The sequence below is a fragment of the Liolophura sinensis genome, chromosome 7 (assembly GCF_032854445.1).
Source record: "Liolophura sinensis isolate JHLJ2023 chromosome 7, CUHK_Ljap_v2, whole genome shotgun sequence".
NCBI lineage: Eukaryota > Metazoa > Mollusca > Polyplacophora > Chitonida > Chitonidae > Liolophura > Liolophura sinensis.
This window is the reverse complement of record NC_088301.1, coordinates 52,439,724-52,583,902: the sequence shown is the minus strand read 5'-3', so window position 1 is coordinate 52,583,902 and position 144,179 is coordinate 52,439,724. Positions and strand designations below refer to the sequence as shown.

The window sequence follows — 144,179 nt, the reverse complement described above, 5'->3', positions numbered from 1 at the left end:
TGTGACATGAGAAAGTTCTACTTTAAAACAAAACAATATAAAACAACCACAGCAACAACAACAAAAAACAAAACAAAGCGATCTCGGTGTGTCCTTCCACAGATTTTTTCTACTCCTGCGCCAATAGAGCATTCAGACAACTTTGTGGTAAGTACAAATAGATGTGTGTAAGCTCACCTTATATGTTACGGACTATTGGTCAATAGTTTCTCTGTTCAGTACCCTATAGAAGCCAACCGCAGCATCTCTGACCTCCCGATAAAGAGTTGGTTTGATTTGATCAAGCCAATAACTCAACCTTGCCAGGCTCGTCAGCTATAAATGTGTAATTATTATTACTTGGTATAGCAGAGTTGGTAATGTATTTATGTAATAGTGATAGGAGGTTATGAAATATGTCGAGTGCACTTGTTTACTGTGCGAAATGGGATTTTATAGTATAATTAAAGCCATAAATTTGAACAATGACAAGAATATTCAGTAAAAATAGGTTCAGCTTTTCCGCTAAGTAAGAGTCCATATTCCGGTATTGATATTTCAAACATTACCAAGTCTTGTTTAAAGGCGCACCTGGCTGTTTTCACCTGTACACTAAAAATTAATCTGTTAATTTTATCAGAAAATCTGTTGTCTGAGTGATATTAGAATGTGTTATTAATATTCAACATAAAGTCCTGTTAGTCTGATAGAATCGCTCTGTTGAATTAATAGATTATATGTGTTATATTTAACAGAATAATCTGCTGCAGTAGCGGAAACCATTAAAGCATCACTCAGACAACAGAATTCTGTAAAATTTCAAGGAATGTTTTTTTGAGAGTAAAACACGAGTTCTGGAGAGATCGTGAACATGTAATGTACTACATTGAAAAACAACATGCTTTTACAACTATGCATAATGCATATATGTACTTAGCCTATTTATATGCATAGATACCCCCCCCCCCCCCCACCCCCGCCCCCAAAAGTTCTCCAGTTTGACGTAGCGAGAAACAAACTAACGAGAAGAAACAATGATGCACGCGTGAGCACTTTCAGTAGGCCTATATATACGTCCTGGAACTTAAGTAACATTGATATGCTTCATAAAGCGTATACCAGGTGTAAATGCTTGTCATGCATAGGGCATTGCATCTAAGGTGAACATTTGGCACATACATACATACATACATACATACATAGTATATACTTTTATATAGGTGCATTATAAAGTGCGATGAAAACTCTTATGCGGGCATCTATAGTGTTGACAATATCTAAGCTATAAAAAGCGAACAATTGTAGCATACGTCTTAATACAATCGAGAGGACTAAAGGGAATTTTTGATTACAATATTCACAATGCTATATACTTATATACTTATATATACTATATACTCTTATCATTTACGAGATGCTAATACACATTATTTTGTAATTATAAATATACATTTGATGAGGTCTTCCACTACTGAAAAACTTTCCACGTTTTGACGTCCGGCCAAATTATTGAAAGAAAAGTTGTCCTCCACCGACGGAAGACGACCCAAACGGCTCAAACGAGGGATGTCTAAGCCTGGGATTGAATCTACACCTCGCGCGCTGCTAGCTGGAGTAGCACATCTTGGTTACGGACCACGTTGTTACCGAACCAGTCGCTATTCCTAAGGGATCTTCCCCTTTAACTTTAGTCTTTTGTGTTTAGCATGTATGGAGACATCGTACTTAGCCATTTTCAGTTATATGACGACAAAGAGGTGTGTGTACATATGCCGTGTTTTATTGTGGCATTGCTAGTTCATGCCGCTCAAGTGCTGCCGCCACTGAAGTACCATGCCGAAGACACCAGACATGACACCCCATCCAGTCACATTATACTGAAACTGGGATAACCATTCCTGTTTCCTTGTTCTAACCTCTCAGTGCTGAGCACCAAGCGGGGCAGCAACAAGTTAGCATGTATATACATAGCATACATGTAACCATTTGGTAACCAACAGTAAATATTAATATGTGAATATGTACTAAGTATATCTAATTAATACTCCACTTATCAGGTCTGAATGTTCATTCACGAACTATCTCAGAATGTTTGCCCTTCTGTCTGCCGATCCATGCGCACCATCCAAGCACCATCTGCGCGCACTTTTTTGGTCATCATTTTGTGTAATTGGCACATCTTTGTATACTTTTTCATACCTGAACGGGTCACCAATAAAAAAAGTACATTCGTATATTTTATTTCTCATTTTCGAGAAAGGCCAACATTGTTATCACAAGCAGTTCTCAACATTTGCCTCTACAATGGTAATTATTTATCGCGTAAATAATGTTCTGTCATATCAAGTTACTTCATCTGCTGAAAATATGACGCCAAGCCAAGATTCAAATTATATGATTTTGTCATCATTTGTATTATGTAGCCTTTTAAACGACTGGAAACGGCTGGCGGTCAGAATTATGCTGTTCGATTAATAGGCATATTCTTTTATATATGGCGCAAGCTTTTAGTATATACATTGCATGTATTGAAACACGAAAAAAGACATCTTACTGTATAGCAATGTGTCAAACATATTTTTAGTCAGCAAACCGACAAGGAACCATGAGATCCTTTAAGTTGTTTGCTATATGCGCAAACGATAGTGCTCTTATACAGCGATTATATTATACCTTCGACCAATATGTCAAACATGCATACGTACATGACATGTGCGTGTGGAAGTTCGTCAGTTACTTGTCAAAGGAGAGTAGTTTATTCCAAGCAATCTGGCATCTTCAACTTGTAAAATAGATGAATATCGAATAAGTATAATATTTTTGCATCGTTTATGGTTACGACACAGATCATCTAAAGCACATTTCGATTGGGAAACACGGACAGCTACTTCCGAAATACTTACAGATGGCTTATGTCAATCATAGTATCTGTATAATACACATGTAATATATTAACAGCGAAGAAGTATAGGAGGCTGGTATATAAAGATCCTTTCATAGGACCTTATATACACCCAGCCTTAGTAATGTTATATTTACACAAAAATTAGTTCAAATCAGGCTTATGCTGGCTTCCTCTCCGGCCGTAAGTGGGAAGGCCTAACATCAACCTGCGGATGGTCGTGGGTTTTCCTCCGGCTCGGCCTGGTTTCCTCCACGATACAGCTTGCTGCCGTGGCATGAGTGAAATATTGAGTAGGGTTAAAACACTAATCAAATAAATAAATAAAAAATTACAGGTTCATGCATTGTACGTTGATTCGGTTTATTTGTCAAGAGTGTATTAGACACTTGTATAAAGGTTTATAGTACAAAAGCTGTATCTGTATAGGATACTGAGTTTCCATCTTTCAAGGTTTATCTTTTAAAAGAAAGTGTAACATAAATATAGCATGATAATTATGTAACTTTCAGTGCATCATTGCATCATACATAATGTATATGTGTTTCATATATCTTCCATAATGCATATGTTTCTTATTTATAGAAAATATTCATGATGTAATATTAATTTAGACGAAATATAGGACGGTATTAATTGGACGTTTAATGAACATCTCCTTATTGTTGTTAGCCACGGAGTAGAAGTCAGCTCAGCTGGGCGATTGATGACAATTCCATAGATTAGAACACAGGGATCAATTATACGGGCAGTGAATCTTAGCACAGTCCAGTTTGGCCCAGAGCTTCTGGTTCGCCGGCAGAGAATGAGCGCCGTTCATCAGATCAAATCAAATACGCACAAACGCATGGGAATATCGATTTTACCCTGCTATATACCGCGTAATGCTTTGACCGATTTTTCGATGGCAAAGGGCTCACTAGAATGGCGGCTGGTTGGGTTATAGCTGTGAAACTGGCTCCATGGCTACGAGACTGGCTCCTCATGCCACTTTTCGACCATGTCGCAGGCCATTTTGGCCAAGATTGCATCGTTCTATAAGACAGCGAACATAGACGCCACCCTGTCCAGCATTGTACGTTTGATGAAACATTTGCTCTCCGACCAAATCGAAGGTATTTCCCAGCGAAATGAAGGCAATTCGGTGCGTAAAAAACCGTTGTGAAGCACACGGCTTCATTGACCGTTTCTTACGCTTCAAAAGGAAAGATAAGGCTTAGTCAGTTCTTCCTCGTCGAATATCCATGGCAACTGTGAATCCCAGCACTGGCGACCGGAAGGGTAGAATCAGACGTAACAGCCACCGTGTACAAGACATCCAGCACGACACAACATCGATAGAGGCCCAGCCATTCTAGGCTGTAAACACTGATTAGCCCTTAGTGGACCTTGTCGTCTGTGCCCCAGCCTCCGCTTTCAAGATACCAGGGCGTCTCAGTAGCTGTATACATGGTTATCGAATGTAGCGTGCAAGACCGGTAACACTTTAGGCTGTGTTTTCTCAGACTTCCTCTCTACGCATTTGGTAAGTGTTTCAAACCGTTAACCAAATATTTATACTGATTCCTGACTGTACATAGGCATGGATGTTTGAAACAATCCGCCATGCACATTATAAATGTCTTGGGATGCTTTACTTTGCACTATATGAATGAATTCTGGTTATACTTTATACTTGGCAGTTACAAAGAGGTTCGATCTTGTGATGAAATGTCATTCAATGAGCCCCAATAGGTGTATGACTGCACGATTTGAATGCTTAAATTCAGAGCTGATGGATTAACACTGACTGGATTGCACTGCTTGCAAAGGTGTAAGATTCGCATAACCTTGCCTAGAGGACCCATTTGCGTGGTCATTTGAAAATTTATCAGTGCATGTTCTTTCCATTCGTCTTTATGTCATCGTCTAAATTAGGGTACTGACGACAAAGAACACGATCTGTTCAAATTTAGCTCTAACTCTGTGTTTTTCGTATATATCGCGTATCTATCTTGTTGTATGGAGAATATACAACAGATTGGGTAAGATGAACCATTTTTCACAAAATGTGATTACAAATACACAACATTCCATTTTATCAAAAACAAACGCTGCTGATTTATGTGGCATTTATCAATGCATGCGTAGTTTTTTATTAAATACAAAATAAAAAATGTTGGCTTTGTGGATCAATTTACCACGGGAATGGGGTCAATTGATCCATAGTGTGGGGTAAGTTGAGCCGCCACATTAAGAGGCAAGTGTCCTTTATCTATCATTAAATAAGCTATTTTATTCCAGCTTTGTTACATTTACTAAACTGCAAGTATTTCTGTTTGGTTCTTTCATTATCAGAATAGGCTGGAATTGTTATGCAGAATTTTCAGTGTTGTAAAATGACAGATAAGCAATAACTGAAAAGGAAATACCTTGAAGAGCATAACAGAAAATTAGATTTCTAAGCACAAGTTTCACAAAGATTGGATAATGCGCATGCAGTTAACCGTGCCTAGATTATATCGTAGTTTTGTAAGTCACACGGGAGTTTGAGAAGCGTAGATCTTTGGGCAGATCCCCCAAGTTTGGCCGGCTCAGGAAGATTTGAACAATGTTATTATTTATTACACAGGTTTCCTGTTGACAAAGAAAACCATGTTCATTTGCTCAATTGCTTCCGAGAGAATACACATTCAAAAGCACCTTTTCCCTTTGCTTATCTTACACTTGTACTAACCGGGGTTGTTCAGAAATCATACCTATTCATTCTAAACTTAGAAAATGACTAACTAGGTTATATGTAGGCCTAAATGACTCACAACATGAGAAATGTGTGACTGCAGAAGATGAAAATGAAGGTGTATGAACATGCTCCACAAATAACTGAGATATCAAAATCAACATATGCATGTCAACAATAGCCTCTGGGGTAAGTTTGTTCATGTTTCATCATACCCAACCCTGTATGGCTCACCATACCCGATCTAACAGAACGACTACTTGGCATACTAAAACTGATTTTACATCACAAGCCAAATGATTAAAGTATAAGGTCTTGGATGTGAAATTAGTTCCAAGCTAACTCTTATCTGTCTTTTTATCAAAAGAAGACATATCTGTATAAAACAGTATTCACTTTTTGTCCCAAAAAATTGATTTTGTTGTTTATTTTCCGTGATGTTGACAGGTGCTACTCTGCAGGTAGAGGAATAAGGTTACCACATGATGTTGACAATATATATATATATAACCTGCTATTATACAAGGTGCATATATTTGGTGATTGCATGAACACAAATATCCTTTTGTAATGCGTATGCATATTTATAAATGAGAGTGTTAACAAAGAAGTGTGTGTTAGTTCATTTTCAATCAAATTGTCAAGAATAAAGCTTTTCAGAACCTATACACAAGTCCAAATGAGTTTGTTGTGGGCATATGTACTATCACGTGTTTAATTGAAGTAGCCTAATTCTGTAATGTCGAATCCAGCATGACCTCTACTACACATTGGTTTCAGCATTTCATTTATAGTGCATGTGTATGCATATATATATATATATATATATATATATATATATATATATAATGCGTATAACCTATCAAGCAGACGTCTGCATATGTGAGAGTCTATCAACGCTCTTTGTAACTAAAAACTGAAACGTTCCTGCATGGTAATTTACTATCAATCTTTCCGAATAATCACTCTGGGAGAGGGCTCCAAGTGTATATCGTAGCTGAGGTGATTTAGAATGTCTACATGCCGCCACACGTCCATAGATTCTACATCAGGATCGCCTGAGATGTTTAAGATCAGGCGGTTGTGTTTATGATAACGTCAGATGCTATCCGGTATACCATGTGAGTTGGCATATGTCGGAAGCTGTATCTCCGTCCATGGTTTACACAGCCCACGATCTTTCCAAGGATGACTGTTCTATTAAGCGTGCCACTTACCACCCACGGCCGACATCTTTAGAAAGGCGCACAGACAGGGATCATTTTGCGTGATTTTAAAATGTATATGTTATATACATATATTTAAATGAAGCAAATTTACATCCTGTGCACTACTTGTAAATTATCTCCTGAATTCATTAAATATTGTGAAGATATATTGTCACTAAGTCAGAGGTACTATATGTGTGTGTATGTAGTATAAGTGTTCGCAGCGGTTTTGGTATACATGTCCGTTTTCGAAGTCTGAGGTCCAAGGAAAAGAATTCAACATATGTCCTGATAAAATCGACCGTACAGCCACATTATTACATTATTAAGAATAAAGCGTGAAAGAACCACAGCTCTTTAATACATCGAATCTTGCAGAAATGTGGACTCAGCAACCACGGCAGAGCTTTTTTATTGATTGTCATCAACATCACACATATGCAATACATTTTGACCTGGGATTTTTTTTACGCAGATTAAATGCAATTGGAAAAGAGTTTTCGTCCATGAATTTAAAATGCTTTAATTGCTACTTCTCTTGAATTTAAATCTACATGTATAACACTAAAGTATACTTTAGCCATTATCCCCGGTATTAACTTCCTCTGGAGGTATGTATACATCACCCAGAACATCCATGAAATTTCGACTTCGCACCCGTTGTTTAACATATTCTAACGCTCTTGAAGAACACTCTATTGCATCTGTTATTTGAGTGTACATCTTTATGTCTGTATGAGTGCAAGTTCTGTGTTTGATGCCAAAGTGCTACAAAGCTTTGCACCGGCATACTTAAGTCTTTTGTGTGTGTCTGCAGGCCTCAACATGGACTGTTCAGGTGGCTGGAGAGCCCTCTTTGAATAATTAATATGGTCGCGTGTCAGTCAAGCAAGGGGTAAGAAGCCTTTCTCTGCTCAACAATACTCTATAAAATATCGAAACTGACATCTTGTGCTATGACTATACCTATTATCAATATGACTTCCTATATATCAATCGAGTGACTTTATGTCACAATGTTCTACAACACACAATCATGTGCTAGGTTTACTTCCAAAATTAGCACAGAGGAACCACTTTTGTATGTATCTATACATGTAGTATATGGTAAATTAAAATCGATTTCTTGTCCCCGCCGAGGAAATAATACATTTGGATTGTGTAACTTTATGGTACTTAATTATAAGAAATGTATTAATAAGTTCGTGAAAATTAATCGCTGACACTCTTTTATTTGTAAACTAAGCAATTTTATGAATAATTTTCACTAGGTTACAAATCATACCATTGGAGGTTGGCCCGGCACTACGTCATGAATAGGCAAGAGCAGTTTTGACATGTCATTAATATGAATTAAATCTCTGAACTCTGAACTGGTGATTAAATATTGGTTAATTATCTTATTTCCAGGTTTCTTGTCCCATTGATATCTGCTGTGCCAGAGGGATAAGACGGTCGTTGAGGTAAGAAGCAAGCGTGAAGACAGCGTGGGCCTCGCACACTCTAGCTGACGTTACTTGGGACAATGCGGATTGAACAGAAAGAAGATCTAAATGTTAACATCTGTCCAACACCCACCTTCCCCTGTGTTATTGCTGCAACGATACACGATATACAATATCGAAGTTGTGCATCCGTTAGTGAAATATTAAATAAATTTACAATGGTGCTGAATATTGCAATTTGCCACTAAAGGTTACGAGAGCCTTTGGTCCCAACAAGCGGACAGGTGAGCTCCCACCGTGAATCTGGCGCTATGTTTCCACGCCTCCCACCTTTGCTGAGAGTGTCTCTCATGATGGTCCTCACCGTATGTTTTAGCCTTCTTATCCTGGACAACATTCGCCGGTCTGCCAGTGACAGTCCCACCGACAGCAACGACATTTCCTTTCCTGACAATGATCAGGTCCTGCCAGTACGTCAAGCTCAACTCTCCTCCGCCGTAAACGACTCCGTCACAGCAAAGACAACCAAAGACAGTACTGTGTACAAGAATCCAGTAAACCCGCTGATGTTTGACTACATAATGAACCCAGGTAACACGTGTCGTGGTCTTAACCTGTCTCTAATAATTTACGTTCACTCGGCGCCTAAAAATGTAAAGAAGCGCCAAGCGATACGTGAAACCTGGGGTGACCAGACATTGATGAAAGAGTTCAGGGCAAGGCTGGTGTTTGTACTGGGCGTAGATGTAGAGTCGAAGATCATGAACGCTCTGCGACTAGAAAGCAGTCAGTACTCTGATATTGTGCAAGAAAACTACCTGGATTCCTACAGGAATTTAACTTTCAAAGCTCTATCAGCTATTAAGTGGGTATCTACATTTTGCCGAAATGCAGAGTTTGTGCTCAAAAGCGATGATGATATTCTAGTGAATTTGTTTCAGTTATCCCATTACATGGATGCTATCAGAAATAATCCGTCGACGTCTCATGGTGTGATATTGTGTAATTTGTGGACCAAAATGGCAGTTATGAGAAACAACAAGAGTAAGTGGTATGTACCTAAAGATGAATTTCCTTTGGACTACTTCCCACCATATTGTTCCGGGTCAGCTTTTTTATTTACATCGGACGTCGTTCAGACTCTTTACAATGTATCGTTTGGGACCCCATTTTTCTGGGTAGACGATTATTTTTTAACAGGTCTCCTAATGCAGAAGACGCACTTCCGGTATTTGAAAATGAACCGGATGTACGCTCTGAATCCGCATAAGGTCGTGGACATCTTTCTCTCAGGGAAAATTGACAACGTCATGTTCTCCCATGTGCAAGGAACAACAAATATGTATTTGTTGTGGCGAGCTATGTATAAGCATTACAGAGGGAATCAAACATCAACGTTTAACTGGACAGAAATACTAAAGAAACAAAAAGAAACTGTTGTAAACACTTAAGTCAAATTTTATTAGCATTACTTCGTACTCTAAGTCTACCATTCATCTTGTGCAATTAGATGTGCAGTATTTTATCAGTCATGGCAAACCGAACTCAGATGTCAGATATACGTTTCGTGCATAAGAAATACTTGGCCATAATTGCATAACTTTGTAGTGTATAGGGCAGTAAGAGTGTGTTATAATGCATGATAAGCATTAAAGCGTGAGACTAAATCTGCTACTCAGTATGACCCATCACACGACACGTCAGGGCCACTAATAATCCAATCTTACCGGCTAATTTTGATATGGACAATAAATTGTCTGGGACTTGTCCCATACGCTTTATACCCTGAGATGCAAATGTGTAATCTGATATTTTGTTAGAAAATGAAAACATAGCGACTGTCTAAATTAAGAAAACTGTCAAATACTTTCCTTTGTTCCTTCTAAAACAGGAAAAATAGGCTTAATGATTCTAAATACACCAACATATTCTGCACCAATAACTTACAGATTATAACCTTTCTAAATCCAATTTTCTGAAAAAAAAAAAAACAATCACCAACCAATTATTTAAATACATGATTGATGTGCATACATGTACAAGTTAAAATTACAAAATTACAAACTGCTGAATTATAAGTTCAGATTTCCTGCTAAAACCCGGTGAAGTTCCAGCAAACAGCTGGTTGGGAATGTAGAAAGTTTAATATAATGGGATCATCATAATATGTGGAATGCTATAAAAAATTTTAACCAAATCTGGCATAACTTAGCCTAACATAACATTTTGATAAATTCCGTTTAATACAAATATATGATCATCCTGTGTATTAGGAAAACAATAAAAGCATTTTCTTTTTTCTTTTAGATACTCATTGGTGTGATAACTTATAATTGCATCTTATTATGACTGTGTTGTTTGAGTTTATGTGGATTAAGTTGTGATGAGCTTATGGTGAGTTCCCCGCAAATTGTATTTATGAATACTTTGTCTATGGAAAGAATTCATATAACATGTGCCTCGCACAGTGGGTGTATCACCTTGTCGCTACAACCATGTCCAATTATCTCAGTAGCATTGGAGCAGGCTAAGCACATTGCTGTGTCATTTAATCTCAAGTGACAATGAGAACTGTAACACGCATATTTGCGTGCTGTGGCTTCCCTCTAGCCCAAACCGCTCTCAGAAAATTGGCATACTATGCTCTGATACTGAGCCGTGTTTTGGGACAACCAGATACCCCCCCCCCCCCCCCCCGCCCAATCATCCAAGAGAGAAACTGGTGATCTGCGATGTAGTAGTAATTGATACATTATGTGACTGAGCTTCGGAAGATTCATTGTGTATATGGAACTTAGATTTTCTCTTGGGATACACTTCCCGGAAAAACTACACACACGGTTGTTTCCAGCTTACGGAATCTGCATTTCTAAGGGAGTTAACTCTATTCCACACTGACTGACTGTTCTCAATAATGGCTCTCATCTTTCACGTGATATACATGTACATCCTAGACAGTCACATCTAGCAGACCTATTTATAGTACGTACTTCCTCTGAATGTAAAAAGACCAGACATACAGTAAAAATGCTGAAGTGCCACAATTTGCTGGTCTAGACAAAGGCTGGTTATGTAGATCAATTGTATTTGAGTTATTGTATCAAACGTCACTACTTCCACGAATTTAATTAATTATCGTCATACTTCTGTACTCTTCATATATGTATATTTATTATTTCTGTTGACGTATTGATGTAAATATATTTGGAGCAAAAAAACTCAGGACGTCTTTCATTATAGAGTCACATTTGCTTATTTACATTGTTGGTTAAATTCTTTAGAGTTTTGTTTTGTTGAGCACAAACTCGACAAATATATTAAGCGCTCTTTAATGAAACCGCTTTTATCGGGTCCCACCGAAGACATGAGTTTTTTCTGTCTGATTCCTGAATTATCTGCTTTTATACGTTTTCAAAAGTCTGAGAAAATGATTGAAATAATACTTTGCAAATCACTATAGACTTAAGTCATAACCTTTTTGTCTCACTGTTCTCATCCTTACCACAGTGGATAACCAAATATGTCAACATAAGCAATATACAATAAATTCCAGTTCTATTTCCCTAGGCTTTCCATACGATCATACTGAGGTACATTCCATGCACTACTAATGAAAAATCCTTCTTTTGATCGATACCCAAGTATTCAATACATAAATGCCAGATTCATTTTTCTAATTAGGATAAAGTTTCATTTGTAGAGTAAATTATGTTTGTATATTTCCCACCATCGGCATCCTCATGAACATGAATATATGCTGACTCTCTTTGCTGATGAATAACAATGACCTGCGCTGTTCAATGTTGTTGAATAAATTTTTCCAGCAAACAAAAAGTCAATCTTTTTCTTCCCATTAGCGTACTTTTGATATATAATTTATATGAAGGCAATATTCGTTTGTTTGATATCGCGATGGCAATTCTCAACACTGATAGACTTTTAATAGTGCTGCCTTACCAAAACACCATGCCAAAAACACTAGATCAACCTAAACACAGACTGTCATAGCGTTGGGCTACGTTTGTCATATGTCACCCAGGACAATCGCTCTACAGTACATGCGACAATGTCATAATTTATTCTTAAGTTTTACAATGAGTATAATTCTCTTTATGAGTAAACATGGACACAGCGTCCAGAATCTCTGACGCTGCTTCATGATTGTGTCTCATTTCGCTTAACCGGCGGCTAGGGGCTGTATATTCATCGTGTTGAATTAGATCGCCACGTTGGATATACATGTACGAACACTTGCAACTGAGAAACATACGTTGTTGTCGACAACTTATATTCTTAGACATACCGGCTTCGATAGCACAGTTAGTAGAGCGTCCGCTTGGGAACGTTAGACCTAGGGTAGACCCTGGAAGATTTGAAAAGAGAAGTTGTAGCTTCCTCGCTAACGGGATAGTGCAGCGACTGGTTGACCTGTATCATTATAATGGCTCGGGCGGGCGGCTTACTTGCCTTCGGTGAAGCAGCACTAGATAAAAGAGCGGTCGAAAATTCATCCTGCAACAAGGAGGCACATTAAACTCCTTCGTCTTCACATGACTAAAACATTGTTAAGTACCACGTTAAACCCCAGGCACTCAAGCACTATATTCACTGAAGATGGTACAAGGTTTGAATACTGATTTCAACTCAGTCGCGTAGAACACACCTTGCAACTTTCTTACGTCATTGAAAACTGTTGACTGCTTCTCTTTGCATGATTCCGTCCTATTTTCGTACTTTATGTACCTTTCTAGCTCTCGGGTAGTTTGTTTTAAACCTCGATTTGGAAATTGACCTTGAGATTATTGACCCGGAGCGACTTATTGGTTAAAAGATGGTATCCGAATGTCTGTTTCAACGCATAAATTTTATACCAGTGACGTCTAATGAATTACAACTATCATCAATACAATCTTTTTACCTGGTTCTACTTAAGCCGTAGTGATAGGGGATGCGCAATGTGTTACTATTTAAACATTTACCTGAACTAGAGGCCTGTATTTCACTTGTTACGTGTGACTATTTGTCAACTACCATGCTCTGTATCATGGCTATTCTGGTTTTATTCTCTGTGTTGTAAATCGTTTAGGCCTATAAAGAATTGCAGCCAACAAATTATTAAATGATGACATCACATGTTAATGAATATAGGAGCAAAGTATCCTGTAGACGCACGGACCTCAATGTTTGCTTAACAGCACTACGAAAAGTGCCTACTTTTCGTAGTGCTGTTAAGCCTACTTGATTGGTTGAGTGCTTAACTGGATAGAGAATTGAGGTAACTCCGGAGAGATTCGAGGAATTTATTGTGTCAGTGGAAGCCTTGACTGCCTTTGGAGTTACCTTCATTTTGTGTTACCTAAAACTAATCCGTTCCAACAGATTAGGTGGACGGATGGTGACGATCTTGTATCGTAGAATGAGAAACAGATTGACTTGTATTGTGCCATACATTATGTCGTTTATTCACCACACTTTACGCTTATATTGAAACGATTTCACATACTTTTACATGTACGTCGAATTCATGAAATTTTTCACAGCACATTTTTTGTGGCTGCTAGATTCGTGAACATCCTCGACTTGATGAGTCAGTTGTGTATTATTATGTTATTACGCCTCAGTATTTGGCAATAGCGTTGATTAAGATATTCTCATTGTTTCAGTCTGAAATTTTTTATTTTCATTAGTTTAGGAAATGTCTGGACTGTCTGGAGTAAACCGCTGACCTTTGGCAAAGCACAAACTTTCCCAGAGCTGCAGCATACACAGAGTAACACCAAAGCAGCAACGACAGTATGATAGTTGGCAAATAGTCACACGTAACCAGTGAAATCCAGCCTCTTGGCATTTTAACTCAGCAAGGGTTTTATTCTAATTGTACATGTAATGCTTAAGAATTAGGGGGCCTCCGGGACCGAGGTGGTTAGCATGCCAGTGCGGCGCAATTACCCAGGAGCCTCTGACAAATGGGGTCGCTGTGAGTTCAAGTCCATCTCATTCTGATTTTCTCTCCAGCCATACGTGGGAAGGTCTGTCAGCAGCCTGCGGATGGTCGTGGGCTTCCCCCAGGCTCTGCTCGGTTTCCTGCCACCATAACGCTAGTCGCCGTCTTATAAGTGAAATATTTTTGAGTACAGCGTAAAACACCAATCAAATAACCAAATAAACGAATAAAAAGAATTATGTGAAAAAGGGTAGTGATGTTGGATGAAACATATTAGACTCCAATGGTCTAGAAATATTCGGATACTTCGTTGTTTCCACATTTAGCAAACAATCACATGAAAACAATACAAACTGACCAGTCCTCGAGGATGTTCAGTTCAACAGCAGAATCCTAGATTATGTAGGATTTCAATATCAAAGATGTACAGAATAGAAGTAAAACAGCAGCGAGAACAGTGTGATAGCTGGCAACTGGTCAGACACAAACGATGAAATCTAGCACCATGTCAGCTTACCTCAGTTAGGGTTTTATTCTAATTGTTCATGTAAATGCTTAAAAAGTAGCAACTTACACAGCTGTAGCACCATGGCAAGCGCAGAATTGGGTATAAAAAGGCAGTAGTGTTAACTGCAACAAATCAAAGGTCAACTAGCATCACATTTGTTGACTTTTTATTGCTTGAAAGCAAGTGATCTCCTACGAACTTCCTGTAAGGCCACCAATTGGAACAATTGAACCGAACCGGAATATCGTTGAATCCTTGTCCGTGGCTCGAAAACCACGGCATTGGAGACCCTATATTAAAATGACTGCATTGTTCTGGTCGGCAGTCACTGATACAACGGCAGTACAAGCATAATAATAGGTTCCTGCACGGAAGGAAATCTCGTGCCTGATGGAACAGCAGCGCCTTCTACCCACTTTCGTAACAACATTAGTGATAACCATTGCTATTCAAGGAGGCAGCGGTGGGTTACAAGATTTGTTTCCCTTTGTGAGCCCTATCAGTGGGTTGTTGCAGTGTTTGATGTAAGATTGCTTTATGAACACCTTTTCCAAAATACGGGGATTTTTGTCACCGTTTCACTCCAGGTGTGGCCTTTGTAACAATAACCGATTGACCACGCTTACGTCGAACGTTCGTTGAACGCATCTATAGGTCACACGTGTGAATGTTTTGCTGAAGGTCCGCGGTTTACCCCTGGCACTTCGGTTTGCACCACTCATCAAACTTACCGCCGCCGTATAAGTGAAAAATTCTCAAGTCTGGCGAAAGATAAGTTTGTTATCTTTGTCCACTGATAGGTTTGGGATGCATCGTCAGTACGTGTCATATTGATTTGCCAATGAAGCTTGCTGGATGCTTATCCTGAATCACCAATTCGATTGGTTTCCTTTCCGCTCGTACGTGAGAACATCTGCCAGAAACCTGCCCCCAGCTTGTCACCAGTCATGGGTTTCCCAGGGGTTTTGCTCGGTTTCCTCCCACCATAATTCTGGCCGTCCTCAGATAAGTGAAATATTCTTGAGTACAACATAAAACACCAATGAATTAAATAAATAAATAAATATATTAGTCCCAGGTAACACATTACGAGTGATCAATACAGCTGCTATGCGCCAAAACAGACACTCGTATACCAGCCGTCAACCAATAAGGCCAATAATCAATAAGGTCAATAATCGCAAGGCCAATTCCCAAAACGAACCACTAAGAAAGAACATAGTTTTGAATGATGTTGAGAAGACGCGAGGTATCATCTAGACGACAGTGAAATCGGTATTCAAATCGTGTACCATGCCAGAATATCAGTTGTCGATAAGAAAATGTGTATCTCAGTTGCGCTTTGATTGCAACTGTTCATATATCCAACGTAGCGAATTCAACACGATGAATGTACAGGCCCTAGTCCCGGGTTAAGCTGAATTAGACACAATCATGAAGCAGTGTGCCAGAGATTTTAGAGCTTTGTCTATTTTAACTTACAAGAGAATAAGAAACATTGGGTGAAGGCGTTTGACTGAATAATCTTGACACACAAACCACTTGTAACCCATATGAGTTAAATGTATAATGAAATGCCCACAAGATTCGATTACTACAAGTTAGGCATGCACATCAGCCAGTTGTCTATGTAAAGAATAAGTTATCTGTTTAAGCATAAAAAAATATCCATATGTGAACCGAATACCATCACGAGTGAAAGTACCCAGCATTTACTGATATAAATGTTTGATAATATAAATATATAAGAATACAATCAGGCTAGAACCGATACTTAACCTATTTCGAATATATATTGACTAGAAGGTAAACAAGTAAAACGTCTGACCTAAGCCCATAAACTAAACCGTTATATACATATGCAAGTGCATGGCGATATATCAATCTTTTTTCATGGGTAGATCTATACTTGTATCTCTCTATAAACATGCAACACATATTATCAAAAAATGCAGCTATGGAAAAATGATCGTAACATCGTCAGTGCGAAGTGAGAAATCACGACAAATTAAAAAGAGACAGGGTTTTTAAATCACTCCAAAACTTCAGTGCTATACCCTTCTTGAGAAACTCAAACAAAAGTAGATTATCACACCTGACAGAACTTCGTCGAATGTGTCGTCCTGAAGAGGCTAGCGCGAGGCGCGTTTCATTAACGAGCTGACACTGACAAAGTTACTGGAGGACTAAAACAATATTTGGCATATGAAAGCTTCCGCAATGATCGACCGAATTACAAGTGCATTTATGAACACTTTGGGGCTTTATAGCCATTTCCTAAAAAGCTTTAAAAAAACGCGCAGTTTGGCTGATAAAGTGCTCTTTGAACAACACATAGCCGTGTGACATTTTGCTAGCTAAAACCGGTATTTCTCAAAATTCCATTGTCGTCTGGATAGTGGAACAGCACTATACCTTACAGCCTCTTTACTTGGACAAGGATGGACGACTGAAGATGACTGAATAACCAAGACAATCTCTGTTTGCACAGCCTATTGATTCCCAACAGCAAACAGCTATGCCTTAACAACAGGGAATTTAATGCTCAACATGAAATAAAATGCATCTTATGTTTGCCAATCAGCAAATTCGTTAAGATAAACGTTGTAGGCCTACAGTGGGTGTCTAAATTGATCAAGTTGAAAGGCTTATGCATGATTTCGTTCCTTTACGACGTCATATTTCCTGTCAGTTAACTTAGTTGACAAGCACTTCTGTAGCACAGTTAATATGTGGTATAGGGCTTGGAATTACTCTGTTTTTAAACGTTTACCAAAACGAACACTGTAAAGTAGACTTTAGTTACATATAAGGCTGTTATGGGCTCCCAAGAAGAGAATAATGTAAACTGTACATTTTGTGAACAGTTTTTTTATTCATCAAGAAAACAACAATATAAACCTACCTACAGCTTGTGGTCGGTATCTTATAGGCATCCGAGTAGCGCTTTACATGCGTCCCCCTAAAAAGGCAATTTTTAAGCTTACTTAAAAAAAGGGCACAGAATGCCCTCATCTTGTTACCGGGCTTTTGTGGGTGTCCACAAAAACAACATCTTGAAACTCCCAACCTGTGACCAGAACCAGGATCTTAAATCTTGATGGTATAGAAAAACAACAAAGAAAAGTGTGTGTACTTGCAGTTTGTGGCATGGTACACATGATTAAAGTAAGAAGTTAAATTGTACTCTTAGCCTGTGACCGGGGTGCATTATATAGGTGTCCATGAAAACACAAGTATACTTTTGTAAATTATTCTCTCTGCTAGTTGCAAGGATACACTAGGCATGTGTCTACGAAACCAACATGGTAAAGCGTACTCTCAGATTGTAACCAGCCTCATACACAGGTGTCCGCGAAAACAGCAACAAAAAGTGACTCTCGGTCCCTAACCGGACCTTTACAGGTGTCCATTAAAACAACAACGTAACGTGGCCCTTGGCCTGTAACCAGGCCTTTACAGGTGTGCACGAAAACAACAATGTAAAATGTGCTCTCAGATTGTAACCGGGTTCGTACACAGGTGTGCACGAAAACAACAAGGTAAAGTGTACTCTCAGATTGTAATCGGGTTCGTACACAGGTGTGCGCAAAAATAACGAGGTAAGGTGTGCTGTTATCCAGCCCCAAACAGAACCCTTAAAGACGTCCAGGAAAACAATGACGTAAAGTGCACTGTTAAGTCAGCTTGTAACCGGGACTTAACAGGCGTCTACGAATACAACAAGGCAAAGAGTATTCCCATGGGCGTCTAACAGGACCCTTAAAGGCGTCCGCGAAGGCTGAACATCACATTTCCCGACGAATACATGTTGGACGGTTACTGACATGATGTTCGCGTCGACCTCTCACCAGTGTTAGTTTCCACAGTACTCTCTGATTGAGTGATTGTGCAAAGTTTGATACCTCCTAGCTTATTGCGCACCTGTCTAAGTTCATGGCGGAAACTTCTGAAGGATATGCAGTAAAGAAAGAAGTTGATAGAGTAGTTTGTCAGACGAAGGAGGTTAAAGGGAGCTTGAAAAGGTAACAAATAAACATATTTTTCAATCTTTCCTTGTGACTGGAATACATACCAGATCATTTCCAAGGCGGCTGATGGCGACATGGTAAGGACGAAATAAGCACAGACTAGATACAAGGCTGATTTTGCAAGGCGTGTCTGACGAGCGTTCGTTCTTACCGGTAGAACTCTGGAAACGGATGTCACGGGTTTCCAAGGACCATGTTGACGAAGTATCTGTAGCACAATGCAATTACTCGTAGCAATGATCACAAACGGCAAGAGGAAACGCATCCCAAAATTTGAAAAGAATGAACTAGCCACAAAATACATTTGCTTGGCTTCTGCTTTTGGGACACAAGGTGAGAATCGATGTTCCGGACTGTCAGGTCTTGCTGTTATGAACACTATACGAAATCCTTGAGACATTGCACAAAGGAAGCAAGCCAAAACGGCGAGTATACGGGCATAACGTACCGTGCAGAATTTAAATTTGAACAACGGGCAGGTCACAGCCACCAGCCTGTCCAGACTGAAGGCCGCTACTAGCCACGATGATGATAGGATGCAAGTGTGCCGCAGAAATTCCCCTAGTTTGCAGGTAACGACGTTGTTGTAGTGCAGGAAAGACCACTGGTGGATTGAAATGCACACCTCATCCACCTTCAAAGCTAATTCAATCACCAGATTAACAGAGTCAAAGACGGCCAGATATCTCAGGTAAGCGGCATATGAAAATCGACGAAATGTCGGTCTTGTTAGTAGAAAGAATGATAAAGAGTTGCCAATAATCCCGACGACCGCAATACACAACGTAAGGATGTAGTCCACTTTTTTCTCGAAAGCCGTATCGGTTCCCCATAGCCAGTCATCAGTCAAATTAGCGTTTCTTCCAGAAGATTTATTGAATCCTTCATCCAGGAAACCAATTTCCTCAAACATTCTAGATTCAAGCAATTCCACGTCATTCCAGGCCTGTTTCATTATTTTACTGGCTCGGCTCTAGAATTTCCTCGTCAACTTATGCTTTAATTCCAGATACTACGATTGCAGCGAAAAGACTGGCTCATGTCTCAAACGTGCCGATAGTAAGCTTTAGTGCTATCAACCCATTGGTTAACGCAGTTTTGTCCTCTCGTGTCATTCCATCCATCTCCAATATGCATCACTTAATAGGTGTTACTATGACAACCACGAGTGGCCTGAACACTGTCGCAAGTGTACGGTTTACATAATACTCGAGGTCATGAATTGCTGTAGATGAGAAACTTGTTCGTTTTATTATTATAAATACAGAACAGTAATCCAAGACTGAATGGATTTGTTGCTGAGAAGACAAGTTTTACATATCTGCAAAGTGACACTATCCGGTGGGTATATTGTTTATGTCCGGTAGGGATAGCCTTTCTCCTAATTTTTTACGCACTGGATATTAAGTGTGTACATTTCTTCAATACGGTACATTTATTATTCTACAAAAATAATTTCACTAAGTTCATTTCTTGATATCTTGTTTTTCTTCGCACATTGGTGAAGTAAATAATGAAACTGATAGAAGGATGATCACTTTAAACTTTTCTGAGGCTAGATTACTGCCTGAAGTTGGATATTTTATACGATATCAACTTATCTTATATAACATTACTTTAAACTGTTCTCATGCTTTATTACTGCCTGAAGTTCAATATTTTATACGATATCAACTTATCTTATATAACATTACAATCTTTACGTCAGGTGGCAATCTGAGCCATTTCCCTATTTCGTGTAACTCTACACGTATTAAAGGCGAGTGATTATTTCTTCCAGTGGACATCTTACCGTGTAAATTTGTCTGAAATTGTATACGTTTCACCTGCTTGACTCTTTATTGCTGTTAATCCTTGAGGTCAGTCTTTATTTACAGACCAGCTGCAATCGATCGATGTTATCCTCTCACTGGCCTTTTGTGTCATGACTGATTAGTCTGTAAAAATTCACGGAAGCCCATATAGTCGAATCAATACTTTATGTTAAAGTTCTTCTTCTACAAAATGGCTGGGGACAAGAACACAAGATCATTTGTAAGCATCAAATAACTCGTTCGTGCGCTGGAATGTAAAATAGGGTTGTAACGGATACACCACAAGAAGACAAACTGTCGTCCTTTCATCACAAATGTGCATGGGATATCTCTGATAAGCCATTTATCAATGAATAGGGCTCAAGCCGGTTGAGTCTGATTCCATGTCTCCATGCATGGGCTGGCTTCAGTTCTGTACCTTCACAGGTTTCTCAGGGAAGGGGTGACTAGCGATGATCCCTCCTTGGGCTGTCATTCATCTCAAAATCTGATAACCATCATATAACTGAAACTGATTCTCAAGTGTACGACCTGGAACACTTTTAAAATCGTAGATTTTAAAGCCACAGGCATCTGTCGTTATACTAAACCCGTACTTTTATGCAGTTATGATTTTAGTCCTTCTTTTCAAAGTTATGGGTTGCAAATTAATACCTTATTCCAATCTGGAATAAATGAGTCAGTTTTTCAGGTGTATGATGGAAACTATTATTTATATATATGTATACAATTGCACATATGTAGAGGAAAAACGAAAAACATTTGCAGTGCGTTGGGACAAAGCATTGAGGATAATACAAGACATATTATACCTATCAACTATATAACCATTTTGCCTATGTTAGGGATTTATTCTTGCTCTTGATGACACTGCTTAAATGATGGTGTTTATAAATTAAACTTATTATAATTTCGCAACTTATGTCCACTATTTCCTTTACGGCCAACCAAACAATTCAGAAATTTAGATAGTCTATAACCTTATAAATTGTATGCATGTCAAGTTCAACCAATCAATTCATAAAGTCAGATATATACCTATACACCTGTATACCCTTGGTATCGTATTCATATATGCTTACTGTGGCAGTCACTTTTCATAGACAATATGTGTTTTTTTGCGTTATACAAACAGCACGACAAGCGCCCACACACAGGCACAAATAAAACGCCTCCCTACATCCAAACGAAGACACACCCACAAACGCTTACGCATAATACCTAATAGGCGACTAACAGAATATAGGACCCTTGCTTTCAGAAATGGGCTAAGGCCTTAAAATCATTTAGCGGAATAGTGTTCGTGCTAAGCTTTAAAACTTTGCTGACTACCCAATTTGCCGACCATTTCCAAATTTTCATTGTAGTTGAGAATTAATTCACGATTTAGGTTTTAAGAACACCATATTTTTAAAAAATTGTAGAGCTACCCTGTATTTAACTGATGGGCATAAAATGTCTGTTTGTTACAAATTTTGAACGGACAAAAATTTCTGTTTAACCATGCGGTCGTGTTTTTAAACGAATGTTTTAGCTTTAACACGGTAACATTCGCTAATACAGAAATAATCCATCACAGGATCATTTGAGCTATGATAATTCTTTGACAGCTAAGGTGATATCTAATTTCAAAGTTTTCCATTTTGGGCTGCCAAGTTTATATGTTGGATACATTTGTGTATTGTTCCCACCTAGAAATCAAACATAGTGACTGGAATTTTTCACTGTCGCTTGCAAGCTAATGGCGGAAAAGAAAACCAATAAAAGTAAACACACGCCCATTGATTTACACAAACTTCAGCGTTGCCAAGGAAAGAGTAGACATTGTGTTCTGGGACAATATCCGATGGGTCTTGACAGCCCAGGCAAGCTTATCAGAACAAAGGCAGACACAAACGTGAGTCCTCAATTAAATAAGGTAAATGAAAGCAACAGTTTTAGAGTATAACAGATTAAATATCAGAGCATCGGCTAAATTGCCCAATGCCTCGGACTGGTGTTTGGCCACTTCACATCCATTTTCTTTACAATATGGGGAAGGGGGGTATATGCGTTGCGCACTGTTCAACATACTGTTTATCAAATACTACTATATGCATGTTAAACTTGTCCACAGTGTAATTAAAAAAAAACATGTCTCACATTGAAATTTGTTTATCAGTTAAATATTATTGATACGAATTTGGCAACAATCCTTTACATTACTCCGCTTTACCTGTACATCTTGCATATACTGTCTGGTCCTCCATGACATTCACATGGCCTTAAGGCCTCAACATGGAAGGCTGAGACTGAGCTGACATATAAACAAGCTAGAAACCAGGCTTAGCAGAGAGACGCGGCGAATGTTACAATTTTTGTCTTGCCTGAAACTCATCCGGATAAAGAGACTACGTCGTTGTCGTAAATTAAAATCCTACTTAAAAATTACCTTGAATAAGAAGAATTTCCCTGTTCAATCAATTTAGATATTGCACGCTGCTAGAAGCAGAATGACAACACACGACTTTACCATGATACAACCAGCTTAGACTGCTTTATAATTTTAATTGTTATGGGCCCAGGACACGGACACGGGTGATTAATTCTAGCTTCATCATAGCGTATACACTTTCCATTTCTTGCCATTGTAGTTTCGATGAAGTGATATTGGAGAAGTGTATCATATGGCCACTTTCCTACAGCACAAAAGTTGAAGCTGCATATTCACATGAAAGACATAGAGAATAAAACTCGAGCATCGACGCAAGTTTGATGGTTGACAAATAAATTTATTCATTTACTTATTTATTCACTTATTTATCTGTTTGATCGCGCCTTTCTTAATAGTTTTTCACTCAAATGTCACGCGGTCAGGCGAACATCAGAGGGCCTGGTGCATACCACTGACCTTCGCCGGGTGTCTGGTTTAAAGTCACAGCCAAAATTAACATCGAGAGCTGTTGTTGATCACGCGACATCATTGGTTTGATGGCCTGACAGCGCTTTAACATTCATCCAAGCGCATCATACCCAATAGTTTATATCAACTCAAAGGTATTAAACGGACAAAATGGCAAAATGAATACCGGAAACACTGAGTCAAAGCAATGCTATTTATTCTTATTTTCGGAACAAAATTTGCAGTACAGTGTATTCATTTTAAAGACCTGACATTAGTAGCTTTAACAAAGATCTGTAACAAAGTCCGCATCAATAATGGCTCTTTTTAAACAACCGGAATGAGGGACGTATTCACTATTTTACCGTACTCTATATATGAAGTGGAACATAAAGAACAATATGTGTACATAATACTATGTGAATCAAAAACACACAGTCTAAGTCCATGAAAAAGACGGACCCATCCATGTTTGCTGGGATATATACTTCGATATTGTGCGTCTCGTTATATGTGCGACATATTGGTTAGGTAAAACTGGATTTAAAAAAAGGTACATAAATGCTACTTTTGGTGTAGAACTTCGTTAAATATATCTTTCAAACGCACAAAACCAACTGTCACTACCTGTCATCCATGCAGGTGCTGTAAGAAATGTAAGCCATCCAGTTATATAATTTCTCCATTATTTGATCCATTATGTGCGACATGTGCAACTAATGAAGCACCTGGTTTTGACATGCCTTCAAAGTGTTTTTTATTTCCTGGTATTTTCCACTTGCCATGAGTCAGTTCTTCCAGGAATACTCAGATGATCCGGACAGAGGCTTGGTTAAAGTCGGTTTATTACACATTTCTCATAAATCTCGCTGATATGAGAATCATATATAGTCACTATGAACGGTGTTTCTTATGTTCAGATCTTTTGGTATAGCTTGGTTGGATGGCGAATGAATCAGTCTGCGTGCACATACCCTCTCGTATAGTTCTGAAGGATCGCATTTTTCTCTGATGTATCTTAAGTAATCGCCTCACATCGACGTGACCATTTCCCTTTGATGAGATCTTAGCTGATCCCACGGATGTTTTGTTTCTTTTCTTCGAGACTTGAATGAGCTTGCTGATGGAGTATTACATCCGATCCTTTAACCATCTCGGATGTATTCTTTAGTGTCATGCCCACATTCTATCGTGTTCGAAGGAGCCACGACAGAACACACGACATCTCCATGACGCGGCTCATCACATGAGAGGACACTCTTGCAAAGCTCTCCTCCCTGAACTACACGTTCATGATCGCCGAGAATGTCTTCCTTGGCCCTGTAAAGTGCGTAAAATATTACAAGAGAATAGTGTAACCATATAAATTCCAGAACTGCAAAGGCTGTAAATGTTCTGTGCAAAACAGTCAACTACTTTGAAGGTAGCTTCAAGATGTAACTTGAAGTGTGTGTCAGTGAGTTTGTGAAGGAGAGGGCCTCAGGGAAGATTAGCTGTTTGTTAACTGAGTTTATTGACACTCTGTATTGATATATAAATTAAGTTTATCAATCAATCAATGAACTGTCGCGTTTTCCAAATATCCGGCATGAACAGGAAAACAAATCAAGAATGGTAAACGTCAGATAAATACTCAGTTAGGACATACACTATAAAACTTCTGTTGTTTTTACGTATGTATTAATATTCCAGTACGCCCTTCATAATAGACATAGTGGTAAATTTACAACACAAAAACCCAGTTAAAATGGGTGCTGTTGAATTGCCTGCTAATGGCATCTAGGCCCTATGTCATTTGTAGAATGAGCTTACCTGTCGGTGATGCCTGGTGTGGTGACGCTTAAGCTGGCGAAATAGTGCCCTCCGGAGAATCAGAAGTTCACAAGCCGGAGGCAGGTAACCACACAGTCCGTCCGTCGTAATCACCGGACACAGTTCCAGGATCCGCCGGAAACCTGGACAGGTTAGCTCACGGGAAGACCTACGTTTCACGCCATCGGCAGGGGCAATCTTCAGAGGAACGCAGGTCACTGGATAAACGACGGAGAAAAGTTGATCAACAACACAGTTAATATACATATTAATAAAAAGAAATTATTATTGTTTTTAACCTAAGATCGCAAAAGTCCACTTACTTTTTAACTTTGGTTTTTGCTTAACATCGCAGTCCAGCCTGGGTATTTGGTAATCCAAAAACTCATTCATGCATACTTTATGTTTTCAACAGTCTTTATTAATGGCATCGTTGTACTGGCACATATGCACGTTCGGCAGCCAAAATAATTAAAGTATATGACAGGTAAACAGAACTAGAACTAACAAAGAAAAATAAGAAAATAAGTCAACTGATATATATAAATTAACAGTATATAACCGCCAAAAATAGAAAGCATAAAAATCAACAGATCTAAAAAGAGAATACCCAGGGCACAGTTAGTTTTTAAACTACTTCCCAGAATCTTACCGTGCATAAATATTAGAAATCCGATCACTACCATTGTAATTACTGTAGAAACCATTCTGCTCAGTTGATATATGTATCAGTGGGTGTTTAATTCTGCAGTTATATACGAAGGTATAGAGGTCCCAACTGATTGGATTATTGGAGAGGTTACTTTTATAGAGTTGGTAAGGTGACTTGTCAAAACACTTAAAGTGCATGTATGTGTGTTGTGGCGATGGCCTGTCTGTTGGTAGATGGCGTGAGAGCTGTCGCCTACTTTAAGTTACCTTTATAGGAGGCTATAATCACAGAAGAATGTCTCTGTTTTAAGACGGCCAAGGGCATTAACCACCCCCGCATGTAGAGATAAGAGAGGTTTGCCGCTATAAATCCGGCATCTGATAGATATTTACTAATCCTCCCCCAATCACCGAGCAGGGTTCACAAGGAGTGGGGTGACCTGGTCACCGTAAATCCTTCAGAGGAATAATTTTATTCCGTTCTCAGAACATTTAAACCGATAAGTCGTCAAGAGCATAACTTCCTCCAGTGGTTACATTATTTACTATGAATATACTCATAAACACACATACATGTATACAGTGCTTCCCGTGTATATTGGGTACGTCTCTAAAACTAAACTACTCTGTTTTGTAATTGGGCGTGGCACAGTAACCGGTTAAACTGTGAACAATTTACATTTGCTATTAGTCAAAAACCCATCCACATAAGGATAGTTTTCTAAGCGTCAAGCAGCTATTTAGTTTTAGATGTTAGAAAATAACAAAAACCGTACTCAAGTTTTCACCCTTCTGTAATTTCTTTCATTCATATGCATGAGTAACTCACCCACTGTTGACAGTATAACTCACAGAGAATACCAAGCGTTATACATTCCATTAATACGAAAACTGTTTTGTAGACTTTTGGCATGTTTCAACCAAGATTCCTTACATGACGGTAACATTTACAATTTGAAATACAGCTGACATCTATAGTTTCATCCATGCAACTATCTGTAATATTGAGTCTTTGATGGCTTTATTCGAGTCCACCTCGAGAATTAAACAGCCTTCTAGTCTTAAAGATATGACATTTACGAATACACACACAAAAAACTCTTACATCATGATAAGACACCCAAACCAAAACTATAAAACACTACTATTCTCAGAATGCCATGCTTATTGCATGCGTCATTATTACAGGTTGCCTGCAATCCTCTGTCACATAACCTTGTCAGGAGTGGTATAGGTAAATGTTTCTCGGTTTAACGTGGCAAACAGCTTACATAAAAGTGAAGCAAAGGTATGTAATGTGTTCATTGCAAGTGCATGAGCACAACGACCACAAACAGTTTTATCTGTCACAAGTATAAACGTTTATTTATTTATACTTCATCACTACGCCCCCATCTTGAAAAAGGTCATGTTTACCCTTTTTTTTATTTTTGTCCGTGAATCCATGGGGATCTTGGGTTTGGGCATGGGTCCTTGGGTCAGGTTTTCTGTAATTTGCTCTCATCCTGAAAACTAACCTTAAAGGAGAATCATATTTATATATATTTATTTCGCATTTGTGAGACCTTTGTAAAAAGGCAACAAGATCCATGCAGAAATTTTGTATATTTAATGAACGCCCGTGATTCTCTTTCATGAACTTTTGTGTGCAGTTTTACCTTGTGGGGCCTTGAATCTTACATTGAGCATATGGTTTTGGTACATGATTGTGGGCTATCGGACCGATTTTGCTGAATAGACGATCCTGTGGGTCAGGATTTCTGCAATTTGCTCATAGATGTATCTAGAAAACTAATCAGAGGTGAATCGTGAAACTGACAGGTTGCATTGAGTTTGGGAGACTTTTGGTGCATTATGCATAAAAATTCGATACTGGATAATAATTGTCTTCTGGATATACGTGAGTATATATATATATATATATATATATATATATATATATATATATATATATATATATATATATATATATATATATACCCGACACCACCACAGCTGTAGGAGATTGGTATGTTGGTGGCGTTCCAGCTCATATCGCTTTTACTGGAGACTTGTAATATTCGTTGTAAGATGCGTTCAGTTGTTGGAGACGAATTTTGCTCATCTACAATTCCACGGCATTATATGGTTATTTCTTTGCTTACCGTACTTATCCTTGTAAATTCTGCAATATTGCCACATTAAAATATTGAAATTCCTTGAATTTTGAGTGCAAACCTAAGGGACCTGGTTGGCTTTATACGTTTTACACTTCTCAAGGTTTGGGTGTCTATCTATAAAAGCCTTTCTAGGCTTACAATATGAAGAGTAAAACCTGAAAAGCGACACGATGCAATGTGGTGATGGGTGACAAATGGTCACACTTATACATGTGAAATTAAGTCAGTCAGTTGTCAATTTAGGCTTTTGTTTTAATCGTGTTTGTACGTAAATGCTTAGATAGGAACAACACAGGCCATGGTTAATATTAATGTTAACAAGTTTTGGGGTAATAGCTTCTGTGAACCAAGGAAGGCCTTTGTCCGGATAATCTTTTCTTTTAAATTTTTCTTCGCCTTGTGCAAATTCGTCTGACCAAAGTGAATGGAACTTGATTTTTATAGTGAGACGAGTTGTATGGCAAGAGTCATAGTCAAAATATTGTTTTGTATCGGTTGGTTTGTAAAATATCTCTTATAAGACTGCTCCAAAAATTCCCGACCAAGTGTAATGGAACTTGCTTTTTATAGTGTGATGGGGTGTATGGCAAGAATTATAGCCAAGATAATGTTTTGTTAAAAGACTTCCAAAAGGCATGAAAGCGCTGAAACTGGTTTTCAGAAATACCTCATTGCAATTTCTACTTTTTGTCTCTGTACTCTTGCTGGAGTAGAAGGCCCCAACAGATACTGACATCGATTTAAAGGGGTTTTTTACGTTAAAGTTTTAGATGTATTAACATCCAGAGTAACGCCAGATTGTTTCTGTCTTTTTATTATTATTATCAACGTTTGCTTTACATTCGTGTTTCGTGATCGGGCTAAAAAGCGAACTCATTCATTCACAACGTTAATAACATTACCCACGTCGAAGGGCAGATAATCCATAAAGCAACCGCCATAATCGTTCCCAATGAATGGAAATAGGAATTTGACTAGACAGGTTTGTCCATCCAAACCTCGATTCTAATTTCCTTCGATTCCGGGTGCTGCCTTCTTTGTGGTGTCAGCATTTGTACACCACGTGTTTTCAAGGAAATGAAAAGAGTAAGCCTTAAAAAAAATAGCTACACGATATATGTTTGTATCCAATACAGGCCTTGGGGTGTACATGTTCACATCACATGATCTGCATGTGTACAGTAAATTCATATAGAGGTAGTGAATAGACGACCAAAGTATATGACGAAAACTCAGCAAATAATCCCACAGGCAATAAATATATGCGATAAAATGAATGAGGGTATATGATGTGGGCCTAATTTAGAAAGTGACACTGTCCATCTTAATTCTGCCAACATACAAACCTATTATACGAATGGAATGTAAGCAAATTTGTAGCACCAATGATTTATACAGTATAAGAAAATCTGCAGCATAACGGCGGCCAATGCACGTCCAATCACATATATAATGCCTTCTTTATTTTTTTGTCAGAAATGCTGATTATAGTACTCAACAAAAAAAGCTTTAGCGGTAATAACTAATCCAATCAAAGAAGCAAATGACATGCTGCTGTGTGATTTGTCATACAAGAGTGAAGAGGTCGGAGTTTTCGTATGTTGATAATAAAGCTTGTAATAACTGAATGAGTAAATGAGTGAGTGAGAGCTTAGGGTTTAATGTCGCACTTAACAATTTTCCAGTCATATAACGACGAAGGAGTCCTTAGAGTGCATGTTCGTGTAATGTGCCTCCCTGTTGCAGGATGGATTTCCACCGCTCTTTAATCTAGTGCTGCTTCACTGAGACGACTTACCAAAGACAAGTAAGCCGGCCCACCCGAGCTATTATACTGATACGGGTCAATCAGTTATTGCACTATCCCCTTCATGCTGAACACCAAGCCAGGAAACTACAACTTCCTCTTTTAAGATGCCGGTCTAACTGAATCACTATTCAAACACTCCATCACGCTGGTGGAGGATTTAGTGGATTGAACTGCAAGGGTATGCATGCCTAGATATTGCTGAAATGCTCATGTGGCGATGTGAACTCCAATCATTCACCCATAAACTGGCTCATCCCGGTCTTATGGTGGATAAACAATGACACAGTATAATAGTTAATAGGGATTGCACTTTCTGAAAATAGCACAGATTCTAGTGCTGAAAATTGGCTGAGGCCACTGTGGGTTTCGAACCAGCGACGTCAGAGTCAGGCTCTGATAATTGCTAGAATTAGTGCTATATTCAGAAAGTGTAATCCCTATTAACGATAATATTGTTACTTAACCCACTTTCTAAAATGACATCTAAACCTGTCTGAAACAATGACACGTTCCCAATGTTAAAACAACCCAATCCTCGGCAGTCACATGCAATTCAGCAAATTTCGTACAGTTTCTTTGTGGCGCTTGAAACTGAAAACCGTAAAATTAACATGGTAAAAAAAAATATTTGAAGAGGGCGAAAAACATATAGCATAACTTTTACAGTTAAACTCTTCAAAAGTCGTGCGCACGAGATACGTGACCAATATAGCAATGAAAAATTGTGCTCTGGAGATAATAGACCATAGTAAACGCGATAAGGGTCTATACGTAGGCCTACACCTGCACGGCTCTTTTATAAACTTTAACTGTCTTACTGAATCATAAAGCGACAAATTCTATGTAACTATCATTTAATTATTTGTTTCATTGGTGTTTTACACCGTACACAAGAATATTTTACTTATACGACGGCCGCAAGCATCACCGTGAGAGGAAAACAAATACAGCCCGGGGAAACCCACGACCAACAGCAGCTCGCTGGAAGACCTTCCCACGTAGGACCGGAGAGCAGGTCAGAAAGAGCTGGGCTTGAACTCACTGCGACCGCATTGGTTGGGTCGTGGGTCATTCTGCTGCACTAACACGCTAATCATCAGGCTACTGAGGCTCCCCATTATGATTTAAGCCAAGATCGAAATATTAGTCAATAAGATAGTTTCGATTTATACCTTCATTTATGACAATATATATCCACATCTATCCTTATTGCTTTAGTTGCTCAGCTATCTCCAGAGCACCCCTCTCTCTCCACGGCAAGACAATTTTTAAGTCATATAGGAACGATATAAAGATCTCTTGCGCACGACATAATTGTGTATTTCTAATGGTCAGTTATCTCGTGCGCCCGATTTATTTCTCAGACAGAGAACAAAAAATTATCACCCCCCCCCCCCCACCAAAAAAAAAACCAAAACAAAACACACACACACACAAAACAAACAAACAAACAACCAAAAAAAACAAACAACCCAGACAATTAACCACACAAATCTACAACATGCGCCGTCGGTAAAGTTTTAAGTGTAGTATCATGTGCCTCACGTACATGCATACGTGTTGATTCATCTATCGACACACCTGAAATACCATACACGATGAACGATAACTTTAATATACCGAAAACTTACAAAAATGTCCATGCATAAAATAAGTCCCTGTGTACGAATCTGAAACAGAAGGTCTGGCATTAAAAAACACATATAGGTCTACACTATAGAGAATTTATATCTCTTTACGATATAGATCTCGCTCTTCGGGCACGCCATAATCCAAGCTATTAAAAGAATCTTAAGACTTTCTAGCAGACTATGAAAAGGGGCACGTGTCTGGTATGGATGCTTCGAGGCAGGTGCCCCTCACTAGCGCCACCTAGACAGCTGCCCTCAGGAAATGGCTGTACCCGGCGCACACGCATTCGGTGGAGTTAGTGAAGTTTATACTTCCCTCTGTGTGATGGATTTTGAAACAGTGAAAGAACAAAATGCCAAGTTGGAGACCTGATTGCTTGAGAGCACCTGCTGGAAGATTTGGTAAGTAGTTTAATTAGTGATTAACACTGCAGTTGATTTTATACATAAACTTTCCTTGTTCTTAATGTGCCTTGGACGCGATGACCGGGCGACCAAACAGCCCGGCCTACGGCCCACAGACTCCTGCCTTCGGCTTCGATCCCAGCTAGTCCCGCTTGCCTGGGCGTCGTGACATGGCACATCGCCCGTCTCGCTGGCGGAGTCTCAGTTGTACGTTACCTGGGCAGAACTCGCCACTGTGAAAAAAAAAAGAACAACAACAAATAAAAAACAAATAATTTATTGGTTATTTAATCATTGGCCCTTCCCACACCTGTGGATGCAGTTTTGACCAAATATAGTATTACTATTTCCTCATTTGCTAATAACAAAAGTATATTTCATGAATAAACTACCATATCTTGTAAATTGTACATTTATCACTTTATATGCATTGATATAACTTCATTTTTACAGGGGTTTGGGGGAAGGAGGAGTTAGAGGGTGGTTACCTGATATAAATGAGCCTCTGTCTCAAAAAACAAGAAAAAAGTACAAAATAGTTTTTAAGAAGTACTGTAGCCTACATAAGAGCAACCGATACAGGTACTAGATGACTAGAACTTCATGCCCAGAGTTGAGCCTCGAACTCTTAGGAGTAAAGATGTCTTTAGAATATGAACGTTCTTTGCCTAAGGAGCTACTAGTGATCAGCCTTGACAAATAAAAATAGTTAGAAAAGGTATAAAGAAAAGGCACTATTATTTACTTTATCCTGTTATGATTTTAGTCAACAGAAATTGTCTACATCACAAATTGTCTAAAATGCACATTGACGATCTGAAATACAAGATATTTTCGGATGTATTGTTGACCACGGGACCTATTGAACTGCACTGCATATAGTACTGGGGTCCCGAGGATCAAACTTGGTTTGGGTCATACCAAAGACTTTAAAAATGGTACATGTTGGTGCCTCACTTGGTGCTCAGCACTGAGAGGTTAGAGCAAGGAAACAGGGTGGGTGTCGTATCTGGTGTTTCTGTATGATACTTCAGTGGCGGTAGCACTTTCGTGGCACGGACTCAAGAGGGAACATTATATGTACACACACCTAATGACTCCTTGTTGTCATGTGTCTGAAAAATGGTTGAGTATGACGTTAAACCCCAAGCATAAATACATATTTGATTTGGGTTTTTTATTTGATCGAGAATATGTCACTTATATACGAAGGCTGCCAGAGGTAAACCCATGGCCATTTGCAGGTTGCTGCCAGACTTTCCCAAATGCACCTGGAGAGGAAGCTAGCAGGAGCTGGACTCACAGCGACTGCAATTGTGGGAGGCTCCTGGATCATTGCACTAAACTGGCATGATAGTAGAACGTGTCTTGGGTTCACCATACCAGTATTTTACTCTAAACATTTTTGTACAGATCATGAGGTTTGTGTGAAGCCTGAAGAGATATACATAATCAAATAATATTAACAGTGTGATTGTATAATAAGAGTTAATTACAAATGGATTCTCCTGGTATGATTGGGATTGGGGTGGGAGTTGATTTGGTTGAGAGGGAGTAAATCAAGGATTGGCCAGAATCAAGAATCCAGGTAATAACAGTCTTAAGGCTTGGGGGATGGGGTGGGAATACCTACAAATATGCAGTGATTGTTGATAGAGCCAGGCCTGTGGGGGTATGATGTGTTATGGAATGTAAGTAGTACATGCACATAGTCCTGCTGAATAGGCCTGGTGGGTAGTGTCAAGAACTCCCTGGAAATTATCCAAACTGCTGTGCTAAATGTGTTAAAATAACAAAAATAGAGAGTTCTGGTGCTCCTTCCATTCACTCCAGATATGCTTTAAGACTTCATTAAATCAATGGACAAGTGTTAATACTTTACAGAAAAGCCATGCCATGTATATGTTTGTGTGTGCGTGCGTGCGTGTATTATCATGTAATTTTCTACAGTTTTAATACCTAAAAGTGATTCAGAATAAGGCTATTTAAACTGATGGTAAATGTAAGGTTGTAATGTTAGTACGATAATAAGCAGAAAGTTTTTATAGACAGGGGGTGTCTCTGTAATTAAAACACTCTATTGAAATCTGACAAAAATTGACTTGTTAGGTAAGTGTATGTAGAAATGTAAGAGTGCACTTCGATGTAAGCCACCCTAATTTCAGCATCCATATAAATCTACATGGAAGGGCAATTGTATGTGTAAAATACTATTTTAAACATTTTGTTTTCCTAGATGCTTGCCTTTGATCATCTATATTATATATATGCTGTATAGACTTTGTAGCTAGCTTTTTGTGTGAATGCGTGTATGCATGAGGGAATCTAGGAAGATTGGTTTCGTAACTAATTGATCTCAGAAAATAAAGTATTACTATTATTATTATTATTTCAATTCATAGTACACACAAAGTGTGGGTTCAAAACTGTCATGGACTTGGACTTTGTTGATTTCCCCACTTTCATTGTTTGTGGGACCTTGGTGACGCTAAGCGGTCCACAGCACTCATGCGGCCGTTTGTGCCGTCTGACATTCGTTGAAGACGACTTTTCTTTTGCCATTGTGATGTGCACATGTTTATGTCATGAGTAGGAAAGGTCTTCAGGAACTTGCCAAAGGCTGGTTGTTCTCTCTGGGCACCCTGGTTGTCTCCTCTTGTAAAACTGTCTGCCATTAGAGACCTTTAGTTACAAGTGACATGTTCAACTTCAAACTAGAATGGGTGAACCAATTGTAGTTTGAAGTTAGAATTTACAACTTGTAACTTCAAACTATAGGTTTGTAATGTATAGGTTGAAACTCATACATAAGTATCACATTAAATTACAATGAAATAAATACTATGTTGATCTGAAATGTATTTAGTGTAAATCTAACCATTGATTCCTCTCAGTGTTCGATGAAATATTCAATGACCTTTTTTATACAGTAGATCTACCCATACATGTAGACATGATACCAAAATGCAGTTGTTAATGTGTTCTGTGTTACACCATGCCAAACATTTAGATGGTCATTACAGGTGATTGCATTATACAGGGGTACTATGACAAGTCTGTACATGTACATAGTCCTTTGGCATTTCACGCCGAAGGCTGCTTACAACTGATAATATGTAGCCTTGGGTTACAGCTGTTAATTAGATATGTTATGTATGCCGGAGTTAATATTCACTCCAGATGGTAGGTTGGTCATAAGTTTCCCCCAGGCTCTGCCTGGTTTCCTCCCACGATAATGCTGGCCGCCATCGTATAAGTGAAATATTCTTGAGTATGGCATAAAAGACCAATCAAGTAAATAAATAAGGTAAACCATGGCGATGAAGGTAAACCCAGCAGTCAAAGGATTGGCTCCTACCTACAATCTTTTTTTAAAGACATTTTTAATTTGGTTAAATTCTGTTTTAAGAAATTTGAAGACAATTTCCACAAAGCAATTGTTTGTTAGATTGATTGTAACTAATAAACATGGCAACATAATCACGGTTATAATCAACTTAGTTAACCTAACTTTCTGATCCCACATATACAGATTTCATACGCAATATGATCTGACCATGATGTCCACATAATGGCTGTAGATATTTGCTGCAAGGGAAATCATTGTTGGTTCAATACTAGCCTCTTTATTAATATTGGAATCATTGAAATGAATCGCCAACCTCCAATATACCAAGGGTGGCAGTAATTCATCAAAACTACAGCAGTTAAATTCATATGATTAGGACGCTTTGGTTTATCTAGCATCAGATCCATTGAAGGTCATTTTTTTTTCACTCCAATATGGCAAGCATGTAACAGTGTTTGAAAGTCATGTGTAAGATTGTTAATATTTCCCAAAAGTCAGTGATTTACAACCTGTGGATGGTTGTGGGTTTCCCCCGGGCTCTGCTGGGTTTCTTCCCACCATAATGCTGGCCGCCATCTTATAAGTGAAATATTCTTGAGTACATTGTAAAACAGGAATGAAATAAATACATAGAATTCACCCCAATCAGTGCATTTTAGCTGGCAAATGAATGTGATAAAATGTTACCGTAAGTGTTGAGACTTGCAAATTTCCGATAGGATGTATTTTGGCTTGCAAAGGAAGCTCCAACATCTTCATGAGAGCTCTCAGAACCAGGCAAAAAAGTACATGAATTCCTTTCATGGATTAACACATATATGTTGCACAGTTACATTAACATGTAGCGAAGATGGTAGTGTGGTTTAGAAAAGAGAGAGAACTCCAGTTGGGAAATTATTATTCCCTCTGCTGGTACCAGATCTAGGGGACTAACGGATAATACTTGTCTGTATATCAGCTACACAAAGTCCATCATGAATAAGTTTTCCAGAATTTATTTTTACAGAAGTTTATAACATTGACAGTAAATCTGGTGCATGAATTTACGATGGCGTAACCATTTGACGAAAGTTATGACCATTTTTGTCCTATTTCAGACTTGACAGTTTACAGACCTTTTTTGTCAAAACTGTTTGTTATTGAGAATTGAAATTTGGTTCATGGCTTCCTTGGGAAAAGACATCAACCATGTTTATTTAGAGGAAAATTGTGACTGTTTTTGTTGTCTTATGAATTTTATGATGACTGAAGCCAGTTTGGCTTGTTACCATGTGTCCATAGCAGTGATACATGTGTGGCATTTGTGCATGTGATGTGTCTAGGATTTGGTTTGGTGTAATTAGAGAGAGTTTGACATTTCATACATGGCATGCTGATGCATCAGGTTTATCACGTGCATGTAGGCTTTGTAAATACCAGCATTGGTAGGTGAGTGAAATATTTTGAAAATATATGTTTGGAAATAATCTACCTGTTAAAGAAATCAACTTGAGTTATGTCAGCATGAGACAGCTACCTATAAGTAGAAGGGTAATTTTTTTACACTGCCAGTCAAGGAAGTGGATATTGATTGTTAGCTTTTATTCATGCTGATTTTTATTATTCCATTTTAATTCAAAACATTTATATATTTTTTTTTGCTTAGAGGTTAGGTTACCATTTAGTCACTTTTTAAAAAAATTTCATAAGCTTTAGGATTTATCACTTAAAATTACACTGGAAAGAATTTGTATCTGAAATCTACATGGGAGATAACTCTCTTGAAAGGTCACATTCACATATTGCTCTGTATGTCAGGAAGTTCATATGCAACAAATCTATGTTTATAAAAACATGAAATACTGTTTTTCTTCACCCTGTTCAGAAACAGAAGGCTTTTTGTATAAATCTATGTAAACAGATCTGAAATGGTTTGTGGTTGTGTAGCCCCTTCTTTGGTTATCACAGGCAAGCTTTAGTTCTGTGATACTGTAAACTACAGACCCATGAGACCTGAAATGAAATCCACATGTTGTGAAATCTGGGTGTTATGACCTCTGTAGGATCCCTTGAAAGGAAGTTGTAAACTTTGTTAAACCCTGCCTAAATGAAAAATTCCTGTCACTTTCCTGACTAATTTAGTGTCAAAATAGTGGTATATTTGTATTGTTTGTGGCATATGTTTTGATACTAATTGTCACCTTATGAGACCTTATGGAAAACAGAGAATTTATGAAACTGAGTATTTTATTTTTTGTATTATTGCATTTGAATATTAGGAGAATAATGCTCACAGTATAATTTAATCACACAGTTTGACTGAATGTGTTCTTCTCACATGTAATAATTATATAATGTGTTTGGTATAAAACCGGTCATTTTGTCATTTAAACTTGTCTTGGAAAAGAGATATTTCCTCAACACGAGTCACCTGAAATAATGACAATTTGACTTCTTGTTCACATATTAATTGACTTGGAGACTGGGCAAATGTTTGTGGCTTGGAGAGATTTTCATTGACCAACATGATACCAGTATTTACGTGGAGATTCGGTAAGAGATCGAAAGTTATATCAATAGGTGTACCATAGAGTAATGTTACAAGGCTATTCCTCTCTGATAGCATGAAATAAATCACACTTGCAATGAAGGCTGTGGAACAGGAACATACAGCGTGAAATATTTCAAAAGTAAATGTTTTCCCCAAGGGGAAGCACCACTGCAATCAATCAGTAATTGTAGTACTTATTTCTGAAATTAATATTTGCTGAGGATGTCCCTAGCCAGATTGGATCCATGTCAGTTAATTTTAAGACACAGATTACTTTGCGTGATGGCAGTTTCCATGTCAGTACACCATAAAGTTCTTTAGAGCCTGACATACTGTATCCATCTGTATGTTTGTCCTTGTTTTCACATGACCCTCTCAATTCCTGTCATTTTATCAACCGTTATAAACTGTATTTGTGTCATTCATAGTTCACTTAACAGAGTAAATGTATTCTGTTCCGTGAACATAATAACAACGAGTAATAGAAAATGGTTACCTGAATTCGTGCATACTGCATAGTTTATTTTTCTTCTTGGCATTTAATGGAGTTAACATTTTACAACTATTTCAATGGCTAATGTCATGTTGATTAAACAAATTGGAGAATGTAACACTGGTGCTAATGTGTTTTGAAATTTAAGTAAGCACACCAGAAGACTCCTATCAAATAGCAACGGGAATAATCAGAGATCAAGGAACACCGCTGTTGCAAATGCTTGGATCTGGAAAGGGAATGAATGAAATTATTGAGTTTAAACTTGAACATGCATGCTGTGTGTTTCTGGAGAAAAAAGGAAAGAAATGAAACCTCACCTGACCTATGTTGTTGTGCTGTACCACAGATATTAAAGGTCACATGTTGACGGATTGAGGACACTTGAACTCTGTTGGCTGCTGTGTTTACATGGAATATTGGGTTGCCATCATGGCTTGAGGCAGACAGATAGGATCAACCATGGATTCTACACAGTCAGACTGCCTGAGGGAGACCCAGCTCCAACAGTAAATAGAGGAACTTTAGATATGTTGATGACAGTTCACACTTATACCTGAATGTATAACATATTTTCCCAGTGTAACATTTTCACAGCTCCAGTGCAGAATTTAGTTGTCATTGAAATTGTATTTTAGTGAAACCAATGTGGTTTAATAAGAGCTACCCTAATTCCTCAACGTTTTCACATGTGAAGGAGAAACTTTCAGTACAGTTTATGCTCAGTTTTATAAAATACATTGGTTGGATTGGTCAGTTTCAGGGCTTCACAAAAAGTATAATTTTATCAGTCAACATAGAATAATGCCTTCAGAATATGCTTTAATAAACAGCTCGCAAACATGTTAAAAAGTAGAAACTACAGTAGAGTGCTCAGTCCAGCTATGGTATCGACATTTTGTACTGGTCAGCATTCTTCATATGATTTATTTTATTAGTTTATATGCTGTGCACAGCAAGTGTATCAGCATTAAAAAAATGGTGTTATTTCCTTGAAGCTTATCAAAAATACAAAAGTCACTTGAAGATCTGTTTCTTACAAGGAAGTCATTTTGAAGTCAGGACATTTCAGAGCTGTGTCTTAGTATATGTGTGCATATACTAGCAGGTCTGTATACATGGTGTCAAGCAGATTAGTAATGGGTCAGTGGTTGCTCTAGTTGGGCCTGCTGATGGGAGGGTTATCTTCGAGATCTGGCTGGCCTCATCCTAGTGTTAGTGGTTTGGGGATTCCTGGAAAGTGTAGGCTGGACTATCTCTCCAGTGATAAGGATTGGGTACAGAGGGAAGACTGTCTGGGTGCTGACAGTTTCAGGTCTTGGGAATGTTCTTCATGTGGATACAGTGCTCTGTAGGACAAGTGCCCATCCTCTTCTACCCTCACTGTAAATTCATCTCAGGGTGGACTTTTATTCCTGATGATTACATTAAAAATTTATTTTCTTTCGAAGAACCCCTCCCTCCTGTGATGTGTGATGGGTCGAATTGATTGGTTAGTCGAAGTTTATATTCAAGTTTAGAGAGAAACAGGTGAAAAGGTGCATTTTCCTCCACATGTCAATTTTAGGGGCTGTGTTTGGGCCCTTGAAATGGAAATTTTGTTCACCTCATGTTATCTAAGACAAATGTTCAACTTCTAGTACCAAAATTTTAGCATAACGGCAAGGTTTTAAATTCTGACTTAACTCAGAAATGGTTCTTGGAATAAGGCAATGTGTCTTAGGTTGTGGCAGATCTTTGTTGCATGTACATGTATTTGTACCTATAAAGAATGTAAGCCTATTACATGTACATGTATATGGTAGTGATACTTCCAGTGTGTGATTGCTGATCATCATATTTAATTACCTACTTGCATCATAGGAATAGGGCGGAAGTGTTCCAAATAATATGTTAAACATTAGGAATGATTAGCTATAAGCTATAATGATTGAAAATCAAGTTTTTAATCTCTACTCCATTTTTGAACTTTTAGTGTCCGCTGACAAACACAAAATAAAGGTTTCGCCTTACTTGTAGTGTTCCCCTACATGTACCAAAAGAAATGATAAGCTTAACACCTTGTCTCACAGTCGATTACAAATCAGTTTTGCTGACTTTTTTTAACGGCTTTCATTGTATTCTGTTGAAAATTAGTACCACTGGCGGCAAATTTCACTATGGAAAGTTATAGATCAGGTTCGAATTTTGCGTCTTTTTGACAAATTATTGTCATTTTTGTCCTATTTTGGACTTACAGTTTTCCAGACTTTTCTCCAAAATGTCCATTGTGTTGAATGATTTTGAATTAAACATTGCACATAACCTCACCCTGATAGATCAGGCAGTTTTGTCCATTTTGATAAAATCTTTACAGGTCAATTTTGAGTTTTTGGCTTTTTCATACACTTAGCAAACTTTCACAGTTTTCTGGATATTTTGTCAAAAGAGATGCTTGTTCTATAAAGGTGAAAGTTGGAACTTGGCTTAACTGGGACAAGTAACATGTACAGACCAAGTTCAGATTTGAGACCTTTTCCTCAGTATCCACAGGATTATAGCTGCTTTTGTTCTGTTGTGGGCTTTGACTTGGCTATTACTGTGACAGCGCAAAACAGTGCAGGACATGAATTACCTTTGCAGTTTACGTTGAAACAGCTAGGTTCACATTGCATAAATCTGCATTTTACTATGCCGGCTGTAAGACCTGTTTTTGAGATTTGTCATTCATAGTAGTGATACCATCCCAACTTATGATACAAATCACGCAATTGGGTTTACTCAAAGCACTTGATGCTGTTTCGTCTACCCATAATAATTGCTGCCATCAAATATACAATGAGTGAAAAATTTCTTAGTAACACATTAAACAAGAATTAATCAGTCACAAATTTTGCAGTCTAGAATATGTTAAGCAATCATCCTAATAAATAGAACTGGGGGAACTGAATATCACATGGGATTCCCTGTTTGGTGCAGGTAACTCGAAACAGTATTTTATTTCAAGATAACTTTGACAACAAGGCCTTGTTTATGTTAAGGTCTGCATACCAGCAAATGGGAGTACATATTATGCAACATTCATAAATGCCACATACATACAATGAAGGAGTGTGTCCTTGCTAACCATGCTGACATTTGTACTGTGAGCTGTTTTGTGTGTTTGTGTAATGCAATCCATTCTTCAGGCCGATCTAATTGTGTGTTGTGCTGTGAAGTTCCTAAAAATTAGACATTGCATCGACATAGGATAATTTTGGAGACTACATAATTTTAAAGTTGTATTTTAAAAGTACAGATGCACTTTACTGAATACTCAGATTATAGCTGAAAAGCATGTCACGTGTATGTGTTGAGATCAGTGCTGTGCTACCTGTGATGGTCAAGATATCGGGGAACAGCATACAGATGTAGGCTTACATGATCTTCACCAAGATGTTAGTTTAACATACATTTGGTACCAGAGAGTTAACAGATGACAAAATAAATCAAAGTACCTTGTAAAAATATTTCTTAGAATTTCATGGAAGTACTTGTGTGATAATGAAATAGCCCTGAAGGAGTAGGACATGTTTCTAAAAATAGTCCAAGAAGTGAGAACATATTTTCTCTTAATTATGTTCCAGAGATATTAACTTGTGTGCATTAACTCTGAAGGCTTGCTTGGGATATTTCTAGCATGTTTACAGTATGGCAATAACTCTGAGCGTGACCTGGGCCATGTTTTGTGCATGTATGTATACTAGAGCTGTTCTTAGTGGTGTACCCCCTTTGGACTGTTTTAAACCTAGAGACAAAGCAGACACCAATTATGTGTGAGTTATCATATTTGTGGGGCTTGGATAAATGTTGCCCTGTCCACGTGGCTACTGGTAATGACTTTTGGTTAGCCTAGGAAACAAAACTTTTGTAGGTGTAGGCCTACTTGTAGCTGTACGGACAGAAAAGGACAGCATAAGAAGATGGTACACATCGCAGGTAACTTCAGGTTCACCCAGCAAGACGCCTCTCACATAGTTGGAGATTACCTTAGGGGAATTCTGCAACAAAGTTGCACTTCAGGATTTCAGAATGTTTTTAAGGCCTCGTAAACCTGCGGATGTACACTTCCAAGGGGAAAAACATTGACATGGAGGAAGAGTTGCACGGTAGTATGATAAAAGACTTGTTGAGTAAGTGATAACTGGCATATTTAGCGTCTTGTTCAGAGCTGAGTGTTGAGGCAGCTTTTTAAAGATATCAGCCGTCTTGCTCGGAATGCCGTGTGGATGTCTGTGTAGAAGGTGTGTTCACAAACGAACAGGTGAGAACTTTGTACTACGGAAATGAAAGAATTATCTACAATAAACGGCTGGCTTGCTCATTGCTCTAGTCAGCTTTCTTGCCTCTTTTATTATGGAGAGATGTGGACCCTTGTCAAAGTTTGCCTTACAGCAGGATGTAAAAAAGGAGTGTTTAATTCGTGAAGTCTGTTAATTTATTTACAAATACTTTATTTCACATTCAATTACTTTGGTTGATTTATAACATCCTGTTTGTACATCCTGGTCAGATATTAAGGTTAAGCAGAAAAGTAACACAAACCATTTGGAAGCCATTGGCTTCCTGCAGATGTGTGTGTAAGATGAGGATGGAGGTAACTTAGTCAGGGTTTGCTCACAAGTCTTATCTCTTCTATCTGATACTAAAAGATATATACACATGTTAGGGTATGGGTTAAAAGCTAGTCTGTTAATATTTGCTATATGGCATGTGAACAAAAGGGACTTCATTGTCTGTATTAGTATAGACAAGTGTAAAATTAAGAATTATATGTGTATATATATGTTAGCATCAATCAAAGGGTATAAAAAAAACCTGCATGAGCACCGGTTTACAAGTTTAAATGTAGTGTTACTTCACGCTCTTCATCTCTAATCTTTTACCTTCTAATCTTCAAGTAACTTTGTACCAGTAGGATAGATGAATATATTGTAAAAAGTGTTGAATTTTTGTTAACTTATAATATGTTTAGTAAGATATGCCATCTTGCCAAGTGAACAACCTTATGAAGTCACATGGGTTTGTTCGAGATTAGAAGATTATGTGTGTGTGTGCGGGGGTGTGCAAGTATTGAATTGGGTTACAGGAATCAAGGTCTAGCAGAGGTATACAGTTGAAGTTCCATTTACATTATTCTGACTCAAATTTTTGAAATTTTACACCGACATTCTATCATCTTACAGATATGTACATGTATGTGTATCCCAGGAGTGAATGTGTATTAAAAGATACTTCTGAATATACCAGATGTGAATTTAGTATAATGTATTTAACATGCCTAAGAATACCTTCTGGTTTAGATTGTAGACAGTATCATTTTACCATCCATGTATATGTACCATGAAATGAAAATGGAATTATCCTGATAGATAAGGAGAACTTTTAAAATAATGTCTTAAAATGTAGATTAAGATGTTACATTCTGAGCTTTTCAGTAGAAGATCCTGTATGCCATATGTTTAGTATCAGCACATTCACTTTTGATACACACTTGAGCATGGTTGCCTTTTCTTCATAGCTCCCAGACTGACCTTAACACATGACACATGTTGTCAGCATTGTGAATGTGTAATAATTGACCCTAGGTAGACTGCAGTTAATACGTGTATATACATACTGGTAGAATGCTATTAACTAGTAGTTAATAGACTTCTGGTACTAGGTAATGTTTCTGTGCAATATAAGAATGTTAATAATATACTTTGGCTTTTGCAAACTCAAGAGTAACACACATTTAAGTAAAGAAAGTGAAAAACTGACTTCATTAATCATATGAAAGAAATTTTAAAATAAAATATCTTACCTTTTAGGGGAATGTTCGAAATCCAGTGCTTCTCTGTTAGAACTGTGGGTATGTCTAATGAATTTATCTTGAAGAAAGATGAAAAACGTGGGATTTTGGAGTCTTAATGTACTTATATGTTCTTATTCTTGTGAAATCCCATCCTTCTCCCTTTGCTTGGTTAACCTGAACTGGTTACAAAGTCAAAGGTTCTCCCCTTTGGGCTTTATGAGCAATCTACTGTGCTACAGATCTGGTGTTTCTTTCGCTACTGTGCCTCCCAACACACGTATGCAGATTCACCCTGAGTTAATGAGACGCCTTGTGGCTGTTGAAGTGTGAGGGGTGTTTTTATGAGTAATTTTGGGCAACCCCAAAATCTTGACTTGATGACATTTGACATAAACTCCAAGAAGCATCTATCTTGCCTGGAAAAAAACAGATCAGTATCAGGTTTTGTTGAGGTTGGAGGAGCTGGTCCACTAGTGTGCCTTATTACTATCAGGATTGATAAGAAATTGGATGCTAAACCTGTCTTAGGTCTTGTTTGGTCTTGGTTAATTTCTTCACCAGCTGGGTACTACTCCTGAACTCAGGCTGACTTAAGACATTACAGGTCTTTTTAACACTCAGTGATGAGCTGTTAGATACACAGAACCACAAGGAAACTTACATCATCGTGGCAGCCATAGCTAGGATGGTTTTGCATTCTCCTGTTGACATTATCCTGACACAAGTTAATGCAGAATTGGTTGACTCATTGTGCTGTCTTAATTGCTGTAAGTGTGACTGTTGGGTTTTACAAAGTTAATGAGGTTTCATAAAAAGACAGATCAATTCAGACTTGATTTTGATTGAAGCTGTTGATTTTAGACATTGATTATTAGATATGTGGTGACTGTAACCTTCCAACTGGATTCTTCACAGAGTGTTTTCTGTTTCCTTTGGATTTTAAGGATTACATCTGCACAGATTTTGGTGAAAATGCTGATTGAGACGGTTCTTTCATGTGTTAAGAAGCATAAGTCAGTTTTTATTCTGGTGCCTTAATAAGGAACCTGAACTGTTATCTGTGTATTGTTTCTTAACTCGATAGAATCATGGCTCGCTCAAGGAAAATTGCACAAGACGTTTCTAAAAAATGGATCAAATTCCAGAACAGGGTAACAAAAAGTATGGACAGACTAGTCACAACAGTGACCACAATAACTCGATCTGCCTTGAACCATCATCATGACTCCGCAGCTGGTGAGTATAACATAGGCCTTGTGTCATCTGCCATATGTGACTAATTACAGTAAATCATAATGAAGTTTTTACTGACTGACCACCCGATTGTACCAAATATTACATGAAATTCTTTTCAAGATTTTTCGTTAACTAATCACACTTCTGTAGTGCAGTTAGTAGAGCATGGTCATGAAATGTTGAAGACAATTGATGCAGTTACTGATTTATCCCTATATTTATTTATTTACCTTTACGTCTATGCTAACGTCAGAATTTATGTATTTTCTAGTGATCATATAGGTTATTCGTGAAAAAATATACCAAATATTTTGAAAATATAAAGAAAGAAAATAGCCTGTGATAATTCATATGTTGTACCAGTATAGAATCAAATTGTCACCCATTACTCATTTCACCAAATAAAATGTGACAAGCATTCAAGATTAGCTATAATAATATTGTTGTAGGAACATATATACATGTAAATGCAGGTTCACGTTCTCATGCACACATGTAGATAAAAGTATGATCATGGAGGCAGTAGCTGTATTTTGATTTGGTTTGGACACAAACATTGATTTGTGTACAGAATGATGCTAGTATATATTGCATGTTATTAGTTACCTGGTTCATAGCTCATGTACTGTTAGACTTTAATTATAATTAAGCTCAAGTGAAAATTTGCCGGACTTATAATCAGGGATATTAGGTCAGACCTCAATGGGAAAGCTACCCGTCTCATTGTAAGCAGATTTTAACATATACCTTGTATTTTTTGATTGAACACATTTTCCTCTTTATTGATGATTCCTTCCAAAGACAATTCCTCATGGCCTGGAAATCATCCCAGGAAATAATTTGTATGGTGAGAGTGAAGCATTAGACATGACACAATGGTTGGCCACAGCTTTGATCTCAACAGCCTTAATTTTCTAGTCAAAGAACAAATAGTTGTAAATAATGGCAATATTTCAGAATGCTATTCTTTCTGCAGAATATACATTTCTTTGTGCTTCACCTGGCTTCCATGTTGCATGTTGAATTTCTACCTCTGGTTTTGAGCCATAAAATCTCCAGGCAGGCCATTCACAAAACTATCCCTGTGTTTACACATTTTCACCAGCACACACACACATCTGGAGGCTTGGTGCTAAGGCATAAGGAGATCCAGGACCTGCCTTAAGTAAGACCATATGTGGTTGATGGTTGCCTGTAGGGTCAGCTCTCTGATTTTATTCTAATGGTTGAAAAAAGTCCTGTGATGAGCCATGGACAGATGGCATTCAAACAAAACTGGCAGTCTTTTTATAGCACTGGCAGTCCTTTCCTTGTTTATTCAGCATAACCATGTCATGTTTAATAAGTAACAATATTTGTATCTGTCAAGACAGCTAAGCCAGACATCAAGCCTAGGCCAAATCATTGCCAACATTTTGCATTTTGTGCAGCTTTAAATCGCATTACATCTAGTTTAAGATTAACATTGTATATCATTTAATATATATTATTTCTGTTTTTGTCATTTTTGGGGGGGTAAAATTATTACCAGTCAAATGATATTTGATCTTGATGTTAATGCCTTAGATCTTAAGCTTTGGTCCTTGTCCTCTGTAAAACTGGTGCAAATTCACAAAAGATGTGACCTTACAGTTTATATGTTATTAAAAAACAAATGAAAAGTGCAAACTTGCTGTTAGGTGAAGACATCTCACAGAAAGTCCACCATGTATGGTTTTGTGTTGTCTTGCACTCAGGTCCATTATTAGGCGATTGACCCTTAATGATAAAAAAGATATGAAATATTTGACTGATTGACCAGCTGATAGACAGTGCGATTTAGAGTTTCGGCTAATCCATCCATTTTGCTGCTGTCATTCAAAATGGCAACAGTCTGTGTCAGATTTGTAAATAATCGTGGATCAGTATGGCTGTATATACAATTTTATTACCTCTGTGAAATTGTGTTGTTGACTTCACTACTGTTAAGATTGTGTAAGCTGACATTTGAGCAAGAAAACTTGTCATTGGACGGATTTATATAACTGGAATTTTAGTCTGTTTGGGAGAGGAGTACAAGTAGCATTTTGATAGGGTAGGTGATATTCTAAACATGTGAAGGTAGACCTTGTTGCCGTTGTAACATGTTTAAGGTAAAAATATTTTTTAATATATTTGTACACTATTATCTTACTATGAATATGTTTCATTCCTACATTTCCGAAGATAACCTTCATTGATCCTTATAAATCCTTGAGTATGTTACAAGTATTGTACTTTTTGTGGTTTTTATCACTTGAAACAGAACAATAGACCATACAATAACAATTAGATAATACATATTATTTACAGTTTATTTATAAACATCCCATTAAACATGAATTGGTGACCTATATCAAATTTACTAGAAGAAAATAATTTTTTCCTGCAAACTGGCTATGAAAGCCACAAAGCTGACTGATACATGTACATTGTTACAAATTAATGCATCCTAGTTGTGCATATTATTATTTTGAAGGCATTCATTGCAGCAATCCATTGCCATAACCATACCAGTGTCCTTGTTGTCTAAGCAAGGTATTAAGATGCCTTGTTGAAAGAGTTTACTCATGGTTTCCATGGAGACATACATGCAATCTGTACCTAGAGCATCCGTCTCTATCCAGGAAGACAACTATGTCAGTCTTCTCCACCAGATTTCGTAGTGAGAAAAAATACACAGCTGGTTTTATGTGGTTAGACTATACAGTTCTTACTGGGTGTATGCATAGATAGAGAAGTAGGCATATGCTGGTTTTACTCTTGCGCATGTATTCCAGACATATAGATGTGTAGGGAAAAATGTGCCCCACAGAGATTTACCTGTATGCGCACTGTATACATGTACAGGTGTAACTGTGTGGATTAGTACTGTAATTCTTCAACCTTTTCACATGTTTGCAAGGTGATATATTCAAGCATATTATGAAGGCAATATTTGGTGTAGACTGATAATATTTAGACTTTTTGTAACGCCCTGAGATTGGCCAGTCCAAAACATGTAGCTTTGTTTCCATAATCAAATAAAAAATGTGCATATATTGTGCTGAAAGTTGCCCTTTCATAGGCGAAAATGTTGTGGAATTAGGGTAACCTGTTCTATATTGTACCTCAATATCTCATCACTGTTTAATTTGTAATTGTGAGTGAATGATTAAAGTGTACCATGACATACATGTAGTACAACCTTCCCTCTGGATGCTGGATGTTAGCTGTAAGTCAGATCAACATAATATCATAGAATGATAACATGATAACCAAGCTTCTGAAATTTGAAGGGTTTTTTTTTCTCTAGAACCTTTGAAAGTACATGTATGTACAGATACACCTGTGCAATAACAATCTTGTGAAAATTTTGTAGGACACATCCATGTTATGCTGAAGGGCTTGTTGATATGAAGTGTAGAAAGAGGGACAGGTGTATGTTCATTGAAATTAACTTAGATTTTTAGTACTCAAACACATCTTGCAATATATTTTCTGTGCAAACTGGCTGTTAATTTGTAATAAGACTGTCACTGCATGTAGTTAGGAGAAGTTATGGGCGTCTTCTTCCCAAGGGATTTCTCTCTGTCTGCGATAGCTTTCAAAGAAACAGTGGCAATAAGATCTTGAGGCACATTTTCCATCCTTGAATAAGCCTGACATATGGCTGAATTGGGTGATATGTGATATGTCTATGAATTAGGTTATCTGCAATATTAATGTAAAAAGTGCTCATCTGACTTCTCTGAAATCTTTTAACAGATTATAGTCCAGGAAGGCCTTTCATCGCAAATTAAATTTCCTATGTAGTATGAAATTAAGTCGATCATGTTTTGATGACACAGTATTATTGAAAATATAGCGTTTTGGACCATTTATGCCATTCTGGAAATAATAACAGCATGCTACAGCTTGACAGAAATTTTTGGACTGACTGGAAAACAGTCCTTTGATGGTATATTGACTTATTTTTTTTACATGATGTCTTTTCACACAAGGGCTTCCATTTCCACAGAGATCACAGTTGGTGTGCACTGTTGACATGTACATGTATTGGTATGTTGTAGGTATTTACTTGTATGGCCAGATGGCTACAATATTGATCAGGGTTTTTACCCCTCAGCCAACAACGGCATGGTCTAGGCGTATTGTCGTTGCAGACAGCGTCCTTCTGTCCGTCTTTTTTATGTTGATGGTCTGTCTCTGCAATGGTTTAAGTTAAATTTACAAAATTTGTGTCAAAGATGTATCTTTGAGATAGAAGTCATATTATTATAATTGCAGGTCTTAAACAAATACTTAAGTAAAACTGTCTTTAATTTAGAGGATAATGCAAACTCTTGTTGAAATCTTCATCGATGGACATTTGAAGTAAATCTGTTCTTGTTATTTTGCGGCTTACCAAATGTTTAAATTTAACATCAGAGACTCACTAGGCTAGCAAAATTGTCATGATTGATTGGATATCATGCAGGGATTTGTCCAGCATTTAATTTGTAGGTTTTGTTCTTACTGTAGGTGCATCCAAAATTTAAAGACAGTTTTTTTACTTATTTCATGAACACCTATTGGATGAACTGGAGAGGCCATGTCTTGAAACCATGAAGTTTGTGACTGGAAATGAATATCTTTGATTTTTTTTTACATTCATTGCATTGAAAAATGTTTGGCCTTTCAGATGGCTGTTTTGGTCATAATAATGCTGTCACACCGTTTGCTGTCATGGAAAAGATGTATTGTATCTCTGAAGTAATATCCCTAAATATCCCTTAATGAGGAATATATAAAGTATATTCCTGTTATTTGATTTGATCAAAATATTTTATGATTACTATGAGTTCATTCCCTTCCTGAACAGTACATTTTATTGTTCAAACTCTTAGGAATTACATTTTCAAATTACATCAAAATTTACACTTTACTTGCCAAATTTGATAGGGATTGTGGGTACATCCGAAATATGGTTGGAATGTTTATCTGAAATTTTAATGTTGACGACGCCTTTAATAAGACAATAATAAATGACATATCTCACAGTAAGCCAAGAAGATGTGGACAGCATTAGCGCTGATGGAATTCTTTGTCAAGGGGAACAACTCCATGGGAAAAATTACATGTTGGGTTTGTAGCTTAAAATGGGTGCATTTCACTTGGATTTGTGAACCACATCATCATGTAAAGTGAAAATTCCAGGTAGTGACAAACCAGTACACTTACAGCAAATATAACATTTTACATCTTGTAATAACTTGGAGTCCAGAATACAACCAATATAACAATTGAATAGGTGTGTTGAAAAATGTAAAAATACAAGCTCTAGAAGTTTTCTTCAGCAATCAACCATCCCAGTCCAATAAGTTTAGGTCCAGTGGTCACCTACATTTAGGCCCCGAAAGCTCCAAGATCTCATTTGACTAGACACACCCTAGCTACTTTTAAGCAAGAAAACACGCCATTAATTTGAAGCTTAAAGAACTCCCACCAGGTAAGCAAATCTGCAGAGGCAGAATGTCATGATTTGTGGTGAGTTGAAGTAGTTGAAACACTACCTGTGTCTCAGCGTATTAGGTAAGGGTCGAGGGACCGCCTAAACCCCAAAAGGTTTGGTACTTCATTTTTACAAACCACAGCATAATTCATCTGTACCTTCATGTACATGTTTATCATTATTCAAAGTCTTAATGTTAAAGGGGGAGGATTGGGTGGGAAATAAGTTACTTCAAATCCAGGTTTACTAGTTGAAGCCCTTTATTGTCCAGGTTAAGGAAAACACCTAAAACAAGTAGGAAAAACAGCCTAAACATCACAATGTTAAGGACCAGTTACACCATTAGTTGATAACTCAGCCTATCTCTAATAACAAAGTACTATGGCCATGAGTGACCTTTACTCTTACTCTTACTAGTGAAATGGGCATTTACAGTCTCTGGACCTTTACACTTTCAGGTAAAATGCTGGTCTTATTTGGATTACAACAATACCACTAACTGGAGAAACTGCAATAATCTGACAAGAAATTATTGTAACTTGCAGCAGTGATCAAAATGAAATGAATAAAATAATGCTAATGACAATTGCAGTTACTACAGGGACCATAAAGCTAAAAGTAAACCTTAGTTCAAGCAGTACTCTATGTTGAAAGATCATTCATTATGACCGGACTTTCAACATGTGACAATCAAACACTTATTTTAATATAACATAGTTATCCAATGACAGAATTACATCCGTAATGAAGACACTTTCACAAGATAGAAGTGTTCAGGAAGATTGTGTACTCATTACATGTATGTGTACAGTAAATAGACACCATTATACTTATGCATCTGTTAATCACAAAATTAACCAAACTCACTGTAAATTGTATTTGTCATTTCACCATAGAACACGTATGTACTTACATGAACATTCACAGTATGTAACACATGCTGTTGTAAACTAATACCTTATGATACACAGTAGATGTATACCTTGTACATGCAGAAACTATACTGGTACAACATGATTACTCAAGCATAATACATTTTATATCAGAAACACAAGCCTCATTTCCGAATGGTTTATTAACCAGGTTTCTGTCCATTACATGTAGCGTAACTCATGAGCATTGTACCTCCTGTAACGCAATATAAACTTAACATTACAAATTAGGAAGAAACTTGAGGTTCTGTACACAATTCTTCTAGAAAATATCTGATACAATGAATCAAGTATGTAAAAAAATCTACAAAATCAAAATGCATATTTATTGTATGTTTGGGCACCAGATCGGTACATGACTGTAGTCAGGGGAACCAGTAGGCCTATCAACTAACAATTGTCAAATAGTAGCAACTCACTCAAGATTTTAGTACAAAATGCTTTAAAGACCATCACATGCATGACATGGCATTACAGGTGGTTACGTGGATTGTAATATACAACTTTAACACTTGAACAGAGATTATATCCTGGGAGATGAAACTCCTGGTATGTTCATGAGGTATTCACCAACCAACAGACACTATGACATAAAGAGAATATACAAGTTTTCTTACAGTTTGCCCACAGCAATCCTGGTCTCCCTGTCTAACGTTGTGCAGGAAAACACAGCTACACAGGAGAACTGATATTAAGGGAGAGAACTCATTATTAGTGAAAATACCTGCACAGAGTGGATAAATTACATTAATTTATACTTAATCATTTGAAAATGTTCAAAATGTGGTATGTTAGACATAAAGTCGTGTTTGAAGTATAACAATAATTTCAAGCATAAAATTGCATCGATGCTTACAGCTGTGACTCTTGTAGCTTTCGTATTATTATCTATGGATTGCTGAACATCTTTACCATTGAACTGTATTGTACTTGTTTATATTTTCCCAACAAATCTGTTCCAGAATGTAATTAAAATGCATAAAGATGAATCAGCTGGATTAACAATTTTACTCGTGGTCTATGCTCATGTCCTGTTTATCTCACTCAATAGAAATTATTCCAAACAGAATAAGACGATGTATGTGTAAAATGAAGGGCTTCTTGTTAACATTCAGTCCACCAGCCAAGAACTGGGCCTCATACCTGTGTGTATTTAGACTGACTATTTGGTTATGTGTACCTATGTGTGGGTGCTCTGAACTGGAGCATCCCAGTGAAGGTCTTGGACAGGTGGTTTCCCTGACCCCTTGCAGATTTATATGCATTTCTCCTTGCCCTAGAAGCATTCTTGTAATTCTTGTGTCTGGTAGATACTGATTCTTCTGATAGTGTAGGCTATGAAAACCAGCATGTGATGGCCATCAGATTGAAAGTTTGTGTCGAATAGGAGATATTGTGGCATCACAAAAGTGTAAAAGTGTCTGAAGTATTGCGATTGACCTAAAGTTTCACTCATGACCAATACTTGATTCAGAGTTCTGTTATCTTCAAAGGTGTTTTGAAATTTTTTGGAAAAGTAAGATTATATCCTCCTGAAGAACTGTAAATTTCAGCACCAACAGTAATATTCTGTGACCTTTATTTGCTTCTAAAAATGCACTTTTTGTGTAAAATTTTTTTAGGGCACATACAGTAACATAAATCACCAGATATGGAGAAAAGTGTAGTAGCTTGCACTGATTTTTTTAAATACTAATTATTTCATCTATGTTGTGATGTTGTTGTCCTTGTCTGATGAAAATATGTTGTAAGAAAATAGTATCTACATTGCATGAACTCTCCACGGCTAGTATATCAGCAGATTTCATATTATATACATGATAGCTTTCATCTATTCCTGTGACCTAGCTCATGTGCCTGTATGTCCTGAAAATTTACACTGCTTACATAAAAATGAGGTTGTGTAAGGGTTACATATACATGTACTTTCATTTACATATCTAAGAGTGGGTGCCTGAGTATGGTTGCTCCAGCTGCACCTCAGTTGCCTTGACACTAAACACACTTTCTCAACCTTTCTCTGCATAGGGAGATGTGGCAGCTATGTTAAGCGCCTGACACTACAAGGGTGATCTGATAGAATCCTGATAAATAACCACATAACTCTCAAGGTTTTCTGTTGGCCAGTTAATTGCACCAGCCACAACTTGGCTTGTTTCCAGAACTTGGAAAGCACCACATTTTTGACACTCACATAATATAGTTAGTCTTTTTTTCTCGTCAGAGCTACACTGATTAACATGTGTTGGGTTTTACAAAAGCTGCAAAAATGTCACAACCGCAGAAAGCGTCCTTGAGATCAGTTTTGCTATATTACAGTGTGTGTGCTACATTACATCTTGCACCTTCCTTCAACAGCTGCCCAACTAACACATCTGCTGGCATAAATTGTGTGGAATGATTATTATGGCAGTTCATTACATGCATAAAGAGTTACAGCCTGTCAGCATATTTACACACATCTTTAATATCAAATATAATGGAAAACCTAAAGAAAGATACATGTTGTTAGAATTTCCAATAACAACTGGGAATACTGTTATGTCCTTAGCAGTACTTTCAAATGCACTTGAACATTTTCAAGAAACCCTACTTTTTATTATATAAATATTTGAGTCAAAAAACAAGGCTGCAAATGTTCACAGAAATTTAAAAAAAAAATTTAAAATGAAGTTTGTGAATGTACTCTGTAGGCGAATGAGCGAGGTGATATGTACATTAGTAAAGAGTGGATTGGGGTTCAATGGTTGTGTTTGGGCTGGCTTCAGAGATTGGTGCATATCCAGTTGCCCCAGTGTTTACTGACATTTTAACACTCTTCCACCCACTTACCAGTGGCATGGTGTAGTTGTACAGCTTACCCCACAGGGTGTGCTCTCCAACGGGGCCAGATCCTTGATGACTTTTATGACATGGTAATTTTAGATATGTAGGCAATCCAACAAGATTTTGCCTTAGAGTGATAATTTTGTACCAGTATCTCCAGTAGAATAAGAGCATTGGTGTTTTTCAAACAAGAAGTTGAACTGGGCATGTTCAGTTGTCATACGGCAAGGAGTCGAGTATTTAAATGGTCATATACAAGTTCAAAAACAAGTTCCTGTATCTATTATGATTTACACACAGACAGTTACATATGTCTAGGAATGTATGTTACATTTAGGTGTGTTTGTGGGGCCGATGAACTTTTATGGTTTCTTATGAACTATAATATTTTGAGATGTGAAAACTACCTAATAAAGTTTTCTTTTAAATTTTCATGTCATTCAAGTTCTTGCTTTAGAATATTTAGTCGACTGCAGTTATTAGACTGAATGCCATGAATTACACATCACCATGTCAGTATATCAAACCTCTTGATGCATGTATATTGTTAGATAAAAGCCTCTCATTGTTTTGCATGTTAAAATATGATGCCTTTGCGCTCCTTACAGTATAATGACAATTGAATTGCCAAAGTGTTGTGGCCATCAGTATTTGTGAAAGCTGTTACTGTAAGCTATACATACTCTGTACAATGTATGTATCAATGTTAAGTCGGTTAAGCAAAATAGGTTGCCCTCAGATGAAGGGGATTGTAGTTAAAGACTACATTAACTATACACGTGCTCTTTATCATGTCAAGAGAAGCTTTGTTTCAGAAATTTTGCACATGAATACAAGTCAAAATATTAATGATTTATCATGTCTATAATCCATATATGAATAATGTTAACTGAGTTCAGCTTTTGTTAAAAAGGAAAAAGTTTAAATGTTCCAAATGTTCCTGCTTTGATCTTGCAGAGATGTAAGTGCTTTAGGAGAGCTTAGAGAAAAGAGCTGAGTTGTAGTATTTGTGATAACCCAAAGGGCTCACTAGCTGGGAGGGCCACTGTAACAGGGCCTTAGGTGTCATTAGTGAAGTCAAGCCCCAGACAAGTCTGATTAGGCCATAATAGGTTACTTGTACAGTTTCATTGGGTGCTAACTGGGTACACATTTCCTTGAACAGTTTTGTAAGTAGCGTACATACAAGTTTCTGGTACATATATGTGTATGGACTTTTCCATAAGATCTGACTTGTGAATCAAACTAGTGAATTGGCTTTGGCCTGATTTTCCTTGGTAGAGGGTGTTGGCAGACAGCGCTTTCACTCTGTCAGCCCAACTACAAACCAGCCTGATTATTTTGGTAGAGAACTAGAGCAGTGAGGCCATTGGGCAGTAATTGATACTTGCACGTTTTGGTGTGTCTGGGGTATGTTTAGAAGGGAAATGAGGGCTATAGTCTCTTACCTTCCCTATCTCACCCCACACCTATCATTCTGGACAGACTACTGTTTTCATGTGGATGGTCAAACTGCTACATTCAGCTACTCTCTGGACTAGATTACTAAGGAAATAAACCCAGTATGTGGGTAGACCACATACATCCTGGTGATCACTGGAAAAACCTACTAAACTACCACAACGCCCACAGCAGCTGGGAACTCTGCGACCTTGTGCTGGGTTGCCTACAGGATAAATGTACATGGATATCTGGCTCCCTCACAGCCGGATAACTGAATTGGCTTATGTCATTTTATGAAGGCCAGACAGGTCTGTGTCCTCCATAACCTACTCCTGGGCTCTTGGTTCCAGGATGGAGATATGAAGCTCATTCCTAAACCATGTAAGGCTTTGTCTTAGGAAGTGTGCACTATACAAAAACTATTGAGGTAAAAGTTTTTGGATCTCCATGACTGCAGTAAATGGTCTTGATGTGAAGTGACATTGTTAGTCCAGGATGGACGGCTGTGTGGCACAGTGGTTTGGGGTGGCTGAGACCAGGACGGTCACCATGTTTTCTTGCTTCCAGTCTGGACCTTCTAGGCATTCAGGGATGTACCTTCCTGCAGGTATAAAAGAATGTGCATGATATCGGCGCAAATGTTATTTTATGGCAAAAAGTAATAATTATAATAAGGCACTACTGAACTAGTACTGGTAATGGATATTGGGCTTTTGTGATGTAAATACATCAGCTGTGGGCTTCAAATGGTCAGTGTCTCTATGCAGGTTGGTCCAATATTATAAGGGAACCTCTGTGTGGTCTTATACTGACATGCACATGACAACAACAAACAGTAAGAAGTACATGCAAACAATTAATAACTGTCCCCAAACAGTTAAGTTTCACTATTTTACCGTCAATATTCTTTGTGATACAGATACGCGTACGTCTGTTTTCTCTTAATGTTGATGTGTTGTGCCCTTGTAACATTTTATCCTTGTGGGTCAGTTTTACTACTGTATATGAAGATGGTCAATATAACCACTATGAAGTTCGTCAGTACCACAGCACTACAAATTGTCAATAGCAGATGGTTAGCAGGAGTTAGTCTGGCTCCATTTGTTGGAAATGCTGTAAGCTTGATTGCATGGTGGTGGAAAAAGGTATGGATTAATTATCAGAAGTAGTCACCTGAGTAAACCACAGCCTTGGCATTATCATTTGTATTTCTTTGACGCTTCAAACTTATCAATTCTGTTCAAATATCGATAAGGCAATAATATCTGTAATGATACACATACAATATGATTAAGTGAACAAACTAGTCACAAAAAATGGTAGCCATCTTGGATAACACCATTTCCTTTACAGAAATGCTAGTGAAATGGTATAATGGCTATGTATATTGGATTTTACACTCGCTGTAGTGTTGCCTATTATTTATGTGAAAGGATGATAAGTGTATTTGAACCAAAATTTTTACTATTACTAAGTTACTTAATTTACACAATTGTGAGAGTTCTGTTGGTCATGAATAGATAGGTGCTTTGAGGTTTGTGTGGAAGGCAGGAGATAATATCCTGCTTGTGAAATATAATATGAGTTTTCATTTGCCTCTAAAAATTCACAGTTTGGATGAAATTTTTAGGGCAAGTAAATGTCAGATTTAAATTGTGTTAGTTCAGTTAGATGAATTATTATTGTAAGCTGAAAGATGAACTAGTGTGTCAAAGATACCTGGAAAAGTACCATTATAATCAAGGTGGGAAAATGATGGTGAATACAACCCATAAGGAGAAATCGGCATGAAGAATGCTTTGGATGTTACAGTTGGGTGGACGTGGAATGCCCCTTTGTGGTCTACCAATACCGATGTATAAGAATGTCAAATTTCTTGCTTAGATCTACACAGTTCTTGGAAGATTCAGTCTACAACAACTTTTTATAATACAAGAATCTTGATGAATGGGTATGATCTTCTTTTCTTCTTAGAGTCACTAGAGTACAGGCGATCTGGAGAAGGAGCCAGTGCTGATGCCAATTCCAGGCAAGAGATTGATGGTAAGTACAATCCATAGATATGATATCTTTGGTCACCCTATACTGGTTGTCTGCTGTATTGGGTTTCTGTATCAGCCACAGATCATCTTCACCAACTGTGATTACTAAGAGCTTTCTCAAAGACAAGGATGGTATAAATAGCTTAATAGATTGTATGGCAAGCTGGAGGTCATGCTTGGAGAATGGCAAGGCCCCAAGGTATTAATGTTACGAAGTTGACTGTATTGTAAATTGTAAGAAATAAGTATGGTGAAATTGTTTTACCACGTGCAGCAGTGGGAATGCATGACAAACACATAATAGAACAACACACATATTTAGGGAAGCATATCATTTTGACAGGGTTTTCTTCAGTTTGCTTACATTGACATTAATACCATTGTGAACAGATCTGTGTGTGGGTACTTCCTAGTGTGGTACTTGTTCTAAGATTTATTTAGATTTAACTTACATTTTTAAAAAAATCAAGAAAGTAGGTCAACACCAGAGAGATAGGAAACAGATGGGAAGTTCAACTCTATTCATGTAATATGGTAGTGGCATTATAAATTTTGACAGAGGTATACAGAACTTCATCATCTAAAATACTCCAGTTTTCATTGGAAAGGAACAGTCACTTGGAGGACATCTATATTCTTCTGAAATGATTTGCCAGTACATATGGAATTGAGTATTTTGCATGATAAATTTTTTTTTATAAATGTACATGCAGCTGCTCTGTGAGATGATAGTGATGATACAGGCTAATGCCTGAACAATACAAGGGCTCCTAACATCATATACTTTCCTGTCATCTCACTAAGGTATATCTAATATTATGATTGTGAAGCTAATGTCACCACAGTTTAGGATGTATTCTATGATTGGATAAGTTTGTAGTTGCACATTCCAAATACATTCAAGTGCTTGATCTCTTAGATGTATGTGAAGGTTTCTCAGTGACAGCTGAAGCATGGGATGACTGGACCAGTCATAAACTTGTCTCCCTGGAAGAATACATTTGTACTGTGGGTGAAATTCTGGCAGTGGTTCAAAGCAAACATTTCTGACATTTTAACCTGTTGGCCTTCAAAGCTGACTAAGTTACAGCCCCATTTTGTACATTGGCTTGTCCTGATATCCAGACATCAGAACCTATATCTCTCTAGAAGCTTCTGTTATCTTAGAAACCCATGTTCACCCATAATGCCGATGAATGTTTGCTTTTGCAATGAAGTGTGACTGTAACTTCTCAACCATCAGAAACTTCTCTTTGAAGCCAAAATTTTTTTAACTACAAACAAATAAGAGCTGATTTGTCCAGTATGTCTAAAGTAACTATAGTCAACTGTAGGTTATCATTTCTGATTCCAAAAAACAGTGCACATATTTTTGTGATGAAAGTGTTGGATGTAAAATTTGCAGATGTAAAAGTATCGATTTAATCCTGGAGCATGCAAGCAGTGGAAATGGGTAGCAGTTGTCCCAGTGTTGGCATTTGATGAAGACCATTTTCTGCCACAAAAAGACATAAAATATCAGGGACTATTTGAACACAATTGTAACAGAATGAGTTGGTTCATAAGTTAGAGGTGTATGCTCTGTGCATCATACTTGCCTTCCCTAAAATCAAAATTATTAGAAATTTGGAACATTTATGAATTTATATGCATATAGGCCATTACTGCAAACTGTGAAACACCTGTTTAGCATATTCCATCTACTTTTTTATGTCTTTCTGTTTTCAGAGGAAAGGAGAGGGATAGCTGTGGTGGAGCTTCTCAAGCAGGAAGGGTGTGGTCTAGGGCTTACAATATCAGGTAAACTTACTTAGATGTTTTTTAGAGTTTTTCCTCTGTACATGATGGAGCCAGAAAACAAACACTATAAATTAAATTTCAGGAGAAAATTCTTGAATACAATATAATTCATCCTGAAATTCAGTTATTTAAAAATTGTCAAATCTCAGTTATGGCATCTAAGCAGCATGGAGGAGCAGAAACATTTTTAGATAATTCAGTACCAAGAGTATGAACAAAAGTGAGGGATGAATGATGGAAAGGTGCCTGTCTACACCTTGTAAAGAGGGCTTGTAAGAAGAACTACACATTTACAGTTCTTGGATTTGTGGATGTACTTACAAATTATTGTTCATCTTAAGCCTAATGAAACTTCAGTTTTTCATTTGCATTTTGAATGGTATTGACCTAGTTTACATGTAAACCTAGTTTAATGTTGTCCACTAATTTTATGTAATGATAATATCAGGCATTATGCTTTAATCAGCTCTTCTGTCTCAATGCTGTTTTCTTTCACAACAGTATCAGATCTCATGGATGTGGCAGTTGATACTTTTAATCTCGTAGGACATGATATTTATCATTCACTTTTGTGTAAAAAATCTCAGTTTGCAAATACAAACTTTCTCCAAATTTCCTTCCAAAGGTGGAACAGACAAAGGCCAGCGCTCCCATATTTCCAGTATTAGGGCTGGAGGAATAGCTCACAGGTACTGTGAAATATTTATTGTACCTATTACCAAGGGCAACAAAACATCCATTCATACCCAACTTGTCTGCAAGCGATACAGTCTTAGCCATAATATGTGTATGTTTCAGTTTGTCTAATCATTGTGTTTGTATACAGAGTTTTTAATGCTGAAATATTGTTGTCTGTATTGAAGCAATAGATCTCTTTCATGTTAACACTGAAAACAAAGAAGAAACTGAAACTGGCTTTATGAGGCTAACATACATCTATGTCTGCATGTTGTATTCCAGGTGAAGATTGCTGAAGACAGTGCTGGACCTTAATTTTTTGTCCTGTGCACATGATGTTGATCCAACACTTTTTTGCTTTTCTCTTCATGAACAGGAGTGATGCCCTGCAAGTTGGCGATAACATTATCTCTGTCAATGGAATCCGTACAGCTAGTCTAAAACATGAAGAAATTGTGAACTTACTAAAAAATGCTGGAGACAGAGTTGTTCTAGAGGTGGAATATGAACTACCTGACTCTGGTAAGTTGTATCTATGTACATATTGAATCCCACTATATGCCATAACATCAGGTGAAGCTAGAAAGCTTTAAAGATCAGCACATTCGAAAGCCTAGTAACTGTACATCCAATTCCTGAACTTACCGGATTAGGATTTGTTTCTCTCCCAAACACCTGATAATGTTCTTGTTTCCTGAACAGAATTTCTTAATGGGGTCATCATATTGGAAAGTGTTCTCCTCTCAAGCATCTGATAGTACTAGTTGGTTGTCAACACCAGCTCATACCAGATACTAGGAAGTGAATTTTGAATATCTTAATGGAGTCATCAAGTTGGGAAGTGTGCCCCTGCCAAGCATCTGATAGTGCTAGTTAGTTGTCAACACAAGCACATACCAGTTACCAGGAAGGGAACTAGAATTTCTTAATGGAGTCATCAAGTTGGGAAGTGTACCTTCCCAAACATCTGATAGTGCTAGTTAGTTGACAACACGAGCACATACCAGATACTAGGAAGGGAACCAGAATTTCTTAATGGAGTCATCAAGTTGAGAAGTGTGCCCCTCCCAAACATCTAATAGTGCTAGTTAGTTGTCAACACCAGCACACACCAGATACCAGGAAGGGAACTAGAATTTTTTAATGGAGTCATCAAGTTGGGAAATGTGCCCCTCCCAGGCATCTGATAGTGCTAGTTAGTTGTCAATGTTAGCACATACCAGATACTAGGAAGTGAATTTATAATATCTTAATGGAGTCATCAAGTTGTGAAGTGTGCCCCTCCCAAGCATCTGATAGTGCTAGTTAGTTGTCAACACGAGCACATACCAGATACTAGGAAGGGAACTAGACTTTCTTAATGGAGTCCTCAAGTTGGAAAGTGTGCCTTCCCAAGCATCTGATAGTGCTAGTTCATTGTCAACACTAGCACATACTAGATACTAGAAAGGGAACTTAGAATTTCTTAATGGAGTCATCAAGTTGGGAACTGCGCCTTCCCAAGCATTTGATAGTGCCAGTTAACACCAGCACATACCAGATACTAGGAAGGGAACTAGAATGTTTTAATGGAGTCATCAAGTTGGGAAATGTGCTACCCCCAAGCATCTGATAGTGCTAATTGTTTGTCAACACCAGCTCATACCAGATACTACTTAGAATTTCTTAATTGAGTCAACAAGTTGGGAAGTATGCCTTCCCAAGCATATGATAGTGTTAGTTAGTTGACAACACGTGCACATACCAGATAGTAGGAAGGGAACTAAAAATTTAATGGAGTCATCAAGTAGGGAAGTTTGCCTTCCCAAGCATCTGATAATACTAGTTAGTTTTCAACATGAGCACATACCAGGTACCAGATATTAGGAAGGGAACTTAGAATTTCTTCGTGGAGTCATCAAGTTGGAAAGTCGGCCTTCCCAAGAATCTAATAGTGCTAGTTAGTTGTCAACACGAGCACATACCAGATACTAGGAAGTGAATTTAGAATATCTTAATGGAGTCATCAAGTTGGGAAATGTGCCCCTCCCAAGCATCTGATAGTGCTAGTTGGTTGTCAACACCAGCACATACCACATACTAGGAAGGGAACTAGAATGTCTTAATGGAGTCATCAAGTCGGGAAGTGTGCCCCTCCCAAGCATCTGGTAGTGCTTGTTGGTTGTCAACACATGCACATACCAGATACTGGGAAGGAAACTGACAATTTCTACATGGAGTCTTCAAGTTGGGAAGTGTGCCCCTCCCAAGCATCTGATAGTGCTAGTTAGTTGTCAATGTGAGCACATACCAGATACTAGGAAGTGAATTTAGAATATCTTAAAGGAGTCATCAAGTTGGGAAATGTGCCCCTCCCAAGCATCTGATAGTGCTAGTTGGTTGTCAACACCAGCACATACCACATACTAGGAAGGGAACTAGAATGTCTTAATGGAGTCATCAAGTTGAGAAGTGTGCCCCTCCCAAGCATCTGGTAGTGCTTGTTGGGTGTCAACACCAGCACATACCAGATACTGGGAAGGAAACTGACAATTTCTACATGGAGTCATCATGTTGGGAAGTGTGCCCCTGCCAAGCATCTGATAGTGCTAGTTAGTTGTCAATGCGAGCACATACCAGATACTAGGAAGTGAATTTAGAATATCTTAATAGTCATCAAGTTGGGAAATGTGCCCCTTCCAAGCATCTGATAGTGCTAGTTGGTTGACAACACAAGCACATACCACATACTAGGAAGGGAACTAGAATGTCAATGGAGTCATCAAGTTGGGAAATTTGCCCCTCCCAAGCATCTGGTAGTGCTTGTTGGTTGTCAACACCAGCACATACCAGATACTGGGAAGGAAACTGACAATTTCTACTTGGAGTCATCAAGTTGGGAAATGTGCCCCTCCCAAGCATCAGATAGTGCTAGTTGGTGTCAACACCAGCGCATACCAGATACTAGGAAGGGAATATAATGTCTTAATGGAGTCAAGTCAGGTAGTGTGCCCCTTCAGTCATCTGATAGTGCTAGTTGTCAACACCAGCACATACCAGATACTAGGAAGTGAATTTAGAATTTCTTAATGGAGTCATCAAGTTGGGAAGTGTGCCTTCCCAAATATCTGGTAGTGCTAGTTAGTTGACAACATGAGCACATACCAGATACCAGGAAGTGAATTTAGAATTTCTTAAAGGAGTCATCAAGTTAGGAAATGTGCCCCTCCCAAGCATCTGATAGTGCTAATTGGTTGTCAACACGAGCACATACCAGATACTAGGAAGGGAACTAGAATTATTTAATGGAGTGATCAAGTTGGGGAGTGTGCCTTCCCAAGCATCTGATAGTGTTAGTTTTCAACACGAGCACATACCAGGTAACAGATACTAGGAAGGGAACTTAGAATTTCTTTATGGAGTTATCAAGTTGGGAAGTGGGCCCCTCCCAAGCATCTGATAGTACTAGTTAGTTAACACCAGCACATAACACATACTAGGAATGGAACTAGACTTTCTTAATGGAGTCATCAAGTTGGAAAGTGTGCCTTCCCAAGCATCTGCTAGTTCATTGTTAACACAAGGACATACCAAGTAGAAGGAAGGGAACTTAGAATTTCTAAATGGAGTCATCAAGTTGGGAACTGTGCTTTCCCAAGCATTTGATAGTGCTAGATAGTTAACACCAGCACATACCATTTACTAGGAATGGAACTAGAATGTTTTAATGGAGTCATCAATTTGCGAAATGTACCCGTCCCAAGCATCTGATAGTAATAGTAGTTAACACCAGCTCATAGCAGATACTAGGAAGGTAACTTACAATTTCTTCGTGGAGTTATCAAGTTGAGAAGTGTGCCTTCCCAAGCATCTTAAAGTGCTAGTTAGTTGTCAACATGAGCACATACCAGATACTAGGAAGTGAATTTAGAATTTCTTAATGGAGTCATCAAGTGGGGAAATGTGCCACTCCCAAGCATCTGTAGTGCTAGTTAGTTAACACCAGCACACACTAGATACCAGGAAGGGAACTAAAATTTCTAAATGCAGTCATCAAGTTGGGAAGTGACCCCCTCCCAAGCATCTGGTAGTGCTAGTTAGTTAACATGAGCACATAACAGATACTAGGAAGGGAACTAGACTTTCTTAATGCAGTCATCAAGTTGGAAAGTGTGCCTTCCCAAGCGTCTGATAGTGCTAGTTGGTTGTCAACACCAGCACATACCACATACTAGGAAGGGAACTAGATTGTTTTAATGGAGTCATCAAGTCGGGAAGTGTGTCCCTCCCAAGGATCTGATAATGCTAGTTAGTTGTCAACACCAGCACATACCACATACTAGGAAGGGAACTAGAATGTTTTAATGGAGTCCTCAAGTTGGGAAGTGTTTCCCTCCCAAGCATCTGATAGTGCTAGTTAGTTGTCAACACCAGCACATACCACATACTAGGAAGGGAACTAGAATGTTTTAATGGAGTCCTCAAGTTGGGAAGTGTTTCCCTCCCAAGCATCTGATAGTGCTAGTTAGTTGTCAACACCAGCACACACCAGATACCAGGAAGGGAACTAGAATTTCTAAATGGAGTCATCAAGTTGGAAAGTTGTCCTTTCCAAGCATCTGATAGTGCTAGTTCGTTGTCAACATGAGCACATACCAGATGGTAGGAAGAGAATTTAGAATATCCCAATAGAGTCATCCAGTTGGACAGTGTGCCCCTCCCAAGCATCTGATAGTGCTAGTTAGCTAACACCAGCACATAACAGATACTAGGAAGGGAACTAGACTTTCTTAATGCAGTCATCAAGTTGGAAAGTGTGCCTTCCCAAGCATCTGATAGTGCTAGTTCGTTGTCAACACAAGCACATACCACATACTAGGAAGGGAACTAGAATGTCTTAATGGAGTCATCAAGTTGGGAAGTGTGACCCTTCCAAGCATCTGGTAGTGCTTGATGGTTGTCAACACCAGCACATACCAAATACTGGGAAGGGAAATGACAATTTCTACATGGAGTCATCAAGTTGGGAAGTGTGCCCCTCCCAAGCATCTGATAGTGCGAGTTAGTTTCAACACCAGCACATACGAGATACTAAGAAGTGAATTTAGAATTTCTCTTTGGAGTCATCAAGTTGGGAAATGTGCCCCTCCCAAGCATCTGATAGTGCTAGTTAGTTGTCAACACCAGCACATACTAAATGCTAGGAAGGGAACATAGAATTTCTTAATGGAGTCATCAAGTTGGGAAGTGTGCCCCTCCCAAGCATCTGGTAGTGCTAGTTAGTTGTCAACACCAGCACATACCAGATACTAGGAAGGGTACTTAGAATTTCTTAATGAAGTCATCAAGTCGGGAAGTGTGCCTTTCCTAGCATCTAGTGCTAGATAGTTGTCAACACCAGCACATTCCAGATACTAGGAAAGGAACTAGAATTTCTTAATGGAGTCATCAGGTCGAGAAGTGTACCCCTCCCAAGTATCTGATAGTGCTAGTTGGTTGTCAACACGAGCATATACCACATACTACGAAGGGATTTAGAATTTCTTAATGGAGTCATCAAGTCGGGAAGTGTGCCTTCCTGAACATTTGGTAGTGCTAGTTAGTTGACAACACGAGCACATACCAGATACCAGGAAGTGATTTTAGAATTTCTTAGTGGAGTCATAAAGTTGGGAAGTGTGCCTTCCCAAGCATTTGATAGTGCTAGTTAGTTAACACTAGCACATACCAGATACTATGAATGGAACTAGAATGTTTTATTGGAGTCATCAAGTTAGAAAATGTAGCCCTCCCAAGCATCTGATAGTGCTAGTTAGTTGTCAACACCAGCACATACCACACAGTAGGAAGTGAATTTATAATATCTTAATGGAGTCATCAAGTTGTGAAGTGTGCCCCTCCCAAGCATCTGATAGTGCTAGTTAGTTGTCAACACGAGCACATACCAGATACTAAGAAGGGAACTAGACTTTCTTAATGGAGTCCTCAAGTTGGAAAGTGTGCCTTCCCAAGCATCTGATAGTGCTAGTTCATTGTCAACACCAGCACATACTAGATACTAGAAAGGGAACTTAGAATTTCTTAATGGAGTCATCAAGTTGGGAAGTGCGCCTTCCTAAGCATTTGATAGTGCCAGTTAACACCAGCACATACCAGATACTAGGAAGGGAACTAGAATGTTTTAATGAAGTCATCAAGTTGGGAAATGTACTACTCCCAAGCATCTGATAGTGCTAATTGTTTGTCAACACCAGCTCATACCAGATACTACTTAGAATTTCTTAATTGAGTCATCAAGTTGGGAAGTATGCCTTCCCAAGCATATGATAGTGTTAGTTAGTTGACAACACGTGCACATACCAGATAGTAGGAAGGGAACTAGAATTATTTAATGGAGTCATCAAGTTGGAAAGTCGGCCTTCCCAAGAATCTAATAGTGCTAGTTAGTTGTCAACACGAGCACATACCAGATACTAGGAAGTGAATTTAGAATATCTTAATGGAGTCATCAAGTCGGGAAGTGTGCCCCTCCCAAGCATCTGGTAGTGCTTCTTGGTTGTCAACACCAGCACATACCAGATACTAGGAAGGAAACTGACAATTTCTACACAGAGTCATCAAGTTGGGAAGTGTGCCCCTCCCAAGCATCTGATAGTGCTAGTTAGTTGTCAATGTGAGCACATACCAGATACTAAGAAGTGAATTTAGAATATCTTAATAGTCATCAAGTTGGGAAATGTGCCCCTCCCAAGCATCTGATAGTGCTAGTTGGTTGTCAACACCAGCACATACCACATACTAGAAAGGGAACTAGAATGTCTTAATGGAGTCATCAAGTTGAGAAATGTGCCCCTCCCAAGCATCTAGTAGTGCTTGTTGGTTGTCCACACCAGCACATACCAGATACTGGGAAGGAAACTGACAATTTCTACTTGGAGTCATCAAGTGGGGAAATGTGCCCCTCCCAAGCATCAGATAGTGCTAGTTGGTTGTCAACACCAGCACATACCACATACTAGAAAGGGAACTATAATGTCTTAATGGAGTCATCAAGTCAGGAAGTGTGCCCCTTCAATCATCTGATAGTGGTAGTTGTCAACACCAGCACATACCAGATACTAGGAAGTGTATTTAGAATTTCTTAATGGAGTCATCAAGTTGGGAAGTGTGCCTTCCCAAATATCTGGTAGTGCTAGTTAGTTGACAACATGAGCACATAACAGATACCAGGAAGTGAATTTAGAATTTCTTAGTGGAGTCATCAAGTTAGGAAGTGTGCCTTCCCAAGCATTTGATAGTGCTAGTTAGTTAACACTAGCACATACCAGATACTATGAATGGAACTAGAATGTTTTATTGGAGTCATCAAGTTAGAAAATGTAGCCCTCCCAAGCATCTGATAGTGCTAGTTGGTTGTCAACACCAGCACATACCACATACTAGGAAGGGAACTAGAATGTTTTAATGGAGTCATCAAGTCGGGAAGTATGTCCCTCCCAAGCATCTGATAGTGCTAGTTGGTTGTTAACACCAGCACATACCACAAACTGGGAAGGGAACTAGAATGTTTTAATGGAGTCATCAAGTCGGGAAGTGTGTCCCTCCCAAGCATCTGATAGTGCTAGTTATTTGTCAACACCAGCACATACCACATACTAGGAAGGGAACTAGAATGTTTTAATGGAGTCATCAAGTTGGGAAGTGTTTCCCTCCCAAGCATCTGATAGTGCTAGTTGTCAACACCAGCACACACCAGATACCAGGAAAGGAACTAGAATTTCTTCATGGAGTCATCAAGATGGGAAGTGTGCCCCTTCCATGCATCTGATAGTGCTAGTTAGTTATCAACACCAGCACATACCAGATACCTGGAAGGGATCTAGAATTTCTTAATGGAGTCATCAAGTTGGGAAGTGTGCCTTCCTAAACATCTGGTAGTGCTAGTTAGTTGACAACACGATCACATACCAGATACCAGGAAGTGAATTTAGAATTTCTTGATGGAGTCATCAAGTTGGGAAGTGTGCCCCTCCCAGGCATCTGATAGTGCTAGTTAGTTGTCAACACCAGAACACACCAGATACCAGGAAGGGAACATAGAATTTCTTAATGGTGTCATCAAGTCGGGAAGTGTGCCCCTCCCAAGTATCTGGTAGTGCTTGTTGGTTGTCAACACCAGCACATACCAGATACTGGGAAGGGAACTTACAATTTGTTTATGGAGTCACCAAGTTCGGAAGTGTGCCCCTCCCAAGCATCTAATATGCTAGTTGGTTGTCAAAACCAGCACATACCAGGTACCAGATACTAGGAAGGGAACTTAGAATTTCTTCATGGAGTCATCAAGTTGGGAAGTGTGCCTTCCTAAACATCTGGTAGTGCTAGTTAATTAACAACATGAGCACATACCAGATACCAGGAAATGAATTTAGAATTTCTTAATGGAGTCATCAAGTTAGGAAGTGTGCCCTCCCAAGCATCCGATTGTGCTAGTTAGTTGTCAACCTGAGCAGATACTAGGCAAGGAATGTAGAATTTCTGAACTCAGTCATCCTGTTTGCCCCTCCCAAGCACCTGATAGTGCTAGTTAGTTGTCAACACCAACCAACACCAGATACCAGGAAGGGAACTAGAATTTCTAAATAGAGTCATCAAGTTGGAAAGTGTGCCTTTCCAAGCATCTGATAGTGCTAGTTCGTTGTCAACACGAGCACATACCAGATGGTAGGAAGAGAATTTAGAATATCCTAATAGTCATCAAGTTGGACAGTGTGCCCCTCCCAAGCATCTGATAGTGCTAGTTAGCTAACACCAGCACATAACAGATACTAGGAAGGGAACTAGACTTTCTTAATCCAGTCATCAATTTGGAAAGTGTGCCTTCCCAAGCATCTGATAGTGCTAGTTCGTTTTCAACACAAGCACATACCAACTACCAGGAAGGGAACTAGAATTTTTAATGGAGTCATCAAGTTAGAAAATGAGCACCTCCCAAGCATCTGGTAGTGCTAGTTAGCTGTTAACGCCAGCAGATACGAGATACTAAGAAGTGAATTTAGAATTTCTTAATGGAGTCATCAAATTAACGAGTGTGCCCATCCCAAGCATCTGATGGTGCTGGTAAGTTAACACCACCACATGGCTCATATTAGTAAGGAACTACAAGTTCTTAATGGAGTTATCAAGTTGGAAAGTGTTCCTTCCCAAGCATTTGATAGTGCTAGGTAGTGATAGCTAGATAGTGCTTCTTAATGGAGTCATCAGGTGCGGAAGTGTGCTCCTCCCACGCATCTGATAGCGCTAGTTGTCAACGCGAGCACATACCAGATACTAGGAAGTGAATTTAAAATATCCTAATAGAGTCATCAAGTCAGGAAGTGTGCTCCTCCCAAGCATCTGATAGTGCTAGTTTTTTGTCAACACCAGCACATACCACATACTAGGAAGGATACTAGAATTTCTTAATGGAGTCATCAGGTCAGGAAATGTGCCCCTCCCAAGCATCTGGTAGTGCTTGTTGGTTGTCAACACCAGCACATACCAGATACTTGGAAGGGAACTTACAATTTCTTCATGGAGTCATCAAGATGGGAAGTGTGCCCCTTCCATGCATCTGATAGTGCTAGTTAGTTATCAACACCAGCACATACCAGATACCGGGAAGGGATCTAGAATTTCTTAATGGAGTCATCAAGTTGGGAAGTGTGCCTTCCTAAACATCTGGTAGTGCTAGTTAGTTGACAACACGAGCACATACCAGGAAGTGAATTTAGAATTTCTTGATGGAGTCATCAAGTTGGGAAGTGTGCCGCTCCCAGGCATCTGATAGTGCTAGTTAGTTATCAACACCAGCACACCAGATACCAGGAAGGGAACTAGAATGTTTTATTGGAGTCATCAAGTTGGAAATGTACCCCTCCCAAGCATCTGATAGTGCTAGTTCATTGTCAACACCAGCACATACGAGATACTAGGAAGAGAATTTAGAATTTCTGAAATGAGTAATCCTGTTAGGAAATGTACCCCTCCCAAGCATCTGATTGTGCTAATTAGCTGTGAACATCAGCACATACCAGATACTAGGAAGGGAACTAGAATTTCTTCATGGAGTCAAGTTGGAAAGTATGCCCCTCCCAAGCATCTGATAGTGCTAGTTCGTTGTCAACACCAGCACACACCAGATACCAGAATTTCTGAACTGAGTCCTGTTGGGAAGTGTGCCCAATACTAGGAGGAGACCACTATGTTATGCCTTTTTCTGGCAATGGTTACAAATTTTCAGAAATGATGTCGAAAAGAACGGGATATGAACCTGGTAACAGCTAGGACCAAATGTCTGATTGCCCGGACTTGTTTTCTCTCACTATAATGCTTGCTTCAGTCAGATATTCTGAAGTATCTTTAGAAATTTTATTTGTCTGTTTTTAAGCCATAGTCATGATGTTGGATTGTGTGTCCCTCCAAAGCATCTTAGTGTGCTAGTTACTTGCCAAGCATATATCAGATGCTAGGAAGGGTGGTTATAATTTCCGAGTCATCCTGAAGTGGAGCTTCTGTCTCATGCTGGTTACTGTGATGGCGCAGCACGGTTACCCAGGAACTGGTCATCAATTCAGTTGATGTGAATATCTGACCACTCTTGTATAAGTGAAATACTTGAGAACGATGTAAAACACCAGTGAGATTTTTGAATAAATGAATCCTGTTGGTAAGTGTTCCCCTTTCAAGCATCAGATAGTGCTAGTTGGTTATCAACACCAGCACATAGCAGATACTAGAGTGGGAATTTAAAATTTCCCAGCTGAGTCCATGCATCAAAGCAGACATTTGTATACCAGCTGTCAATCATAATGGACGTTACATTGTGTTCTGGGCCACTGAATGAAATCTGTATTTGATCCATGTTGATTGCTACAATATAAGTTGACAATAATAAACTATGTATCTCAGTTGCACTTTCAGTTGATGTATCCAAAGTGGCATTCTAATTCAACTTGATGAATGAGCAAACTTAGACACGCTGATCCTATTGGAAAGTGTTCCCTTCCCAAGCATCTGATAGTGCTAGTTGTCAACACAAGCACATACCAGTTACCAGGAAGGGAACTAGAATTTCTTAATGGAGTCATGTTGAGAAGTGTGCCCTCCCAAGCATCTGACAGTGGGAAGGGAATATAGAATTTCTTAATGGAGTCATCAAGTTGGAAAGTGTTCCCCCTCTCAAGCATCTGATAGTGCTAGTTAGTTGTCAACACCAGCACATACTAAATACTAGAAAGGGAATTCGAACTTCTCAGTGCAGTCAAGGTGGGAAATGTGCCCCTCCCAAGCATGTGATAGTGCTAGTTAGTTTAGTGAGTCAACACAAGCACATACCAGATACTTGGAACTTTTATGTTATGCATGTTTTCCATTAGTGGCTGGAAATAATGTCATCAACTTGTTGAGAAATAACAACCATCTGTAGAGTTTTCAAAAGGTCATAGCTGTTGAAGCGTCACTTTTAGTGCATCTGTAAAAAGTGCAGGCCTAGCTGAATTATGTCGTAGTCTGAACGCAGGTGTCCAATATAAGGGAAAGCATTGTTGAACAAAATGTTGGGGTGGTATCTTAAAAGCAATACAGGTATTGATCAGGTTTAAACACATGTAGAGCTTAATAACAAGAGGGGGACATTCCATAGTTGATTCAGTGTGTACATATTAAATACCATATATTACAGTTAGATATATATTGGATGAAATGAGCAAACCAGGTGTCCCAAGAAGTAGAAGACATAGGGTAGTTAGTTGACACCTATTCATACCAGATATTAGGAAGGATTGACCGAGTCCTAGTCTATCTCATGCTGACTTTCTTTCGGGCCACGTTTGGGAAAGTCTGCCATCAACATGCAGATCGCCGTTCTGAAGGGTGACAATTCCTGAACTTGTGTGTCTGTCTGAAGGATCCTGATTTTCCATGCCGTAAACTGTGTCCCTCTCAGGTATATGATAGTGCCAGTTTGCCTTCTTTCACAAGCGCATACCATATACTAGAAAGGGCTCTGATATTGCAACATATCTGTCACAAACATCTTACTGTGAAACTTGGCTGATATTGCAAGGAATTTAGACTGCATGTAGACAGCATAACAGCAAGGATGCTTAGCTTTCCATTTTCTTTGATTGTGACCATTTATGCTGGTTTACTGTCTTATATCACATATCATATTCAGAGTTCAAGATTGTCTTTTTTTATCCCTTCCAAGTATATGATAGTGCTAGTTTGTGCATTAACACCAGCACATACCATATACTAGAAAGGATCGTAAATTTTCTGTTTATCATTTTTTATACCTGCAGTCAACACCAGCACATACCAAATACTAGAAAGAATAATTGGAATTTCAGCCTGCAGTCATAATGTTGGGAAATGGCTTCTCCCAGTGCCAGTACATCAGATTTAGCGTTGTCAGCATGTTATGATCCATTTCTGCATAGTATACGATAGTGCTAGTAAGTAACATTAACACCAGTACATAGCATATACTAGAAAGAATACTTGATCTGGCTGTAAACAACGAACCATCTTTTTATACTCAGCTGATATCCTTTTTGCTTGACATCTGGATGTGGTTATCATAATTCAGCTATTATTGGCATATACCTAATCATTTGAATCCTTTGATGTCAGCAATTGTGTCCCTCCCTCCCTCCCAAGTATACGACACTGCTAGTTGGCTAGTTACACTAACAGTTGTTGTATACTAGAAAGGGAAGTTGGGTAAGAAATTTACTTTCATTATGGTGGCATCTGTGCTCTTTCCAGTCACGATCTCACTCATGTATTTGCCAGGGCCTTGTAGTTTGAAGTGTACTGTATTTAAATCTTCAAGTTGAGAGTGGTGTCCCTTCCAAGTATATGACAGTGCTAGTGGCTGTCAACACTTCCACTTGCCATATACTAGAAAGGGAACTAAGGTTGGCATGTGCAGTTTGAATTCAGGTCTATAAATACGGCAACATTTTCCAAAATAATGTGCAGCACGAACTAAAAGAAATAGGAAGGTATATAAAATAAAAAAATCAGGACAGATTTATGTCCCTCTCAAGTATATGATAGAGCAAGTGAGATGTCAACACTTACTCTTATTATATACTAGAAAGGGTATATGAACGTTCAGCATTGTGATTTGATCAGTCTCCGATCAGAATTCTGATTACCTGTGCAGAGATCCATATTTCACATCTTTAGAGATCCTGTCTCCTGTTGTCACATGAAATCTGTCCTTCCCAAGTATGTGATAGTGCTAGTTACATGAAGGTTTAATACAAGCAAATACCACATACTAGAAAATGACAGAAGCATCTTTGGATCTGTCATTGGACCACTCCCCTCTGGATATTTTTCCTGGTCATGTTGAAGTGCAAAGTACAGGTGAAAATATTTCCTTACCATATCAATCTTACTTCTTGACTTGGGAACTGCACTCTGACTCTATAGTGGTAGAAGGGCTGTTTTATATATCTGCACTGTGACACCTGGTGAGTTAAAGAACTGGTGTGACAGGTGACTGACCAATGAGATGAAAGTGCATGATTTGTCAGTGGGATTCTGTGAGCTTGGGGTAGCTGACCAGTTGTTTTCACTGCCCTAGTCTGATTAATCCTGCCTTTGTCTGCCACTTTTGGCTTGAGATTATCTCATGTTTTCATAGAGGGCTTTTCACTGCATGAAAAATCAGTGCTACCTGTCTCCTCAGACTGCATGAAGGCACTTGTTTACCACAGATATGCAAATTTGACTGAATTGACCTGACAGACCACTTTTGGTGCAGATTGTAGGATTGTACTATATGGTTTACAGTGTACATGTAGTTATATATAAAGTTTCAATTCAAGAATTTTGTGCATAAATTATAGGTTTCAACATAAGAGAAATGAAGAATAATTAATAATTTTTATGCTCAAGAATTATATCAAACTTGGCAGTATTGTGATTGTTTCTTCTTTTGTATTTTCTTGCTCTGCAGGTGACCAAGCTTTTTCTGTCCAGTGCAAGCATCAGGAGATAGTTCTTGTAAAAGAAGGGAAGGGGTTTGGTTTTACTCTGAGAGGGGGGCTGAGCCCAGATGGAAGTAAATCACACCCTCTCATTGTCACCCACATTCGGCCAGGTAGCCCTGCTGACAGGTTGGTATAGTTCACCAAAATGGGGGTTTACAATTTGATTTTGTTATTATTCTCTTGGTTCCACATTATTGTTGAGATCCACAAAATTAAATCTTTGTTTGTGTTCATGTTTGTGATCTGAAAAAAGGAAGAAATTGTTTTAATGCATAAGTATTTTCTTTGTGAAATAATTTGCATTTATGGTTGACTCCAAAGGCTTTTTGCAGTCACAATGTGGAGATGTACAATGGACATTGTTGATTTATAATGTGTGTAAAACATAAAATGTGTGTTATTTTCTAAAAACTTATTTCAGAATATATGAAAGTATATTAGATGACTAATGACTAGGAGCACTTCGTGTAGATAGAAAATGAATAATTTATTGCACTGTTTAATACTCATTTCCCATTATGGAAATTAGTTGAAGATTTGGTCTATCCAAAATCTTTGCTTTTTTTGACACATTCAGGGAGAACTCTTTGAAGGAGGGGGACAGAATATTGGCAGTGAATGGGTATCATGTGACACACCTGAGTTTGTCTGAAGCTATGGTCCTCCTTAATCAGTGTGGGAGGGAGGCCACCTTCCTGTTTGAATATGATGTCTCAGTCATGAGTGAGTCCTGGCAGGCAGCTCATAGCAATTCTGAAACATGTAAACTTCAATCAGCATTGCAGAATGTTAGAATAAAATCGTTTTCTGAAAAATATATAAGCATTTGGGCATTGAAGGTGAAAATGTAGGAGGTAATGTACATGTGTCAGTTGGTCATTTTTCCTGACAGTCAAGGCTATTATGGAACTGTATAACTTGTGTAAACAAGAGGTATGTTCCTTATCAAAATATGAGTGTGATTTTCTTTACATACCTTTCACTTATACCTTTAAGTTGAGGTTAATTTTTTAAATGAAAGAAAGGTATGATTCAGATGTATAGTTTGGAGGAATTTGTTATGATTTTGAAATGACATTGAATCCTGTATAACTTTGCACATACTTATAGGTGCAGTTCAGAATGCCACTGGCCCTCTTCTTGTGGAAATAGACAAGACACCTGGTTCATCCTTGGGTATCGATCTTAGTCAGAGCTCCTACCAAAACCGCAGGTGTGTCTGTGTTGACAGAATTAAGCCGGCTAGTGTGGCTGACAGGTAAGTAAAGATCTGTCATCTGTTGTAAAGATATTCCATTTGTTTGATTTATATCAGAGTTTGTGGAATAAAGTTTATCATAGATTTTTGATACCTTTACAGTAGTGTATTTTACAAAAAAAAACAAAAAATTTAAATTTGGAAACAGAAAATTTCTCTAAAAACATGTTTTCCCTTTGGTGAAGGTGTGGGGCTCTTCATGTTGGAGATCACATCTTGTCGATAGATGGTGCCACAGTTGAGCACATGTCTGTGGCAGAGGCCAGCCAGCTACTTAGGTCAAGTCTCGAAGAACAGATCAAACTGGAAATATTACCCATTTATCACATACAGCAGAAAACACATCGTGACACCATGATGCGCAAAGGTCAGACATTTTAAAACAAATTATATCTAATTTTGTATTTAATTTGACTTTTGCTTTTTTTCAAAAAACATTATTCTCGCAAAGACTACATGTTTTCATCTAGATGTTTGCTAAAAAACAATCTTTTCACTAGACCTGCACATATGTGTTTTACCTGAGTCTGAAGACTGGGTTATGTCCCTTTGTAGCTCTTGTGCCTGTGTTGCCATCCTCTGCATCTTCTCCCATGCTGTCCTCCATCTCTCCACCGGTCTCCTCTGCATACCAGAACTACAACACTCTCACCACGTGTCAAGGGTATAATACAATCAGTTCAACAGGGACCATTGGACGAATGTCAACTGCACGGAGAAAAACTTGGGGAAAACCTGAGCGAATAAACCATCCTTCTATTGGGACCTGTAGGTGGCTCTGAAACCATACTTGTTTATTTACTTATTATTAATCAGTCTGCCTGGAAGAGGAAATCCAGAGTGCACATAATGAAATTTAATTAATATCGTTGTTTAAAATTAAACATAAAATTCAAGAGCCAGATGAGACGATAATATGTTGACATTTCCCATAATTTTCATTGAACATAGATTTATAAATATCGTTAATATATCAGTATAGTCATTAGGTTATTTAGTGGTTTGTCTAGTTAATACTGTAAAAATGTACAACTTGTCATTTGTTATCAGTATCAATAGCATCCACCGGATCAATGGTGACAAACACTAATCAGATCTGTCACTCTGAGACAACAGAGGTGATCCTATACCCAGACACCCGGGGGCTTGGGGTATCGCTAGAAGGGGGTGTCTTCTCCACAGCCGTCCTCACTGAGCCACCGATCATTGCTCACATTGAGCCAAAAAGTGTTGCAGAAAGGTATGACATATAGGACATCTGCATTCAGGCATATGAAATATGTGGTTGTATTTTTTAAAGGCAATTAAGGCAGTTGTTAAATAATATTGAATTTAATCTCCATTGCGCCCACTGTTTAAGTGCTATTATGTTGAAAATATCACTTAGCCTTAGTGAAACTGATCATGATTTGGCCAGTTAAGCAAATGTTTACATCTACACAATATTTATGTTCAGATGTTTCAAGGCAAAGCTCTGGATACCTTCACATAATGACGAGTAAATTTGTGATCTTACTTTCTGTTACAGATGTGGTTTGATACAGGAGGGCGACAGGATTCTGTCTGTGAATGGTCAGGAGCTAGTTGAGAGAACCTTGGAAGAAGTGAACCAGCTCTTAAGGGATGCTAAACCATATTGTGTGCTGGAGATAGAGTTTGATGTTACAGGTGCTCCTTTGATGTTTGAGATAATTTTATCCTTAACACTCATATTTATGAGATACCTGTAGTCTTTTCCAGGTTTTCTATTAAAAATGATTTAATGAAGCACTACAATATCAAATATTATTTAAAAACTGATGGTTCATATTGAGTTTCAAGTTATCTATTATTTGTTTACTTTGTCGTGGAAAACATAGTTTTTACCTCATATCATATAATCAATATGGGCAAACTGGTGAATAGATTAATCAATTCTTGACAATCAGTATTTGAACACAATTATTTATTGCTCAAATATAAACTGTTTTGTGTTTTTCACAGAATCTGTCCTTGCCAGCTCTGGCACATTTATAGTGAAGTTGGCCAAAAGAATTGGTGGCCTAGGACTTACTGTCAGCGGTATGTCATTGAACGTCTCTTTAGCACCTTAATACTGTCATCGTTCTTTGTAACAATTGCCTAACATAAACACCTTTAAAAGTACTTTTTTTTTAAGAAACTGATGGTGACAATTATGTTAGACTGAAACACTTTTTGTGGAGGATAGGCATGGATTGAAACTTTTTAGGGAGAAAGTTTGGAATATAAGTGATCAAAATTTTATTTTCCAGCTCCAAGTAAAAAAAGTTCCAAAAAAGAAAGTTTAATCATAACTGATATCAAGAAAGGCAGTGTGGCTCACAGGTATGTAAACAATATTATTATGAATGTTGCTTTTTTTCACCTAGGTGTACATATTTTTTATATTCAGCCCTGTTTGGTTAAGAGTTACAAATGTAGGATAGTGTACTCACTTGTATACAATCTGGTATTCCATATTGACGTTGTCATCAGCTTGTAATAGGCACAAATTTGATTTCCTCTATACCTTTTATCCCAGGAGCTTTCACAAGTCAGAGTTTCTAGTGTAATAGCTTAGAAAATGATTCAGATTTTGAAAGAGCCCAAGTATATATATATGTCTAATACACTGTGGCATCCTGTTTCTCTCAGTGTGGGACTTGTTTTTACTGTGTATGTTTTTACCAGATTTTGTGCTGTGTGTTTTTACTATGTCTGGGAAAGTTGGGTTGACAAGTGTTGTCTGAAGATGAGCAGGGTATCTATCTCAGGAAGTCACTAACCTCTGTGGATCTCCTGAAAAGGGGCTTCACAGGGGAGAAAGTGATAGGGTAAACGGCTTCCTGTGGTTTTCCTTCCTCTGCAGCCCAGACCCTTGACCCCTGGGACTTAACTTCCCCAACACCAGGAAAGGCGTTCTCAAACTCTTACCTCACTGTGCTGCACTGTCTTACCTGAAAGCACACAGCAGGGGTACATTTTCTCTCCTTTGTCTGTTAAAAGTTACATGGGAATTGTGTGCCTGTTGGATTTAATATTGTACTGGTGATACATCATGAATGAAGGAATAAGATTAAGCATAATTACATTGGAACAGGTGTGTGAGACAATGACTTAATGAAGTCTATAGATAGTGTTAGGCAAGAATTTGAATTAGTGACAGTTGATTCTTCTCACTCACATCATTTAAAGACATGGCAGCATCAAAACATGCAAAGAAGATAAATAGCAGGCAAGAAAGAATATCTTTTCATATTGATTGGGTATGAATATTGTGTTCTCCAAATAGCTTTTGCAACTATTTAATGTTGTCAGATTTACAACCAAAAGCAAAAAGAACTGCCTTACCCTGTGGTTTATAAGTAATTATGGGGAGAAGTTAGACATTAGTAACTGGGAGTGTAAGCTTTTCTCAACACATCTTTCTAGACACCTGTTCTAAACTTTCATAATTCTGATTATACCTAAATGACACATTTGTGATGTAATTTAAGGTTTGACAGCTTGTACTAGGTTGTAAGTTTATCAAGTGTGAGGTATTTTCACCACAGGGGATTCTTGTTGGAGGTTTCTACTTCACTGTGTAATTTGGTCTTCAGCTGTGGCTCCCTACAGGGAAACTGTCTTACCCCAAGCTTATTCCCTCTAGCTGAACAGAGATCAGTGGCTTTGCTCAAACACATACAGACACCCAGCCACAATGTCTAAATCTCACAATGCCAAGAAACATGTCAGACTGTTTCTCACAGCATAGCAGTCTGATCATGGAAATGTACTCGTTTAATACCACAACGACGTGTGCAGCATTTATACTGGTGGAGAAATGATTTTGATTATTGGAGGTGAATATCATACTGTGTTTTTACATATATTTCCCGTAATTACAAGTGAGATGGGGGATCAAGGCATGTGTTTTCTGAACAGCATTCTAAACACAGCATCTAGTTTCATAATGTTGTGTTAGTTGTATGATACAACGATACTTTCATGTATGAACACATTTGTGTGGGGGGGAGAGGTTTGAATAAATCTGTGATATTATAAGCGACAAGTTAAACAAAATGTAGTATCCTATATGCAGTGTCTATAGTGTATTGTAGAATAGGGTTACTGTAAAATATGTGTGTGTTTCTGTTTGTGTTAAGGAAGATAGTCTAAGCTAGATGGTTGTACATGAATGTTACAGGTGTGGATCTATCCATCCAGGTGATAGGATACTGGCCATTAACGATGTTCGCATGGACACCTGCTCTTCTGACGAGGCCTCTCAGTTGCTACAAGGGACAGATGACATTATAAAGCTTAAACTTAAGAAAGATGATTCTTTAAATGGTGAATATATCAGCACAGCTCATACATATACAACATCTAAGATGTGGACTTTATTTTTATTGGTCTCTATTCTGTTGACCTGACCATGTACATAACACCATGAGATCGGCTTTATCAACATTATGATACCATTCGTGTTGAAGATTACCTGACCCATAACAGTATGGCATGTAAGTCTGTGCGTTAAATGTGGGAAAGATTGTCCATACTTAGCCAGACTTGTGGTTTACATCAGGCTTTTTGATGTCCTCCACAAATTAAACTAACCATCAAAGATTATATAAGCCAGGAAGTAATGAGTATGATAATTATATCTATGGTACATCATCATGTCAGATTTAATGCGGTACTTGAGTTTTATATTGGCTTTAGTAAGACAATGACAGAATAGGCCTACACAGTTTGCATGTTTATGTTTATTTATATTGAAAAATACATAGAATCTTGATTACACTTTGCTGCTTATATGGAATAAGATGGCTTGGGAAACAATCATAAGATCATCATAAATTTATGCCCTCCCTAATAACATGAAAAATGAAAAGAGAAAAACTTGTTGTCCATTTTGATAACTTGGTTGATAAAGTCCACTTGCCATTTTTCTCATTGTGATCCAGAAGGAGGTGATGATGTCAGCACAGTAACATATACTGTGGAGCTACAGAAACAAGGAGGGCCTTTGGGGATCACTATTTCTGGTACAGAGGAGCCATTTGATCCAATCACCATATCAGGGTTAACCCAGGGAGGACTGGCAGAAAAGTGAGCCCATGACAGTACTACACCTGATCATGAGTTAAAGCTGTGTGAGAACAGTACATGACTGGAACTTTAGAACTGTGTCCAAGTCATAAATTTGGCAGTTCATGTCTGTTAATTCTTAGAGTGCAAGAACAGAAATATAAAGGTAGTGAATAAAAGAAAAAAAGATACATGTTTCACGTTATTATGAGTAACAACTCCTTAAAAGTGTTTTTTTAATGACTTTGTCCGTGGACTAGTATTGAATCTATTTCTGATGGATTTTATAAGAAGATGGTGCTAACAGAAATTATATCTGCTTGTTTGAAACAATTAAAGTCTTTTATCCTCATTAAAATCAAACTTTTTCTTTAAGGTAAAACAATGGGTTCTTTTCTCAACTCGCCACAGTATGGCTGCAAAATTGCCGATGTGTCGTTAAAACATGATCATTCATTCATTCTTCTCTCAAATTATGGTATTTCACCTAAAATTTAACCTGATCCTGATTGATTCATCTGCATTAAGACTTTGTTGTTTGATTATTTTCTCAACAGAAAATCTTAAAAGTTGGCATAAAAGTATCATTTTAATACCTTTATGTGCTTCTGAAAGTACATTTTTTCAGTCCGAGCTTTAGGTAGAATATATTGCTTTTTCCATCATACACATCAGTAGCACTTCAGCATCATGGGTGGCCCTGCTACAAGAAGAAACAGTATATGTAAACACACCAAAAGGTTCATTGTCATCGTGATATGACTGAAAAGTTGTTAAATGGGACGTAAAACCTTAAGCATACACAGTTTCTGTCCGAAGACTGCAGGGAACCCTTCTGCACTTTTCTCATTTTTAGGACGGGAGCAATCCACATCGGTGATACTCTGCTGGCCATCAATGGACAGGGCATGAGGGGCCGGACACTGTCTGAAGCCATTAAGATGTTACAGATGGCTGGCGATATTGTCACTCTTAAAATCTCAAGATGTCTTGCCAGTAAGCCTTCAGAACTTTTTATATATTTTGTTGCTTAATAAGCAATTGTATTTTTGTAGACTGATAACCCAACATGTATTTGTAAAGTTTACAAAGAAATGCCATGAACAGATATGCTTGTTTACATTACACATCAAGTTGCCTTAAATACAATTTAAAATCCATGTTTAGCACTTGTTAATTACCCCATATTTTCATGATTCAAAAAATATTTTGATTTTCCATGTTACATTTGATTTTTTCTTTACAGAAACAAATTCAAGTAAAGGAAACACTTCAGTAAGTATGTTTAAAATATGATTCTAACCATCTCCCAAAAAGTTAGCATGAAAAGCAGTTGTAAGCAATTTCAGTGTGCTGAAATTGTAAAACATGCAGAACTGTCATTGTGTTGTCAAGGTGTTCAACAGTTTATTTCTCTAATAAAATGAAGAAGGTTGGAGACCTTCTCAAAACAGCAGAAAACTCCTGTCTACAGTCTTTTATCTAGGTTAAATTGAATCTAGGAGATACAGAAGCATAGCAGATGTACATGTGTAATCATGGGTGAAGGGATGATTTCTGAGGGTCACACTGGGATTTGAACCTTGATCTGGACATGAAAAATCTAGCCCTCCAGCAAAATTCCCATTAGCTGCTGCTAGTATAAGCTCTGGAAAGCTGCTCCCATTACACTTTTCCCCACTCACCCTCACCTCTCCCGAGAGACAACATCAGAGGCCCATCACACCACACTTCTTGACATTTGTTTGGTCACGGCACCATGCAGTGTAATAGTGGAAGGATGTCATCTTAGGGCCATAGTGGGAATTGAACTGGAATGTCCACATTTGAAATTTATGACTCTGCCAACCTAGCTATTGGGAAATTCCCTTCACAGCTACTGCTGGAATAAGCGCTGCAAATCTGCTTGAGTAACAGTTATATTACAGTGCATGCATCAAAATATGCAAAATATATGGTTAACATTACTTTGAATTCATGCATGTGTCAACAGCTTGAACGAGATGAAGGTGTGAAGTCTACAACGCCAAACCCAAGTGTGGACAGTGCTATGGAATCCTGGGATAGTTCTGGCTTGGACAACACAGGGACAAACACTAGTGGCAGTAAACGGGGTTGTAAGTCATTGGTGCCTGTGAGACCTCCTAGACCCATCTCCCAGGATAGCAAATCCAGCAAGTCAGGTAACCTCGTGCAATCATGAGGGGACTAACTACTAATTATAAATATCTTGTGGTCAGCCATGTGAAGCTACATATCCAACTGTTCTGAATGGATTTTGCACCTTTCACTTAAATGTATGATTTTTAAAATATTGGCACAGAAGTTTCATCAACTGATGATGTCAAATTATGTGTTGGTTTCAAAGTAGAAATTTTTGTTGTTGTTGTTTTTTTTTAATAAAGTTATCATAATTTTAATTGCAAATATGTGTTATATTCAACGTTTGTCTGCATTGATGAAATCTTCGAATATCAACCACCTGTTTTAGATTTTGTTCCTTGGGCAATATAGTTTGTACCCATTTTTATTCCAGCATATACACGTGACTCCACCCATAGCTCAATGTGCGATGCGGAAGGAAGTGGTGAAGTGTTGGCTGAAAGGAATCTTTCTGATGAGGACTGGGACACAAGGTCAAACAGTTCAAATAGTTACGGTAGCAGTGTTGAACCAGATGACTGGACGCAAACTCTCCAAGATTTTGAGAAAGGTGGCCAATCAGAAATGCTGAAGCAGATTGGTATGAGTCTTAGGCAGCGAAGTGTGTCCAGCCTGGCGAGGTCACGATCCGGTGAAAGTGGGAAGAAAACACGAGTGAAGAAAAAAGCTCATGACCGAGGCTATTATGCTGACAGTGATGAGGAATACCAAAACTTTTTGTCCAGGCATAGATTACCCAAAACAAGCTCTGGAAAGAACAGGGCGAATTCAGCGAAAACCCCTGCTACATTTCAGGATCATGTGCAGAATATATTTGCCCCAACACCAATTCAGTTGCATAGGATAAGCCTAGTGAAAGAAAAGGCTACAGAAGACTTTGGATTTGGTCTGTCTGATGGAATGTATGAGAAGGGAGTTTATATTAGTGCCATCAAACCTGCAAGTTTGGCACATAAAAAAGGATTGAAAGCTTATGACCGACTTCTACAGGTAATGTGGATGTGTTCCTGTTAATCTTTCAACCAACGGTGTTCAGTCATGTCTGTTGCTAGCCATGGGAACTAATAACCTCTGTTAATTAGTAGTTCCTCAAACTTTTACCAATCCGGTAACCAAATGGAATCCATCTCCTTTGGGTTTTTCGGGTATCTGACGAATTGTTGATTCGGCTGGGTTCTTTTCAGTGTCCTTCACACATATAGACCTGACTGACACCATGGAATGCTTGAGTACATCAATTTAATATCAAGCAAAAATATGCTAACCCTTAACTCAGTTTGTTTGGGGTAAAATATCAGTTGAGACACCCCCATTTACATAAGGTCATGGATTTGTTCAGATAAAAAAACGATGATTTAATTAACAATCAATATATATATTCACCCCTTTCTCAATAAGCAACAAAGAAAAATTTATTTTAACCAGCTGTCTTTTTTTTTCTCTTTCATCTTGGTGTGTCATTTTGTCCATTGTCCTCTGCAACCTTCTAGGATCATCAACTACCTTTCTATGTCGGGTTCTTTCTCTGTTCCTCATAATTCATAATTTTGCTTCATATTGATTGCCTGTCTTAATGTCCACACCCGTTTGCTTATGTGATAGGGTCCATTCTTGTTTGTCTCCCTTCTCTCAAGCTATAATCTCTGTGCCTGTGTGGTCTCTTCCATATCATCTTCTGTATTCTTGTTTTGTCTGCCACTTTCCCAATGTTTAGATCTCCTCATTGTGGTGCTGTTCTTGTCACTGATCTTACACAACATTCTCTTTAACAGTAATAAGGGAGTTTTGAATTTGTCTGCTTTTGTAGCTGAAGGAAGAAAATCATGCTGTATTCTGTGACTTGTGTGAAATGTTGTGCATCTTTTGTTGACATTAGTTTACCTATGATATGTCTCACTGTATTCAAGAAACACAGGACGCAGCTTTTTCCTTCAGTAACTTCCTAAGGTCATTCAAAAACATCCAGTTTTCTCCATTGTTTCCGTACTCTAAATAACTTTATGCAAAGTTTGTGCAATATAGTATGAAGTATAAAATGACAGCTTTGTGTGGTGCACTGACTGAAAATAATGAACACAGCTTTTATATAAAGTACCTGTCCATTTCCACAGGTCAACAACAAGCGCATACGGGATTTAGACTGCCGCATGGCTGTTCCCCTGATTGCTGAAGCAGGTAATCACCTGGAGTTAGTGGTCAGTCGAAACCCTATTGCTGCCAAGTCTCGGAATTCAGATGGCATTTCTTCACCTGCCCAGCAGTCATCAGCGTGTGAGTACAGCTCTTGGGATGATGAGATCTGTTATGAAAATGTGAATGGACGTGCTATGAGTGACCTGTCGTTTCAGACAGTTTAGAATCATTGTTGTTCTTGTGGCTTCTCTTGAAGTTATCTTGGGACATGGAAAAAAAAAGGTTGCAATATCCCAGTGCTCATGTTGATACTCTATTCACATCTGTGGAATGTTACACTGGCAGTTTAAAAGTCTGCCAACTTTGTTTATTTATACTACATAAATGTCTGACTTTCGCAACTTTTTCGAAATACAGACATTTCAAATGTAAAAGTGCATAAAAATTCTGACGGTGCTATGTTTTACTCACAGACTTCATACGTGTTGTTATGCTCTGAAGTGCAACCCTATCATGGATATTTGTCTGTGTGAATAAACGGTGTGTCTTCTACACCATCCATGAGTATTCATGTATGATCATAAATGACCTGTAGTTATCACTTGTGTTCTCTCTGAATTTCCTCTAGATTCATGAAGGATAATCTTTTTTATCCAACAAGTACACAACAGAAAAGTATTTTCTTTTTATTAAGAATACATTTTAGAAACTTTATTAACTTTAAACAGTTACTTATTTATTATATTTACATCCTGATACCAGTACTAGGGATAACTGTCCTATTTCTTAAATGTTAGATCTTGAGAGACAGTTTATTATGATACACAAAAAGGTCTGAAAATGCTAGTCACATAGTTTTAATAAGTACTGGTATCTATATTGGATTATTGTCACACAAGATAAAAGTATAAAACAGTTACAAATTTTTAAAACACTTTATTCTGGCCTTTTAGGTACACTTTTTATGTAGTTATTTTTATTACTTTAGTCATTTTATTTTGTTAACAATCCATCTAAGATTATTCATTCTGTTACACAAACATAGCTGTTCCTTGACATTTGATTTCATGAAAGATTCCTTGATTTTAAATCATCACAATGATTTCTGACTCGGCATGTATCAGTATTGATCATTCTCACAAAATCACCCTCTTCTTCAGTGTAAACGACTGGCCATGTTGAACTTTGCGTGAAGCAAAAAATACATAGAGAAAAGCCTGTTCAATACTCTATTTATCATGATTGGAACTATGAAATTAATGAACTTTTATAACATACATTTCTTGAATGGAAAAGGTTTTGTTTTGCAGTGGTAAACTGAAAGCAAGCATTGAAGGATTGCATGTGAGGAATGGCATTTTATTTAAAAGTATCTGTTGTCATATTTTATACATATATATATCTATTTTACACCTCATTATTTACCTCCACCTACATGTATAATAATACTGGTGCTACCATGTTATTACCGATATTGTTCTCATTTTTATGCGTCACTTGTCATATCAAACTTTGTCTATTGCCAAACAAGTATAGAGGAGCTTTTTTGTATGGTATTCTTTTTCAATGTGCCAAAGTGGAGCACTTCGGTGTATCAGTAATGGAGTATTATTTTTTATCATAACCTGATTTAGGTCAAATTCTGTGGAAAAACCTATGTTGAACCTTTAAACACTGTGCTGGTGAGATTAATTTTTTTTATCTCATTGAAACTCTGTCCAAAAAGTACTTAAAGTGTGATAAGCATTAATGTTTTTCTTTTATTTTTAGATTTGTGGTAACTACCAGAATTGTCATCAATTTCAGAAGACTGGCGTTAAACATTGTCTTCATATTTCTGCAATTAAGTGTCACATCAGCATACATTGTTTAATTGTACCAGATGTTCATGTCAACTTTCACTCATGAAACAATGTTTATGCAAAATTTCTATCTAGCACCTTAGCTGGCGTATCATTTTGGGAGTACTTTTAATGTACATGTACATTAAATTGTCATACTATTCATCATTCTTTGTGTACACGAAATCTACAATAGGAAAACAACAGGATGGATGTTATGCCAAGTGAGACATTGTATTAAAGGCATAATTCTTTGTTCGTGCATAGTACAACAGGAAAACCAAGACTTACACTGAATATGAAAGTGGACAAGAATCATCTTTTCCACTCCATTGCAATATTACATTACCTTCAGATTTTTTCACATATTCAGCTATGTTTGAAATCATCTTGCTGTGTGTTTCTGCATTATTTATATCCGCCATATTGCATTTGTTTAATTGAATGTTTTGTTGCAGATGCAGAATAATTGTTACACATAAAAGCATTGCCGTATAGGCAGCACCAATCCCTCCATGTTCATGAATAACCGATTAAATACAGTTTTAAATTCTGTGGGATACAGCTGTTGGATGAAATAAACAAACACTGTGCTGCTTCTGAATTAAATCTGTCTTCAAGGGAGAAAACAAGGTCTTGTTTTGTTTGCAAACACATGGTTATTTGGACAACTAGTATGGCCCAAGAAACCTGTCACTAGAATGTTCAGTACCGTGATAATACCGTTAAATTTTTGAAAAAATTCTTGGATTCAGTTGTTCAAAATGTATAATTTTCATCCACTTCTAAATAGTACATTTTTGGGACCTACCCCAAAATGTGATCGACTGGATGACCTTGCAGCCGAGTGAAAACTTTTTAATTAAATTAATAATAGGAAGTTTGCAACAGCTTTGCCGTCACGCAAAAAGTCGTCTAAGGTCAATGCTACATGTCAAAACGTAACATAAATTTGATCCACAGCCAGGTCGCGACAGGTCCCAGCCTGAAAGAACACCGCCCACATGGATCGTATCATGATGCACAATTAAAGCTTTAGGCTCTATGTACAACTTGAAAATGTTTGAGGCCTGATTTTAATCCCAGTTGAGACTTGGCAAAGAGATCACAGCAACAACATATCTATTCATTTTTTTTTATTCTGGACAAACAACTCTTTTTCAGTTCTCTGGATAGTCCCTTTAAGATAGACTGGTAGGTAAAATTTTTCGTATCTTACGTTTAAAGAAGGGCAATTCCATTAACGACGGACGTGCACGATGGCGTAAACTACCAGCAAGACTAACATGGAGATTTACTTAATTTTCCCCGAAGCTTGATGACATGGGACTGAGAATTGATCGGCAATTAAATGACCTTGTCACTGTGATAATTTCAAAACTGCTGAGACCACTGTTAGAATAGCCTCATACTAAGCCTCAAAATAGGTTTGTAGCTTGTTAACAATTAGGACTTTGCAGAGCTGGCCAACCTTGTTAAAAAATCACAGAATTTTCTTCACCAAATGTGGAGAAGGGGTGTGGAAAAGTAATCAACTTTTCCAGCTCGTGTATTTGTGCTCATGTCAATATTATGTTATCGTAGCCGTCTATTACCTTATCCATGGAACTTCTCAAGAACTACTCGCCAAACAAATATGTCTTGGAACTAAATTACATGGGCCTCACAAACTCCTCTACTTATGGGGTATGCCTGCCTCCTGGAGTATTTGTTTATTGTTATTTCTAACAAATTAAGACCATGTTCACGCGAAATTGCTTCAACTAATTATCACACCAAATATGGCTTGAAGAATTAAAACTACATAGGCCTTAATTCAGAACTGGTTGACGTTTGGATAAGGGAGACAAGTGTACTTTCCAAATCTGTTTTCTCGTTTGTTTCATGTTTATGCACTACTGAAGAATTAGGTACCGTCATTTACGAAAACCAATCTGAGCCAAGCTGGCGCTTGCGAGAAAACCGGAGGTGACTGAAAATCTGGGGGGAGTATATTATGTTTTCTTCTCGAACGTTGCGTTGAACAATACACTAAGAAAGAACCATACATAATTCACTCCCTACATAATTCTGGCCCCCGTCGTACAACAGAAATATTCGTGAGTACAGCGTAAAACACAAATCAAATCAAATAAATAAATAACCAATACTTTTCCTATCCTTCATTGCTGAACGTCCGAGAAATATCAAGATTTCTGAGTTTGAAATCTCAGATACGACCCCCTTTCTTGAACCTGGTCAACCTGTTTACGAGGCGAGGGATTTAACCTATGCGCCTCTCGCTTACGAGGCGAGGTATGTAACCTGTGAGCTTCCCCCTTAAGAGGCGAAGGATTTAACCTATGCGCCTCCCGCTTACGAGGCGAGGGATTTAACCTATGAGCTTCCCCCTTAAGAGGCGAGGGATTTAACCTATGAGCTTCCCCCTTAAGAGGCGAGGGATTTAACCTATGAGTCTCCCGCTTACGTGGCAAGAGACATAAACTAAGAGCCTCTCACGTACGAGGCGAAGGATTTAACCTATTGGCCTCCTGTCTAAGAGACGAGAGATTTAAACTTTGAGCCTCCAGCTTAGGAGGCGAGAGATTTGAACTATGATCCTCCCACTTACGAGGCGAGGGATTTAACCTATGAGCCTCCTCGGATACGAAGTGAGGGATTTAAGCTATGGGCCTCCCGTCTATAAGATGGGAAGGAATTCACCTATGAGCCTCGCGCGTACAAGGCGAGGGATTTGGCCTATGAGCCTGCAGGTTACAAGCTGAAGGATTTAACCTATGGGCCTCCCGCTTACGAGGTGAGAGAGTTAACCTGCGGGCCTCCCGCTGAGGAGGCATGCTTACGAGGTGAGGGATTTAAGTTATGAGTCTCCCGCTCACGAGGCGAGCGATTTAACCCATGGGCCTCCCGCTGAAGAGGCGAGGGATTTAGGTGAACAGGCCTGGTGATCAGCCAGATCTTCCAGGTTGTATTGAGCTGAAGCAGCGTAGCGTGTTGGGAAAGTGTTACGAAGCGCTGTAATTACAAGGTATCTAATGTTGAGAGTGAACTGTATCAAGGCCAGTCTGACGTGGGTTTCGGTGGGTTGGGCTGAAACGTCTCCTTAAATCCTGCGTGACTTGGTCTGTTTGCTGAACTCCAGACGTGTACATACTCATTGTTTTCTGTGCTGTGTCCTGAACTGTAGAAGTCTCGAGCGCACCCATACACGCTCTGGTACCGATGTAACTTTGTGTTTAGGGCCACATACTTAGCATTTATGTGAACCCAGTATTGTTACCCATGTCTGTCTACTGTAACAACTAGTACAAATGTTTATACATTACTTGTGATCACCGTAGCTGTTTAAAGGGCGAAGCAGTTGTCTTTAAATATTTACCAGACAAGTTAAAGTTTTGCTTGTTTTGGTTTCACCCTGCTATGACTGATGTAGAAAGTTTCATAACAATATTAATCGATATAAATTCAAATTAGTTCTGTATTCTGTAGTAATTAGAATGACTTAACACTTTACAAAGATTATTGAATTAATGGGTTCGGGATGAAGAGAGAGACAGAGCACACACTTTTGGAAGAAAAAATCGCGTCGTCGAACAGAAATATTGATATTATTAAGGCACGGTTTAAACCAGTTCATCATTATTGTAAAGGCTAAGAACAGAAAAATAATTGCTCAAAAAATTTCTGCATTAGTGCCTATATATCCAGCTCATTGCAAGAAATACGACGAAGAGATGCAAAAAATCCGGCTCGTTCATATGCCGTCCGAAACAGTACTGCACTAAATAGACAAACACAAATCCCATGAATTCCTGTAATGAATGGATATTGAGGAAGAATGTTTTCCTTTCAAGAAAACCCTTTAGTTTCGTGTTTTTTAGTTTATCAGTTAGAAGTAGACATATAATCAACATTGAAGTGAACATTTACTAACGAATACGTCTTTGGAAAAGTTCATCAGCATCAGGATTAGGAAACTTCATCATTTTTAACTATGGTTTAAATGTTTATCTTGAATTGTTCGGATATATTTATTTCTAACGCAGACTCTGGTCGCTGTGGTTGAAATGCGTCAATTCTTCGCACTTGAGCGATCAGGACTGATTTGGTTAATTTATAGGGGGAGTAACAATCCACCCTGTTCCTCATATAATCGCCAATATCTTAATATTCCGGTGAGGTGTGACACAGCTGGCAATCACATGTCGTCAAAATACACCTTTTATTGCTTTAGTTGAAGATTTAATATCTCGAATTAATATGAAATCCCCTTATCTATCGACCGATGCTGGCGAGGCTATAATGGTGATGTGTCTGTGACCTAAGAGCAGACTTAGCAGAGCTAATACCCTTACCCTTACAAACAAATATGATAAAATGTAATATTGCCGTTCGATATCCATAACAAACGTATTAAACAAATTATGAAGGTACGCATTATAGTATGGGAATTGACTTAGGGAAGGTGTGAAAGTCAGGAATGTTCCAGCTAAGTACTTGGCGAAAGGACGCATTTCTTTGTCTCAGGGTCAAAGACTGTTCGTTTTCCAGATTGTGTTTTTCTACACCGTCCTTTACGGACGTAGCGCTGGTTTCTACAGTAGATGAACCGCGTAGACCCTTCCCGCCCAGGCCACGCATTGATACCATCAACAAGACCTTTACAGCTGCCGAACTGGGATCGGCATGGTTTGCACCTGGACGTCAGACATTGATGGGCAAGGTACTCACCTGCAAAGTGAAGAAGGGAGCGGGGATTCAGCGTGCAGTTTGGGCGATTATGGATATTTTCTTGTTGGACTTTGTCCAGAGTGTAAATGATTAAAGTTGAAACAGTTTACTGCGAGGCACTAAACGTCCACTCGGGATTGGGACATCTTAAAACCATATAGACAATGTAAATACTATTTCAGAAGAGCTGTAATGGCTTTAAGAGCAATACCGGTAATACCTTTCAAGTTAAATCCTGGTCATTATTAACACATGTATATTCTTGACATTTTCGACCTTTTAATTGCCTCGTGCAGATTTATTACACTCTGACATTTCGACATATAGCCAAATTATAGAAGGGAACAGACTAAAAGTTTAGACCCCTGGGAAGTGATAGTGGTCTTGAATCGTCGTGACTTGCCAATTTAAGACCTGTGGCCATCGAGGACACTTTTCCTGGGTGACAGTGGTAAAGTGACATTCCTCCTTAGCACTAACAATGTTTCGTGTACATGCCGTAAAATTAGGCCTATACTTACATTTGTCAACAGGCACCGGGCGATTTCCGCAACCTTGGTAGGTTGCGTCAACACACTGTGATTTTTTGGGATCCCAGAGTTTTGGATAAGGGCACTCCCTCAGGAAAATGTCTTCGAATGGGCCGGCATCTGTTGTCCCACAATCATAATAGCGAGCGCACCCTTTTGGATCTGGCATCTTTTCGTATGATTCATTTGTGCAGTGGATATGCTCATACGGTGTTGGTCTATGCATACCTGGTGAATGATAATGGTTTGCTTTTTGACTGACGGATTACTAAGTTCTTACTAAGATTACTAAGTCCAACAAACTATTGCGCAAGATGAGCAAATTTGTATATGTTGAAAGACATGTGGATGAAAAGAAAAATGTATTGAATGCCTTGAATTCTGTTTTGGTTGACATGATGAAACATATATGAAATTTCTCTTTATATTCGTTACGAGCTTTGCTCATGAAATAATAAAACAAATGCATTGTTCAGTTTTGCGGTTATTTCAAAATTCACCACAATTGTAACTAAAAAATGGCAAAATAAATTTTTGAAAAATGGGAGGCAACCCATCCGCAAGATTTAAGCAGCTTAAAGAATACATGAAAACATACTATAAAATGAAGGCTTAATTCATTTTTACGCATCAGTAAGAAAGCTGACACTTCCTGGACCCCATATTAAGAAGTAAAAACCACACGTTTCATGTGTAACTCCATACATCAAGTGTATATAGCACAAAAGCAACCCAGATCTCGCTGCTTTGGCTGCAGCTTTAGGTTAGAATGGTTGTGAGATACCGGACTATGGGCGTTTGGCTAACACGTGTACTCCTTTTTCTGCATTCACTACACCTGATTGCCGTCTTATAGCATGTGGTTTTTTTTGTTGTTCTCGGTCACTTATGCCGGACGTAAGAGTACGTTTACTTGGCGATACGGGCATACTTACAGTTGACGTCCATGCCGGAATCTTCAGGTACACATGTCAGACTTGCTTGATGGTAGGCAAATTTGGCAGGACAATACATTTTGGAGGCATTCCCTTTGTCACATATAAAATAAGCCCTACAATCAGTTTTGTGTCCGATGAATTCAACATCTGTCATGGAACTGCATGGCCATTCTTGACCGTTAATTCCAGAGTGAAACAGGGACGAAACAATCCATATGGATGAAGTCAAAACCAAATTCCAGTGCAGATAGCTAATGGCACCGGTGGTTCGCTCGACAGACTTCATATTTGCCTCTTTATACCGTTTTGCCCACAAAACACTATTGCAAAGCCCTTCCAAGGTCTTGTCTTACGTGCCCTAATACAGAAGTGGATAACTGTGGATCAAATCCCTCATACAAGTAGACTGGGTGTACGCTAGGAGAGTAGTTTGATTTCGTGCATCTGCATTTCATTCCCTAGAGTCACACTGTTGACTTTTAATTCACATCACTGTTTTTATATCTTTCTTGGAAAGGAACGCAAATGGGCTGACTTTTCCCACACTCATGGCGGTCATCCGGCTGTTTTCCCACTCTCAGGGCGGTAAAGCTTCAAGGAACGGCCACGTAACATCATAACAGGCCAAAAGGAAAGGATACAAACTACTGATGTTCCGCAGAGCTAAAGCACATAGCCGCCATTAATAACCTAACACTCATAAAATTGTGTATTTCTTGGGACATGACAATAACCATTTTAGCCTAAATCTGTCGTGATATGCATGTCTTCTTTAACATCCATTGTCTGTATCTTACGCCATGCTTGAAACTTTTTCAGGTGTACGCACTTGGCAAATCTTCGAAAGTGTATAGTTGGTAATGATGAAGTTAAATAAATTTAATAAATAAATGATGTATTTATTCGTAGGCCAAAAGTATAAGGATCTCAGACAACGCGCGTTCACTGCAACTGTTCAACATCAACTGTTGAACAGATGTACGATAAAAAAATTGTCGTACGCCACTTTGTGAAACTGGGTTCTATAGAGTAAAACAAGAGCAGCGAGTGTGATATCTGGCAGATAGTCACACGTAACCGGTGAAATCTGATCAGTTGTTAATGTACTTCAATTAAGTATAAATGCTTAAATAATAGCAAATTACATACCCTCGTAGCACCATGGTTTAAGCAGAATCTGGTAAAATGATCAGTGACGGCAATTGCAATTTAATTAACGTCACTGATCGAGAAACACTGGTCAAAATGCTGTGTTATCATCACGTTTAACATAAAACCCCCAATAAAGCAATGCGAATGGGCGAGACGTCGTAGAATCGTAGTCTTGTAAAGGCTGATATATATTCAATAAATGATTGTTATGTACCGACGCCCGATGGATTGCCTGCTAAAGAAAGCTTGCAAACTAACAGGAAGGGACAGTGCATTATGAAATAACTTGTGCGTGGGCTAACTGTACCTACAGATAGTTTGTTTCATTTAATTGTTTTAACGGATTTTTTCTGAGTAGAAAACAACGGATAAGTGCGAGAATACTTCTCTTCGGGCCAAATATATGGACAAACATACTATATTTGCATAACTGAACCATCGATAGTAGAGGTATTATTTATGATAGTTTAAGCTATTAAGCTATTTTTAATAAATCAGGACTTTGATTATCAAAATATTGTAAGTTTAAGTTGCATCACTGAACAAAGTGTGCCGCCAAAGTGTGTGGACATCAACTTATACTCTTGATATATTTCTTTTGGATAACAAAATGCATGTTTGTGGTACATAGCGCTATTTCTGTGTGTGTTTCTTTCTGCTGGATGTATACGCTTGAGACGGATTTGAAGCAGACGGGTATGAACTATGTGCACCTACTGTGGTTAAAGATCAGAAAATGTGAAACACATGAGCATAAGCGTGACAAGCATTCCTGGTAGTTGTCCCGCTGTAAGCAAGGACAGAAACGCTGTGTGAGGTCGTCAGATATACGTTTAACACAGGTGTTCAAGGTAAATGGAACACGCGTCGGGGATTTCAGGTTGTGTTGCAATGTACAGAGGCAATAGAATACTCTACCATTTACTGTGTAATTCACACAATCCTCGAACTTAGCAACAAAGCAATATATTACAATGAGTCAATGTATAAACCATCATGATGAATAGGACAATAGAACAATCTGTCGTATTGAGTGAATGACCAAACCTTCGGACTGAGCTATAGACCAATCTATAGCAATGACCTACAAGCCAGGGACACACTGGAGGGATTTTTTTGCTCGTACAGGTGTATTTTGTGAATTTCTGAAAATCCGCCTAGAGTGTCCGATCGGCGACGGCGTATTTCGCAAGCGATCTTATTCGCCCCGAAATTCGCCTGTATTAAAGACGTCAGATACAAACGAAGAAATACGCCAGCGATTTCACTCTGTCCGCGTAGTGTGTCCGCTCGAGCAAAATTCGACGACCAATCAAACAACAAGGAATTGTGTTGAACTGTGAACTTTTGTTAATGTCACACGATTTACTGAGTCACATGATATAACATAATGACCACGATCAACGGCAAAATCGGCCTAGTGTGTTTGCAACTGTGTTGGGAATGTCGTCAGCATATTTCGCCGGCGATTAGGCTCGTCCCTAGAAGCGAAAAAAGCCGTGTGTTCTCAGCTATAGAACAATCTATAACACTGAACAATAGAACATTCTGAAGCATGGAGCAATAGAACAGTGTTTATCACAGAGTAACAGAACAGTGTTTATCACAGGGTAATTATTAGTCCAGATAACTGAAAAATAGTAGACTACTACAGCGATGAGGAACAGAACACTGGAACAAAGTGATCTCATTGAGTAATTGGCTAATCCATTAGACTGAGCAATTGAACAGTTTTTCGCAATGAACCAGAGAACAATCTATCGCAAGGAGATGTTGACCATTCCACTGAATAATTTTAGCAATGAGCAATTGCAATCACACTGTGTCATTGACCAATACGTTGTTTACTAAGCAATCCGTATAACTGAGCAATAGAACCACGTATTGTAGTATGTAATTCGCGAATTAGGCAATAGAGCAATCTTTAAAATTGAGCAATATAACAATCTATCGCACTGACTATTTGAACTATCTATCTTACTTAGCACTTGAACAATCAACCAAACTGAGCTGCAGATCAATGCATGGCATAGAACAATAACTCAATCCATCGATTTGAGCAAAAGAACTGAGTAATTAACCAAAACATGGGACTGATCTATAGAACAGTATATCGCACTGAGTAATTGACCTTTCCATCAGACAAAGCAAGAGAGCAGGTTATCGCAATGAATAACTGACCATTCTATCAGACACAGCAATATCACAGTTAATCGCAATGAGTAATTGACCATTCTGTCAGACACAGCAATAGCACAGTTAATCACAATGAGTAATTGACCATTCTGTCAGACACAGCAAGAGAACAGTATATCGCACTGAGTAATTGACCTTTCCATCAGACAAAGCAATAGAGTGGGTTATCGCAATGAATAACCGACCATTCTATCAGACACAGCAAGAGCACAGTTAATCGCAATGAATAACTGACCATTCTATCAGACACAGCAAAAGCACAGTTAATCGCAATGAGTAATTGACCATTCTGTCAGACACAGCAACAGAACAGTCTATCGCACTGAGTAATTGACCTTTCCATCAGACAAAGCAATAGAGCGGGTTATCGCAATGAATAACTGACCATTCTATCAGACACAGCAAAAGCAAAGTTAATCGCAATGAATAACTGACCATTCTATCAGACACAGCAATAGCACAGTTAATCGCAATGAGTAATTGACCATTCTGTCAGACACAGCAACAGAACAGTTAATCGCAATGAGTAATTGACCATTCTGTCAGACACAGCAACAGAACAGTCTATCGCACTAAGTAATTGGACAGTCTATCCTGAACTCAAAACACAACGCTTGATATGAATAAAAACCCGAAGCGTTTGGCAGTAAAATATAAATTACGTAATTTATAGACGGAATCTTTAGGATCTTTCTACTACTGTGCTTCATAACTGTGTCTAATTCCGCTTAACCTCGCGCTAGCGATGAATATTCATCGTGGAGATATGAACAGTTGCAATCAAAGCGGTCTATCGGCAACTTATACTCTAACATGATACACATTCCGCCCTTATTTCTTATTTTAAAATATACTTTTTTAATTCTTTGGTGGTTTGTGTTGAACATTGTTTCGAAAATTAATCCTGTGATTAATGCCGCATAGCGCCCATTTCAAATGACGGCTGGTACACGAGTATCTGTTTTCACGCCTAGATTCACTCATTTCATCAACAAGTTAGTTTGTGAGCCAAATTAAGTAACACGCTATAACACCCCATGTGTTTAACCCTCATTTGTGTTCAGACGCCTGACTGTTTAAACATGAAATCCCTCGAAAGTAAATACAAAATCGTGGGTTTATTCGGGTTAGCCTGAACACCGAAGTGTTTAGTCAAGGAAAGGTAAAACTCTTTTCAAATTAATGGTCCACGCTAGTTTCTTAGCGGGACATCTCTTGAAATCGTTCATATTATTATTAGGCTTTTGTTTGCTTTTATTAGCTTGCATTTATTTGGCTATTGTCCTCGCTCAGATTATTTTTCTTCTTCTCTGACAACAGTTTTTTTCGTTTAGCGAGAAAACTGCGTGTCACACCTGTTAACTTTCTACAGATAATCATTACAAAATAGCTTGGTCTACCTGCTGGAGAATAAAACTTTACCCACCTGTGACCCACTTTTCGGCCATATTGGAGCAGTATCGAAATCTAAAAAAGGCTTCTTCTTCAGAACCACTGATCCGATTGCATTGAAAATTGGCATGCATGTACAAGACTACTGGGGGTATCAGGATTGAACATTTTATGCAAATCGGTCGAGAAATGTGGAAGCTTGCTTGTCTCGTGATGACGTGTGGATGAATTTTGAATTAAACAAGATAGCAGTTAGATGTAGTTTGGGCTACTGAAGACAACCATAGTTTTACTTTTCCCCTACATTGTATAGTTTTTCTTTAAATTGCATTTGGGGGCCTCCGTGGCTCAGTCAGTTAGCGCGCTAGCGCAGCGTAATGACCCAGAAGCCTCTCACCAATGCGGTCGCTGTGAGTTCAAGTCCAGCTCATGCTGGCTTCCTCTCCGGTCGTGGGAAGGTCTTCCAGCAAACTGCGGATGGTCGTGGGTTTCCCCGGGCTCTGCCCGATTTCCTCCCACCATAATACTGGCCGCTGTTGTATAAGTGAAATATTCTTGAGTACGGCGTAAAACACCAATCAAATAAATAAATAAATTGCATTTGCTTTTGACGTTTTGTGCTGTTTGGTCAGTCTCCTGATTTACCAATAATTTTTTTTACGTAAATTAGCCAGTGATCTTTGGATGCAATTTCACTTGCAAGTGCATCGCCTCACCTGTATTGTACAAACACCAATGAAATTAGCTTAAAAGTAGGTAAAAGTCTAAAAACTGCTCAAATGATTATTTGATTACAAATTCCGGATTACAAATCTGTAAGAATTATTTTTATGCTTGGTAATAGTGTTCAGGTGACGACAAAAACACATCAAAGATATGAAGTATGACGTACCCGCACCCCCCCCCCCCCCATTCGCCAGCCTACATAAAAACTGACAATACCTCCCATTCAAATAACACGGGAGCTTCGTGCTAGATTGCATGAAACTCGTTCACTGTAGAGTGCTGGCTACCGGGCGTGTATTCCAGTGTTGTCTGGCGACAGGAGCAGTAGATCATAGGAACAATTTCTATGATGAATTTGAGAGCAATGTTCTTTTTTTTTTTTTTTGTTCTTTTCACTGTCCGTCGCCAAAACCACTATTAACATCGCCCCTAGCAGTCACCGGTTTAAATCCAGTTGATTTCTGTCAATCTTTGTTCTCTTTTTTTCTTCAATTACCATGGAATTATCAGACACCAGGCTACCAATCATAACAGCCTGGGATTAAAATCCAGTCTACTCCTTACCAAATTCATATCAGATTTAAATATGGACATTCGTGGGAGATCGTGATTCCGGGTATTGCTGAAATAGTTTTGTTTCCTTTGAAAATACGAGACGTGTTTCTACAAGGTACATGCACTTCACTCGTTCGGAAAGTTTATTGTCTAACATGGATTATACCTTTTTCCCCCGTGTTAGACAAGCCTGGTGTGTTTTTAGAAGAGTATAGAATTAATAGATTTTAACAATCTGTGGTGGAGAAAATGGAAAGTTTTAGAAAATGAAAGTTAAAAGGTCTGTGCACAGGCCGCTTGGAAGCCGTAAAAATGCAAGCAGTTCTCGTTGTTAATATTCTTAGTCAACTCGTAAAATTGCAATATCTCGAAACCTGGTAAAGGTAGAAAAACCAAACTGAGGAACTGCTTAAAATTATTAAACAAACACACTTTCTGGTGCCCCTTGATGTCACGTTTTAAAATCCGCAAGAATTATTTTTGTACTTTGCGTTGCTTTCATTTTGTGATTAAACAACGAACAAAAATTGACAAAACCGTCCTATGTAAATAATACAGGAGCTGAGTGCTAGACTGCATCAAACCGTTGACGGCAATTTACCGTGGGAATGGGCATAAGTTCTGCAACAATGTATTCTTTCTGTCTTTTATCCTCGGCCGGTAGGTGAAGATCAAAGCCGCCTAATCTCTATGCCAGTTTTCAGTACTTGGCCAATTGTAAATGATGCCTGGCTGTGTAGGGTTCAAATCCAGTACATTTCTTTCCATATTTTCCTGCCGTTTTCACATTGTCATGAACTGTATAGACACCAGTTTACCAGAAGTGGTAAAAGACTAGATTACTTTTAAGTAATTTCTGCATATAGTCGTATTCATATGAAAACAGGTATGGGTCTGCCAAAAGAGGCACACAATTGGTACCCATTGGTTCACACTCTCTGGTGCCCCTTGACGTCACAAGTACAAATCTACAAGAATTGCTTTTGTACTTCCCTCAGATTCAGTTAATTCCTTCCAATCTTTTTCCTTTTTTTTCTTCTTTTGTTTTGAAAACTAATGTACACTGCATCTGCGGTTCAAATTCAGTCTATTTCTTATCAGTCATACACTTTTTTTTACGTACAATATTTAGCTGTTTGAAGTTCAAATCTAGTTATTATTATTCTTAGTCAACTCGTAAAATTGCAATATCTCCAAAACTGGTAAAGGTAGAACAACCAAACTTTGGAGGTCTTGGCCAATTGTAAATGATACTCGCCAGTGTGGGGTTCAAATCCAGTACATTCCTTTTCATATGTTTCGTGTTTTTTCCATTATCATGAACTTTATAGATATCAGGCTACCAGAAGTGGTGAAAGTCTAGTCGCGTGAACCCCGGCAACGCTGTTGGATAATAGCCTTAATTATCATTATTATTATTGGTCAACTCGTAAAACTGCAATAACTCCAAAACTGGTAAAGGTAGAAAAAACAATCTTTGGAGTCTTAATAAAGGACCTATGAAGCAACTTTTGAGGTTTTTTGCTCTTTTACCAGTGAGGTGTTTTAGCGGCCAGTTTGAATTTTATTGATAAGCTAAAAAAAAAACTTCAACAAAAGTCTAAACCTACCAAGATATACTTTTCGTTTTCACTTTTTAGGTGGATCGCCCTACCCAGAATGTAAAAAACTGACCATTCAACTTGGCTCAAAAGTACGTCAATTTTCAAAAACTACTTAAAATCATAAAACAATCACGTGGGCATCCGCTCTGTAACATTTAATTCTTTCTGTCTTTTGTCCTTGACTATCAGAAAATCAAACCCGCCTAACCTCTATTCTTGGCCAATTGCAAATGTTGCCGGGCGGCCAAGGGTTCAAATCCAGTACATACCTTTCCATTTGTTCGCCTTTTTACCATTATCATGAACTGTATAGACACCAGGCTACCAGGAGTTGTAAAAGACTAGTGTCATGTACCCCGGAAACGTTATTGGATAACAGCTTTAATTACTTTTGTTTCTAGTGGGAGCCGACCCCACACGGATAAAGCCATGTCCCTAGTTTCTCGGTGATGATTACAAACAGTAACAATAAGAACGACATAAACAAAAGCAAAAAAGAAACAATAGAACATATCCAGGTTGCTGACTATCTTCCTGTTAAGCTACTCCCGTTCAGCTTGGTCTCTACACGCGACATGATTATCTTTTTGAGATATTTAAAGTGTTTACAACATGACAACAATTGTAAATCTATCCTTTTTTCCCTCTGTTTTACATTTTGGCTTTTTAATTTTCAGTATAAAAACGAAGATTTATCTATTGTGAAAATACAAATATAGATTATTATGCTGCACAAACATTTCAGATTGCCCTTTTACCTTTTAGTTTCATCTGCTAGTAATTATTTAAATTAACTGCATAAAATTCTCGCATAAGATAAGACTAACGTTTAGAGCGTCTGACTCGAAGTCAAGAGACCTGGAATCAAGACTTTGAAATGGTACTTGTTACTGCCTTGCTTTGCGCTTAGCACTGAGAGATTAGAGCAAGGAAAGAGGGCCTGTCGGCTCCAGTATAATGTAACTGGGTGGGGTATAATGTCAGATGTCTACAACTCTACTACAGGCATAATACTGGTGGGAGGCATGTGCTTCATAATATCACTAAATTTTGAAATATTGGAATTTTTCTGATGGCTTTGCAATCTGACTACATCATATTAAAAGTAGCCTGTCAGCAGAGAACAACAGGATGTATCATAAATAACATCAGCTACGAGCTGACAGCTGGTGTGTTTAATGCATATTTGTTTTATGTTTATCCATACACACCGATTAATTATTCCATTCAGATGTTTTTTTTTGTGTATTTATTTATCACCCAACAACGGAGCGGTTGCAAAGTTTTATCTTTTAAATTACATACACAGTCCTCATTTATCTAGAGCAGCCGATACCTTGCTAAACAGCTTATTCCAAGCATTGCAGCAGCTGTTACTGAAGTCTGAGTATCATCAGTTATTAACGATGATTAGAGTTTTAAATAATCATCATGAAAATGAATCTCTGGTAAACCATCCAAAGTAAAAAGTAGATTGTATTAGCAAAACATCAAATTTTTTTCACGATCTGTCAACCACAACTGCACAAGAGCTTACATATTCAGTTTCCAACTTAATGACACGGACAGCCGAGATTCGGATTCGAACTAACTTTTCAGATGTTCAAACCAGGCACCATCTGAGCTATGGTACATTAAGCTAGAGATAACTGCCTTGACTGATGGACAAAGAGTTTGTAGACACTCATGTGGCTGTTTACGTCGTAGAAGGTTCTCTGAAGTCTACTAATCTTATATGCTGTGCATATTTGTATTTCAAATCGGGGAAAGTTCGTCAGTAACTTGCCAAAGGTCGGTGGTTTACCCCGGGTGCGGTTTATGTCAAGGTTGTAGAGACCTACCCGATTCCAGTTGTAGTTCTTTCTGACATAACTGACATCAACTGCGTCAACTCACCAGAAAATTAGAGAACATAAAAAGGGCAAAAGGTGATGTATTTGTCTGCTTAAATTTAATGTATAGATTAAACAACGCATGTATTCAAATCAAAATCCACAAGTGAAAAAGGTAAATAAGCTAAACCATAATACTTGGCGCTATTCTCGTAAAAATAAAAAAGTATACGCTAATATTCCAAAGGAAAATAATAAAATATACTCATCAACCGTTGAAATAAAATAAATATCGCGAATGTGTAACAAAGGCCAACATGATCACCAATTATTGCAGCTGAGTAAAATGTATACGGCAAGATGACAACACACGTTAAAGCCAGATGTAAATTGATATATAAATATGAATATTTTACAGAGAAACAATAATCTGACACACAGACAGTGGAACCTTTGAACACCACAAGTAGTACAGATATTGATTTACAGCTGGGTCACAAACATAGCGTGTTCTGTCACATTGTGTACTGTGTTGTCACAGTGTGTACTAAAATTTCAAAATGTGTAATCTAATGTCACATAGTGGGCTCGAACGGTACGTTGTGTATTCTAATAGCATATTGTATATTCTAATGGCACATTTTGTGTATTCTAATGGCACATTGTGTACTCTGATGTCACATTGTGTATTCTAATGGCACAATCCAGGATGCTGATCAGTCATTGAGGCGTGGTAGGGGAGAAAGAACATTCTAGTGTATAGGAAGATGTTTGCGTCTCAGAGTACATGATAACGTGAGTGAAAGGTTATTTGATGGTGCAGTCTGCCAACAACAAGGAGACACCTCAGAGGTCAAGCCACAAAACCGTCACAAATATTTACATACCGATAAATGTCCCCAGTGATAACAATGTGCCTTACAGAAAGATCACATCATGTCCAACAGCACGTAGCACAGCTTGCAGATGAGAAATCTTTGCATACCGGTACTTATTTATCTTAACAGCGAGACAGATACAATTTTTACAACTATAGGGAGCACATGTCTGGCACATAGTGCCTAGGCCATTCTTCCTCTTTTACACAAAAGATGTGACATTAACACTTACAGTAATGGGCTTCTATGTGCCAGTTATTTCTCTATTGTATTATTATACAAATTATTAGAATCACTTACCGTTAACTCATGGCCATCGCATTTTTTAAAATATACAAGAAAAAACTAAACACAGGTATTCATGTGTAAGGTTATTTTTCGTGGATAACTAACGATATGGTTATACAATGTAGCTTCTAATGTATATCTATACGAACTTATTACGAAATATATTACATAAAAGATTGTTTCCTGTTTGGGTTTATGTTCTTTCAAAGGAAAAATGACTCATACATTTCCGCTTCGTATCACACTTCAACCAGGGACATATTAATCCTACGGCAAAGGTTACACAATGCTGGTGTCGCCTAAGTAACACTGATATTAGTCTCGTTAAAGAATATATAAAACAGGAGAAAGTTTTGACAACAAGAACGAACGTACGCATAGACAGGCCTGACGACAAAACAGTACAACCCGTGACTGGCGTGACTCAAACGAACATGCATTTGTACAGAACTTATATTAGCCACAGCCTTATTATCAAGCTCGACGACAGGTGTAATATAACAAATAAAGTCCTACATTACACTACTTTTTTAAATCAATAAATTGTAAAATGAAAAACAATATAAAACGTCAAACAGGTAGGAAGAAAAACCCAAAGTTGTGCTAGTTTTCAACATAGTGTATCAACGTTATACCCTCGTATGTGGAATTAAGGTTTTCGTAAACGGGCACAAAATTTAAAAAGCCTGCATAGGTGTATACACCGTACCTGGATCCATAAGACTGACATTCACTTAATGTCGCCCGCCTAGGAAGAGTTGACATTTCGCTAATACCGTTTGCTTGCACCTGGTATTGAGTGAAAGGTCACCGGAACAGAATGTCACCTGGTTTTGACACGGTCAGCAATCGTTCAGGTCGAAATTACCAAATGATTTATATTTCCCTCAAATAAAGACAGAATATAAAAGGTAAGAAAATACGTAACAGTTATTAACAATGTTCGGAATGAATTGTGAATAAATGTCCAGAGGAATCTCGTATTTGACATAACAAAATCAGACATATTAATTTAGTTGAGACTCACAGAGGCACCAGGACTGTTTGATTTTATAAATTGATACCCCAGCATCAGACAAAAAAGAATCACCCCGGTTGCATAAAAAGTAAACCTGGCTCGAGGTATCAGCTATAGGGACAATTTTATGACTAGATACTGAGAGATGTATTATAATCTACCGATATTTATAAAGACACGAAGCATTGTTCACTGTCCATGTCATGGCGTTTGTTTACACTTTTTGTGCAAAACATTACACGAAATTACTGTTCGCCAGGACACATTGTTTCAGTTTGTTGTCAAATATTTGCACACCTTCATCTCTTGGGCATTCCCTCTGGTAGAGAACCCGTTCCTGCCTGCAGCCGATGTAATGAGGTGAGCCTTCCCGTCCGGGCCATGCATGAAGTCCGTTTCTCAGCCCCTCACAAGAAGCATATCGATAAACACAGGGAATGCAGTGGGCAACACGACACTGGTTAGCGTAATATCCACCTGTGACACACGCACAAAAGAAATTATAATGTCTTTTACTGACACTGTTCACTTTAGGATTTTAACACTACATATGGCATTTTAAGATTAGCACAGGCTTTTTACACATTACCCACATAATACTTAAACTTGTCTAATAAAAACTATTTGAAGACTTCCAAATAGCTATAGGTGGTCATATATACCTTCTTGCACATAATATTACTTAACACATTCTTCAACATTACACCCATTTAAAATAATGTATAAAGCATGGTTTTGTCGTTCTATGTTAAGTTAATGGTGGATCAGAAATATGTTTAGTTCTGTAGGTACAATGGTTTGGCCACGCTATTTCATAATGGACCAGTCCCAATAAAAGCGCGAATGAGATACCTATATTTGTATTCTACCAGAAAATTATTCACTATTTTATATGTTATTTTTTACAAATTACTTTGGGAATCGGTATTATTATTTCAGTAATGACAATAATGAATCGCATATCGAGTTCTTCGTACATGCGCTTTTTGGTTCCTTCCGATCTCCACAATCCACCCGTTGGTAGCCCTCACAGCGATTTGTTTCCGTGTTGTACAGATTAGGACTGGTGCATTCTCTTAATCTGGGCTCCCAAGTATGGTCAATTCGAGTGGCAGTATCGCAGTCATAGAACATAGCACAGCTGTCAGGATGAGGAATTTTCCCTGTCTTACCGCTGCATGGACTTGGCTTACCTGTCAAAGAGCATATTTATTACATTTTTTTCAGACTGATTTGGTTAAAGTGAAACAACCTTAAGTATATCTATCGAAAGAACACAGTAAATGACAAATATTTAAGTGATTTAGTTTGTCTAACAGCCATGCATCACAAATACGACAGAATCGCTATGAAAACGTCCTGATTATGTGACCACAAGTACATATTTTCCATTTCCGGTTCAACCAAAATATGACCACAAAACAGCATTTATTTGCTATAAATAGAAACATATCGACTACTACATTGGATATACACTTTGAACTAACAGTAAACTGTCAACCGAGTCTTTTCTTTACACGCGTTTCGACAAAATAACCTTCTTGTGGTTTCTCAGCCATGATGCGTGGCACTAGATTGTTTCATAGTAAATTCATTTCGTTTCTCTGCCGTCGCTGTCATTGTTGAAAATCAAAGATGAGTAAATTTAAAAAGTCACAAATTCATTCTTAGCTTTGTTTCTTCTCTAGAGGACACAAGAAAACACAACCCAGGTCGTATATCGATGTGTAATACTTACATGTGTCATAGTCACTTCCTTGTGGAACGCAAACACGGTGATCTGGTTGAAATGAGAATCCATCCGTACAGGTCATTTTGTGTGCTGTCCCTTCAGCACAGAGATAGTACACACTACAGTCGTCAAGGTCCGGCACCCATTCTACAGCGTCATCGCATGGTTTTAGTGGCACGCCGTTAATAACAACCAGACCATAGAGGATTACAACCACGATGACCCCAGTGATCCTCGGCATAGTTTTGCTAGTGGCTAACTTTAACTTGACAAAACGAAGCGGAGCCCTACCTGAGTCAGGACTGAGGCTGTGCACAAAGTGTAAATTTGGCCGCTCCACGCCTGGTATTTATGCCCACGGAAGACAATACCCGTCCCACAAAAACCGATTGAAAGTCTGCGGTTTGTTCATAACGCCCAGTCGGCAAAGTTTTAGCCAACCATATACATGGCGTACAGGCTGCCAATAATAACCCACTGGATGGGTTGACAGGTGATTGATACCATGGTGCGTTTGTGGTAGGCGAAAGACTATTGTTGGGACAAAAACTCATGAATATTCAGTAGCGGCAACATCCTCCATCCCTTTCACTTTGGCAACAATCCATGCAGGCGTACAGGGACAATTTTGTGGAAACATGTATTTCAAACAAATATGTCTTAACTAACTGGCAGAATCTGCTTCATGTTAGCGATTTATGGAAAGATTTCTGATAGATATATGATGACCACAATCTGTATTTTAATGATTATATTTATTAAAGATGGAAATAAAGAATTCAATACAAATTAATCACCCCATTAATACACCCCTATTATTTTCTTATGTGGGATTATGTGTTTCCTTCCCTGGACATATTTAAAAATAAATATCTATTGTTGATGGAATTTGCTGTATGTGATTACCAGCTTGCATATGTATCTCAATGTCAAATCAAACCTTTGCAAGAAAGGACAATGTAATGAAAGAAATGTTAAGCCGCTATAGTATGGTTACATGTTTAAAATTTAAACCTGACTATCAACGGGATGTTAAGTATTCACACCATGTTCCACTCTATATAAATAGTGTAATAATTTTACATTTATCAACAGAGATTTCGCGATACACGTGGCAACGCATAATTTTGTAAAGTAGGAGATGAGCAGATTTTTGTGATGAGCATTTAGTCCGTTTGCCCCGTTTGAGAATCGATATAACTTTCTCATTAGATACACGCATACAATATCGGTGTACAAAGATTTTTTAGTGCGGCTTTGCTCAGGTGACACCAAATTAGTCCATGAAAACTCGTTTAACTGCTTAGCGAATGTATATGTAACAGTCGAACCTATCCCGTATTATGCGTCTCTCCCTTCATATATACACACGTGTTTCTATATCTGGCAGTTCATGTGGAATGTGCATGTTTGCCGTCGATGTAGGCGTATTTTCTATGTACGCATCTTCAACCTATGGCTGACTTACATAGATTAAAAGCGTGTCATGGGATTAACCATCCAGAGGATGCGTCTTCCAAACATGTTATAATTTTTAATTAACAGAATTCGTGATATGAGAGAAAGTGGGTGCTTGAGGTTTAACTTAGTACTTAACAATTTTTCAGTCATATGACAAGGAAGCATTCCATAGAGTGTACCTTAAAAAAGAGGAAGTTGTGAGCTTCCTCGCTTGGTGTCCAGCATTAAGGGGGATAGTGCAACGACTGGTTGACCCGCATCAGTATATTGACTCGGGTGGGTCGCCTTACTTGCCTTCGGTAAATGCAGCGACTAGATGAAAGAACGGTGGAAATCCGTTCTGCAACAAGGAGGCACATTACATACATGTGACCCTAAGGATTGACCCTAGATCTACCAGGTCCAAAGCGGACGCTCTACCAACTGTGCTATCGGGGTAACACCTCTCTCTTCTACTCGTTTTAAATATCAGCGTAATATGCTAACACCAGAGATATAATCAATGTATTTGATCGGAAATTCCAGGACACTTCTTTCAGACCGTTGTCTTTGGGGGTTGACTGGATAGCAAGCTTTTAATAAAAATCGGATTAAAATATAGTTATCAAGCTGCAGACAACAGATGTAAAGGTTTATGGTTTTCAGAGATTACTTTTTTTTACATGGGATTATTGCAGCTTTCAGCATTATTCCCACGTTGGTCGTATCACTTTATATATATATATATGTATATATAAACTTTATATACTTTATATATTCACTTTATATATATATATATATATATATATATATATATATATATATATATATATACATATACATATATATATATATATAAAGTGGGTGCTTGAGGTTTAACTTAGTACTTAGTATATATATATATATATATATATATATATATATATATATATATATATATATATATATATATATATATATATATAGTTGAACCCATGGTGTTTTGTTCATCGTATATGCCCAATGTGAACGAAAGCATCCTCATTCAACAAGTTAAATGGCTAAACTTATTTCGAATACAAACTTAGATCCTATTAGGATTATCTAGCAAGCAAGGCACCACGGGCTACAGACAGATTGTGTGGTGACAGAGTTATTTCCCCGTTTCAGCGACGAAATGACCTAGGTCCCACATCTGTAACAGAATGCTGGTAACCTAGTGCGCTGAATTTGCTTTGGTAAGAACTGACCCATGGTGTGGTGACATGGTCACGCAGGGTCATTCGTTCAATGCATAAACCATGACAAACCATCAGCATAGATTTCTGGAGCTAGTCAGTAAGACATTATTAAGAATTTATATGCCAGTAGGGGCGTAATACTTAAAGTCTGTACCTGTCACAGGGTTTTCGTTGGCCTTTCTCTCTGAATGTGCATTTTGAAAAATGTATTATTAATTAGTCTTGTTTTAAAAACATTTCTGGCCTGTATTGTTTGTAATAATTATTACAAATTGCCTATACTTAAAATCATTCAGGTGTATTGGCCTATATCTTTGCTTGTATAGGATGTAGAAATTCATCACTTCGTGTTTAAATATCGACATAGACAAATGTGCTTGTAATATAGTTAAAGACGTACAGCAAAGAGAGTAAAACCAGAGCATCGACGTCAATGTGATAGCTGGTAAATGGTCATACGTTACCGGTGAAATACGGGCTCTTGTCAATTTACCTTAGTCAGGGTTTTATTCCAACTGTTCATGTAGATGCATAGATGGTAGCACTTTACATGCACCATGGCTTAAGAAGGATTAGGTAAAAAAATATGTAGTGTTGTTAATGTAAGACGCATGGTTGCCAACTGACCATATCCCATATGTCATTTTTACGCATTTTAAATTAATTTGCCCATCTTCATCTTTATTAGGTATATAACAGCAATTAAATAGTATAGAAAAGTATCGACATGAAAGCTTTCGTTTATGATGAAGTGTAGGCGCTTCGTGCACAAAAATACCCATGATTCACAGTATACATGTACTTTTGATTTTTTTGGTTTAACTGAGGTTTACATTGTGCTGGACAATTACATGCACTATGGTAAGCCGTATGAAATAATGTTACTAAGAACAGTGTGAGTTTTGCGCACATTCAGTTATTCTCGTGTACCTCAGTAACTGTTTACAACTGGTATTGTCGAACCTCTCTATACCTTTCTCTGTCGTGAGAAAAGCTGTTCAATCCATCCACTTTATACAGTTTTATTACGGGGTTACAGACACGCCTGAAGTAAATTAATCGGCGGTGGCCCAAATTCTCATCCAAGACTCGTCTGATTTGTCTGACCTATTGACCCATGAATTCTTCTATAAATACGCCTTTCCACTAAGTTCGCTCATCCACACGCTGTTCGACAAAACCAAATTTTGTTGACACCCCACACAAATAGTACTGGTATAGTCATTTTCCATTAATTCTTCTGAGAACAGGCAGATATAAATATGTATACCGCCAGTACAGAATAGACTTTTCACAATATATTACATTGTGACTCGGGAAGGTCTCGTGTAACTGTATCATTAATATTCATACGATTGCCTTGTTTTCTTTGAATTTGGCTGTAATATTCAGTTTTTATTTCGGTATCAATGATATTTAAAGTACAAATACAACGAGAATTTGAGTAATTGTACACCCGTGATGTGAACTAAATTGCAGTTAACATCACTACATTTTCTTACCTAATTCTGCTTAAGCCATGGTGCTAAGAGCTTGTAAATTGCTACTACTGATGCATTCACATGAACAGTTAGAATAAAACCCTGACTGAGGTAAATTGACAGGAAGTCTTATTTCACCGGTTACGTGTGACCATTTGTCAGCTGCTCTCATCTTGCTCTCTATGCTGCACGTCTTTAATTATATTATAAAGGTATCAATGTATCAGTTAGTCATATCACGTCTCTATAATTCAGTCAAGTTTTCCGCGAAAGATTCACTCTTTAAGACGATAGGATAGGATGTTCTGCTTTTTGTTAAACTTGGTGACAGTCTATACTAAATAATTGCCTAAATTTACTTATATTACTTTCGTCAGTAAGATAACTAGCTAACTTTCAAAATTATCGGGAAAGTCGGAAAGTCTATCCATGTGCATTTTAAAGTAAGATCAAGAATATATATAGGAGCCCACGGAAGGTCTTAACGGGTAAGGAGTAAGTTCGAATCAATCCCACGCTGTTTCGGCTTTGCCTTGTCATAGGGTTTGTCAGATACCTGACGAAGTGCGACTGTGTCTCTAGGGACCCACAAACGCGAATGCTGGTGTGTTAGGACAAGGTTTGCAACCATTTAGAATACCGTACAGAAAAAGCAGTTTTAATATTTTGAGAGTGAGGCTTAAAAATTTGACAATACAAATCAGTGCTTATCAGCCTGACCAAATAGTTTAAGGTCGCAGCGAAACAGTTAGAGAAGGCTATCCCAGTATATGTGATAAGGATGGTAAAAAGGTTGTTCGCCCTGTGTAACTCAGATTGGTCACTGTACAAAATTGTATAAACAGTGAAGAAGGATACAAGTGAATTCCTGATTTAAAACAGCAAACAATTCGACGTACTAGCATCACTTTGGAGATATGTCGGCCCCTGCAAAAATATATTCTAGCATTGTAATGATACCTGAATAACACTACCTAACTAAGTCAAGATATACCTTTAGTTACAATGTTAGTTCTTTGTAGTGTTTGCAGAAACTGTGTATTGCCGTGTAAACCTTCTTAGGCTACTGGGTGAGGGTTAATACTATCTGAGAAGAGATTAAGTAAGTTTGGTTTACCACGGTGTATGCAGTAATTTACTTGCTGATGAGCTTAACGGTTTTCTAAACGCACCAACTATTAAGACAACAATATCACGGGAAGAGAAAACATTAACAAGATCTAAAATGTCGTTTATTAACATGTCCGCAAGAGTACAACTTTTATTACTCAAATCTTCACAATCCGTCGACCAGCAAAAAATGGTTTTATAAAAAATAAATCTAACCTTTACACAGTATCATCGAAGCAAATTAAAGTAGTTACATAATTTTGTCAATAGATATACATGGACATCTTTGTAAATTGAGCACCATATTTATGCACAGACGTAGTTTGTCACATGCGGAATCGCACTGTCGTCAGAGCACACTGAATGACGAGTTCACACTGAATAACTTGTGGGACTAGAGTTAAAGAGATATCTCACAAAAAGTTCGGGAAAATATTCCCTCAAGTAGACATAGTCCTTTGCAAGTCAATTATTAGCATGACTAGACATGCTGGATAAGGCAATACTGGTTTCAAACGTTTCTTTTCGTTTTGTCTTATGATCCTAAGACGGTCTGTGCATCAGCACACTCGAGAAGGTTGGGATGGAAAAGATGTCCATTGGGACACCTGCCATGTTTCACCACTCTCTCGTTTTCACACACAGCGTATAAAGGTGACTTCTCTCTGCCTTTCCAAACTCTTTTACCGTCCTCCAGGCCTGAGCAGGACGGAAACCTCGCCCAGCAAGGTATGCAGTGGGAACGATGGCACTTGTTCATTTCGTATTCACCTGCAAAATAGATTTAGAGCTAAGTTAAGTATAAATGTTATAAACAATGTTTTTTCTTTATACCAAAGAAAGGCCATGATACCTTTTTCATCAATTTTGAAAAATCCATTTGCGCAACTTCGAAAAAATACCTGACATTTACCTATCAGTAACATATATAAAACTGCTATTTGTTTTAATGCATGTTGATAGTTAAGGATAAGAAAAAGTCACTCTACAGTGATTGTGAGAGCAGGCAACACGATTAAACCATTCCTGATTCGAAGCTAAGCGAATGTAATTGTTGAGTAAACGATGTTAACTTACATGCATCTTTCGGTCTGATCCTGTCACCACATTCCACGTCGGCGACGTCCTCGCATTGTCCGGTCTTGCTATTGAACAATTCAGGGTAAGGACACTCCCTCTCGTGTTCTTCATCCAAACCACGGACAGTTCCATTCTGAGCACAGTCAAAGTAACGGGCACAGTGCTTCCGATGGGTTAACTTCGTCGTCATTCCAGGCTGGCAAGTTTCCTGAGCGTTATTTCCAGAAAATTCTTTTGGTACCGGTTGGATGGATTCTTTACGTACGGTGCCTTATAACAACAAAGTAAATCCAGATCAACACAGTTATAGGCAAAATGATAATTGTATTTAGTCGTTTTCATTTCGGAGTTTAACATACACCTTCAAAACTATTTTATATGTAGCCGAAGGTGAAAATTTGACCAACGCGTGTTTAGGGGGACACCACATCAGCAATAATAAAAAGTATAAACTGCAAGCCTTATGTAGCTATGTACATTCAACAAAAAACAAATACCTTTAAAATGATGCATCTACATGGCTATCTGGTAAATTTGTACAACTTCATTACAACTGATAAGATTACTTACATGTATCCAGATCTGATCCTTTGAGACAGCAGACTTTTTTTACAGGTTGCCAAACCATACCGTCTCCACAATACTGTTCTATGGGGTGACCAAAAGCGCAGATGTAAAACCCTTGGCAGTTCTCAGGGTTGGGAACCCACTCCGCGTTGGATTTGACATGGCTACATGGAGATTCGGGTTGCGCCTCGGCGAAGAGACAAATGCTGGCGATGACCACGGCGACAGCTAAGGGACCCATCTTTTCTGTGCTGATCAGGGCTGTCTTGAGAGCAAGGCTGTTATCAGTCGTACAAGTGAGGGATTGTAACGTAAGGTTGTGCGGAGACTGCTTTTATAGGGACGATGAATGAAAGGACTTCCCATTGACATCAATGACGGTCTAGGCGTTCCGTGTTGGTTAAGCCTAACTACGCCTCCGACATGACGTGAGTAGTGGTTTCCTTTATGTTTAAAATACGCCTACATAAAAGATAAGAGGGTTGTAAAAGATCAGACTGACAGCTATGGTTCTGACGCAAGGAAAGAAGAGTGAGCCATGCACCCATATAAGGTAAGCGTTTGCGGTAATCTGCAGATGTCTTAGAACCTTATGAAAACATGAATTGGTAAAGTCGGCCAGCATAAAGTTACTTCTTTTAATGTATGTTTTGCGAAAAACCTATTCCCAGAAATCACAACTTTCAAAGAATCATTATTTGCTTAAAACGCAACCAACTATCTATTTGCGTATTAAATTGCGTATTAAATTGCGTATTAAGTGAAACACACATGTGTACACAATATGTACTGTGGAAAAAGTAACTGCGTGCTAAATGAGGTATGCTTTCTTTGAATTGAAACTATATTAAAGGTAGTTGTACAATTTCCTTCGTCATGCTCAACCTGACAAATTAGTTTCTTAGCTCAAGAAAGATGCACCTATGGTACTCACCGGTACTTAATATTCTGGTAGTTAAAAGAGTGTATTGATAAGTCATAAAACGCTCTTAGTATAGTCTGGTAAAGTATTCTCTTTCATTAACTTTATACTTAGACATGTATAACCAAGCAGAAAAAAGTAAGCATGCAAAAGTTGATGAACACTAAGTAATTTTGTAACATAGCCTTTGCTCGTGAAATGTGTCAAGTACTTTGCCTCATTGCCAGTGATAAAGTAAATCAAATCATACAATGTATAGCATATCATAATGCATGACGTGGTTATAAAACTGTCGTGAGTCAGAGAATAAAAGTCAGTTACGATACTACCTTCAATGACGTAGCATTATCTGAATAATTCGCATTATATTTTAACCGACTACGTAACAACATCCGTAGCATGCAGGGCACATGCACAAATTATGCGGGATGGTAATGAACTATTGTGTCCTACACCTAACCTATGTGCCAGCTCGTACGAGTTGAAGATGGGTGTCTTCACGCTGCCCTATCAATCTACAGCCTTGACAATAACACAAGGGAAAAAAACAGTGCACAACCCACTTTCTTTAAAACTAGACGCATAAAGTCAGAATCTAATTAAAACTCGTTTTTCCCATTCAGGATGTTTACTGTAGAGACAACATGTTTCTGCACAGGTTATCTCAGGTTACTTTCAAGGCGTGTACAGAACAGCGTGTTTAAAACCGTGTTTATACAACCGCGCACAAGGACTTGTTAATATGTTAAATGTAGCGTGTTGACGAAACACCTAGTTTTACTCAGTTGAAACAACTTAAATATACACAACCAATGTATTGACGTTTTGAAGTCATAGGTTCTTAAAATAAATAATAATAATAATAATGTTCAAAACGTAATGCCAGGCAATCATCTGAGAGATACATTTTTATACTTATACCGGATAAATTGGAGAAAAAAGAGCATCAGAAATATTTAGAAAATCTTACTATTTTACTGGACGAACATCGACAACAGTAAAACTTTATTTCTAGTATAGGCTCAGATCATTACAGAATAGGTCAGAAAACAAATATATTTTGCAAGGTAACATTGTATAAGTATACCGCATAATTTTAATACTGGAGTGAAGAATGCCAAAGCTTTCCAAATTCGTGTTCCATAGCAGCAGTAGAATAAGAGGTGAGTTGAATTTGACCACCTGTCAAGCTATATATATATATACGAATACTAAAATAACCATCTGGTATGGTATACATACGTATGCCAATACGACCACATGGTATGGTAAATATATATATATATATATATATATATATATATATATATATATATATATATATATATGCTTAAATTAGTTCATTTTCAGTTATGCGCGCTATTTCTGCACAAAGACACTTTTGGGAGATATTTGTACGCTGAATAAAATTTCTCTATTGTCACAGCCCTCAGCTGAGCATGACTGGTGTTAGGTGTGGGTGTCTGGGTGTACAATACAATCGGGGCAGGATGTGTGTGAACTAACAAGAATCATTCAGTAGGCACAAATGTGAATATCAATGACATTCTAAACGTGTATATATATTCTTTATGTTTTCCTACGTCGTACAAATTCTTATGAGAGATATGAACTATTTTAATTTCGAATATAAGGCCCACACAAAATCTGAATCTTGGGATATTACGGCTGTAATATAGATGTTGTAATGGTGTGCAGAAACAAAACACACCTGGACTGGGTTACACAGGGACTGAAGCCTTTTTATAAATAAACACAAAGCGCATAAACGAGCAGACAGTGGCTATTTCTGCGTACAGAAAATATGTCTGCGCAATTCTCATCTGTGATTAACATAGACGTCTATTTTAATCCCAGTTCTCACTGATCTCATTTAAAAACTTGCCCCGTATTAACCAGATCTCCCTCTCTGTAAACTAAAATACATGTAAAAGCTATACCCAACTCCGTGTTGTCAAATCTGTAATCCATACGTCACTCTATAGAAAAAACTGAAAGCTAGGCTTACACGAAGATCTTTGCTGAAAATAATCTACCAACTTTTGTGTGCTTTTGCACAAAGTACTTCTAGCTCGTGAACTGACTCTTCTGCTGCACGAATCGTGGTTGGTGGAAAGATGTTGGGAATTAGCATATCAATTTGCACAAATCGGTATGGAAATCAAATGCATGTGTCGCCGGTCCTAGAGTCTATAAAAGTTAATGGAAACGTCTTTCCCGGCATTATACCTAAGTTGATTTAGTTGGATTATCCTTAGTTTCCGTTTGTTAGGTAGGTGGTGTTATTGGAACTGGTGAATGATTATATGAACATATGGTTATATTGTAAATTAAAATAAATCAAGCTATTTGAAATACAATTTAAGGAACATTTAATAAATTTGCGTGTAATAATTTCCCTTCTTTTGTTGTAGGTTTCTCTTTTTTTATTAGGATGTACTTGTTGGTATTTGCCCTGTGTTTGACTGTGGTGAGTGTTTGTGGTGATGGGGGGAGGGGAGTGGGTCTCCGTGTCTGAGGTGGTCGAAGTGGTTAGTACGCCAGTGCGGTGCAATGACCCACGAGCCTCTCACCAATGCGGTCGCGTTGAATTCAAGTCCAGTTAATGCCGTCGGCCGAAGGTGGAAAGGTCTGTTAGCAACCTGCGAAAGCTCGTGGATTTCCCCGGGTATCTGCCAGGTTTGCTTCCACCATACACCATAATGCTGGCCGCTGTCGTACAAATGAATTATTCTTGAGTGCGACATAAAACACCAATCAAATAAACAAATACTGAGTGTGTGTGTGGGAGGGGGCGGGGGGGGGGGGGGGGTGACAAACCCCGCATTTGGCTGCTCCTAGTGGTAATACAGCGTCTGTCTGCAATACATGGGACATACCCGGGCTTTCCTCCCTCTTTGCTTGGTGGCCGTATTTTTAACCGTGACCTGGACTGGGTGTCCGTTCGGATGTATGTGTACCAGTAAAGTAACACCAAAAAGATCGGCGTTGGGGCCAGTTTGCCAAATGGAGAAATGGTTTTAGTATTAAATAACCTGAAACCAAAATGACAATACATTAATATTTGGAATGACGTAGGTTGGCGAGACTCAAGATGAAAGATGAAAGGTCGTAGTGGTAACCGTGATTGTCGCTACCTTTCCTAGCTTGGTTTGGAATTATAAATAAAATAAGTTTTCCAACCATAACATTCAATTTTGACAATTTTAATAGTAATCGGACTATGTCACCTGCATTAAAGACCTTCTCAATATTGGATATGCTTATCGAGGCTCTTGTTGCCATGGTAATCTGACCGTCGATGCCTCGGGCTTGCATAAACCTCACGAGGATTCCAGATTCCAGAATATATCCGTCATTATAAACGGTTTCCTGTAAACAAATGCTATTAACTGACTAATAAGACTTCTGATCTATATAGTCAACGACATACTATCATTTATACACTATAGGTATGTATTCCTGGACTGGAAAGCACAGCACTTGTTTTCCATCGGAAAGCAACGATATGCGGTGTAATTATGTCCCAGATTTTGTAATTTTAGTGATAAAAATATTGTACACAATATTTTGAATGTGGAGTTACATTATGTATGTGTCTTAAGTAAAAGAAAAATTCTGAAATGAAATCACCTTTGCCAAAGAGTGATTTTTCAAATGTAAAACGTTTCGCATTTTTAAGAAAGGATAAAAGTGTTGCATTTAGGCTTGCAAACATTAAACGTTCTGGTTATCGTTTGCAGACTTTTGTCTCCTCTGCCTCGGATTTACAGCGTGAGTATAACGGTATTTTTATACCCTCGCGATATGTTTTGTTCATGCTTCCGTCTCCTAAAACTTGTAATAGATAACTGGTTGACATTTTGACATGTGTTCCAAAAAAATCTGTACTTTTGCCTTTTCCGTCAGTTTTTTCCGCACGATGAACTATACCTGCCAGTTTTATTGTCAACCTTGCTGGCTTCCTCTCCGGTCATACGTGGGAAGGTCTGTCATCAACTTGCGGATGGTCGTGGATTTCGGCCGGGCTCTGCCTGGTTTCCTCCCACCATAATGGTGGCCACCGTGGTATAAGTGAAATATTTTTGAGTACGGCATAAAACACCAGTCAAATAAATATTGCTAGCCTTAACCCCTTTCTATGAATGCGTTCCAATAAACTCTTCCTGAATCGAGGACTACTTAAGACATCAACACTGATCTTCGCACTACTTGCTTTTCGCTCAGCGTAAGAGGAAAAGACAAAGTATTGGAGAGCTCGGTTTCCATATGAGACTGAGAGTTAAGCGTCGTCTGTCTTTGGTATGGCACTACAAATCTAACGGTTCTTAGTCCAGGCCTCTTGAAAGGAAACGCGATCGTGAGATGTCCGAAATGTGGAAAGCTACTTTAAACCCCCATCAAACAAACCAATTTTCTTTGGCAGATGACATAAACTGCACACCAGACCAGGATGGCTTTCTAAACATAACCATATCCAATCCCGGAGAACCTCTTGCAGTGAACCTGACCTGTTCTTATGGAGTATTCACATTTGAAATGTTGACAAATGATGTCATCGTACAGTCGGCCATGTTCAAAGAATGGACCAACCAAGATTTGAAACAGCCGGAGGATATCTGCGTGTTAATGGTATGTAACTATACTGACAGTTTGCTACAAGTCTTTTGCCCTAAACTGTTAACTAATGTTTAATTAAACGTTTTTCATAGGACACGCAAGATAAAATTCAACTGTATCAGATACATGGGGAAAATGGCGAAGAACTGGAAAAGTCTTTCGGATACTGTAACTATAGGTGGGTAAATTGTTCGTTACATTTTCAATAATTACCATCAATGAATTATAACACTTAAAATATACCTATTGACTTATATGCAATCTTTTCTCTTTAGCTAATAGAAACAAAGGCATATCTGGATATACACCATTAGTAAGCCTCTTAACCGACTGCACCAACTTAAATCTATCGTTTTAAGCAACCTATGCTTATTACGTAATGTTGACACAATAGGATACTAGTATATGGATCATGCACTGTTCGTTTTGTTTCATATTTCTTTAAACCCTCAACCTCTGATAGCCGTGATAAATAATTTTAGTTCCATGCTTTATGCCTAATCCTTTTCATATACTGAAGTTTTTATTGTTTCTGTGCATTTTGTCGATACAATCAAAATTCTCTGACCCTGATCAGTTCCAATAGCTAAGCTTTGACTAATTTTCCGATTTCAGCGTAGGATTTGATATCCCAGCCTTTAATTGTAAGTATCACTAAGCCTTAATTGGCTTGGGTCTGATGGAGAAAATAGTCAATATTCTTTCCTAATCTCTTTTTATTTTGGTTTTTAATGTTTATTTTACCTTGCTTCCTTAGTCATGAACCTTTCACGATTTTCTGTCCATTTTACGTCACAAAGACACAATGGAATGCCCGTCAAATGTGGAAGATCCGTTTTCGGTGCACCTGGAAAACACGGGTGACGTATGGATTTCTGTGGCTGTCCGGTGCTGGAATGACTGGTTTACCTTCTATATCCCTCCAGGATTTACCACCCTCATGCAAGCCGTTTTCTTTGTCTGGACGGATCAACAACGGGTTTATCCTCCAGACACGTGCATATTTTTTGTAAGTAGTTTCCCGCCGAACAAAATGGAACTTTTAAATGAAGTCGAATTAACACATTCCGCCTTCAACAAAACTTTTTTTAAAGAAAGCTTATTCAAGTATATTTGTTCAGGACTGGGAATCTCGCTATCAGGCGGCTGTCTTTTATGGCATGGAATCTGATTGGGATTATACACGTATAATTGCAGGCTGCCCAGCAAGGTATGTAACGCCTTTCACTTTTGTCAATTAGAGACGTATAAAACAGTAATATCATTATTAAAGAAATCAACCATCGTATTTACAGAAGATGAATAAGTAAATACATAAAAAAAAAACTTTTTGTAAGCCCTGTAACGTTCGGATTTTCAGATTTGGGTCAGATGTACCTCGGGTGAACCGTAAGTATTTGTAAAAGTGTCATCCACTGTACTAATTATTTATATATTAAATATTAGAGGAACGCCATGCTTTTACCATCGCATTTTAAACCAGTTACCCATTTTGTTAATATGGATCATTTTGCACATATCTTCAGTATTCAAATCTCGTTTTCGCCATTTTATCTATAGACACAGCCCTGTGTCCCAAGACACATGACGATGCTTTCTTCGTTGACCTTGTTAATTCTGGAGATGTTTGGATCTTCGTCAATGTCTCTTGCTGGAATGAGAATTTCCATTACTTCTTGGAGCCGTACTCTACAACGCTTTTACCAGCAATGTTCGGGAATTTGTACGATGTATCAACAGTTTACCCAAACGATACTTGCGTTTTTTCGGTAAGTATACAGTCTGTCTGAGCACACTGCACATTGAGCACACACCTATCTGTCTGAATACACAAGTGGACAATTTGTAGGATAGTCGGACCAGAGCTTCAGTTTTTGTAAGACCCACCCTCTTGTTTAAATAATGTTCATTGGAACATTTGCCTTTGTCTTGTCTTCAGCATATGTTCAAAGGTTCACGTATTTCTGGTGTCTTTATCAGGAGTTCGCGCCATAGTTGCCGGTGATTGAACTCGGCTTTTTCCTAGAAAACACTGTTGTGATTGTGATGCAAATATTAAAAGCTAGGTTCAGTGTTATGCGAATAAATTTGCTTTCTTAGGAAAATAGATCGGAATATTTGGATGTAAGAATTAAATTGTCTTTAACCTGTTGACCTGCCATCTCACACATAGGCATGGGACAACCACGTTCAAGATTGCTTGGTTTACAGCGAGGAGCCAGACTGGGATTTCGTTCTACAATCAATCACTTGTCCATTCAGGTAACTAGTTTATCTCTGGTCTTAAGAGCTCTCGTCAGCCTTTTACATGAAAACAAAACAATGGCTTCTGATAATTCATTCTTTTGTTATCTGAAGTAAATGTCTTAATTTCGTTGACAACACGCATGATATCCTTGTTCTGAAAAACATTTTTGCCTTTCCAGCGTTGGTGGCTCAGTACCAGCTCTCACTAGTAAGTAGTACCATTTAATAAGCAAATGTTTTGAATCGTGTGGATCTATGTACAAGTAAACGTGAAATAACATTTTAATTTCCCTCTGCCACCAGGATCAAACGGATTGATACATGCAAGTATTTACTTTTTAAACATGTAATCTTATATCCATTTTATTTTGAGATTATACCCAGTGCCCTGAAGACAAAAAGGGACCAATATACGTTACACTAGAAAATGTGGGCGAAGTTACGCTCTCCGTGGAACTTCAATGTTGGAATGACTGGTTCACGTACATACTACAGCCCAAAACTTCAGTATCTATCGAAGGAGCTTTTTTTGAGTGGACAAATCCAAACCAAATTTTTCGAGAGAAAGTCTGCATATTTCAGGTAGGCATTAGCATAATTGTGTTTCCCTCGAATGTAGCCAAAACATGTTTTAATTCCATGGTCCCAGGATAACATGCGCTCCAGAGAACACTTTTCCTTAATACGGAGCTTTTCTCGGCAATTTGCGCCATTGTAGAACACCTGTAGCCTACATTGGCGGAAAAGTTTCGCAATACTTTCTATTTTTTTAAATTTGAATAGTTTATGAAAGGTTGGAACGTTAGATGTCGCCGCGCCACATAAACCTGCCTGCCATCATAAATGTAATATTCCTTGAGTATGGTGTCAAACGACGGTCAAAAAATTTAAATATTATGCCATACAGGAGTTCGATAACCATTACCAAGCAGTGGATATATATGCGGTTGAGCCAGACCTAGATTTCCTCTACGGCCTCGTAGAATGTGAATACAAGTAAGTAAACTTTTCTGAGCTATCGCCTGCTCCTGAAAATTGAGGTACATTACCACATCAACAAGAATTTATTTGTAAACCGTAAAAGTGCATATCTCAATAATACAGGCGTTTTTTCTATTTCATTTTTTTCTAAACTATTCCAGTTAATACGCTTTTCGTGCCATGAAAAGAAAAATATAACTAAATGTTATTTTTACTCGCAGTGTTGGTAATTCCGCTCCACTTACCAACCGTAAGTACTTCGTAACATTCAGAAAACCGCTAATTATTCTTTCTATACCTCAATAGAATACTAAATGTATCCTTTATCGTCATTTATTTACTTGTAAAGTAAAACTGAATATCTAAAAAAAAATATAAAATACAAGCCATGCGAGATACGAGTATATAAAATATGGGTAAAAATTCCTATTTGTATCTGACTTTTCAAAGACCACTTGTATTTGTATATTACAACGTAAAAAGAACTTGCCCGTTTTGCAGCATTCTTAATGCGCTCGAAGTTTAATATCAATCATTCATTTTAATCTTAATTCTTATTTTAGACAGTACGAACTGTCAAGCCAACGATACTGGGCTGTTCGATATAAACCTGGTGAACGACGGAGATGTATGGTTGTACGTGGATGTCTGGTGTTGGAACGATTGGTTTGAATACTACCTTGAGCCTCGTACAACTATTAACATTCCAGCCATGTTCACAGACTGGACTGACACTCACTTTATTTTCCACGACAACGTCTGTGCACTGCAGGTATTGAATACTTGAAACAATCAATGTTTTGCCAAATAATTCTAAATTATTTTTTTTCTTTTGTCAGATATGTATAGAAAAGTTCCTTATTTTAATCATATTTTATAAAAAGCACGTGGTAGATATCACTGTTAAGAGTACAACCATCATTTTGCACATCTACGATGTATGAACTAAGGTCTTTCGTTCAGGACATAGTTGAAGGTGTATATGCCAGCATAGTGTTAATCATTATAAAATGTTTTTATTTCTAACGAGGATTCTGGAAACCATGTCCAGGAGTTTGGAATTTACAGTGAGGAGTCCGACTGGGACTACACGTTCAATTACGTGACGTGCGATTATAGGTGAGCTTTACTAAGAGCATTTAGTTTACGAAATGCAGTGCATTGCTTCTTTTCATGACGTTACCTTTTTAAAGTGAAGCACACTATCCATAAGGCCTAGTACAGAAATGTGTAGTACTAGATTTAAATGTTTTGTAAACCAATTTGCCCTCAATCCTGAACTCAAATGCTGACTAACCTTTTCTCTTTTTTTAGTGTCGGAGAGGACATGCCAAGCATTACTTGTACGTACAATTATATGTGTGTATGTGTGTGTGTATGTGTGTATGTATATATGTGTATGTATATATGTGTATGTATATATGTATATATATGTATATATATATAATTAATCAAACTTGCATAATTCCTACAGAGCGAAATGGTTTTTCATAATTTCGCATAACATTGAACCAGTTCTTGACCTTAAATCATTTCGTTCTTGTAGTTTTCGTTCTAAAACAATCGTTTTTTCTGTTCTCAGATGCCATGGAATGTCCGAAGGGCAACGAAAGCTTCACGATCCATATGGCTAACATAGGAGACACGTGGGTTTTAGTAGAGTTCGAATGTTGGCAGGAAACCATTTCTTTTCACCTTGGTCCACATTCTAATACCTCCATAGAAGCCATTTTCCACCAACGAATCAACCCAAGGCAGAAATATCCGTCCGATGCCTGTCTTTTTGAGGTGAGCATCAGCTTCTTAAAATTAATTCACCAGTCTTGCTTACAATTATAAAAGTGTATCGACTAGGACCTTTCTTTTATGGGGGTCATTGACAATATTGCCAAATAAGTCCATAAACTTTATTTACCTAGGCCATGCCCTACTTTCAAGAAGTTCGAGTATACGCTTGGGAGTCGGACTACGACCTGAAGGATGACATTTTGCTGTGCGATTTCAGGTAAGAACACAGATCCTTCTGCATCAAAAATATGAATTCGGGACAAGTTGTATACCTGTTCGTTGAAAAAATGTACAATGTTTTTCACTCAACAACAGAGTGAAAAAAATGCACGACTTTCTGCACATTTTTTTTCAGTTTGGGCTCAGAAATACCAGCCGTAAATCGTAAGTACGTCCGCGGGAAAAATTCCAGTTTTCATCTACATTAAAACTTAACCTACCTTCTAAGACTATATTTTTTTAAAATAAAAAAAACAAAACATTGCAAGAGCATTCTTGCTCGTGAAATGGTTTGATAAACAATTACCCAACCACGATCTCGTAATGGATGTGATTAACATTTTTCTCTAGACACCACGGACTGCACGCCAAATGACCATGGTTTGTTCACTGTTCAGTTGGTGAACAGTGGGGATGTTTGGGTTTCAGTTGAACTTCACTGCCTAAACGGTATGATGATGTTCAACTTGGAGCCTAGATCTACCCTATCCGTTTCCGCGGTCTTCAATGAATGGCTGAACCAAGATCAAGTTTATCCAGAAAACAGTTGTGCTTTCGAGGTAAGGTTGTGCTTTCTCCTTGTAAATACAGAACATTCGTTAATTTTTCCTAAATGAATTTTAATCTACAAAAAATATTAAATGTATAGTGATGGAAACTAGTTACTCTGTCCATGGGGCTGGGGGGGCGGGGGGTTGACAAATTTAAATCATTTTGATCGTTTTCTCGAAGGATTGGAAACAATATCAAGATCTCGTCATTTATAGTGAAGAGCCAGATTTTGACAGCAGAACAGACACGCTGACTTGTCCTTACAGGTAACTTCCAAGTTTAGAATTTTCAATAAGCATAGGCAAATCAACTCTAATAAACTGGATGTAACATCACAGCAATATTGCGTTTAAGCCATGGTGCTATAGGAGGCGTGTAATTTGCCATTGTTTAGCCATTTACATTCACAGTTGGAATACATCTCGGAGGTAAATTGATAAGTCGCCTTGTTGCATCGATTACATTGGACCACTGACCAACTATCACACTGTCACTGTTCTGGTTTTACTTTCTATGCTGTAAGCCTTGTCGGTTTAGAATTTTTCGTATCCTAGTAAATATTTTTGGAAGATCTAGAAATGTAAGCTACGATAAACGGTTCATAAAAGTCTGAAATGTTTATGTTTGTATAATGTCTAACAGTTAAAAACCGGAGTATGTTTTCATTTTCACTATTGCAGTGTTGGAAAAACCTCTCCAGCTGTGGAACGTAAGTATCATACATTGCCGTAAGCCTGTTTCTCCATAGAGCCTATGGTCTCACGCAGGTTGACCCCCTTAGATGTATGATAACGTGTTCAACTTTAAGCGTTGCTGAAGCAACGTTCTGAGAACGTTGGAACCACCGGCGCCTCGACACTCAACCGCCGGTCGTATGCCCGGTTTACGAGAACCGGGCTTAAACGATAAGTTTGTTACCATCTACAGAACCCCCGACTGTGCTTACTGGAGCAATTTTACTATTTTGTGAAGTATGACGAAAATTCATGACGCCAATAATGCGACAGCTGAAATGCCTTGAATAAATCTCGCCTGTCCACTTGTTTTTTGTTACAGATTTCACCGACTGTGTAATTGGAGATGTTGATCTTTTCAAAATCAGCTTGCAGAATGTTGGAGACGTTTGGGTGTATGTTCAGTTGGAGTGTTCGAATGGATATCAAGAATACTTCCTCGAACCTCAATCAAATCGCACGGTTTTAGGTGCCCTAAATACCGCCGAAGCCGTAGTTGAGGAGGTCTGCGTGTTCACGGTGAATACTCGCTTACGTGGTTTCTACAACGTATCGTGGGGCATCGCATCCTGTGGTATTTAAGAGTATGGCTCCCAGCGACCATCAACCTCTTGATCAGCGAGGTTGCTTGTTCAAAACTATCTCCTCGCTGTTTCTTTTTAAGACTGGAATTTTGCCTGGCGAAAGTCTGTGGTTTACTCTGGAGGCTCTAGTTTCACCACCGATAAACCTTACCGCCACCATACAGCCAGATGCTTGGGCGGAGATGTACACACAAATACATTAAATTCGGGTTTACGTTGTTCCCATAATTTGTAACTCTGTCAAGAATTAGGTGAATGCTTATTCCAGGCCTGTTTAAAAGAACATCATTGTCCTGGAGGAAAGGATCAAAATCAAGATGTTAGAATTTTCAAGAAAATCATGATACTGTTACATGTCATAACACTGATTTTATAATTTACAGGATGGATCACCACCGCATTTGCGCATATATAACGAGGAGTCTGACTGGGACTCCTTTTCCTTCGAGATACATTGCAGGCAAGTGCAAGTAATGGTCTGAATTAAGTTGTCCTACCCATACCACAAACCTGGTAAGTGTCCAGAAACGTTTGGTATTATACACAACACTTTGCAAAATCCATGGCCGTGTACGGTTCATTGTTTCCCCATGCAAGTACAACTAAATTTAGTATTGTACACATAACATTTAAATTATACATTCGTATAAATTCGTACTTCGTACATTCACAGCTGAATGGGATAGGCCAAAAACTGGGGCTGGTTCGATTTGTTCCCGAATTTATCAGATTTGTCCGCTTGATTTGCGCTTAAAAACTTCCAGAAGCTCCACCCTGATAAGAGTCGGAAGATTTTCCGAAAGACTTCACCCTTAATTTCAAAAGCTACAGATATAGTCTCTTAGGTACGTGCCGTTTGGGGATTGTGGGGGGGGGGGGGGGGTTTCCTGTAACTATTTGGGGTGTAGTAAGTCTGGCATACTGTTCCTGCAAAGCGGCTTTGTAAATACGTCGGTATTGTGATCTATCTGTTACCGGGAAACGTCGCCGACAGCACACCTGAAGTCGATATAATGCTTCTCCGTGTATTCAAGTTACGCTCGCACTGAAAATGTGAGCCTTTCCACAGCCTCTATATGTACACATTATTAAAGTAATAATGTCCTTGGATAGTTATCTAGTCCATACTAAACAACTGACTTATTTTTGTAGATTCTGCTCGGTTTTCTCCCACCATAATACTGGCCCCCATCATATAAGTGAAATATTCTTCAGTACGGCGTAAAACATTAATCAAATAAAAAAAAAAAACTTTTTGGTAGAACCAATTATTTGACCGTTGATTAGATACAAAGTTTTTTTTTCTAAATTTTGTTTTACTGTTACTTAAAGCAAACGGTTAATCAGTTAAAGATGTTCGGATCTTTCTACTTTTCATAGTCGATAATATGATTACTGTGGCTAATAAGATGGAATCAATTTTGGTATTGCATTGACCAGATAATTTAAAATGCTTTTTTAAAATTTGTTTTATACTGTTACATTCGTCTTTTTTCTTATAAGTTCCATGCATTAACATTTTATTACTAATCATTGTTCTTTTCTTAGACCGGATGAACTAAGTGTATCCGATTGGGAGGCGGATTACTCGTGGAGAAGACTGACCAAGCGCGACACGCACAGCTTGTGACCACACTAGTACTGCGATTCAAAGGGGATCAAAACCAATCAGGAGTCTGCGAAAACCTGGAGACGTCGTGATTGCCCATCGAAAATCAAACCTAAGAGACTAGCAATCCCCTACTGTTAATTTTGTATTTCTTTTGTTCAGTTTTCTTGATTTTTATTACTTGATTTCTTTCGATATTTTTTTGTTTTCCCCAAAAAACATGAAAAAAAAACAAAGAAAAGCAGTAAGGGTTATGTATTAAGTTTTACATTTATTTGTTTCGTGTATAAAAAGAAAAAATAAATTACAAAGGGAAAAATGCTGTCGGTCTATGTTATTATAACCATATGAAAGTTGATTCCGTGCCTTGATACTTTGAGAAACTTAAAGGAAATTGGCAGAAAATTTCCTCCCGCCACAAAGGCAGATCAGTATTGGTCAGTACAGTGTATTACTTCCTTCAAATTGCTATATGAAACACAGCTGTTCGTGTTGTGTATTGTAGAATTCTTACGGCATGAGGCGTGGTTCCACGCAACCTTTCCAAACCGGATGAAATAGGTACTGAGTTTCCTTCCACTCAGGGCAAGTTCCATTACCGATTACACGCCCGTTGTCGCAGACAGCGTAGTAAGGTGAACGCTCTCTGCCTTTCCAAACCTGGTAGCCGTTATCCAGTCCTTTGCAATCAGGAAAGCGAATGTTGCAAGGAGGACAGTGTGATCGGAGACAATGGTTCATAGCATAGTCACCTGAAGAAAACATAAATGCATTTGAGCCATGATCGAGAATGGAGCCATTTTTTAATGTGCAACATAACCAAAGGATTATTTTTTTTTATCGCACTGCCGTGCAAAATAAAATACCCGGTCAAATATCCACTGTGATGGGACATATGCTCCTTAATGTATTCTACACTGCATGTTGCTCAGTCCGATATACAGGCACAGAATGTAACTTCACATACTAGTACCAGTGTCTATTTAAAATAAAGCAGTTACTGAACTGGAGTTTTAGGAAAGATTTCATGACTTATACGAAATATGCATCTTATCTGTAGTTTGCAGTATAAATTACTGGAATATTTCTCCCAAAGATAGTTCAACCTTCTTTTCAGCATCCTTGGGTATATACACTGTAACTAAGCTGTTAGAAATGTCTGTACAACAGTGTTAAGTGGAATTACAAAGACAGTGAGTACAATAAAACTGACTTGTTGATCGATTAATCTCTAAGGTTTTGGTCAACCCATAAAACGAACTATACTTATTTACTTTTATAGTTTCGTGAAGTTTTCGGTTTCCTTACAATATCGTAAATTTATTGATTTTGAACCTAAATATAATTATGCCATCTTTATTTGACATTCCCTTCGAAAGTCATTTCTTTTACAAGAAAGATGTTCTTTCTATTGATTCCGAGAATATGCTAAATATTGCAGACACCTAATATACGTTGTATTTAACATTCGCTTTATAGTAAGCTTAATTCAGTCATTGTATAATCGTTCTGTAGTAGACAAATTAAAAACTTTCAGCACTATGATGCGATTTAAATGAAAGCTGTGACGTTCAGCTTTGGTTCTTCGAAGGCCTATAGTACTTGTCAGCATAAAGGAAAATACCCGAAATTGAAGAAAGCCTCGCCAGACTTCTGTAAACCATATTTAAGTACTTTTACTCGCCTTGTAGACTTTTGTCAAATTAAATGGTTTTAAATGTTTTATTTCAAAAGTTGGCTTTAAAACACGGACCCTAGAGGCGGACATGGATGTCGCATCACCTTTCCTCCCATTTATTCCCCTACAGGCAAAACTGAGCATTATATAATAATGTAGGATATATTTCTACATTTAACAGCTGTGATTAGCGTAAACTAAACACCTGCGAAATAGTATATAAAACCCACCGCAGAATTTAAAGCTTTGCGTGCATTGCACTTTTACGTTTCATTCATATTTTCAGTGGCATTTCTTTTAAGCTTCACTTGAACCTAATACTCGGCCCTAACATAAATACAACGTTAGCTGGAAGAAGGCCCGGGCCTCTAATTCAATTTGAAAGTCCTGTCAAGAATCTTGACTGTTTTCGCTGCATCACTGAAAACTGACATTTGTACATTACCAGCTTTATTTACACCTTTTTTTTTTATCATTTTTGGTTATGGAAATGCATCCCGCAATTATTGACTTAGATGGGCCTTTCTAAAAAAAATTGCAGCAAACATCACTGCATTTTTTACCTAATTCTTCTCAAGTCATGCTGCTAGGGGCGTGTAATTTGATACTATTTATGCATTTACATGAATAGTAAAAACAAAAACATGACTGAGGTAAACAGTAGCCGCTAGTATGGGTGTACTCTCATTGTTGTATGTCTCTAATTATTTTGGTCTTCACCCTTAGAAGTTAGTGATTTACATGTTTCACAATGGGTCTAAATATAGGCCTATCAATATGATGGGGAAATGCACCCCCAAGCAGATACTGGTTAACTGGACTTCAAAAGTTATTCCACGAAAGCTTCTAACTACTTACAGGGGTTTGTTGGCAAGTATTTTCCCTGGCATTTTACGTTAGTATGCATATCGCAGGCGCCCATGATTTCATTGAACACTTGAGGATATGGACACTCCCTCTCGTACGGTTCCGAAAGTTCCAGGAGGCGAGTTGGTTGGGAGCAGTCGTAGAAACGTGCACAGTTGGTGGCATGTGCAAATTTCTGGACTGTACCGGAGTTGCAAACTTCCGATCCATACCTAGGGACTTCTGGATTTAAGGTAGTCTCGAGGACTACGCCGCCACCTGTACCTGTACCTGTAAATGATACAATATTTACTAGACTTATTGCCCAGTAGTAAGTTTGGCTGAAACTAAGAAATACCAACTCCAGTGTTTCCAGTTGCATAGCCGTTAGGAAAAGTGCATACAGTTGGTTGATAAATGATTGGTTTTGTGTATATAGCGGATTAAAAAACTAAGTTATCATAAACTAAAGTTTCAGGGATGGAGGAATTTTGAAGTGTATCAAATCCCCAAAACCAAGAAAACCGCCGAAATTCCAGTGGGAAGAAAACTCGCACAGAGCGTTACGAGAATGAATGTTGTCAGTACTGAATAAGCAGAGCAACAATAAATAAAGAAAAGGACGTTGTGACTTTTTTGTTAATGAATTTGAAAACCAGTGAAGTCAATTCCAGTAAGCTAAACCTAAAATACGACGACTGTAAAATCGGATTTAGGACTGTTAGATTTGAAACTACTACCACGGACGATAAAATTGCAGCATGGTGTTCCATATTCAAGAAAATTGATGTGGGTGGAAGAAAACTTTCCAAAGCACTGCGAAAATCGTTGCCACTGTCAAGTTAATTGATATAACTTCTGACATAACGCGATAGCTGATTTAACAGAAATTGGGATCGAGCACGTGACCTCAATGATCATGGAACTCTCTTCTAGATTGACGGAGATCTAAACATTTGAGCAGGGGTATAAAGGAATTGGCATGCGACAGACCAAAATTACAACCCCATCGACTCCAAAACAATATGCAAACTAGTAAATCTGCTCTTTACATTACTTTGAACCTGGCTGACACCGACATACTTACATGTATCCAAAAGTGATCCCTTCAAGGTGCAGACTTTCCTCTCTTGTTGCCACACCGTTCCATTTCCACAGGACATTCTGTGCGAAAGCCCGAAAGCACAGATATAATAGCGGTTACAGTCGGTGTAATCTGGCTTGTACAAAACATAAGTACCGGTAGGGGGACACACACTTTTCACCCCTGAAATGACCCAAACAGCCTCTACTAGCAACAGTACGTTCCATCGGGTATACATTTCGCCAGCTGAATTCGAATACAATTATTGTTGTTTAACGTTTTCGAGCTCTGTTCATCTCAAATGTTGCCGAAAAACTGAAAACAACGCAGTTATGTTTTTGACTTTTATTCAAATATGCACATACCTTTTCACGCCTCACCGATCGCCACTTTTCAATAAGTGGCCTCGGTTTCTAGAAACACTAAAGGACAATATGCCATATGGAATGTGGTTAATTGTTCGAAGAGCGTGGACAATTTAACGTACCAGGTAGAGGTTCGCTATATAAATTTGGCGCGGCCCGGAGGTTTGCGTGCCAACCCGGAACACGGACTCTCCTGTCATAGGTGAGAAGGTCTGGTAACAAGCTTCGGATGTTTGTGGATTTCGCCCGATTTCCTTCCACCATATGGCTGCCCACCGTCGCATAAGTGAAGTATTCTTGAATACGTCGTGAAAAACAATCAAATAAAGCCAAACTTTGGTTATGAATGATTCTGAATTCATAAACATAAGAAGAAAAAAGAGTGACCAGCCGTAATCTCCGCACTCGTTTTTCCAAGCAGGCTGCATTAAATACGAATTTGAGCAACAGGCCGTGTCCACCATCATTTTCAGGTCAATTAACGCCCTACTTCAAGCTACCTTTTCCAAATGCAGACCTCGGGGAATAAATTCCTTGATTTTGACATATATAGTGCCGTGGGTGAGTATTTATCAAGCAGGAACAACAGCTAGATGTGGAATAATCTAAGTATACCAACAATGATTTATCAAACATATACGAGGACCAGCATATATAAACAATAGTTTAAAACTGTAGCTGGTAAATATTTCAGCTATGTCACTGGTGTATCAGAGTCGGTAGTTCTAGGGCGGCTTGGCTAGTTTGAATTAGAATTTATACAAGACATAGAACACATGATTCACATATAGTGACAAACAAGTTTTAAGATGGGTACATTAACATACACTTCAATAAATTAGCACTCTTATGCAATCAAGAGAGCAAAGTGAGATTATATATACGTCTTCTTCAAAGTTATTTATTTATTTATTTGATTGGTGTTTTACGCCGTGCTCAAGAATATTTCACTTATACGATGGCGGTCAGCATTATGGTGGTTGGAAACCGGGCAGAGCCCGGAGGAAACCCACGACCATCCGCAGGTTGCTGCAGACCTTCCCACTTACGGTCGGAGAGGAAGCCAGCATGAGCTGAACTTGAACTCACATCGACCGCATTGGTGAGAGACTCCTGGGTCATTACACTGCGCTATCGCGCTAACCAACTGAGCTACGAAACTTCTTCAAAGACTAGCCTTATCTTAAGGCACACAAGATATTTAACAGCTATGTTTTTCTATACCGACTAAAGTAAATTAAAATCACAATAAAATAGGCACGGCTTGAGCAGTTTGCAAGATTTAGAACACACAGTTCGCTGTTTTCTTAGTCCTTAAAGTTGCTATTGTATACATGGCTCTCAAATTTGTCTACTCATTCACCAAACATTTTTTCTCTCTCTTCTCCTTTAGGCGAGTGAATTAACCTTATAATCAGGTTTTTCAAATTTCCAGTGTAGGTGAAATGTGAAAACTCACAAGAACAAGATTTACATACTCTTCAAATAAGTAGGGTTGGTGTATGTACGTATATATGCTCTGTGACAATTACTCCTGTAGTTAGCATGACAGCATGTCTACTTTGATGTACATGATCAACTCATTATATCTAGACGCACGCCTGCGGGAGATAAATACAGATGCTTGACGTTCTAAAGAATCACCGTTTGAAGTACATACTTTGTTCATGAAACATATAAATACGGAAATACAGGCCATCGCCCAGCTCATATCTTCTATTCTTCTGTATATTGTTAACTCCGTGAATGCTGCTGGAACAAATAGCTCACATGCCTGGTCGGGCACATCGCTGACGCCCATGTCCTATGTATGTCATCCTTCGCCACGACCTGCCGTTATCGCCATGAAGATTATTGTGAATATAAATTTAGAAAATGAGTTTTGTATCGCACGATCCGTACTCTTTATGACCTGGATGTTCCACAAAGAGAATAAATGAAAAAGCCCTCCCTTCGACACCATGCACTGTGTAAGTGCTAAAGTACACTCCACAATGCAAGACAAGCTAAATATATAACATAGTGTCACCTAGTGTACCAGTATACGTCCGGTTGTTTGATATATTGCCCTTACCCTTCAAAACTTTAGTTCTTTACAAACGTATATAAAGTGGGCTTGGTTTATGCCACAAATCAATCCGCGACATACAATTCTAAATCAGAACAATTGTGCCATATTTCCATTTACACTGAATCTTCAAACGTATACAATATGAATGTCAACTAAAAGTAATTACGGACACATTTGAATAGTGAATTTCTATCCCCTAATGTTTGGTTGAGAGTATGGATTTTGCTTCTGTTTTCTTTGTCTTTCCTCATGTTCCTAAGATCAACAAGTATTTACTGCGGTTCAGATAAATCTCACACTCTATCAGACGCGGAACTGTTTGTGTACAAGGCAAATGGTAATTTTCTGTACTGTAAAACTAAACTGTTTGGCATCGAAATAACAGAAAAATAAATTTAAATGAAAAATAATTGATGATAATGCGATATTATTGTATGTTAATATATTTGTTATTAATATTAGTGACATATATATGTTATTTCTCAGTATGAATAATAATGATTCATCATTTCGCCCATAAAACAAGCAATCTAACAACGCGTGACATTTCGCGATTTGGGAAAAGGCAGTCTAGTATATTGCAAGCATATTCCGCGCTAAGAGATCACTTATTGTGGTGGCTGGGGTGACGTAGACGATAACACCCTGATATCGTTTTCATAGCTCATAGAGTTTAACATCGTGTTCGTTCCGAAAGCGTTTATGTTTCAATATATGTTGATTAAAGCTGTTACATTCTATACAGCGATACCGGTGGCCAAGCATCAAGGCCCATTTGAATGGCAAATAAGAAAACAAGATGACAGTAATGCACTTAACTAATTTGCCACGATCGGAAAAATTAAGCTTTGACAAACATCTGTTTAAGAACAGATGCTAACACACATAACTACGAATGGCTCGATTTAACTGCGGATACATAGACAATGGACATTCCACAAATTCAACCTGCATGTACAAACTGTAACAGTATTTACAAAAACACAGAACATGGAGAAAAAGCATGACAAAAATGAAAAATAATCAACTGGGTTTTGAAACTCACACTACCAGATATCATATCGTCCGCTTCGGGACAGGTAGATCCAGGATCAATCCTTGATCCAGTCACACCTAAGACTATAAAAGAGGAAGTTGTAACTTCCTCGCTTGGCGTTCAGCATGAAGGGGATAGTACAACGACTGGTTGACCCGTATCAGTATAATGGCTCGGGCGGGGCGGCTTACTTGCCTTCGGTAAGTCGTCTCAGTGAAGCAGCACTAGATAAAAGAGCGGTGGAAATCCGTCCTGCTACAAGGAGGCACATTACACGTACATGCACCCTAAGGATTCCTTCGTCGTCATATGACTGAAAAATTGCTGAGTACGACGTTAAACCCTAAGCACTCACTCACTCACCAGATATCATATACAATGCGTCCAGTGCTGAAGACCACCACGGCGTCTTGCCCGTATTAGGCCTTTGTGACCACCGCACATTTCGGGTTGCTCGACACATGGTGTGCAATCACCCCACTCATCTGGTGTCCCATCTGGTTTCTCTAGGTTCAGGTCAGTTTTTACAGCGGGCGAGGATAGAGTGCCTGTAAATGACAGGACATATTAGGAGACTATAAAAATATGAAATTTTGGACTAAATAGTTAGAAAGGAATAAGCGGTATTGCGTGTTTTCTCTTTTTAAAAAAGATCCCCAGTCCAAAGCCATGGCGTACAGTTTCGTAGTTACTTTTCTATGCGAGATCCTAAAGCCCGCCTCTTCCTTACAGGCATGTAAAGTCTAGACCTGAAAAGAAACTGGAAACCGCGATATTTCTTTAACGGTTGAATTTGGCCTAATAAGAGTTACATTCTTTTGGGCTCGTTATGACTCAAGGCACATGTGTTGGTATTATTGATAGAAACTGTTTGTATATTTGCCCATGGCTTTGAAGTATGGGGGAATTGCGAACAGGGCTAGTTTACGTGCAAACATTCAAATTTGTCCGTTGATAGCTGTGAAGAGAAGGGAGAGTTGTTCATTTCCCGGTTTAAGTGACAGGCAGCCAATCAATGTGGCAAGTTACCTGCAGCACATGTACAGTAATACACAGTTACCTCTAAAGTTCATGTTAAATGCACTTGCTTACATTTCTATTTCTGATATAGGGTAGTGTCATTTGAACATTTATAGCCAGAAAACTATTGATCATAGCTCAAATCCGTTTATACAATTCAGAAACCACATTTTTAGGGCTACAATTTAGTGCAAGTTTCACATTTCCGGTTCCATAGTTACAGGACATTGAAAAAAAACAGTGGCTAGCTTTCCATGAATGTTCAAGATATTTTCAAACTTGCTCTAACTGGGATCACTCTACAAGTACATGAAATGTCAAAAAAATCCGTCCGTTGGTTCTTGAGAATAAGATTTGATCAAAATCCAAGATGGCCACCATGTCACGATAACCAAATACAGCCAAAATTTGCCTCGTAACATTGTTCCTAAAATCATCAAATTTCAACATCATTAAATGAAAACTTTTTGTTTTAAGCTCTTTAAGTTTTCAAGAAACCGGAAGAAAAATAATAAAAATCCGAACGATTTCAATAGGTATCCAAGCACAGAGTGCTTGGCCACCTAAATATACTTTTCATCGCGAATGTACGTACCACACGAATCCCATGTGAAACATTACTCCACCGTATTACGTCACCTAGATAATTTACTGACTTATCAGTACATCACAACGTTCCGAATCGATCGTCACATTACACATTATTGGATAAGCCTCAGCTCTAGTTTTGCTATACACCGTTTATCGGTATAAATTGTCATAGCCATACAACCCATTATTAGAGATGGTCAACACGTTCGGAAGCCTCAGTGCATATTTGTCCTAAATGACATTTTATCTCCTCGCCATACAGCCATTACCAGACATATAATTTTCCAAGGTATCAGTAGTGAACGGCTGACATTACTTGAAGATTCGATACCTGATAAATGCATGGTAACCTTTTAGAGGCATAGTGACCAGTGTCCTAGTATCATTTAATCTCTAATACACTACATTCAATATACAAACGGTGGGATTAAGTGTTCATATGACCCCAATTTTGTGTATTATTTGCTTAGCTTTTCAGCTATGTGTTCATTGTTTTGTTACTGTCCGATTTATTTCCAAACAATAATGGGCCAATCTTTACAATTAGCTATGCCTGTGGTCAGTTTAATTAGAGTTGTGTTTATGAACTCATGACACTAATACAGGGATCCTAGTTGATGACCTTCCTCAGACCTCATAACTTTACCGCGATTCCTGACTTTATTTTAACATATTTTGAGAAAAGTTAATATCATCTGTGTGTCCGTAACATTGCCTTAATCCCAGACAAGGAAACGCTTAAATTGTTCTTTGAAACCTTTGTGAGGGTCATCGCCCTGATGTGTGCTATAGTCCTCTCTGGGGAACGCCGCAATCTGGGCTTGATCGTTATTCGTTATAGACAACCAACACGGAACACCAACCTCCATCCTTTTAACAAGCAAGACCTTATCAGCTGTTGTTCGTTTGGCTACGGCGCCTTCGTTTGACATATTTTACAATGTTCAAAATTCAAATCCATTGAACCTGTCCTGTCTTATCCGTCTTAATGTGTTCTTTTTTGGACAGCAACAAGCCTTTATCACCTGATGAGTTTTTATGTGCTGCGGTACTTAATGCCCCCCCCCCCCCCTCTTCCCCCTTTGTTTTCAAGAGCCTATGTGACCGCAAGGATTGTATCCGTGCTAGCAACCACAATCTGTATTGCCAGTTTTGCAGGTGCCGGAAGCACAATAACAATTTCTGGAAATTATGGAATTAATACGTCGACAACATAACACTGGCATTTTGTGCGCTAAACCCGGAGGATAATGTGCAGAACGCACGCGCTCTTTTGGCATTGGGAATACCCGTTATCGTCATGATTGTATTTCACATTGCTAAAGTAATAAAACTGAAGAATCTTACGTTTCCGAGAATGACGTCTGTCAGAACAGAAAGAACGCTTCTACAATAGTGGTTTTGTCTCTCATTTTTACATTTTGCTTTTACTGGACTCCCACCGTGTAATAATAATAAGTATCAATAATAATAAACAATAAATAAACTAGAGTGAGTGTGATTTGTGCTTGCTTAATATCTTTGGTAAACAACCACTACAACAATCCAAATGCTTTTATCCAATTATTCAACGTCCTAGAGATCAGTGTTAGATGCATAAGTGTGACCCACGTCTACTGGCAAAATTGTTGTAAAATCGAACATGTCAGCTAAGAGAAGTGTTTTGTTTGTTGTAAACTTAAACATTTCCAATTATACAAGTTTTGTGCAAGTAGTAAATTTAAAAGTAAAGCAACAGAAATTAATTAAAGATGGAATTCATTATTAACTTTTACACACCTCCTATTAATCAGATAAGGGTAATGTGTATTCAGTTCACACAAGATGAGCGCGTGGATGAGTTATTTCCCTTTGCTCGGCCAACTTTCAAAAACGGAAAAGCACCCTAAATCCCTGACACCTCCTCCAAAGATAATTGTAGTAAAACCTTCCCAGAATGTTACATAGGGAATGGAATAGCGTAATGTTCTGTTTTGCAGGTTAACGAGTAATCAAAAATAAAGCTTGCGCGAAGAATGGAAAATTACTATCCAAATTGCCTATATAACCACCAATACTTGAGCAATTTGCAGACCATTCGAACAGCACATTTGTAACAAATAGGAGGTAGTTGTTCGATAGACTTCAAGGAGTAGCATGCGTTATCCCAGTGCTTAATATGACATTCAAAAATGGTTTTAAGTAACATTTATCGTCATCAGGCCTTAGTCCTAATCACGATAATACGAAGTCATCAGAAGATTGCAAATCTTTCTCCCCCGCCCTACCCCCCTCCCCCAGAGCTCTTCCAAACAGACGATGTACATGCACTATCCAATATGGGCACATTAAAATATGGTTAGATTTGTTTAAAAGATGGTAGAAGGTGTGGTAATATGCTGTCCACTCACTCAGCATACAGATGGTATATACTTGTATATGAAATGTATCTCAAATATCTGGTCTAGGGATGGCTAATATTTGCTGAAACACAGGGGCCGCTGGACATCCGTTTGGGTACTCTGTTAGCTCTGAAGTGACCTGGTTATGGATAATGCGATACTTAAATCCTAGCACTATTAATAGATCGATACACTCATTAGCATCCATTTGGATCGACCTTTGATGTGATAGTTCTTCTTAGTCAAGCTTGAAGCTTGAAATAAGGTCTGTTTAGAGCTACTCGTTGCGTGATGCCATACCTACCCTATGTCTTGACTTCTTGGTGTATCAGTCATGTTGTGAAACTGACATCATCTGAAAATATGTCACAACCTTACATGAGTATTGCAAACTATAAACAGCCCCACACACAAAGCTGGACATTGATGTTTTCCTACAGTTAAGTAGAAATATGAAGCACTTGATGTCATTTAATTTACAAGAAATTTACGCTTTACATCTGCCGATACACAAAAGGTTAAACACGGGTGCGCATTGCTAAGCGTACGAAAACAATAGCTTCACGTGTAAAATTGCCCAGAAGATCGCCAAACCTTCGTGGAATGTACTTCACCTGTCCATTTTTGCCCATGACATGTAATTTTTGCAGTAATTTTACTATGGACATTATTTCGTCTGTGAACTAGACCTTACCCAAAATGGAAAATACGAAAAAGGTGATATTCTATGTTTAAAACGCACGATAATTGGTGTGGTGGAAACATCATGCAAATGCGCATCCTCAATGTCATGCCTACAAAATTTCATGAAAATTATACCAAAACTGTAGAGGATGAGTCGACAAGATAATGATTACAGACAGACAGGTAATCTGCCTAAATGATATATCTACTGAAGAAGATTTGACTTTGGACACCATTAGGGTGAATAGAAACAGGACAGATTCTGGGGGAACCCACGACTTTCCGTATTATGTTTGATAGGATAACCAAACAGTGAATTCATAACAGCAATTGAGTGTCCATAACACGTAAACGGTGAAATCAAGTCTCATGTTAACTTGGGTCTTTTGTTCTGTTTTATATTTTATTCTAAATGTTTATGTAAATGCTAAAAAAACAGTGACATTACATACAATTTAGGCCTATTTTAATTTGTTTGTATGCTAAATGTGATGAGAACAGAATTTTGAGCAATGCTAGATCAGTGACATCTAATAAATTGCAATTAACATCACTGCATATTTTTTAACCTAATTCGTCTTAAGCCATCTATGCTGTATGTTTTTTTTTCTATCTATGCTGTATGTCTTAATCATATTAGACGTTACTGGTCTATAATTATTCAAAACGCTATGTTGTCATCATATTTAATAAACCTATGAAAATCCAAAGAAACGGTTTGCCATGACGGCAGTAAATGTCGGGTTGACGATTTCTTTTTACCCCAGTACATGGTGTTGTGGTAGCCCAGTTGAGCACAGCGCTCTTTCTGTGAGCGTAGGCCTATAGGCCTGGGTGTGTGCATATCTATCACCTGTGGAAATTTTCACGGATCTGTATTTGTAACGACAACCCGTTCTAATATTTGGCATGTACCGATTCCCTAAGTCAACCGAATGGTACATATGTCAAAGCCAGCTACGGTAAACGATCTTTGAAGAGTAATCCAGCCGTTTAAGCTTTTGAATCGAAATCTAACCAAGGTCCGCCATGTATTGAGTTCGAACTTCCCCAAGATCCGGCAAGGTAGACCTACGTGCTGGCTAATCGAAAATTTCTTCCAACGGGACTTTTCGTCGGGAATTAATTTACTTTTTACTTCTTCGTTTTTTAGGGGGTTTTCAAATATAAGAGTATTCTAATCACTGGATTTCACTGTCAACAGTTTGACATGGATAGGGTTTATGAATCAAGGTTCTTATTTACTTGGACGGCTACAATCATGTTTTCTACAGGCAATCAGACGAATTCAACATTAAGTTTTTAGTACATGCCTCTTTTAAAATGGCTGTCATTACTTTCTTTTAGCATAGCTGTTGTTGGGACATTTGCCAGCACGTATTTTAATAATAACATTACACCGAAAGCAATCGTTACGACTTGCCCTTACCTATGTCATAGAAATGTGCTTGGCATTTGTGGACCATTTGGCGTTACAGCTGAGTACAGGCGTTCTCTCAACGTTTGGCACTGCCAAGACGAGTACTATTTGTCATATTGTGACTTCTGGAATAACTTGGTTCAGTGGTGTCAACAGATTCCACATAGTGATCTTTGCAGCTCTACGCTACGTTATTCTGGTCAAGTCATTCTTTGGGATGAAATACGTGTCAGTGAGGAATACACTTTGCTAATGGATTTTGTGTTGTCCTAGTCTGCCTTTCCTTGGCAGCTGTGGATTTCCTTACGACGGAAGACGGCGTATTTGAAAACACGACGGGCAAAGTCATCTACGGGTGTGTAACTAGGAAGGAATTAAAATCCACTGATACGGTTGTCTTCACTCTTGAGTTTTACATTCCACTGATATTAACTTCTGGGTTTCATATGGCAAAATGTGTCCGCTTGAAGGTGCGTTCTGTGGAAACTGCTAATAAGAGATTCTTCTTTCAGCTATAGTGGCCAAAATCACTGTTTCTACTTTTTTATCCTCTGTTACTTATATCATGGTAGCACATGTTTCTCGGAGACGTGTGACACCCAAGCTGTATATGTGAGTTGTCAGTTATATTTTCCTAATTCTTACACCAGTAAAGAGCACATTAAATCCTTTTTTGTATTTTTTCTTTACAATGTGCATGCGCCCAAATCCAGGCACAAAGGCTACATCTGGTCCAAAACACAGCGAATCTGCCCAGAGGACAATCAAGGTATTAGTAATTATGTTGATAAGATCTAAAAGACTATAGCGTAGGGAAAACCGAAGGAGTAACTTCATTGTGATACCTGACTAATGGTCAGCAGTTAACGTATAAGCTTACTTACTAGCAACTTACAAGTCCTTACCACCAAGGCTTAAGCAGAATTAGGTAAGAAAATACAAAATCAAATGTTAAACTTCTGTTGCTGTTTAATATTAAACGTAACGGCGATACAGAAGTTCAGTAATTCTAGACCAATGGCGTCTAACACACAGCAATTAACAGAATTGCTAACGGGTAAAGGCAACAACGGCGTTTGGGAAACAAAGTTCTTGTTCAAGGCCGGAGGGGTGTCGAAATTATAGCTCCTTGCTAGCGAACAAAAAACCTTTTAATCTCTATATACCTTCGTAGCTGCTCTCCGGGAAGTCTATGGTCTCTGATTCCATTGATGAATGTGACAATTTCCTCGTAAAATTCAGCATTCACCACCACATGTACTGGCCGACTGCCATGTTGTGGTATTCGGCACGCACGACGTACCTTCTCCCTGACTCATTTCTTGACTACCGGTACTCACACATCATCTCCACTGCACCACCACATTTCTGTTTTCACATTTTTTCTTTATTGTTTGATAGCCAACGGTTTAACCCTGCTCGAAGTGACGGCATGGAGTCCTTTGTCCAGCCCTCGGTTATTGAAGCTTTCAAAGCGCAAATATATGACACTGTGTACCCAGGCTGCTGCCTGCCACTGACTGAGACATCGTCGAGCCACCTGAATCCGATCTTACTGGAGCGAAGCGTATTTTTCTAATTTGCTGGAAGGGCTTATTTTCGAAAACAGATGGCACATGTACTGCCCAATTGTATTTTCGTCTTTGAATCCAGCAACTGTCTACTGTGCGTATTTCTTGAACAATCCCATTTCTTTCCTCATGGGCGTTACCTACTAAGCATCTACATCTTCCATTTTCAGTCGGAGGTAGACTTAATCAGCTTTTCCTTGAAAAGACTCTCTGTGTGCGCACTATTTCTTCCGTTAGTTTTGTCACCTGCTTGAGGTGGGTCTCGACTCTGACAAATCGGTATCCTTCACATCCCGGTACGAGGCATGGCTCAGAATTAAGAAATAAAACGTAGTTCGCCATGCTCAAATCACCAAGATATTGCACAGACAAGAGGCCGAGTTGTTCCCTGTTTGAGAACGAGGGGCTGCAAGCCTCTCGAGTTCACAAGCATTATCTTGGTGGCAGGCTAAGTTTTATTCCTATTCTAACATACCATTATGAAATAATGGGGCCATTGAGGAGGCGGGTGGGGGGGGGGGGAATAACACCAAAACAACCGCTCTCTCCTTTCGTTATTATGTAACGATTTAGGTTGTGATGTTGTGATTTTGGGCAAGTCCATGCCAATGGAATGGGCGGGAATAAATCATCCGATCAGAGCAAGGCACGTGACAGTTATTGACCAATAAATACATATTTCCCACCAGCACCGCTCCATGAGTGGGGTTCGAGCGTCATACCTTGGGCTAACCTGAAGCATAAATCAGACGTTACTTTAAACAAGCCTCCTCTCACTGTATGACTATAACGTGGAAGTTATTAGTTCCCAGGCCTGTAAGCAAGAAAGGGTTTGCCGAGTCGAAGGATATGCTGAAGATATCGTACAGAGATACCTATCCGATGCATTTTAGGAACACTTCCCGTCTGACCAGAACGTCCCTTTGAGCGGCTAGTAGAGCGCCTTAAACAACATTGGTTTCATTACAAAATGCTGTATGAACTTGAACACCATTTACATCAAGGATATCATTAAATGCTTGAACTCTTAAAATAAATAAAAACAAACATAGTCCGCTTGACTATGATTGAAATAAGGTTACCCCACTTTAATTAAAAGAAAGCTAAAATATGAAGTAAGGTTCATCATGCTGACAAATGAAAATAAGCCCTTCCAGCAAATTAGAATACCAGGTGTAAAAATACTTTCACCGATTTTTTAAAATTTCTGTTGTGAAAGGTATTTAAATATTTGAATTCTATAGTGGGCTTTATGGGCCATACTGACTTATGTTTTTAGATTTTTGTGAAGAGAGTTAAAGCTGTTAAAATTTTTGAATTCTAAGGTGGGCTTATGGACAATACTATCAGAGTTCAGGAACTCTGACGTCACATCATCTTTTTTTCCTGATGTTCACCAGAAGGAAGGAATTTTGACAACATTATTTCATTAATCTTTCATTAAAAACTTCCTGTGACGTCAGAGTTCCTGAACTCTGATAGTATTGTCCATAAAGCCCACCTTAGAATTCAAAAATTTTAACAGCTTTAACTCTCTTCACAAAAATCTAAAAACATAATTGAAACTATATTTACGCACAATTGTCAGTTAACTATATGATGAACCTTACTCCATAGTTTATTTATTTATTTTATTTGATTGGTGTTTTACGCCGTACTCAAGAATATTTCATT

General features: G+C 38.2%; 5 protein-coding genes and 3 long non-coding RNA genes across 13 annotated transcripts; 4 read left to right on the top strand and 4 right to left on the bottom strand.

Annotated features, from left to right (window-relative positions):
- The first annotated feature begins 8,564 nt into the window (after nucleotides 1-8,564).
- On the top strand, nucleotides 8,565-9,704 carry LOC135471021 (beta-1,3-galactosyltransferase 5-like). Its single transcript, XM_064750068.1, has one exon. The coding sequence runs from the start codon at nucleotides 8,565-8,567 to the stop codon at nucleotides 9,702-9,704; it is 1,140 nt and encodes a 379-aa protein (XP_064606138.1).
- A 13,986-nt stretch (nucleotides 9,705-23,690) lies between these two features.
- On the bottom strand, nucleotides 23,691-44,226 carry LOC135470172 (uncharacterized). The gene is made up of 5 exons (XR_010444376.1): nucleotides 44,096-44,226; nucleotides 31,495-32,132; nucleotides 27,311-27,411; nucleotides 25,244-25,461; nucleotides 23,691-24,751 (listed from the first exon to the last, which is right to left on the bottom strand). It is a non-coding gene; the product is annotated as an uncharacterized LOC135470172 (long non-coding RNA).
- LOC135470171 (glutamate receptor-interacting protein 1-like) lies at nucleotides 31,837-86,062 on the top strand. 6 transcript variants are annotated; one of them, XM_064748962.1, is made up of 22 exons: nucleotides 42,088-42,553; nucleotides 45,171-45,322; nucleotides 57,989-58,057; nucleotides 59,785-59,856; nucleotides 60,482-60,545; nucleotides 60,911-61,056; nucleotides 74,528-74,687; nucleotides 75,139-75,284; nucleotides 75,672-75,819; nucleotides 76,005-76,186; nucleotides 76,375-76,587; nucleotides 76,870-77,059; nucleotides 77,348-77,487; nucleotides 77,803-77,880; nucleotides 78,093-78,165; nucleotides 80,009-80,154; nucleotides 80,772-80,916; nucleotides 81,752-81,891; nucleotides 82,142-82,170; nucleotides 82,889-83,078; nucleotides 83,432-84,048; nucleotides 85,170-86,062. In XM_064748962.1, exons 2-22 carry the CDS (start codon nucleotides 45,175-45,177, stop codon nucleotides 85,413-85,415), a joined length of 3,342 nt encoding a protein of 1,113 aa, XP_064605032.1. In that variant the 5' UTR covers nucleotides 42,088-42,553; nucleotides 45,171-45,174; the 3' UTR covers nucleotides 85,416-86,062. The 6 variants fall into 6 exon arrangements, with proteins under 6 accessions (XP_064605034.1, XP_064605032.1, XP_064605033.1 ...); XM_064748964.1 differs by lacking the exons at nucleotides 42,088-42,553; nucleotides 45,171-45,322 and adding an exon at nucleotides 31,837-31,896; XM_064748963.1 differs by lacking the exon at nucleotides 45,171-45,322 and having other exon boundaries at nucleotides 42,088-42,422.
- On the bottom strand, nucleotides 51,068-56,209 carry LOC135471848 (uncharacterized). The gene is made up of 3 exons (XR_010444474.1): nucleotides 56,020-56,209; nucleotides 52,363-52,430; nucleotides 51,068-51,941 (listed from the first exon to the last, which is right to left on the bottom strand). It is a non-coding gene; the product is annotated as an uncharacterized LOC135471848 (long non-coding RNA).
- Nucleotides 86,063-102,666: 16,604 nt separating the features above from the next.
- LOC135471229 (uncharacterized) lies at nucleotides 102,667-106,897 on the bottom strand. Its single transcript, XM_064750356.1, has 3 exons — nucleotides 106,611-106,897; nucleotides 105,850-106,065; nucleotides 102,667-105,349 (listed from the first exon to the last, which is right to left on the bottom strand). The coding sequence occupies exons 1-3, from the start codon at nucleotides 106,843-106,845 to the stop codon at nucleotides 105,108-105,110; spliced, it is 693 nt and encodes a 230-aa protein (XP_064606426.1). The 5' UTR covers nucleotides 106,846-106,897; the 3' UTR covers nucleotides 102,667-105,107.
- Nucleotides 106,898-111,959: 5,062 nt separating this feature from the next.
- Nucleotides 111,960-113,790, bottom strand: LOC135471364 (uncharacterized). The gene is made up of 3 exons (XM_064750574.1): nucleotides 113,506-113,790; nucleotides 112,933-113,205; nucleotides 111,960-112,626 (listed from the first exon to the last, which is right to left on the bottom strand). The coding sequence occupies exons 1-3, from the start codon at nucleotides 113,741-113,743 to the stop codon at nucleotides 112,391-112,393; spliced, it is 747 nt and encodes a 248-aa protein (XP_064606644.1). The 5' UTR covers nucleotides 113,744-113,790; the 3' UTR covers nucleotides 111,960-112,390.
- A 6,422-nt stretch (nucleotides 113,791-120,212) lies between these two features.
- On the top strand, nucleotides 120,213-121,303 carry LOC135471366 (uncharacterized). The gene is made up of 3 exons (XR_010444429.1): nucleotides 120,213-120,433; nucleotides 120,605-120,813; nucleotides 121,218-121,303. It is a non-coding gene; the product is annotated as an uncharacterized LOC135471366 (long non-coding RNA).
- Nucleotides 121,304-123,338: 2,035 nt separating this feature from the next.
- LOC135471019 (uncharacterized) lies at nucleotides 123,339-127,779 on the top strand. Its single transcript, XM_064750067.1, has 11 exons — nucleotides 123,339-123,391; nucleotides 123,587-123,615; nucleotides 123,855-124,060; nucleotides 124,192-124,277; nucleotides 124,416-124,444; nucleotides 124,631-124,839; nucleotides 125,012-125,097; nucleotides 125,512-125,540; nucleotides 125,888-126,084; nucleotides 126,533-126,609; nucleotides 127,698-127,779. Exons 2-11 carry the CDS (start codon nucleotides 123,600-123,602, stop codon nucleotides 127,777-127,779), a joined length of 1,017 nt encoding a protein of 338 aa, XP_064606137.1. The 5' UTR covers nucleotides 123,339-123,391; nucleotides 123,587-123,599.
- The last annotated feature ends 16,400 nt before the right edge of the window (nucleotides 127,780-144,179 follow it).

Bases quoted from the DNA above. Each gene is read 5' to 3' on its own strand.
- LOC135471021 (XM_064750068.1), top strand. From the start codon at position 8,565: ATGTTTCCACGCCTCCCACCTTTGCTGAGAGTGTCTCTCATGATGGTC.
- LOC135470171 (XM_064748962.1), top strand. From the start codon at position 45,175: ATGGCTCGCTCAAGGAAAATTGCACAAGACGTTTCTAAAAAATGGATC. The intron at 60,546-60,910 runs GTACTGTGAAAT...CTTCATGAACAG, and splicing joins GCTGGAGGAATAGCTCACAG to GAGTGATGCCCTGCAAGTTG. The intron at 76,187-76,374 runs GTCAGACATTTT...GTCCCTTTGTAG, and splicing joins TGACACCATGATGCGCAAAG to CTCTTGTGCCTGTGTTGCCA.
- LOC135471229 (XM_064750356.1), bottom strand. From the start codon at position 106,845: ATGCCGAGGATCACTGGGGTCATCGTGGTTGTAATCCTCTATGGTCTG. The intron at 106,066-106,610 runs GTAAGTATTACA...GCTCTTTGACAG, and splicing joins AGGAAGTGACTATGACACAT to GTAAGCCAAGTCCATGCAGC. The intron at 105,350-105,849 runs GTACGAAGAACT...CGTGTGTCACAG, and splicing joins GAAGGAACCAAAAAGCGCAT to GTGGATATTACGCTAACCAG.
- LOC135471364 (XM_064750574.1), bottom strand. From the start codon at position 113,743: ATGGGTCCCTTAGCTGTCGCCGTGGTCATCGCCAGCATTTGTCTCTTC. The intron at 113,206-113,505 runs GTAAGTAATCTT...TGTTGTTATAAG, and splicing joins AGGATCAGATCTGGATACAT to GCACCGTACGTAAAGAATCC. The intron at 112,627-112,932 runs GTAAGTTAACAT...TCTATTTTGCAG, and splicing joins GATCAGACCGAAAGATGCAT to GTGAATACGAAATGAACAAG.
- LOC135471019 (XM_064750067.1), top strand. The intron at 126,085-126,532 runs GTGAATACTCGC...TATAATTTACAG, and splicing joins AGGAGGTCTGCGTGTTCACG to GATGGATCACCACCGCATTT. The intron at 126,610-127,697 runs GCAAGTGCAAGT...TTCTTTTCTTAG, and splicing joins TCCTTCGAGATACATTGCAG to ACCGGATGAACTAAGTGTAT.